Below are 144,179 nucleotides of genomic sequence, written 5' to 3' on the forward strand. Positions count from 1 at the left end.
TCATGGATCCTAGCCAGGTTCATTACTGCTGAGCCAAGACAGGAACGCCTATCATTATTTTTTTAATTTAATTTTTATTTTATATTGGAGTATAGTTGATTTACTATGTTGTGGCATGTTTTTTTTTGTTTGTTTGTTTGTTTTAGACATTTTGATAGTTGTGGAGGGATATCTCACTGTGGTTTTTGTTTGCATTTCTCTGATGGTTGATGATATCTAATATCATTATTTGCTGCCTGTATATCGTCTTTGGTAAAATGTGCCTTCACCTCTTCTTCCCATTTTCTAATTGGATTTTTTGGCTTTCACTATTGAGTTTTGAGAGTACTTTACATATTTCAGATGCAAGTCCTTTGTTGGATACATACTTTGCAAATATTTTCTCCCAGTCTGTAATTTGGGTCCTTAACCTACTGAGCCACCAGGGAACTCCCAAATTTTTGAGTTTTTTTTTTTTTAATGGGGCTGTACCCAAGGCATATGGAGGTTCCCAGCCTAGGGGTTGAATAAGAGCTGTAGCTGCCGGCCTACGCCAGAGCTGAGCCGTGACTGCAAACTATACCACAGCTCACCGCAACGCCGGATCCTTAACACACTGAGCGAGGCCAGGGATTGAACCTGCGTCCTCATGGTTCCTAGTCAGATTTGTTTGAGCTAAGCCATGACAGTAACTCTTGAGATTTGTTTTATGGCTCAGGTAATAGTCTGTCTTGGTGAATGTTCCATGGGCCCTTGAAAACAATGCATATTCTGTTATTGTTGGGTTGAATGTTCTATAAATATCAATTAGATACTGCTGATCGGGAGTGTTGTTCAGTTCTTTTTTTTTTTTTTTTTCCTTTTCTAGGGCTGCTCCCGCGGCATATGGAGGGTCCCAGGCTAGGGGTCGAATCGGAGCTGTAGCTGCCAGCCTACACCAGAGCCACAGCATCGTGGGATCCAAGCCGCGTCTGCAACCTACACCACAGCTCACGGCAACGCTGGATCCTTAACCCACTGAGCAAGGCCAGGGATCAAACCTGCAACCTCACGGTTCCTAGTCGGATTCGTTAACCACTGTGCCACGACGGGAACTCCATCTTCTTTATCATTGCTGAATTTCCCTCCAGTAGTTCTACTAATTACTGATGTGGGGTGTTGATGTCCTCAACTGTAATTGTAGGTTTATCTAATTTTCCTTTCAGACCCATCAGTTTTTGCTTCATGTATCTTGAAATGATTTTGTTTAGTGTATACATGTTTAGGATTGCTATGTCTTCTTGGTGGATTGATCCTTTTTCTTTTCTTCCTTCCTCCCTCCTTCCCTCTCTCTCTTTCTCTCTCTCTCTCTTTCTTTCTTTCCCACACTCATGGCACGTAGAAGTTCCCAGGCCAGGGATCAAACCTGTGCCACAGCAGTGTGACCCAAGCTGCTGCAGTGACAATGCTGGGTCATTTACCCCCTGAGCCACCAGGGAACTCCATGGTGGATTGATTCTTTTATCATCATGCTGTGTTTCTGTCCCTTTTATTTGCTCTGAAGGCTACGTTTAAACAATGTATGTTTGCATTATCTTTTTCCTCTCTTTGACTTTCAACCTACCTATGTCATTATAATTGAAATGAATTTCTTGTAGACATCATATAGTTGAATTGTGTTTTCTATTCACTCTGCCAATGTCTGGCTTTTAATTGGTATATTCGGATCATTTAAACGTAACATGATTAGTAAAATCTGTTTGGGCTTGTGTCTGCCATTTTCTTATTTGTTTTTTATGTGTTCCCTCTGATTTTTTTTTTCCCCATTTTCTTGGGCCACTCCCGTGGCATATAGAGGTTCCCAGGCTAGGGGTCTAATGGGAGCTGTAGCCACCGGCCTACGCCAGAACCACAGCAACGCGGGATCCGAGCTGCGTCTGCGACCTACACCCCAGCTCACGGCAACGCTGGATCCTTAACCCATTGAGTGAGGCCAGGGATCGAACCCACAACCTCATGGTTCCTAGTTGGATTCGTTAACCACTGAGCAACGACCGGAACTCCCCCTCTGATTTTTATTCTTCTGTTTCCTCTTGCCTTCCTTTGGGTACACGAACATTTTTAGAATATTCATTTACAATTTTGAGTATATTGCTTGTGTCATTTTCTTAGTGGTTGCTCTGGGTATGACAACACACAGATGTAACTTCACAGCCTACTGATAGTAATGTTTTACCACTTTGACTCAAAGTGGCCTAGTGGCAACTTCTTTTTCCTACAGACTCCATCCAATCTGCATAATTGTCCGTCACTGACACTTGTAGTTCAAAAGGCTCATTAGGCTTGACTAGATTAAGTGGGATGGCAATCTGTTGAATTTTTTTTTTTTGGTTGCCCCTCCGCATATGGAGTTCCTGGGGCAGGGATCAGATCCAAGCAGAAGCTGCAACCTACACTGCAATTGTGGCAATGCCGAATCCTTTTTTTTTTTTTGTGTGTGTGTCTTTTCAGGGCCACACCTGTTGCATATGGAAGTTCCCAGGCCACGGGTCCAATCGGAGCTGTAGCAGCTGGTCTATACCACAGCCACAGCTATGCCAGATCCAAGCCACATCTGCAACCTATGCCACAGCTCACGGCAACATCGGATCTTTAACCCACTGAGCAAGGCCAGGGATTGAACCTGTATCCTCATGGATACCAGTCAGATTCGTTTCTGCTGAGCCACGACGGGAGCTCCGAGACAGCAAGTGTTTAAACTTGGCTTCCAGAGGGACTGAGTGTTGTAAATCTGTCCGCATAGATCCAAGAAACTTTCCATGGCAAGCAGGGCTCTGGATGTTGCTGGGGTTGATTAGCTATCCCTATTGGAAAAGATGATGTGATACCATAGTCAGAGCTGCTGCATCTAAGACTTTGGACTTGCCAACCAATAGGATATCATGTATAAAGTGAAAGCTTTAGACAACACAGGGTAGAGGTACTTGCACTAAATCTTTTTTTTTTTTTTTGTCTTTCTGCCTTTCCTAGGGCTGCTTCCCGTGGCATATGGAGGTTCCCAGGCTAGGGGTCGAATCGGAGCTGTAGTCGCTGGTCTACACCAGAGCCACAGCCACACGGGATCCGAGCCACGTCTGCAACCTACACCACAGCTCACGACAACACTGGATCCTTCGCCCACTGAGCAAGGCCAGGGATCGAACCCACAACCTCATGGTTCCTAGTCGGATTCGTTAACCACTGCGCCACGACGGGAACTCCACTTCCACTAAATCTTCACGCACCTACTGGTGACAAATCGTGTATGGGGGTTGTAGTTTGCCCCATGAGTGCTTTTTACATGTGGCAGTGCCCCGAAAAGAAAAAAAGCATGCACTGCCAGATCCCGGGGGGTTTCCTCATAACCCTTACCTTGGCCGACCCTGCCCGAATGTCTTTTTTTTTTTCCCAAAAGGCATCATGATGTTACCTCCCCCACATTGGATGTCACGTGGTCAAGCTGTCCTCAAGCAGCAGTTCAGTTAAGGCGGCCTATTCTAGTTCCACAGATGCAGCTGGTAAGGAGACCACGAACCATAAGGATTGATCCTTTACACAGACGGTAAAATCAAGGTCGCTCTTGTGTCACTCCCTCTATGCTTCGTCCCACAGGAAGACCCTGAACCAGAGGGGCCAGAGGACAGAAAGCATGCATGGTGGGTCACTCTGGCACCGAGAACCCGCCTCTAAACTGCAGCCAACCAGCTGTAGAACTTCCACAGAAGCCTGCGACCGTACCCTAAGGGGGAAGTTTCCAAGCATAAAGTCAAGTCATCATCGAGTGGCAATGCGTCACCAGATCGGTGGGGGCAGGGGGATGAGAAATGGCTTTGTGGGAGCCTCTGGGAAGATGGCAAGACTTCTGGGAGATAAGGGGGCAGATGAGGAACGTTCTGTGACCGGTCCTCACACGACTACCCTTGTTCTGGGGGAGGATAACAAGGAATTCTGCCAGGACGAAGGCAACTGCGGTCCAGCCTTGACCACGTGACTTATGTGGAGAAAAACAAGCTGGCCAGGATGCCAGCGTGGAGCTATTGGCCTGCCATTTATACAGGAACATTCAGGCCCGAATGTTCCTGTATAAATGAACTTAGAAACTTGTAGCTTAGAAACTAACAGTTTATCAGAAATGATAGGCTAGGTGTGAATGACTAGGGCAGAGGGAATTTGAAGCGGTACCATCAGCTATAAGGTTGTCTCATTAAGTCTTGGTGAATATGATTCATTTAGAAAATATTTTGTTAAAAATATTAGAACATGAAAACGAATGTTTATTATTCACGTACCATTACTGCAACTTCGGAATAAAAATACAGAAGCAGGGAGTTCCCATTGTGGCTCAGTGGTTAATGAATCTGGCTAGGAACCATGAGATCATGGCTTTGATCCCTGGCCTCGCTCAGTGGGTTAAGGATCTGGCGTTGCCATGAGCTGCAGTGTAGGTTGCAGATGTGGCTGGGATCTGGCGTTGTTGTGGCTGTGGTGTAGGCCGGCAGCTGTAGCTCCAATTAGACCCCTGGCCTGGGAACATCCATATGCCCTGGGTGCGGCCCTAAAAAAGACAAAAAAAATTACTGAAGCAATAGGTAAAATCAGAAATCAAATCTAAATAAGGGCTTTAGTATCATAATAATACTAAATACCAAATACTAATACTAAGAATACTAAATACTAAATAAGCGGATAAGCGTAAGGCAAAGTCTTTATGCTTTTGGATAGAATAATCTTTTTGTTTTTTGGGTTTTGTTTTTGTTTTTGTTTGTTTTTTGCTTTTTTAGGGTGACACCTGTGGCATATAGAGGTTCCCAGGCTAGGGGTTGAATTGAAGCTGCAGCTGTGGGCCTAGGCCACAGCCACAGAAATGCCAGATCCAAGCTACATCTTTTTTTTTTTTTTGTCTTTCTTGCCATTTTCTTGGGCTGCTCCCACGGCATATGGAGATTCCCAGGCTAGGGGTCTAATAGGAGCTGTAGCTACTGGCCTATGCCACAGCCACAGCAATGCAGGATCCAAGCTGAGTCTTCGACCCACACCACAGCTCATGGCAATGCCAGATCTCCAACCCACTGAGCAAGGCCAGGGATTGAACCCGCAACCTCATGGTTCCCAGTCAGATTTGTTAACCACTGAGCCACGACGGGAACTCCCAAGCTACATCTTCAAACTATTCCATAGCTCACAGCAATGCCGGATCCTTAAACCACTGGGCAAGGCCAGGGATTGAACCCGCATCCTTGTGGATACTAGTTGGATTCATAACCCACTGGGCCATAATGGAAACTCTGAGGATAGAATAATTCTATACATTTAAATTTAAAGGTCCTTTGCATTCTGACATTTATCCTTTGTACAGTTGCTGTGTATTGAGAGTCACTTTTTGTAAACCCTCAAGTGATGTAAATAAAATAGCTTTCTGTTGCTGGAGACTTATATTTAAACACTATTACTGCCCAAATATCTAAATTTCTTTTAACACATGGTTAGCTGTTTATTTCTTCTATCTTCTTCTATGTGGGGTAGATTCAGGCTCATCTCCTCAGGTTTTATTTTTTTAATTTTTATTTATTTATTTATTGTCTTTTTAGGGCCACACCTGTGGCATATGGAGGTTCCCAGGCCAGGGGTCCTTGCAGGGCTGTAGCCGCCAGCCTACGCCAGAGTCATAGCCATGCCAGATCTGAGCCGCATCTGCGACCTACAGCACAGCTCACGGCAATGCCGGATCCTTAACCCACTGAGCGAGCCAGGGATCGAACCCACGTCCTCATGGATGCTGGTCAGGTTCGTTAACCTCTGAGCCACGACGGGAACTCCCTCAGGTTTTAAATTAAACTGAATTTTAAGAAAACCTTTGGATTGCTGGTAATATTTTCATGAACTAAAATTTTCTTATAAGAACACATTAAAAAGTGTGGAGTTCCCACTGTGGTGCGAACTCACTGCCTTTCCTTTGTGTGTTGGTTTTATTTTATATATTTAGATCTCTCATCCATATAGGATCTATCTTTTTTTTTTCTTTTGTCTATTTAGGGTCGTACCCATGGCATATGGAGGCTCCCAGGCTAGGGGTCGAATCGGAGCTGTAGCCGCTGGCCTGCACCACAGCCACAGCAACGCCAGATCCGAGCTGTGTCTGCGACCCACACCACAGCTCACGGCAACGCCGTGACCCTTAACCCACTGAGGAAGGCCAGGGATCGAACCCACATCCTCGCGGATACTAGTTGGGTTTGTTAACCACTGAGCCACGACGGGAACTCGCATGTAGGACCCATCTCAATATACAATGTGTTCATCTTTTCACCAGTGATTTGAGATGACAATTCTACCATATTAATATCCCTTGTGTACTTGAATCTATGTCTTGATTTTCTATTCAGTTAAACTAGTCTGTGTGCCAATATTACATGTTGTAATTATAGAGGCTTTATAGCATGATTTAATATCTTGGAGGGTTAATCCCTCCTCTCATGGTTTCTCTCCCCTCCCCCAGCTTTACTGATACATAGTTAACATGTAGGGAGTTCCCATTGTGGCTCAGTGGGTGATGAAGCTGACTACTCTCCATGAGGATGCAGGTTCAATCCCTGGCCCCGATCAATGGGTTAGGGATCCGGCATTACTGTGCCTGTGGTGTAGGCTGGCAGCTGCAGCTCCGATTGGACCCCTAGACGGGAACTTCCATATGCGGCAAGTGCAGCCCTAAAATAAATAAATAAATAAATAAATAAATAAATAAAGCAAAAAAAAATAATTGACATAATATTGTATACATTTAAAGTGTACAAGGTGATGATTTGATATATGTATATATTAGGACATAATTACCACAATAAGATTAGTTAACACATCTATCACCTCATACATTTACTTTTTTTGTGTGATGCAAACACTAAGATCTATCCTCTTATTAACTTTCAAGTGTACAGTACAGTATTGTTAGCCATGCTGCCCAGTAGCTCCCAGACCATTTTCATCTTATAACTGGATGTTTATACCCTTTGACCAACATCTCCCCATTTCCCCCGGGCCAGGTCCTGGTACCCATCATTATTCTCTCTGTTTCTCTGAGTCTGTCTTATTTATATATTTATTTATTTGGTCTTTTTAGGGCCAAACCCATGGTATATGGAGGTTCCCAGGCTAGGGGTCCAACTGGAGCTATAGCCGCCAGCCTACGCCACAGCCACAGCAACGTGGGATCCGAGTCTTGTCTGCAACCTACACCACAGCTCACAGCATTGCTGGATCCTGAACCCACTGAGCGGGGCCAGGGATCGAACCCGAAACCTCATGGATACTAGTCGGGTTCGTTACCACTGAACCATGATGGGAACTCCAAGTCTACCCTTTTTAGATTCTATATATACAGCGTTCATCTTTCTCTGACGTATTTCACTTAGCATAATACCATCAAGTTCCATCCAAGTTGTCATAAACAGCAGGATTCCCTTCTTTCTTGTACCTGAAATATACACGCATGAGCGTATGTGCACGCGCATACACACGGGTACATATACCACATTTTCTTTATTTGTTTGTCAATGAATAGGCTGTTTCTATATCATGGCTATTTGACTAATGCTATAGCCGTTTCTCAAGAAATTAAAAATGGAACTACCATATATATGATCCAGCAATCCTGCTTCTAGGTATATATCTGAAAGAAATGAAATCATTATCTGAAAGAGCTCCCGGCACCCCCATGGTCACAAAAGCATTATTCACAATAGCCAACTCATGGTTCCTTTCTTCCCCCCCCCCCTTTTTTTTGGCTTTTTAGGTCCACATTCAGAGCATATGGAGGTTCCCAGGCTAGGGATCGAATTGGAGCTACAGCTACCGGCTTATGCCAGAGCCACAGCAACGCCAGGTCCGAGCTGCATATATGACCTACACCACAGCTCACGGCAACGCCCGACCCTTAACCCACTGAGCAAGGCTAGGGATCGAACCTGCATCCTCATGGATCCTAGTCGGGTTCGTTAACCACTGAGCCATGACAGGAACTTCCATGGTTCCTTTCTTTCAGGGATGTCCTGGATACTCTCATTCTATATTCTTTCATGTTGCCTTTATAACCAACCTGTCTAGCTGCAGGAAAACATGAGACGGTATTTTAGTTGGGATCACCTTAAACTTAAAATGAACCTAAAGATGATGAAATCTTCATGATGTTAGTCTTTCTTTCCATTTGTTCGAGTCTAGTTGTGTGTTTTTCAGGAATGTTTTATGGTTTTCCTGTTAAATATATGCCTAGGATAGGATTTTATTTTATTTTGTTATTTGGTTTGTTTGTTTTTTGGCTGTCTGGCAGCATATAGAGTTCCTGGGCTAGGGACCAGAACCAAGCCACAGTGGCAACTTACACTGAGCTGCAGCAGTGCCGGATCCTTTAACCCACTGTGCCAGGCCAGGGATCAAACCTGCACTGCAGAGATGCTGTTGAACCCATTGGGCCACGTCGGGAACTCCTACTTTGTTTTGCTTTATTGCAGTTCATTTCACCAAAAAGGCTATAGAGTTGGAAAGTATCCACAAGAAAAGATGATCATTAGGCATTTGGGGAATGCACATTGAAACCAAAATGAGAACTACATCTATTAGAAAGGCTGAAAAAAATAGAACGATAACACTAAATACCGGTAGTACACAGAAACTGGATCACTCATACGTTGCTGGTGGGAATGTAAAATGGTACAATTTTCCTGGAAAATAGTTTGGCAGTTTCTTATAGTTTCTTATAAAACTAAGCATAACCCAGCATTCTTGGGCATTTATCCCAGAGAACTGAAAATTTATGTTCACACAAAAACCTGACACAAATGTTCACAGTTTTATTCACAACAGCTTCGAACAGAAAAAAAAAAAAAAAAACCACCAAAAAACAAACCAAGTATCTTTCAACATTAGGGATATGGATGCACATCTGTACTTTGGAATACTGCTCAGCAAGAGAAAGGAACAAACCATTGATACATACAACAGCTTGGATGGATTTTAATGGAATTACGTTGAATGCTAAAAGGGAATCTCACGAGTTCCCTGGTGGTCTAGGGGTTAGGATTTGGTGCTTTCATTGCTGCCGCCCGGGTTCTATCCCTGGCCTGGGAACTGAGATTTCCACATCAAGCCATTGCACATCATGGCCAAAAGAAAAGGCGAAAAATAAAATAAAATGAAAAAAAAGAGAAAAAAGACAATCTCAAAAAGTTACATGCTCTATGATTATATTTGTATAATAAGATGGAAATAACAAAATAGAGGTGTTCCCGTTGTGGTGCAGCAGAAATGAATCTGACTAGGAACCATGAGGTTGCAGGTTCAATCCCTGGCCTGGCTCAGTGCGTTAAGGATCCGGCGTTGCCATGAGCTGTGGTGTAGGTCACAGACGCGGCTCAGATCCCGAGTTGCTCTGGCTGTGGGGTAGGGTGGCAGCTGTAGCTCCGATTGGACCCCTAGCCTGGGAACCTCCATATGCTGTGGGTGCAGCCCCAAAAAGAAAAAAAAAATAGATTCAAGTGGTGGGGAAGGTAGATGTTTGTTCTGGGTCTTAAGGGGTAGCATAAGGAAGCTTTGTGGGGATGGAACAGTTCTATACTGATTGTGGTAGTGATTACATGTGATAAAGTGGAATGGAACCAAACAAACACAAATTAATGTACTTAAAACCAGTGAAATCTAAGTTCTGTGATGTGTACCAATGTCAATTTCCCAGTTTTGATACTGTACTATAGCTAAGCAAGATGTTAGCATGTGGGGAATCTGCCAAAGCATTCATAAGACCTCCCTGTACAATTCATTTTTTTTTTTTTTGGTCTTTTTAGGGCCTGACCGACGGCATACAGAGGTTCCCAGGCTAGGGGTCGAATCGGAGCTACAGCTGCCAGCTTACCCCACAGCCACAGCAATACCAGCTCTGAGCCACATGTGCGACCTACATCACAGCTCATGGCAACACAGGATCCTTAACCCGCTGAGTGAGGCCAGGGATCGAACCCGCAACCTCACGGTTCCTAGTTGGATTCGTTTCCACTGTGCCAAGACGGGAATTCCCTTGTACAATTCTTGTTATCATTTCTTATGAATCTATCATTATTTATTTTTTTTATTTTATTTCTGTCCATGCCTGCAGCATGCAGGAGTTCTGGAGCCAGGGATTGAACTCCACCGAAGCAGTGACAATGCTGGATTTTTAACCCGCCGAGCTACCATGGAACTCCTATCATTATTTTAAAATAAAAGGCTAAAAACGGAGTTCCCATCGTGGTGCAGTGGTTAACGAATCCGACTAGGAACCATGAGGTTGCAGGTTCGATCCCTGCCCTTGCTCAGTGGGTTAAGGATCTGGTGTTGCCGTGAGCTGTGGTGTAGGTTGCAGGCACGGCTCGGATCCCGTGTTGCTGTGGCTCTGGTGTAGGCCAGTGGCTACAGCTCCAGTTGGACCCCTAGCCTGGGAATCTCCATATGCCGGGGGAGCTGCCCAAGAAATAGAAAAAAAAAAAAAAAAAAAAAAAAAAAAAAAAAAAAAGCTAAAAACCTCAAGCTGTGGATTATAACCTATTGTAACCTATTGAATAAAATTGGAAATCATGAGTCCATACCAATATGAATAAATGAATGAACAAATGGGAAGTTTGATGAGGAATGAGACATTTACATAGTATCAAAACACCTCCTCACTGTATACTTATCTGTTACAAAAGGAAAAACAATAACTTTATAGTAGAGAAACCTGACAGATGCCATCTTTTTTTTTAATATAATTTTTTATTTTCCCACTGTACAGCAAGGGGGTCAGGTTATCCTTACATGTATACATTACAATTACATTTTTTCCCCCACCCTTTCTTCTGTTGCAACATGAGTATCTAGACAAAGTTCTCAATGCTATTCAGCAGGATCTCCTTGTAAATCTATTCTAAGTTGTGTCTGATAAGCCCAAGCTCCCGATCCCTCCCACTCCCTCCCCCTCCCATCAGGCAGCCACAAGTCTCTTCTCCAAGTCCATGATTTTCTTTTCTGAGGAGATGTTCATTTGTGCCTTATATTAGATTCCAGTTATAAGTGATATTTATGGTATTTGTCTTTGACTTTCTGGCTCATTTCACTCAGTATGAGATTCTCTAGTTCCATCCATGTTGCTGCAAATAGCATTATGTCATTCTTTTTTATGGCTGAGTAGTATTCCATTGTGTATATATACCACTTCTTCCGAATCCAATCCTCTGTCGATGGACATTTGGGTTGTTTCCATGTCCTGGCTATTGTGAATAGTGCTGCAATGAACATGCGGGTGCATGTGTCTCTTTTAAGTAGAGTTTTGTCCAGATAGATGCCCAAGAGTGGGATTGCGGGGTCACATGGAAGTTCTATGTATAGATTTCTAAGGTATCTCCAAACTGTTCTCCATAGTGGCTGGACAAGTTTACATTCCCACCAACAGTGCAGGAGGGTTCCCTTTTCTCCACAGCCCCTCCAGCACTTGTTATTTGTGGATTTATTAATGATGGCCATTCTGACTGGTGTGAGGTGGTATCTCATGGTAGTTTTGATTTGCATTTCTCTTATAACCAGCGATGTTGAGCATTTTTTCATGTGATTGTTGGCCATCTGTATATCTTCTTTGGAGAAATGTCTATTCAGGTCTTTTGCCCATTTTTCCATTGATTGATTGGCTTTTTTGCTGCTGGGTTGTATAAGTTGTTTATATATTCTAGAGATTAAACCCTTGTCGGTTGCATCATTTGAAACTATTTTCTCCCATTCTGAAAGTTGTCTTTTTGTTTTCTTTTGGGTTTTCTTTGCTGTGCAAAAGCTTTTCAGTTTGATGAGGTCCCATGGGTTTATTTTTGCTCTAATTTCTATTGCTTTGGGAGACTGACCTGAGAACATATTCATGATGTTTATGTCAGAGAGTGTTTTGCCTATGTTTTCTTCTAGGAGTTGGATGGTGTCCTGTCGTATATTGAAGTCTTTCAGCCATTTTGAGTTTATTTTTGTGCATGGTGTGAGGGTGTGTTCTAGTTTCATTGCTTTGCATGCAGCTGTCCAGGTTTCCCAGCAATGCTTGCTGAATAGACTTTCTTTTTCCCATTTTATGTTCTTGCCTCCCTTGTCAAAGATTAATTGACCGTAGGTGTCAGGGTTTATTTCCGGGTTCTCTATTCTGTTCCATTGGTCTGTGTGTCTGTTTTGATACCAGTACCACACTGTTTTGATGACTGTGGCTTTGTAGTATTTCTTGAAGTCTGGGAGAGTTATGCCTCCTACTTGGTTTTTGTTTCTCAGGATTGCTTTGGCGATTCTGGGTCTTTTGTGGTTCCATATAAATGTTTGGATTGTTTGTTCTAGTTCTGTGAAAAATGTCATGGGTCATTTGATAGGGATTGCATTGAATCTGTAGATTGCTTTGGGTAGTATGGCCATTTTTACAATATTGATTTTCCCAATCCAGGAACATGGTATATCTTTCCATTTCTTTACATCTTCTTTGATTTCTTTGATGAAAGCTTTATAGTTCTTGGCATATAGGTCCTTTACCTCCTTGGTCAGGTGTATTCCGAGGTATTTGATTTTGTGAGGTGCAATTTTAAAAGGTATCGTATTTTTGTATTCCTTTTCTAATATTTCATTGCTGGTATACAGAAATGCAACTGACTTCTGAATGTTAATCTTATAGCCTGCTACTTTGCTGAATTTATGAATCAGTTCAAGTAGTTTTGGGGTTGAGTCCTTAGGGTTTTCTATGTATAGTATCATGTCATCTGCATACAGTGACAGTTTTATCTCTTCTCTTCCTATATGGATGCCTTTTATTTCTTTTGTTTGTCTAATTGCTGTGGCGAGGACTTCCAAAACTATGTTGAAGAGCAGTGGTGAGAGTGGGAATCCCTGTCTTGTTCCAGATTTGAGTGAGAAGGCTTTCAGTTTTTCCCCATTGAGTATGATATTTGCTGTGGGTTTATCATAAATGGCTTTGATTATATTCAGGAATGTTCCCTCTATACCCACTTTGGCGAGGGTCTTGATCATGAATGGATGTTGGACTTTGTCAAATGCTTTTTCTGCGTCTATTGAGATGATCATATGATTTTTGACTTTTTTTTTTTGTTAATGTGGTGTATGATGCTGATTGATTTGCGTATGTTGAACCATCCTTGTGAACCTGGGATGAACCCAACCTGGTCATGGTGTCTAATTTTTTTGGTATGTTGTTGGATTCGGTTGGCTAAGATTTTGTGGAGAATTTTTGCATCTATATTCATCAATGATATTGGGCGATAGTTTTCTTTTTTGGTGGTATCTCTGTCTGGTTTTGGAATGAGGGTGATGGTGGCATCATAGAATGTCTTTGGGAGTATTCCTTCTTCTTCAACCTTTTGAAAGAGTTTAAGGAGGATGGGCACCAATTCCTCTTTATATGTTTGATAAAATTCAACTGTGAAGCCATTGATTTGCATTTCTGTTATAATCAGCGATGTTGAGCATTTTTTCATGTGTTTGCTGGACATCTGTATATCTTCTTTGGAGAAATGGACAGACGCCATCTTAATCGAGGAATCAAAGTGAACATTCTCAGGAGTTCCCATTGTGGCTCAGCGGGTTAAGGACCCAGTGTTGTCTCTGTGAGGATGGAGTTCAATCCATGGACTCGCTCAGTGGGTTAAGGATCTGGTGTTGGTGCAAGCTATGGCATAGGTTGCAGATGTGGCTCGGATCTTGTATTGCTGTGGCTGTGGTGTAGGCAGCTCCGATTCAACCCCTAGCCTGGGAACTTCCATATGCCGCAGGTGCAGCCGTCAAAAAGAAAAAAATACATTTCAAAGTGAATGTTCTCGGAGTTCCCATCCTGGTGCAGTGGTTAACGAATCCGACTAGGAACCATGAGGTTGCAGGTTCGGTCCCTGCCCTTGCTCAGTGGGTTAAGGATCTGGTGTTGCCGTGAGCTGTGGTGTAGGTTGCAGATGCGGCTCGGATCCCGCATTGCTGTGGCTCTGGTGTAGGCCAGTGGCTCCAGCTCCGATTGGACCCCTAGCCTGGGAACCTCCATATGCCACAGAATTGGCCCTAGAAAAGGCAAAAAAACAAAAACAAAAACAAAAAACCAAAGTGAATGTTCTCAGTATTGTTAGGGTGAAATGGTAAGGATATAGCATCGCCTCTGTGATATTCCTACCCAAGGTGCAAAATCTGAATCTAACCATGAGGACATATTAGACAAATCCAAACTGAGAGATATTCTACAAAATAACTGGCCTGTAATCTTTAAAAGTATCAAGGGGATGAAAGTCAAGGAAAGCCCATGGAAATTATTTCAGACTGAAGGAGACTGAAGAAGCAAGACAACTAAATGCAATATGCGATTCTGAATTGGATGGACCCTTTCGCTAGAAAGGACAGTATTGGGAAAAGTGGTAAAACTTGAGTGGGGTCTGAGGATTAGATGGTAGTAACATATTCATGTCCTTTCCTGATTTTTTTTTTAATTCAATGAACTTTATAATATTTCTAGTTGTACAACCATCATCATTTCCTGATTTTGAGGGCTGTGTTTTGGTTATACAGGAGAATGTTCTCCTTTGCAGGAAATACCCGTTAAAGTAGCCAAGGATCGCATTAGCCCCTTAATCTAGAAAACTTCTGTATACTGTACTTGTGACTTTTCTAAGTTTACTATTTTTCCCAAAAAATTTGTATATTTTTGGCCATGCCCATGGCATGTGAAAATTCTTGGGCCAGGGATCTAACTTGCACCACAGCTGTAATCAGAGCCCCAGCAGTGACAACACCAGGTCCTTAACCCACCGAGCCACCAGGGAACTCCCCGAAATAAAATATTTTTAAGACATCAAGCAAGGTTATCTGCAGGCATTTTTTTAAGTTAAAAAAAATTACCTAACGGAATCCGTACAATATACCTAAATCAAAATGGAGAGGAAAAACTATTGCCTTAAGAACTTAACAAGAAAAAAAAAAGACAATTCAAGAAGGCAGAGGGAAAAAAGAAAGCAGAGGAAAGAAATATAGATGAAAGTATAAAACTTGGAGTTCCCATCATGGCACAGCAGAAACGAATCCGACTAGGAACCAGGAGGTGGTAGGTTTGATCCCTGGCCTCTCTCAGTAGGTTAAGGATCTCTCGTGGCTGTGGCTGTGGTATAGACCAACAGCTGTAGCTCTGATTCGACCCCTAGCCTGGGAACCTCCACGTGCTGCTAGTGCGGCCCTAAAGAAGCAAAAAAAAAAAAAAAAGCATAAAACTGAAAAAATGATAGCCCAAACATATAATTCCAAATAAATTTTTCTTTGGATAATATAGGTAAGCCATTAGTGACCTAATTTTTAACAAAAGCAGTGAGTAAGAAGTACAAGAGAAGTAGCCAGAATTACAAAAGATGTCAGAAGAATCATAGGAGACTACTTTGATCAATATCATCCAACTGAACTTGGCAATCTAAATGAAATGGATGTTTTTTAGGACAATTTAAATGGACAACATTGACTCTGGGATAGAGAGAAAATGGAATACACCATTTGCCACAGAAGGAACAGAAGAAAAATTCATGTTACCCTCCCAAAGTGCCCCAGACCCAGAGGGAACCCTAGGGGAATCGTACCAGCACCCCTTCAAATTTGTCAAAGCTTAGAGATAAAAGGGAAAACTTTTCAATGCTTTTTGAATTGAATATAACACTGATCCAAACTTACCAGGAGGAGGAAACCAAGTGGGAGGGGAGGGTAACTACAGACGAATTTCATTTATCCATATCAAGACATAAATCATATATGAAATAATGTGAAACATGCCACTCACCAGAAGAGTAATTTGGCATAAACAAGTGGGTGTTTTTTTTCCCCAGGACTGCCAGTAGAGTCAGATGGAAGGAACTCTATTACTGTAAATCATTGTACTGATTGATATTCAGAGAAAATTGGATTATCTTCCAGAAGTCAAAAACATATGGAATGAGGCTTTCCCATTGTGGTGCAATGAAAATGAATCCAACTAGTATTCATGAGGATGCGGGTTTGATCCCTGGCCCTGCTCAGTGGGTTAAGGAGCCAGTGTTGCTGTGAGCTGTGGTGTAGGTGGCAGATGTGGCTCGGATCTGGTGTTGCTGTGGCTGTGGTGTAGGCTGGCAGCTGTAGGTAGCTCCGATCTGAGCCCTAGCCTGGGAACTTTCTTATGCTGCAGGGACAGCCCTAAAAAGCAAACAAACAAACAAACAAACAAAAACGATCGTTCTAAATAAAAACTCAATACACTAAGAATAGTTGGATATTTCTTTAATGTCATAAAACCAATAACCAGCATGTTAATCTTGGAACAACAAAAGCCATTCCATTAAAGTCAGAAAAAGATGCGATTGGTCCCGATTGACATGCCCTAGAGGAACGAGCCAATGCTGCTTATGAAACAAGAGACAGAAACTAGAGGAACAGATATTGGAGAGGAAAAAGCATTTATAACTTTTTGGAAAAGATAGGTACCTCGCACATACGAAACCTCTGTGAAGAGATGAAAAAAATGTGAAAACAAAATAAATGTCAAAAATTAAAAGAAAATTTAGAATTATAATTATATAATTATATAAATTTAATCTTGCCTTGCTATTCTTTTTTTTTTTTTTGTCTTTTCTAGGGCTGCACCCATGGCATATGGAGGTTCCCAGGCTAGGGGTCCAATCGGAGCTGCAGCTGCCAGCGTATATATACCACAGCCCCAGCAACGCCAGATCCTTCACCCACTAAGCAACCAGGGATCGAACCTGCAACCTCATGGTTCCTAGTCGGATTCGTTAACCACTGAGCCACGACGGGAAATCCCTACGCTATTCTCTATTAAAGACAAGACAGCCATAGCTCAACTAGGTATACTTTTTGCAAAAGAAGCCAAGGAAATAATAAAACTTTATCCATTGTATTATTATTGTTATTATTATTATTTTTAATGATTGTGATTTTTTTCCATCATAGCTGGTTTACATTTTTAAAATGACCTTTAATATTATTATTATTATTATTGCTATGTCTGAGACCTGACAGACATGCACTCATTCAGCCCACAGATCTCTAACTTCTCACCCTAGGGACCCCCATCACTAATCTCAAAAAGTCCCCATCACTCACCCCAGAGACTCTTCATGACTGACCCCACAGATCTGCATAACTTGGCTTACTGAACCCCAGCCCCCCTTCACTAACCAAAAGGGCCATTCCTGATAAAAGCCAATATCTATGTTGCTGAAAGTCAGTCTCTGTTGCTGGTGCCGAATACAAACTTGGAGACAGAGTTTTGGGTGAAGGAGAAAAAGACAGCTTCGTTGCTTTGCCAGGCAAAGGGGGTCACAGCAGGCTAATGCCTTAAAGACTGCACCCCTCTTGGAAGAGACTGGGATATGGTTTTATAGTTTGGGAGTGAAAAGAGGGCCCTTGGGAGGTCCTGTCATGGCTCAGTGGAAATGAATCTGACTAGTATTCATGAGGACAGAGGTTCGATCCCTGGCCTCGCTCAGTGGGTTAAGGATCTGGCGTTGCTGTGAGCAGTGGTGTGGATTGCAGACGCGGGTGGGATCCTGTGTTGCCGTGGCTGTGGTATAGGCCAGTGGCCACAATTCCAATTCAAGCTGTAGCCTGGGGACTTCCATAGGACATGGGTGCAGCCCTAAAAAGCCAAAAAAAAAAAAAGAAAAAGAAAGAAAATAGGGCCCTTGATAAGGATCAGGATAGATGAGAGCTTGCATTGTTTTTCAAAGCTGGTGTTTCGGTGGTCCCAGGATTGGCTCTTAGGAATGAAGAAGGCTTCCTCCACATCTTCCATTTGTTGGCGGTTTTGGTTCTGTGGGAGAACTCAAAGATATTGTTATGTATATTCCTTGAGGAGGAACCAGGACTCGCCCCAAGGCTGCACTATTGTCTCCTGAGGGTTCCTCCCTGGTCTCTGCATCCCCTCCCTTCCCTGACCAGCAACTGTTTGAACCTGCTTTTTGGAGCTCAGGGAAGGTCATGGAGTCTGAAGCCCATTTGCCAAAAACAAGAAATGCGGGACACAGAAAAGCTTGTGGGCCCAGAAACCTCCCAGGGCCCTGCTTGGTTTCATCCAGGTGAGTTGCTGTAACAAAGACCCCTTCTTTTTTTTTTTTTTTTTTCTTTTTGCCTTTTCTAGGGCCGCACCCATGGCATACGGAGGTTCCCAGGCTAGGGGTCTAATAGGAGCCGTAGCCACCAGCCTATGCCAGAGTCACAGCAACTCAGAATCCAAGCTGCGTTTGCAACCCACACCACAGCTCACGGCAACGCCAGATCCTTAACCTACTGAGCAAGGCCAAGGATCGAACCCGCACCCTCATGGTTCCCAGTTGGATTCGTCAACCACTGCGCCACAACGGGAACTCCCAGTTCTGTAATCCTAAATGAGTCCCCCTTCTTCTTCTTCTTCTTCTTTTTTTTTTTAACCACCTGTCATCGTTTTCCTTTGGTTTTCTCTGGTTTTATTTCCAGGCTTGATTGTTGTGTTTAGCGAGAAGGAACAGGGAGAAAACCAGTCTATGCCGTCTTGTCTGAGCTGGAAAACTCCATTTTTTTTAACCATTACTACCTCACGGGTCTGACCTCAAACTCAAGCCTCTGTTAACTCTTCCACCCTCAGCGCTCCTCGGGCCTGTCCTTGAATGTGGGCGTCTGTCAACAATTCACCATCAGTGCTCATCTTTGTGTCCCTTCAATCCTGATCTCCATGAATTCTTCTATCTTGCGTGCCCGCTGGTCTACAACTCAAAACCATGTCTTTTTTTTTTTTTTTCTAACACTATTTTTATTAAATTCACTGACATTGCTATATTCTAAGAGGTTTAAGGGTGTAAGGTGCAACAGCATAACATACTAACAAAATTTCAGGGGTCATATAACTGTGCCTCTGCATGGGGACAAGTATGGGGACAAGTCCTGTAGGGTAAAAGCTCAGGACTCGGGCCCTTGGTTGCTGACCTCACATAAGACACACCAAGCAGTCTTGTCCTTTTATAAAAAACAGACTTAAGGACCACAGCAACAGGATTGGAAAGAACCGATTCAAGATGATGGGGGCCAGTCTGAGTCCGGTTAGCTGGGGGCTGTTGCCGCTCAAGTCTGGGATAGGTAGAAGGGAAATTGCTGGTTTCCAAACAAGGTCTTAAGATGCTTTTCCGGAGTTCCCGTAGTGGCACAGTGGTTAATGAATCTGACTAGGAACCATGAGGTTGCAGGTTCGATCCCTGGCCTTGGTCAGCGGGTTAACGATCCGGCGTTGCCATGAGCTGTGGTGTAGGTTGCAAACGAGGCTCGGATCCCGAGTTGCTGTGGCTGTGGTGTAGGCCGGCGGCGACAGCTCCGATTGGACCCCTAGCCTGGGAACCTCCATATGCCGCAGGAGCGGCCCAAGAAAAGGAAAAAAGAAAAAAAAAATGCTTTTCCCAAACAGAGACCATGTCCCTTTTCAACTTGACCACCGTCCATGGCAGATTGTCTCGAATGGTGCCATTTGATATGGCAGACACCAGCCAGGTGTGGCTATTGAACACCTGAGGCTAGTGAGTCCGAGAACGGAATTTAAAATTGTGTTCATTTTAATTCATTAAAATTCGAAACAGATACTCAATTCAGTTATTGGAAAAGCTTTCGAGTATTTGGAAGCACTCGTGAATATTAATCTACCTTTTCATCTGTAAATTTTATGAAGTCTAAATATAAATTAAGTATTCCTGATGCAAATCTGCCATTCAAATTGAGATGTGTTAAGGGTATCTTAACATCTGATTTCACAATCTTACACAACAGGAAAAAAGCCAAGGATCTCATCAATAATTTAAAAAAATTGATTACATGTTGAAATTATGATGTTTTGGATAGGTGTTTTAAATAACATATTATTAAAGTTCATTTCATTTGCTTCTTTTTCTTTAATGTGTCATCTCTCTCTGGAGCCCCCTCATGCTAAGTTGCCTCCCCCTCTTCCACCTAGGTTGGAAATTGAGGCTGCTGCTCTGTGTCAAATTGATTTAGATTCTCCAGGCAAGAGTGAGAGGTTGCATTCTTCTTGATACAATTTGCAATAGCAAAATTATTTCTGCCTAGTAACAAGGATGTTCGCATTTCATTGGGCAGGGAGACTAAAGCCCGCCTCCCATACAGAGCTATGGGCCAGCTGCACCTTCTGCCCAAAGCAACCTCAGGTCTCCCTCCCACCCACTTCTACCTCCCTCACCCAGCAGTGGCATCTGTCTGCACCCCCTCAGGCTATGCATTGCCCCCTCCCACCATTGGACAAAGAGGACCTTGTTGATTTAGGAACCAAACAGCTTCATAAGACTAGTGAGGCCAGAGCCCCATTCTTACTCAGCCATTGGCTAACTGTGCCTTTTGTTTATAGCCTCTCAGGTGTCACTTTGGCTGATTCTTTTCAAGTGGCAATAGGGGTTACTACCTAGCAACAGTTTACCATAGGCTGAAGAGGCTAATTTCTGCAGTCGCAACTTGAACTAGACCCTGCCTCTCTCTGCACATAGCAACAAGAGCTTCTCCCTAGTAACAGGCTGCTGCTTCATCCCACTGGCCACCAGAAACCAGATCCCGCCTTTCATACACAGCCATTGGCCTGCTGTACCATCTATCTACAACCCCTCAGACTTGGGTCTAGACAAGAGAGCTCAAATTGCTGGCTTCCATTAACTCTTCCACCACCACTGCTCTTCCGGTAGGACCCTGAATTTGGTCATTTGTTATCAAATCCACCATCAGTGACTCTCTGGTCAAAATCTGAAATCCAGGCTCCTGTTCACATTTTTACTACATGGACCATTTTTCAACCCTATCAGTATTGCTCTAGTCTGACCTGTAATCTAGAGCTCTGATAATTCTTCCACCCATCAATGCCTTTCTGGTATCCCTTAGCATTCAGCCTTCAAGTAACCATTCCTCCATCAACATCTCTCTGATCTGGAGCTCAAACCCAGGCCTGTTAATTTTTCCACCATCAATACATACAAGGACTGATTTCAAACTCGACTTCTGTGAACCCTTCCAACATTAATGACCTTGATAAGGTCCATGCGATAAAGCCCACAAGGGTCACAGCCACAGTCCGAAAGAAATGGATTTTAACTTGCTGCAGCAAGGATGATCACACATTAATTGTGTGAATTGTAGAGGATCACGGGATCACGCTTAGGGTGGCCAACTTTTTTTTTTTTTTAAGTTTCAGTTTATTTATTCATCAGCGTAAACGCCAACACAATACAACATAATTTCATGCATTTAGAGGGGAAATATTTTCTGGCTAAGTGGAAAACTGTGCAGATGGCTTCAGGAAGACCTTCATTCTAAGCAGCTTTATAGTGAAACATTTCCTTTCGAAGTCAGGGCCTTCTTTCTTCAGTTTGCTGTAATCTACCTTCCTTGCAAAGAACTTGTATGGATCATGGGGACCCGGTTTCTTCCAGGGTTCTGGGTTAGTCTTCCTGTCCCAACTGACATCTGGATTGAACAATGCCAAGCAGGTGACATACAATGCTGCACGAGACATACAAAGAGGGGGGATTAAGCTAGGATGCTTCTCGGCCTGACCTATGATCTGGTGGAGCATGGTAGGGACAGACGCCTCGAGCCTAGACGGAAAAGAAGATTAACCTGCAAGGCCTGGGTCTAAGCAGTGTCTGCACTGATCAGACTCCCAAAGTCACCCAGGACCTCCTTGGGCAACTTGTTTCAGTTTTGCCTGGTTCTTTCCTGGTTTGAGCACCACAGTTCCCTTGTTCCAGTAAACCCTTCAGTCTTGGGCAAAGAGGGTTGGTGGATCACGCTAGTCTCACCAAACAAAGGAAGAAATACGAATACTACAGGATGTTGGGGAAGAGTAGAGTTTAGTTAAAATTAAATGAAGCAGTGTACTGATGAGCCCAAAGCAGCGTAGGTTGGTATGTAATAGGGTCTGGACTGTGAGGTGGATCCAGGGCCCTTTTTATTCAGAATCACTAAATTAAAAATAGATGTGACATGTTTGTTTCAGAGGCCCCTTATGTGAAGCTCTGGGTTGGTAACTTGAGTGTGCATCTCTGTGTCAAAGCGATTTGGATCCCCCAGGCAAGGGGAGGATGTTTTATTCTTACTAATAATTATATCAAACAACAAGGTTTCTGGTAGTCCGTGATTTTACTTATTTATTTACTCTTAGTCTATGATTTTTAGAGAACAAAGGTTCTCAGCAGGGCAGTGACTAGGGTAAGGCAAGAGAGACACTTCAAGGTGCAAAATTTAAGGGGGCACCAAAAAACACAGTAATTCCAAACAAGTAACATTTTAGTGCAATATTTTCAGAAGTCAAAACACAAGAACATTGATGACTGAGTCATCATTAGTCATTAGTAGAGAACATGAATCCAGATCAGAAGAGTGCAACACAGGTGCCGGTAGAGCTAAGAAAATCCGGGGTTTGAGATCAGCTCAGAGAGGCGTTGATGGTAGAAGTTAACAGAGTCTAGGATTTGAGAGGTTGACCAGAAGTCAAAGCAATAGTAAGTTCTGGAAATTTCTGTTGGGGTGTGTGTGTTCCAGTAATGTTCTCACATTGGCCATTCTGTCTTTTATTGAGTTCCCAACTACTGCAGGGAAGACAGAGAAAAATGGGATAATCTGAGCGCTAACCCGCTAACTCTCCAAACTGTTGAGCTGAGTCCCAGAGAGAGGAAATGCAGGTCATCAGGATACCCAGTAATCCATACCCAAACTTAGCCAGGGTCTACCTGCTGGGCTTGAAACACCTTCAGCAGGGAAAAGGGCTCTCTACCTCTTGTCAGAGTGGGCTCCGGGCTTCCTGCTAGGACCAGGTTTTTTTTTTTTTTTCTTTTGTCTTTTTGCTATTTCTTTGAGCTGCTCCCTCGGCATATGGCGGTTCCCAGGCTAGGGGTGGAATCGGAGCTGTAGCTGCCAGCCTACACCACAGCCACAGCAACGCAGGATCCGAGCTGCGTCTGCAACCTATACCACAGCTCACGGCAACGCCGGATCCTTAACCCACTGAGCAAGGGCAGGGACCGAACCCGCAACCTCATGGTTCCTAGTCGGATTCGTTAACCACTGCGCCACGACGGGAACTCCTAGGACCAGGTTTTAAGGAATGAGTTCAGAGGTGAAGAACACCCCAAATTCTCTTCTCTCCCCGAAGTCAGTGGTAGCTCCTGAATGTCCACGTAAGAGAGGCTAACCTGCTTGACAGCCGGTAGTGGGGGCATGTCTTGGCGATGCATTGTCTTAGAAAGTGTGCTTGTAAGGTTTTCTAAATATTTTTCTCTTGATAATTTGCTGAAACACACTAGTTGTTCATACCAAAGTCTAGTATTATTATGTCTTAGCTACCATCATTTCAGTGGGGTCATGGAGATTGAGGGGGATTAAAGGCCCTTCTTTACCAATTCAAGTCCCCAAAGGAGACTATACCACCTTGACTCCTCCGCTCTTTTCTCCGGTGGTATCGCCCAGGAGGGGCTCCTGACTTTTCCCCCCCTTCCCAGTGGTATCTCCAAGGAGAGGGTTGTACCACCCTGACCTCTCTCTCTTTTGCCCAGTGGTATCAGCCAGGAGGGGGACTGAACCATCCTAACTTCTCCTTCTAGTCTCCCAAGAAGGAAACTGTAATCCTGACCCCCCCCCCCCCCTCGTGATGTCTCCCTTGAAGATCAAGACCCATCTCCCCTTCTCCTGGACATGGGATTTGGCACCTCTGCTTCTGTAAACTTTGCACAGACCCGTAGAACCCAGTTCCGAAGACCAGCTTCTCCCAGAAGCTTGCCTTCAGAAAGTTTCTACTCTTGAAAGACGACCCCCCCCTCCCCCGCCTTCTATGGAACAGCCCACTGTACGGAATGGATGCAAAGATGGCGGCCTTCAGGGGGGAACGCCTCGGCGCAGCCATATTCCTCGCCCGGCACCGAAGCTCATGGACAAAGTCTCTGCAGATCCGTAACTGCACCTTGTTAAGAGTGAGTAGACCACACAGAGCTCTTGTGTGACCGTTTGTGACAGCAACAGCTCTAGAAAGGGCAGTGTCAGAGGTGAGGACAGGAAACGGAAGTAGCCCTCAGAGGCTGTTTAAGTCTTGTAGGCGCGGGGCACTCAAGCGAGTGCGTGAGGGTTTGTGCCCTGAGAGTCATCAGTGATTTTTGAGGTGACGGCTTTGCTGGCTTTTGGGAGTGACAAACTGTCAGTTTGTGGGGTCCGTTGGTGGGGAATTAAATAATCTGGTGAATGGGAATCTGTGCGGGTCAGAGATACAGCCATCTGGGGTTGTCAATTTTTAGATTCCTTGCTGCGTCTTGCTAAGTCTTAATAGTGTGTGTGTTTAGATTTTTTCCCTCAGTCTCCCTAGAGATTTGCTAATTTTATTAGCCTTTCCAAGAACCAACTTCTGGCTTTGTTTATCCTCTCTGATGTACCTTTATTTTCTGTTTTCTTAATTGCTGCCATCTTACTGTTTTCTCTTTTATCTAACTTCTGAAATTGGTGGTTAATTCATTACTGTTCAGCCTTTCTTTGTTAAAAGACATTTAAGATCATGAATTTCCCTTTAAAAATCTCTGTAGCTGCATTCCACATGTTATATACACCGTCTCATTATTACTGACCCTTGTGTTTAATGTTTCTTTTTTATTTATTCTTTACATTTCTATAATGCTTTTTGGGAGAGTTGGCATTTTTATTAATCAATCTTATCCAGGGATATGGTATGTCTGTGTGATTATATTTGTCGACTTTTTTAATTTTTAGTTATGTAGGTCCAACTCTTTAAAAAGTTTATTTTACATATTATATATATATATATATATATATATATATTTTGTCTTTTGTTGTTGTTGTTGTTGCTATTTCTTGGGCCGCTCCCGCTGCACATGGAGGTTCCCAGGCTAGGGGTTGAATCGGAGCTGTAGCCACCGGCCTACGCCAGAGCCACAGCAACGCGGGATCCGAGCCGCGTCTGCAACCTACACCACAGCTCACGGCAACGCCGGATCGTTAACCCACTGAGCAAGGGCAGGGACCGAACCCGCAACCTCATGGTTCCCAGTCGGATTTGTTAACCACTGCGCCACGACGGGAACTCCCATATTTTATATTTTTATGCTGTCATTACTAATGGATTTTTTCCATTTTCATTTGGTCATTGTTACTATAGAAGAAAAAACTGTCTTCTCTTATAATTTTATCTTGTATCCAGCCCCTTAACAAATTACCCTCTGAATTCTGGTAGTCTGATAGCTTTTCTATGTACAAAATCAGATCACTGGCAAAGAAAGCAACATTTTCATTTCTTTGTAATATTTATTCTGATTATTTCATCTTCTACTGCGTGAGCTAGAGCCAGGAAAACAAATTTTTTTGTGTGGAGGGGCACCTTGTGGCATATCGAGTTCCCAGGCCAGGGATCAGATGTGAGCTGCAATTGCAATGCGACATTGGATACTTTAATCCACTGAGCGGGGCTGGGAATCAAACCTGGGTCCTGGTGCTGTAGAGATGCCGCTAATCCCATTGTACCATCACGGCAACTCCCAGAAAAACAATTTTGAGCTGTATCGGACATCTCTATCTTTTTACTAATGTTGATGGCAATTGTCCCATCATTTTACTTTTTAGCATAGTATTTCAGGGGTATGTTTTGTAAATGATTTTTTGGATATTTAAGTGATTTACTTCTTCCCTGATTTTAGTTTGAGTTATGAGTAATGACTGTTGAATTGTGTCAGATGCTTTTTTTTGGTGGTGTAAGTTAAAAGCAGCAAGTTTCCTCTCCCCTCTGATTCATTGATTTGATAAATGTTATTAATGTTGAATCATCTTCTGGAAAGAAGGGGCTGAGACCTCCCCCACAGAAAATTTTATTTTTATTTTTCACTTTTTTTTGTTTGTTTGTTTGCTTTTTAGGGCTGTACCTGCAGCATATGGAAGTTCCCAGGCTGAGTTGAATCAGAGCTACAGCTGCCGGCCTACACCACAGCCACAGCAATGCTGGATCCTGAACCCACTGAGTGAGGCCAGGGATCGAACCTGCATCCTCATGGATACCAGTTGGGTTTGTTAACCACTGAGCCACGACAGGAACTCCTCCCCATAGGAGAATTTCAGAGGGATTTTTCACTCTAAAGTGGTGGGGGAAACTAGTCAAGTCATCCTGTTCAGGCTTCAGAGGCGATATTAGGACTCTGACTGATGCGACCTTGCCTGAGCTATGGTGCTTGCTTCTGAAATGCCACCAGCAAGTCTGGCAACACTTGAGATTTAAGAAAGGGAGTGTGCTCTGGAATTTCTTGAGCCCTGAGACCCTGGCCAGTTCCCCAGGGTCTGGAAATTCTTATGACACACAAAGTAAAACAGCATCCTTGAAAAAAAAAAAAAAAGCAAGAGAGTGGCACAATTGCACGCAAACTGATGGTATCAGTTTGTGGCCTGATATGATAAGCAGGACTCCCTCAAGCTGCCATCTGAAGTCTCACCCATGGGCTGCATGCACCGCCTGGGACCTATTCCCAACTGGGGCTCCAGATTGCTGTTTTGGGGACTTCCCAGCGCTGTTGGAGTCTCCGTGTAGCTGTTGGCCCAACTGGGTGATGTAAATGCTTTTGCGTCTTCTTTCCTCGCTCCATTTCTTGCTTTCTGATCATTTTTCCATTAAAATTGAACTGAAACTGTTCTATTCGTGTGAAGTGTGGTGTCTTTTTTGCCGAGGCATCCTTTGAACCTACAGCCAGAGCAAAACTTTTGGCAAAATGCAAGTGACGAAGTAGTTAAGTGGGCAGAAGAGATCCCTTTTCATTCACTAGGTTTCTAGGTTTTCTCTTCAAGCCCAGATCTGCCTTGAACCTGGCATTGGGGAGGGGGGGCTGGTTGGGTAAAGTGTAAAGCACCCCCTGTGGAGCTACCCAAGAATAAGGGACTCTGAGCTCATTCATTTGACTCCAGATATCATGATTGCGTCAATAATCCACCACTCTTAATACGCAGTGTGGGAGTTGCTCAACTTTTGTGGGGCCAATGTGGGGTGGCACTGCTGACATGGATGCTGTCCTTTTAGGATTTGTTGGTGTCTCTGTGGAGCTGTTGAGCTGTCTCCTTCTTGGAGGCTGTGGGTTCATCCATTCATTCTGACTACAGCCCACCTACGGAGACCTCTCCAGCTTTGGAAGGTGGGCTGGCACCCAGAGTGAACATGCCAGCTGATGGGAAATTGCCCCAGAGATTTCCTGCTCTGGTTCCAGGACAACCTAGCAGATCATTTGAGGTAAGGAGGAGGAGCCTACTTTTTCCCATTTTTTTCTTTCTTTAGTTTTTTGGACACATTTTTTTTTGTCTTTTGTCTTTTTAGGGCCACACCTGCGGCATATGGAGGTTCCCAGGCTAGGGTCTAATCGGAGCTGTAGCCACTGGCCTACACCACCGCCACAGCAACACCAGATCTGAGCCGTGTCTGTGACCTACACCACAGCTCACAGTTCCCGTCGTGGCTCAGCAGAAATGAATCTGACTAGCATTCATGAGGACACAGGTTTGATCGCTGGCCTTACTCAGTGGGTTAAGGAGCTGGCGTTGCTGTGAACTGTGGTGTAGGTCGCAGATACGGCTCAGATCTGGCTGTGGTGTAGGCCAGCAGCTACAGCTCCGATTCATCCCCTAGCCTGGGAACCTCCATGTGCCATAGGTGTGGCCCTAAAAAGACAAAAAAAAAAAACCTGTTATGATCAGGGATGTACAGGTTTTTGTGTGGACAGATCTTTTCTTTTTCTTCTTCTTTGTTTTTTTATTCATTTATTTTTTTATTTCCCCAATACATTATTTTTTTTTCTACTGTATAGCATGGTGACCCAGTTACACATACATGCATACATTCTTTTTTCTCACATTATCAGGCTCCATCATAAGTGACTAGACAGAGTTCCAAGGTTACACAGCAGGATCTCATTGCTAATCCATTCCAAAGGCAATAGTCTGCATCTATGAACCCCAAGCTCCCCATCCATCCCACTCCCCCCCCCCCCCTTGGCAACCACAAGTCTCTTCTCCAAGTCCATGATTTTCTTTTTTTTTTTTTGTCTTTTTTGCTATTTCTTGGGCTGCTCCCACGGCATATGGAGGTTCCCAGGCTAGGGGTAGAATCAGAGCTGTAGCTGCCAGCCTGTGCCACAGCCACGGCAATGCCAGATCCGAGCTGCATCTGCGACCTACACCACAGCTCACGGCAACACCGGATCCTTAACCCACTGAACAAGGTCAGGGATCGAACCTGCAAACTCATGGTTCCTAGTTGGATTTGTTTCCGCCGTGCCACGATGGGAACTCCGAGTTACTTTTTTATATGGTGTAAGACAGTGCTCTAGTTTCATTTTTTCATCTTTTTTTTTTTTTTTTGTCTTTTCAGGGCCGCACCCATGGCATATGGAGGTTCCACGCTAGGGGTTGAATTGGTTGACTCTGTGGATACAGAGAAACTGGGGATAAGGAGGAACTGGGTACGTGGAGAGCCAGCTCTAAGTCATATGTGGATTTTCACCTTCATGGAGGGTCGATGCCCCCAATCTCTCATTCTTTAAGGGTCAACTGTAGTTTGAAATCAGAGCGTGTGATACCTCCGGCTTTGTTCTTCTTTCTCAAGATTGCTAGTATGGAGTTCCCGTCGTGGCGCAGTGGTTAACGAATCCGACTAGGAACCATGAGGTTGCGAGTTCCATCCCTGGCCTCGCTCAGTGGGTTGAGGATTTGGCATTGCCATGAGCTGGGGTGTAGGTTGCAGACGCGGCTCGGATCCCACGTTGCTGTGGCTGTGGTGTAGGCCGGCAGCTACAGCTCTGATTCGACCCCTAGCCTGGGAACCTCCATATGCTACGGGTGCGGCCCTAGAAAAGACACACACACACACACACACACACACACACACACACACAAAGATTGCTAGTATGTTGCAGTATCTAACGAATGTCTGCTTGCTTTTTTAGTTTTGTTGGATTTATGCATACTTCCGTGTAATTATAAATGATTTTATTCTCTTTACTTGGGAGTCCATGTTGTCATTTCTGACATACAGGCATGCACGCGGTGGCTGTATGTTTATCTGCTTTCTGTGACCTTGTCATCTGGAAATAGGGACAGTTTTATTTCTTCCATTTTATTCTGTACGCCTTTCATTTCCATTGCTTGCCTTATTGTACAGGTCAGAACGGCCAGCACTGTTGAATGAGAGTTGTGAGAATGGATCTCCTTGCCTTGCTCTTGATGTTCAATCTTCTACCATGAACTGTGACATTAGCTGCAGTTTTGTTTTAGATCCTTTATCAAATTGAGGGTGTTCCTCTGTATTTTTATTTCTATTCTTTTTTTTTTGTCTTTTTGCCTTTTTCTAGGGACAAACCTGCAGCCTATGGAGGGTCCCAGGCTAGGGGTCTCATCAGAGCTGTAGCCGCCAGCCAATGCCAGAGCCACAGCCACGCGGGATCCGAGCCGCATCTGCAACCTACACCGAAGCTCACAGCAACGCTGGATCCTTAACCCACTGAGCAAGGCCAGCGATGGAACCTGTGTCCTCATGGATCTCAGTCCGATTCATTTCCGCTGAGCCGCGACAGGAACTCCCTTGTCCTTATTTAAACCTGGGTTGGTTGGCTTCCTCTGACTTCACTCCAGCTGGGGAAGAGAGGGCGCCAACCTCCTTAAGTGCCAGAGGGTGGAAGAAGTCCAGGCTTCCCATTTGGCTTACCTTCGCAGCCAGGGTGGGGAGCTCCTCATCACTTCTGGGCAGGACTGGAGCTCCAGCTTTCCACTGTGTCTCCCCTGATGCCTCCCTGGGTGGGAGATGGACTGGTGCCTAATTACGGCTTCCCATTGCCTCCACTGATGCCATGTGGAGTTGGGGGGCTTGCTGCTCCTTGACAGTGGTGACAGTCCTGACTCTCCACTAGGCCTTCTCTGACACCAGCAGGGCAGAGGAAGGATATGCCTTGTCATTGGTGATTTGGGATCGGAAGTCCAGTTTCTGCACTGACAGCACTAAGTAAGGAAGTCATTCCTGCCCACATGGGTTGAGCTTTAGCTCCCCGCCCCATTCGGTCTTTTTCTGATACCACCTCGTGTTGTAGGGGAGTTAGCGCTTGGGTAGAGCCAGACTATTGTGCAAGCGTATGCTCCCCACTTGGCTTTTGCTGATGGGATGGATTTGGAACCCACAGGTTTTTCCACGGTGCTTGTTTGGCGTAAGGTGATGATTGAACAATTTCCTGGGAGTTTCCGTTGTGGCTCAGTGGTAATGAATTTGGCTAGTATCCATGAGGACACGGGTTCAATCCCTGGCCTTGCTCAGTGGGTGAAGGATCTGGCATTGCTGTGAGCTGCGGTGTAGGTCGCAGATGTGGCTCGGATCCCGCATGGCTGTGGCTGTGGTGTAGGCTGGCGGCTGCAGCTCTAATTGGACCCCTAGCCTGGGAACTTCCATATGCTGCAGGTGCAGCCCTAAAAAATCAATCAATCAATCAATCAATCATCAATCAATCAAAATTCCTATCTTGCTGTGTTGCCCTTTTCCTGGTCCTTTGACTGGAGAGAGCAGGCTTTCTTGGAGCAGTTTTGGTCTGTGCCCCTTGGCATTTGGGGTTGCCAGCTTCTCCAGCACCTAGTCTGGGATATATGAGTGAAAAAGATAACTCAAGGGAATCAGTGCTATGATGTCTTCTGCAGATTCCGAGTTCCCTCATTGGCCTGCCTTCTCCCAAACTGACAGGAGTCTTTTCTTCTTTTTTGGGTGGGAGGCGTATAGTTCCTTGTGGCTATACGGTAAATCCTCATTGTTTATCTCTTTTATATATGGTACTGCGTATCAGTTAATCCCATATTCTCAATTTACCCTTCCTTCCCTCCTCTTTGGTAACCATAATTTTTTTCTATATCTGTGAACCTTTTTCAGTTTTATAAGTAAGTTCGTTTGTACTCTTTGAGATCCCACGTATAACTGATATCATATAATATTTGTCTTTTTCTTACTTCACTCAGTGTCATTATCTCTAGGTCCATCCATATTGTTGCAAACTGCATTATTTCATTCTTTTTTATGGCTGAGTAGTATTCTATTATATATATATATCTCTCTCACATCCTCTTTCTCCATTCCTCTGTTGATGGATACAGGTTGCTTCCTTTTTTTTTTTTTTTTTTTTTTTTTGCTTTTTAGGTCTGCACCCCTGATATATGGAAGTTCGCAAGCTAAGGGTCAAATTGGAGGTGTAGCTGCCGGCCCACACCACAGCCACAGCATCCGAGGCGCGTCTGCAACCTACACCACAGCTCATGGCAACACCGGATCCTTCACCTGCTGAGTGAGTCCAGGGATCAAACCTGAACCTTCATGGTTCCTAGTCGGATTCGTTTCTGCTGAGCGACTATGGGAACTCCCTTCCAGGTCTTGACTATTGTAAACAGTGCTGCTGTGACCAATGAGATGCATGTATCTTTTCAAATTAGAACTTTGTTTTCTGTATGGTGTTCAGAGTTTTCAGAGTTAGCAAGGAGAAATACGGAAAATATATTTACTCTATTTTCCCAGAAGCAGAAATCAGCCTACTTTCTTTCTATCTTTTTGGCCAGCCCACAGCATGGAGATGTTCCTGGGCCAGGGACCGAACCCACACCACAGAAGTGACCCAAGTCATTGAACTGATAGCACCAGATTTTTAACCTGCTGTGCCATAAGAGAACACCTACCTTTTCTTTTCCAGCCACACGCCTGGCATATGGAAGTTCCCAGGCTGGGGATGGATTCTGAGCCACAGCTGCGATCTGGTGTTGCTGTGAGCTGTGGTGTAGGTCGCAGACGTGGCTCGGATCCCTCGTTGCTGTGGCTGTGGTGTAGGTTGGCGGCTACAGCTCCGATCAGACCCCTAGCCTGGGCACCTCCATATGCCGTGGGTGCGGCCCTAGAAGAGACAAAAAAAAAAGAGAGAAATGGCCACATCTCCCACAGTTTTTATTTGTTCATTTATTTACTTGTTAATTTTGTTTTCCTGTGGTTTTTAGGAAGCTCTACATATAAATAGATAAATATTAGCTGCAATGAAAAAAATAAAAATCATTATATATAAAAAATATTAGGATAAATGGCAGTAAAAAGAAGAAACCATCAACACAAGTTTTAGAATGTAGGCATGTTGGTCATGACTCCACACCCCCTCCAGCATCTGTTGCATGTGGACTTATGAATGATGGCCATTCTGACTGGCGTGAGGTGATCTCGTGGTGGTTTTGATTTGCATTTCTCAGTGATGTTGAGCATTTTTTTTTCATGTGCTTGTTGGCCATAAATGTGGCCTTCTTTGGGGTCATTTTATAGAGAGGAGCCAGCAACATTTGCAGACGTGGAAGATGGATCCTTCAAAATCCAAGTGTCAGGTGCTGTGTTTCTTCTCAGTACCGAAGGTAGAACAGCAGTTTTTTTTTTTTTTTGCCTGTGGAATGTCATGGGTGGCTCCTGCCCAGGATATTCCTAGGAATTTCACCATTTGACTGAACCCTTAGATTTTTGTTGGATTTATTAGCTACCCTCCGTGGATCATATGTGTCACTATATATATATATATATATATATTTATGGCCGCACCTGCAGCATATGGAAGTTCCTGGGCTAGGGATTAAATCTGAGCTGTAGCTGTGACCTATGCCACAGCTGTGGCAATGCCAGATCCTTTAACCTACTGCGACGGGTCAGGGCTGGAACCTGCACCGTAGCAGCAACCCGAGCTGCTGCAGTCAGATTTTTTTTTTTTCCTGCTCGTAAGGGCCACACCTCCAGCATATGGAGGTTCCCAGGTCGAATTGGAGCTGTAGCCACCAGCCTACACCACAGCCGCAGCAATGCCAGATCCTAGCTGCATCTGGGACCTACATCACAGTTCACGGCAATGCTGGATCCTTAACCCACTGAGCGAGGCTGGGGATCGAACCTGCAACCTCACGGTTCCTAGTTGGATTCGTTTCCGCTGCATCACAATGGGAACTCCCTAAAAATTTTAATTTGAGGGAGTTTCTGTTATGGCTCAGCAGTAATGAACCTGACTAGTATCCATGAGGACAAGGGTTTGATCCCTGGCTTCGAACAGTGGGTTAAGGATCTGGCATTGCTGTTGTGGCATAAGGCGGCAGCTGTAGCTCCAGTTGGACCCCTAGCCTGGGAATGTCCATATGCCTCAGGTGCAGTCCTAAAAAGAAAAAAAAACTTTAATTTGAAAAGTCCTCATAATCTCAGCTTCTGGAGATAATGTCTTGACGTTTCAGTAAATATCCTTCAGGAAATTTGAAGTTTTCCTGGATATGACTGTGTAGAGAAGACTATCATCTCTCCACCGAATATTCTTTTTTTTTTTTGGCTTTTTAGGGCCACACTCATGGCATGTGGAAGTTCCCAGGCTAGGGGTCCAATCGGAGCTTCAGCTGCCAGCCTACACCACAGCCACAACAACGCCAGATCCTTAACTCACTGAGCAAGGCGAGGGATTGAACCTGCAATCTTATGGTTCCTAGTCAGATTCGTTTCTGCTGCGCCACGACGGGAACTCCTCTCCACCGAATATTCTTAACGCCTTTGTCAGACATCAGTTGACCATATACATGTGAATCTATTTCTAAACTCTAGTTTGGGTCTGAGCCACATCTCCACCCTACACCACAGCTTGTAGCAATACCAGATCCTTAACCCACTGAGCAAAGCTGGGGATCAAACCAACTTCCTCATGGACACTATGTCAGGTTCTTAACCCGCTAAGCCACAATGGGAACTCCTTCGTGCATTTGCTCCTGCTACTGCCCCCTATTTTTTTTTTAAGAGAGACTATATTCTTATTGAAAGATTTAAAGATCTACCTTCCCAAGTGAAGGTCAGTCTGATAACACAAGGTGGAATCTCATTCCGTCCCTTGTGTGAGCCCTTTGCATCCTGTACACCTGTCCAGCATAGCTCCTGTAACATCTCATCACAGGTACGTGTTCATGTACAGGCATACCTCCAAGATGTTGCAGGTTCGGTTCCAGACTACCACCGTGAAGCAGATACCGTAATAAAGCGAGTCACGTGAATTTTTTGGTTTCCCAGTGCACGTGAAAGTTACATTGAAGAGTTCCCATTGTGGCACAGTGGAAACAAACCTAGTATCAGTGAGGATGCGGATTTGAGCCCTGGCCTTGCTCAGTGGGTCAAGGATCTGGCATTGCTGTGGCTGTGGCTGTGGCCGGCACATGCAGCTCGATTCAACCCCTAGCCTGGGAACTTCCCTATGCCTCAGGGGCGGCCCTAAAAAGCAAAAAAAAAAAAAAAAAAGTTATTTTGACATTATACTGTAGTCTATCAAGTGTACAATAGGATTATGTAAAAAAAAAAAAAGACGTTAATTTAAAAAGACTTGGTTGCTAAAGAATGCTAACCATCATTTGACAATGGAAAGTGGCTACAAACCTTCAGTTTGTTAAAAAATAAAACACTGCAGTATCTGTGTGAAGCACAAAAAAACAAAGTAGGAGTTCCCGTTGTGGCTCCGTGGTAATAAGCCCGACTGGTATCTGTGAGGACGCTGGTTCGATCCCTGGCTTTGCTCAGTGGATTAAGGATCTGGCGTTGCCATGAGCTGTGGTGTAGCTTGCAGACACGGCTTGGATCCCGAGTTGCTGTGGCTGTGGTGTAGGCTGGCAGCTGCAGCTCCAATTCAACCCCTAGCCTGGGAACTTCCTAAGGCAGCACCTGTGGTCCTAAAAAGTCAAAAATAAAATAAAGTAAAATAAAACAAAACGCAGTAAAACAAGGCATGCCTGTACCAGTCTCCTTACTGGGGTACGAGCTGCTTGAAAGCAAGCACTTTATCTGTTTCCCCAGCAGCTGGGATAAGTTCAGGTGCATAGTGATAGCTCAAAAGTCAGGGGTCTTTTCTTCGTGAATTGAAAAATTAAATGTACTAGCAGGGCTGTTCTGGCTTTTCTTCCCACAAAGTATAATATCAGGCAAGACAGTCCCATGTCCAGTGCCAAGTAAACATTGTCTCTCACCATCTGCCCCTACGAGGGTTAGGTCACCAGCCACTTACAGTCGCTGACTTTCAACACCCCCTGGAAGGAGTTCAGGTCGGGCATCAGGAGCGAGGCCCTCTGTGCTCTGGGAAAAACTGGCAGAATAGGCCTTCAGAGAGTTAGATGTTTGGGGGAGATGTTATGAGCCCAAATTCTTGCATCTTCTCATATCGACAAAAGCACTAAAATCGTTGACAGTTGTGCCTCGCGACAAGCAGGGACCTTCCTGACGCTAGCGGCAACCTGCAAAAATGTGTTCTTGGAGTTCCCGTCGTGGTGCAGTGGTTAACGAATCCAACTAGGAACCATGAGGTGACAGGTTCGATCCCTGGCCTTACTCAGTGGGTGAAGGACCCGGCGTTGCCGTGAGCTGTGGTGTAGGTTGCAGATGCGGCTCGGATCCTGCATTGCTGTGGCTCTGGCGTAGGCCGGCGGCTACAGCTCCGATTCAACCCCTAGCCTGGGAACCTCCATATGCCACAGGAGTGGCCCTAGAAAAGGCAAAAAGACAAAAAAAAAGTGTTCTTGATTGCGTGTACCCCGCTTCGCTCAAGTCATGTATAATATTGACCTTCCCACTGCCTCTTTGGAACAGTTCCACAGAGCTATCTGAGAGACCCTCTCCTGGGCTATAGTTCTCATTTTGCCCCAAATAAAATTTAGCTCATGGGAGTTCCCGTTGTGGCACAGCAGAAACGAATCCGACTGGTATCCCTGAGGATACAGGTTTGATCTCTGGCCTCACTCAGTGGGTCGGGGATCTGGCATTGCTATGAGCTGTGGTGTAGGTCACAGATGCTACTTGGATCCCACAGTATGGCTGTGGCCGTGGCTGTGGCTGTGGCCGGGAGCTGTAGCTTTGGTTCAGTCCCGAGCATGGGAACTTCCATATGCCATGGGTATGGCCCTAAAAAGCAAAAAAAAAAATTAACTCATAACTCTCATGTTATGCTTTTTTTTTTTTTGTAGCTTTTTCTACTCAACTGTCAATCATGCTCTATTGAAAGAATTCATTCCCAGAGTTCCTGTCGTGGCTCAGCAGAAACGAAGCTGAGTAGTATCCATGAGGACGCAGGTTCGATCCCTGGCCTCGATCAGTGGGTTAAGGATCTGGCATTGCTGTGAGCTGTGGTGTAGGTCGAAGAGGCGGCTCAGATCTGGTGTTTCTATGACTGTGGCATAGGCTGGCAGCTGTAGTCCCGATTCTACCCCTAGCCTGGGAACTTCCATATGCTGCAGGTGTGACCCTAAAAAGACAGACAGAAAGAATTTGTTCCAACACATTTTTTGTCTTTTTTTTTTTTGATCTTTTTAGGGCCACACCCCCAACATATGGATGTTTCCGGGTTAGGGGTCCAATTGGAGCTGTAGCTGCCGGCCTACACCACAGCCACAGCACTCTGGAATCCGAGCCATGTCTGCAACCAACACCACAGCTCCTGGCAATGGCAGATCCTTAACCCATTGAGCGAGACCAGGGATTGAACCCGCATCCTCATGGATGCTAGTTGTTAACAGCTGCGCCACGATGGGAACACTCTACACATCTTTTCCGTGTGTCCCATTCTGATCATTGCAGATTGTTGTTACAGGGATCTGTGTCATTCGAGGATGTGGCTGTGGATTTTACCCGACAAGAGTGGCACAGGCTGGACCCTGCCCAAAGGACCATGCACAAGGATGTGATGCTGGAGAACTACAGCAACCTGGCATCTGTGGGTGAGGATCATTGTTCATGTAATTCCTGGTCACGTGTGTTTCCTTCCTTGGTTGCTATAAGCTGTGCCGCCTTTGTAGAGTTCAGTGATTCTTGGAGTTCCCATCGTGGCACAGTGGTTAACGAATCTGACTAGGAACCATGAGGTTGCAGGTTCGATCCCTGGCCTTACTCAGTGGGTTAAGGATCTGGCATTGCCATGAGCTGTGGTGTTGGTCGCATACGCGGCTTGGATCCTGCGTTGCTGTGGCTCTGGCGTAGGCCGTTGGCTGCAGCTCCGATTGGACCCCTAGCCTGGGAACCTGCATATCCCACGGGAGCGGCCCTAGAAAAGGCAAAAAGACCCAAAAAAAAAAGAGTTCAGTGATTCTTCAGTTCTAGATTCAAGGGTCACAGATGATTTCTCCATCTGGGGCACCAGGAAGGGTGTGTGCGTTCTCACTTCCCCCAGTGAAAGGTTTCAATGGGCCCCCTTCCTTGGGCAGCTCATGAAGATGCACCCTCTCAGGGGCCCCAAGGCTCAGACAACTTGGCCCACATCCTTCGTCACTTCCCATTCACAGGGCTCTGCGTGGCCAAACCAGAGATGATCTTCAAGTTGGAACGAGGGGAAGAAGTGTGGATATTAGAGGAGGAATCCTACGGCCACAGTTACCCAGGTAAGTGAGCAAGAACTCGGCATGTGGAAAATAGGGGAGAGAAGAGCTCGGGAATTCAGGCCAAAGGTTCCGTTGGGCCATTGTTTTTCAGGAATCTCTTTTCTGAAACTCTGGCTCTTTGAAAATGACTGGAAGCCAGAAGGTCTGTGGGCTTTAGATACATCAATCCCACATCCCGATATCATGCTCACGCTTAAGTGCTCTTTCCTATTTCTTGATTTTTGTAGTTATTTATTTACCACTTTTTTTTTTTGTCTTTTTAGGGCTGTACCTGTGGCATAGGGCGGTTTCCAGGCTAGATGTCAAATCGGAGCCACATCTGCGACCTACACCACAGCTCACGGCAACGCTGGATCCTTAACCCACCGAGTTAGGCCAGGGATTGAACCTGCATCCTCATGGATACTAGTCAGGTTCTTAACCTGCTGAGCCACAATGGGAACTCCTGTTTACCACTCTTATCTTTCCCTGCCTGCCTCACCTTCTTAGCTAGTTTGTCTCTCTTTAGTAGTTCTCTCAATTGCCTTCCTTCCCTCCATTGCTGTGGATGCCTTCTGTTATCAAGCACTCATTCATGCACTGATTTGGTCATCCACTGAATCTTTTTTTTTTTTTTTGGTCTTTTTAGGGCCACACCCATGGCATATGGAGGTTCCCAGGCTAGGGGTCGAATTAGAGCTGTAGCCGCTAGCCTACGCCAGAGCCACAGCCACGTGGGATCTGAGCCACATCTGAGACCTACACCACAGCTCACGGCAATGCTGGAGCCTTAATCCACTGAGTGAGGCCAGGGATCGAACCTGCATCCTCATGGTTGTGAGTTGCATTCATTAACTGCTGAGCCGCAACGGGAACTCCTATCCACCGAATCTTAAATGCAGGTCAGCTGTATGCTGGTCATATCCTAGGTGTGGGGATCAGGAGTGAATAAACTAATATCTCTGTTCTCCTGGTGCTTGAAGTCTAAGGAGGGAAAGCAGACAAATACATAATGTTTGGCAATGAAGAGAAAATCAAGGTAAAGTAAGAAGGATGGACAGTGATGGGGTTTGTGCCCTTAGGGAATGTGGTCGGGGAAGACCCTGGGGAAGTTAACATTAGTGCACCAATGTCAGCGAAGTGAGAGAGACAGAACCATGCAGAATTTTAGTATTCTGAGCAGAGAGAACAGCAAGCGCCAAGCCTAGTCTGAGTAATATATCGTAGAAATAGCAAAGATGCTGCTGTGGCTTAAGGGTGGGTAGTGAGCGTGTTAAGAGGTGACATCAGGAGTTCCTGTTGTGGCACAGCGGAAGTGAATCTGACTAGTATCCATGAGGATGTGGGTTTGATCCCTGGCCTCACTCAGTGGGTCAGGGATTTTGGCGTTGCCATGAGCTGTGGTGTCGGTCACAGACGCGGTTTGGATCCCATGTCGCTGTGGCTGGCAGCTGCAGCTCTGATTCGACCTCTAGCTTGAGAACTTCCATATACTTGGGTGCAACCCTAAAAAAGCAAAAAAAAGGTGATATCGGAGAGTTGGATGGGAGCCAAATTATGTAGAGGTTTTTTTTTTTTTGTCTTTTTGCTATTTCTTGGGCTGCTCCTGCGGCATATGGAGGTTCCCAGGCTAGGGGTCCAATCGGAGCTGTGGCCACCAGCCTACGCCAGAGCCACAGCAACGCAGGATCCAAGCTGCACCTGCAACCTACACCACAGCTCACGGCAACGCCGGATCGTTAACCCACTGAGCAAGGGCAGGGACCGAACCCGCAACCTCATGGTTCCTAGTTGGATTCGTTAACCACTGCACCACAACGGGAACTCCTAAAATTACTTTTTTTTTTTTTTGGTCTTTTGTCTTTTTTTGAGGGCCACACCCACAGCATGTGGAGATTCCCAGGCTAGGGGTCTAATCGGAGCTGTTGCTGCCAGCCTACGCCAGAGCCACAGCAATGACAGATTTGAGCTGCATCTGCGACCTACACTACATGGCAATGCCGGATCCTTAACCCACTGAGCGAGGCCAGGGATTGAACCCGCAACCTCATGGTTCCCAGTCAGATTCGTTTCCACTGCGCCATGACAGGAACTCCCAAATTATGTAGAGTTTTATAGGCTTTGTTAAGTACTTTAATTTTATACTGTGACAAGGGAAAGCCTGTGTTGGCTTTTGGGTGAGAGTGACACGACTTGATTTGTTTTTAAAGGCTCTCTCTCACTGCTGTGTGCCAACAATTCTGTTGGAGGTAATGGCCTCAGGCATGATAATGACCTTCAGCATCAGAAGATTCAATCTTTGGATCAAACTGTTGACTATGGGAAAGCCTTCTACAAGAGAACAGGCTTTGTTGGACAAAAAAGAACACACAAAGGAGAGAAAAACTTTGAATGTCATGAGTGTGGGAAGACTTACTGCAGGAAGTCAAACCTTATTGAACATCTGAGAATACACACAGGAGAGAGACCCTATAAATGCGGTGAATGTGCAAAAACCTTTAGTGCCAGATCATACCTCATTGCTCATCAGAAAACCCACACAGGGGAGAAACCCTTTGAGTGTAACGAATGTGGAAAATCTTTTGGCAGGAAGTCTCAACTCATTCTACATCAGAGAACACACACAGGAGAGAGACCCTATGAATGCACTGAGTGTGGGAAAACCTTTTCTGAGAAGGCAACCCTGATGATTCATCAGAGAACTCACACAGGGGAGAAACCCTATGAATGTGGCGAATGTGGGAAAACATTTCGAGTTAAGATATCCCTTACCCAACACCAGAGAACTCACACAGGGGAGAAACCCTATGAATGTGGTGATTGTGGGAAAAACTTTCGTGCCAAAAAATCCCTAAATCAGCATCAAAGAATTCACACAGGTGAGAAACCCTATAAATGTGGTGACTGTGGGAAATTCTTCAGAATGAAGATGACTCTCAATAATCACCAGAGAACTCACACAGGTGAAAAACCATATCAGTGTAATGAATGTGGGAAATCTTTCAGAGTGCACTCATCTCTGGGAATACATCAGCGAATTCACACAGGAGAGAAACCTTATGAATGTAATAAATGTGGTAATGCCTTCTATGTCAAAGCACGCCTCATTGAGCATCAGAGAATGCATTCAGGAGAGAAACCCTATGAATGTACTGAATGTGGAAAAATCTTCAGTATGAAGAAATCCCTTTCTCAACACCGGAGAACCCACATAGGAGAGAAACTTTATGAATGACATGAATGCAGAAATGCCTTCTATGTGAGACTATGCCTCATTGACACAGGAGAGACCCTTTGAATATCAAGAATGTGGGAAAGCCTTCTGCCAGAAAGCACACCTCACAGAATATCAGAGAACTCACATAGGCCAGCCCTTTCTTGCCTTGTACTATGGGGAAAACTTCTGTAAGGACTCCCCTCACCATTTGACCAAATGCTTTGGGGCATCTGTTTACCAGGGCACACAGGGTACACCTGTAACAATTTGGCTCCTTCATTGGTGTGAAAATTGTCCTGATTCCCTTAGGGGATGGCTTGTTGTTTTCATTTCATTTGGATTTCCCTAATTAGTGGTGGGGTTGAACATCGGCTTACTCATTGACTGGCCATTTGTGTAATTCTTCTGTGCAATGACTGGTCATATCCTTTGCTCATTGTTTTCTAATGGGCTGTTTATCTTTTACTTCTTGGTTTAAATGCTTTTTTTTTTTAATATATGAGGATAGAAAAATCCCTTTTCCGTACTGAGTGTTGTAAATTTCTCTCAAATTATGACTTTTTTATTTTTTAAAATTTTATTTATTTTATTTTTTGTCTAGGGCCGCACCTGCAGCATATAGAAGTTCCCAGGCTAGGGGTCAAATCAGAGCTGCAGCTGCCAGCCTACACCACAGCCATAGCAATGCCAGATCCTTAACCCACTGAGTGAGGACAGGAATCAAACCCTTGTCCTCATGGATACCAGTTGGGTTTGTTACCACCGAGCCACAATGGGAACTCCTGTTCTTTTGTTCTGTTAACTCTTTTCTTCTGCTGAGGTTTTATGTTTTCATATTATCAGTTGCAAAGTGCTAATATTCTCCTATACTTTCCTCTAAATTGAAGGTTTTACTTTCAACACATAGGATTTTAATAGCCCTTAAGTTTTTTTCTGTATAATATGAAGCCTGCAATATATAATGCTGCATTTCTTTTAAATACTTCACATCAATGGTATCACACTATTTTTTTTTTCTTTTTTCTTTTTTCTTTTTTTTTGCTTTTTAGGGCCGAATCCCTGGCATATGGAGGTTCCCGGGCTAGGGGTCAAATTGGAGCTACAGTTGCCAGCTTATGCCACAGCCACAGCAATTCAGGATCTGAATCTACACCACAACTCATGGCAATGCTGGATCCTTAACCCACAGAGCAAGACCAGGGATCAAACCTGCAACCTCATGGTTCCTGCTCAGATTAATTTCCACTGCACCACGACGGGAACTCCTGGTATCACACTATTTTGAAAGTTATGCATCTTGCCTCTTTTTTAAAATGAAATGTTACCTTTCCAAGATCTATCCAGGTTGATAAATATAGGTCTGATTTATTTATTTATATCCATTCCCCTAGTGAAAGACATTTGTATTGTTTCTGTGTTCAAATCTAGAAGTGGAAATGATGGGTCATGGGCTGTAGACAGTATGCCAGTTATTATGCCCCAGCTCCAAACATACCCTTTTATAATGTGCTTTGTGATGCTGGGGCCATAACCGTGTATGAAACACATTTTTGTCTTGCCAGCTGCTACTCTTTGTTGGGTCTGGCCAATAAGAGATACGAAATATAAATATTGAGCCTGGGTAAGGAAAAAGGGACTTGCTCCTTTTTTTCCCCCTTTCGGTTGGCTCCCTGCTCATCTGAATGTCAGCCCATCATTGCTTCTTCACTTGGGCAGCAGCAGTTTGCACTTTTCTAGCACCCCACCCCCTCAGAAACACAAGTGGCAGCTGGCTGGTGCCACCTCCTTAGAGGTATGAATCCCGGTCCTGTGAGACCCTGTTTCCAACCTTCTTTTTTAGTTGTCTGAACCTATGGCATGCAGAATTTCCCAGGCCAGGGATCGAACCCGCACCACAGCATTGACAATACTGGATCCTTAACCACTAGGCCACCAGGTAACTCCCTCTACCTTCTGTTTTTATTTTTATTTTTTATTTTTTAAAATTTTTTATTTATTTACTTTTTTTGTCTTTTTGCCATTTCTTGGGCCGCTCCTGCGGCATATGGGAGGTTCCCAGGCTAGGGGTCGAATCGGAGCTGTAGCTGCCAGCCTACGCCTGAGCCACAGCAACACGGGATCCGAGCCGCGTCTGTGACCTACGCCACAGCTCACGGCAACGCCGGATCGTTAACCCACTGAGCAAGGGCAGGGATCGAACCCGCAACCTCATGGTTCCTAGTCGGATTTGTTAACCACTGCGCCACGACGGGAACTCCCCCTTCTGTTTTTAATAATTCCAATTTCTTCCCTTGTTACCCTAGCCCTGCTACTTTCTGCAGTTGCGACCTCCATGGTAATTTTTTTCTTTTTCTTTTCCTTTTTAGGGCCCTACCCGAGGCATATGGAGGTTCCCAGACTAGGAGTCGAATCAGAGCTGCAGCTGCCTGACTGTGCCACAGCCACAGCCATGCAGGATCCAAGCCTCATCTGTGACCTACGCCACAGCTCATGGCAACGCAGGATCCTTAACTCACTGAGTGATGCCAGAAATAGAACCCAAATCCTCATGGGGGCTATGTCAGGTTCTTAACCTGCTGAGCCACAATAGGAACTCCCTCCATGATACTTTTAACGTTCTCTTTTTGTCTTTGAAGTGACATAGTTAATAACTTCCTATTTAAAAATTCATTATAATAAGTTCTCTCTGTTAAAATAACTGGTATCGTTTCTGTCTCCTAGCTGGAGTCTGGCTGATACAGATTTTCCATTTGACTAAATATTAAACTTTGAAAAAAAAAACTGTACTAATTTACACTTTCATGAGCATTTGGAGGAAAAGTTTACATTTTCCCACATAGTCACCAGGTCGTATTCTATGCTTTTCAAATTGCTGCCAATCTGAAAGGTGTAAAATGGCTATAAGCCCTTCCATCCATGAATGTGGTATGTCTTTTTATATTTTAACTCATCTTTTCTGATTTTAAATAGTATGCAGCAACGTGGATGGGTCTAGAGATTATCATACTAAGTGAAGTCAGAGAAAGACAATTATCGTATGATATCACTTATAGGTAGACTCTAATAAAAATGAGACAAAAGAACATATTTTAAAAAACAGAAACAAATGGACAGATTTCAGAACCCACCTTATGGTTACCATAGGTGAAACCATTGGGGGGAGGGAAGAATTGAGAGGGTGAGAATAACACATACACACTCCTGTATAAAAGAGAGGATTAATGAGAACCTGCTGTAGAGCACAGGAAAATCCACGCCATAGTTTGTAATAACCTCTATGGGAAAAAAGAATGGACGTGTTTATATGTATGACTGATTCACTGCTGTGCACCTGAAACTAATACAACATTGTACATCAACTATACTCCCATAAAATTAAATTTAAAAAATAGTATTTTATGGTTGTCTCCAAAAATTGTCTTCAAAGGGTAATCTTTTAATAGAAAATTTGCTCATATACATGTATGTACATATTATGTATTATATATTTTATAATGACGTATTATGTAGGATATATATATTTATGTGTAATGTATGTTTGTGTATCTACATAGGTGTGTGTGTGTTATACATGTGCATATATGTCTCCCCAGAAAACACTTTTGTTTTATGTATACATTTCATTTTACCTGCATATTTACCACGTTGGTTGTGCTTCAGTCCTTTCTGCATTTCCTCCAGGATTGCTTTCTTCTTTGCCTGAAAAAAAAACCTCTAGAATTTCCTTTAGTGGAAATCTGTGAGTGACAAACCTCTCAAACTTGTGAATGTTTTCTCTTGCCCTTTTTTTTTTTTTTTTTTTTTTTACGGTTGCACCCTTGGCATATGGAGGTTCTCAGACTAGGGGTCCAATCAGAGCTGCAGCTGCCAGCCTACACCACAGCCACAGCCATGCCAGATCCTTAACCCACTGAGTGGGGCCAGGGATCAAACCCATGTCCTCATGGATACTAGTTGGGTTTGTTAACCATTCAGCCATGGCGGGAACTCCTCTTTTTTTTTTTTTTTTTTTTGCTTTTCAGGGCCACCCCCTGCAGCATATGGAGGTTCCCAGGCTAGGGGTCGAATTGAAGCTGTAGACACTGGCCTACACCAGTGTAGGGCCACAGCAATGTGGGATCTGAGCCGCGTCTGCCACCTACCCCACAGCTCACAGCAACGCCAGATCCTTAACCCACTGAGCGAGGCCAGGGATCGAACTTGCGTCTTCATGGGTGCTAGTCAGATGCATTTCCACTGAGCCACGACGGGAATTCCCTCTTGTACTTTTTTTAATAAGCAAAAGGGCATCCTTTACCTTTAGTATTTGGTAGTACAATGCCACAGTAAATTGATGCTGAATTAAATACTTCTTGCTTTTTTCCCTGACTGTTCCAACCCAGGGTATTTGAATTAATCATCAGATGCTCCCTGGACAGCATACACATACATTTTTTGCACTTTGTATGTAGCCTGCCCTCACCCCCATTTCCTAAGGATTACGTACATTTATCAAGATGTCATCTCATCAGTTCTTCCAATCTTCAGCTCATCCATTAAATAAATTAAATTTGGTATTTTAAAATTATTATTACTATGGAAAATGCCAAACATAAATCAAATTAACCTATAATGATAGAAAGTACATCAGCAATTGCCTCTAATTCTTTTTCTTTTTTAGGGCCACACCTGCAGCATGTGGAGGTTCCCAGGCTAAGGGTCAAATTAGAGCTGCAGCTGCCCGCCCATGCCACAGCCACAGCAACGCTGGATCTGAGCCGCATCTGTGACCTACTCCTCAGCTCCCAGCAATACCAGATCTATAACCTGCTGAGCCACAATGGGCATTCCTGCTTCTAAGTTTTTTATTTGGCTTTTTAGGGCTGCACTTGCAGCATATGGCAGTTCCCAGGCTAGGGGTCAAATCAGAACTCCAGCTGCTGGCCTACACCACAGCCATGGCAACACCGGGTCCTTAACCCACTGAGCAAGGCCAGGGATTGAACCCACATCCTCATGGATACTAGTTGGATTCATTATCACTGAGCCACAACGGGAACTGCTGAATTTTTAAACAACAATAAAAGATTCCCCATTCATATATCAGGAGTCAGATATATGCCTTGGATGCCTTGGACAAAACCAAGACTCTTGATCACTGGATCAGATGAAAGAACTAATGGGAGACTTGGTCCTCCCAAGGCTTTAGAAATGATTGGAGTTCCCGTTGTGGTTCAGTGGTTAACGAATCCGACCAGGAACCATGAGGTTTCGGGTTCGATCCCTGGCCTTGCTCAGTGGGTTAAGGATCGGGCATTGCCGTGAGCTGTGGTGTAGGTCACAGACACGGCTCAGATCCTGCGTTGCTGTGGCTGTGGCGTAGGCCGGTGGCTACAGCTCCGATTAGACCCTAGCCTGGGAACCTCCATATGCCAAAGGAGTGGCCCAAGAAATGGCAAAAAGACAAAAAAAAAAAAAAGAGGAGATGGATTCTGCTTCACATTCTTTGCAGTTATTACCACTCTCTTCCTGTCTTTCTTTCTATGTCTGTCCACTGTTCCTATAACACCAACTCAGGCCTCCATTGCTAAAGCTTCAATCTCAGGAGCATAAACAAAACAAAAAAGAAATGGTTGTGCTCCATGAAAATGACCTTTACTAAGACCCTATGGGGTTGGGGGGGATGTGCTGGGGGTTTAGGATGGAACTGCTATAAAATCTGGTTGTGATGATCATTGTACAACTATACATGTAATAAATTGAGTAATATAATGAATAAATAAATAAAAATAAAATGAAAAAAAAAGACCCCACGATGCATTGCGCTGGCCTCCATTAGCCCCTGCCACTTAGGTGGTGATACTTCCTGGCCAACAGTATGTGTATCTGGCTTCCAAAAGCCTCTCCTGGAGTTCCCATTGTGGTGCAGTGGTTAACGAATCTGACTAGGAACCATGAGGTTGCGGTTCAATCCCTGGCCTCGCTCAGTGGGTGAAGGTGTTGCGGTGAGCTGTGGTGTAGGTGGCAGAGGCGGCTCAGATCCCGAGTTGCTGTGGCTGTGGCATAGGCCGGCAGCTACAGCTCTGATTCGACCCCTAGCCTGGGAACCTCCATATACCTCGGGAGCAGCCCTAGAAAAGGCAAAAAGACAAAAAACAAAACAAAACAAAAAACCCAAAAGCCTCTCTGGATCCTCCATGAGCTACCTTGATGTCGTTTTTACTCCCATGACATGTCTGCAGTGTGTCTCCTAACACCTCATTGGCTTACAGCAGTTCTTATCATCATCTTCAGTCAAGAGTGCAATTATCTGCTCACCTGCCATTAGCTCATCATATCCTGTCTTATCACAACTTTTGGTTCCAGCAAAGTCGGCTGACCCTCGTTAGCTCATGGCATCCTGTCTCACCACCCCTTTTAGCTGCCATTACAATTTTCGCTGACCTTCATTTGCTTACGGCATATGACTGATGATCTGTTAGCTCAGCATTACGTCTTTTTTGCCCTCCTTTCACTCAGCATGGTGACTGCTGACCTCCCATTGGCTCCCAGCAATGTATCTTATCACCTTCCTTAAGACCCAATGCAGTGGCTGCTGACCCCCTGTTGGCTCTCACCATTTTGTCTCTTCATTCCCCATTGCCCACCACGTGGTATATTCAACCCAATGCGTTCCAATTGCAGGGTCTGCTCATCCTGCATTAGGTCCCATCGCTATGTCTACTGATGTTTGTTAGCCACCAGGATAATGTCTTTGAGCCCCCACAAGCCCACAACACAGCACAGTTGCACCAATTAGCTGCCAGTGTGGTGGCTTTGATCTTCTTGAGCCCCAGCACAATGTCTGTAGAACACACATGACCTTGCTACACTATCTTCTGATCCATTTACCAAGTTACAAGGTTTTTTTAACCTGAGGACCCAGAAGTGTCTGCTTTCCTTTAAATAGCCTCCATCACCATGTCTTCTGACCCCATATTATAGCTTATCCGTGTATCTGCTGACGACCCATTAATGTCTTCTGCTTTGTTAGACACGCAGAGTATTGACCCCTTCGAGGACCCAGCACCCTGTTTTTTGTCTTTATGGTATCCAATCCCTGTGTCTGCTGCTGAATCTCCCTCCCCCATCTTTACCCACAAGTATTGTGGCTTTGACCCATGAAGGCCTGAATAGAGTCTGCTGACCCCACATTAGCTCCCCTGAGTGTCTGCTGATCCTCTATTTGGTGGTACTGTGGTTTCTTCAATATGCACATGGTTCTGCAATGTTATTACAGATCCTTCCTTAGCTACCATCACTGTTTGCTGATCCCTTAGCTACAAAGTCAGACTCATTTCCTTGAGCGTCCAGCTGATTCCACACTAGTCTCACCTTGCTGACCACCCATTAGCAATGAGTACAATGCCTTTGACCGTCATAAGTCCTGATCAGTGTTGCTGACGCTGCATTAGCCATCATTGCTGTGCCTGTCGATCCCCCATTAGCCACTAATACAGTGTCCAAAGGCAGTGATGCTCCAGTACAGTGCATGCTGACCATACATTAAACTATCACTGTGTTTGCTAATTCCATACTAACCTCAACACTTTTTTTTTGCCTTTTCTAGGGCCGCACCCATGGCACATGAGGTTCCCAGGCTAGGGGTCTAATCAGAGCTGTAGCCACCGGCCTACACCACAGCCACAGCAACTCCGGATCCGAGCCGCGTCTGCAACCTACACCACAGCTCACGGCAATGCTGGATCCTTCACCCACTGAGCAAGGCCAGGGATCAAACCCGCAACCTCATGGTTCCCAGTTGGATTTGTTAACCACTGCACCACGACGGGAACTCCTAACCTCAACAGTTTGACTACTGACTATCAGCCATTAGTTTAGAGTCTTTGCCTCATGTTTCTCAATCTGCTGGTGAGTCTGTATTAATTAGTTATCACTGTGTCTGCTAATCTTGCTCACAGGTAGAGTGTCTTTGATCTTCATTAAAAAAATCTAACCTGGAGTTCTGGTCGTGGCTCAGTGGTTAACGAACCCAAGGAGTATCCATGAGGATGTGGGTTTGATCACTGGCCTTTCTCAGTGGATTAAGGATCCGGCGTTGCTGTAAACTGTGGTGTAGGTCTCAGATGCGGCTTGTATCTTGTGTTGCTGTGGCTGTGGTGTGGGCTGGCGGCTACAGCTCCAATTGGACCCCTAGCCTGGGAACCTCCATATGCTTTAGGTGTGGCCCTAAAAAGAAAAAAAAATCTAACTAGTATCTGCTGACCCCAGATTTTTTTTATCACACTGCTGATTAACCTTTAACCACCACCAAAGTGATCTTATCTCCATCTCAGCATCAGAACATTCGCTACCCCCATCCCTGTGGATACTCGTCCCTCATCCCTTAATACAATATATTGACCTCATCAGCCCCTGGATAATGCCTGGGGCTCATTATAGCTACCCTGTCTTTCATGGTTTCTGATGCTCTTGTATTGGACACCAGTATAGTGTCTGACCCCCATAAGTCCCCATAACCATATTAGCTCCCATGACTGCTGAATTCTCAATAGTTTTTTTTTTTTGGCTTTTTTTTTAGGGCCACACCCACGGCATATGGAGGTTCCCAGGCTTGGGGTTGAATCAGAGCTACAGCTGCTGGCCTACGCCACAGCCACAGCAACCAGATCCAAGCCGCATCTGCGACCTACACCACAGCTCATGGCAACACCGGATCCTTAACCCACTGAGCGAGGCCAGGAATCGAACCCACAACCTCATGGTTACTAGTCGGGTTTGTTAACCACTGAGCCACCTCTACTGTCATTGTTAAATACCCAATTCTTACCACTTGCTCGTCATTGTTTGAAATGTTATAGTCCATAAACTGCAACATGTACTTTTTATAACAGAAGCAGAAGCTAAAAGACGCAGACATGACACAATTCAATAAGCATTCAGTTGCCAACCTAGCAGATTTTATACATTATAAAACGTCTATTTTATTTCCATGGTCTGAAACGTACTTCTTAATCAAGAAGAGGAATGCTTTTCTAAACATTTATTATCTTTTTCTTCGATGGGAACAGAAAATAAATTTCTTCTTTGACAAAACTGTTCCGGGGGAACAAAGCAGATGCTTTCCAAGTTAGAACATAAGTCTTCCTTAAATGTTAGTGTGTGATAAATATGACAGGGGCAGTCTTTAAATTTCATAAAAGCTACTGTTGAGATGGTGGTTTTGGCTGTTTTGCAGTTGGTCCATCTGCGTTAGTTCTGTTATCAGTGTTATTTTCATCTTCTGCCTCATCTTTATCATCACCATCCAAGACTTTGTCTGGAGCAGCTGCCACCTGGTCCTGCGCTTCCCCTTGTACCAGGGAGCTGAAGAGCTCAGCCACCTGCTCCCTCATCTGAGCCATACCGCCAGGCAACAAGCCCTAGAAATGGTTGGCATCGCCTGGCGCCCGTAGCCGCTGCCTGTCCTGCCCCACATACTCGCCCCAGGATCTATATTCATAAATACTTCTCCTTGCCCCAACCAGGTATAACTCCATAGATGATCACTAGTAAGAAATCTTTTTTCAAAAGCATATCATTCATTGGCAACCCAATTTACAAATCTGATCTGCAAATACCTGCCCACTGGAATTTTTTTTTTTTTTTTTTTTTTTTAGTGCTGCACTTGTAGCATATGGAGGTTCCTAGGTTAGGGGTTGAATCAGAGCTGCAGCTGCCGGCCTACACCACAGCCACAGCCACGTGGGATCCCAGCCTTGTCTTCGACCTACACCACAGCTCAAGGCAATTTTGGATCCTTAACCCACTGAGTGAGGCCAGGGATTGAACCCAAATCCTCATGGATACTAGTTGGGTTCCTAACCTGCTGAGCCACAACAGGAACTCCTGGAATTGTTTTACATTGAAAATCCCAGTTGAGGAGTTCCTGTCATGGTGCAGCGGAAACGAATCCGACTAGGAACCACGAAGTTGTGGGTTCGATCCCTGGCCTTGCTCAGTGGGTTAAGGATCTGGTGTTGCCGTGAACCGTGGTGTAGGTCGCAGATGCGGCTCCGATCCCTTGTTGCTGTGGCTGTGGCTATGGCCCGCAGCTGTAGCTCCTATTTGACCCCTAGCCTGGGAACTTCCATATGCCTCGGGTGTGGCCCTAAAAAAACAAAACAAAACAAAAAAATACTTAGGGAATAACTTGTCAGAAGATGTGAAAGACCTGTACAATGAAAATTACAAACTATGTCAAGAGAAATTAAATGCAGAGACATACCTTATCTGTGGCTCTGAAAACTCAGTATCGTTAATATTTCAGTTCTCCCTAAATTGATCTATAGATTCAAACCAACCCCAACACATATCACAGCAGCTTTTTTGGTTGTTGTTGAAATGGACAAACTTATCCTATAATTTATATGGAAATGCAAAGGACCTCGAATAGCCAAAACAACTCTGAAAAAGAAACTTTATTGGGATCCAATTTAGGTTCCATATTTAAATTGTATAGTTCAATGATCTTTTTTTTAAACAAAAGTTTATTCTCAGCTGTATAACAGGTTCCAAGACAACCCTTCATTCCAGATATAGGTGGCAACAGATGTTATGGCAAGGACTCCAGATGCTTCAGCAGGAATGGAATTAAGGATCACCTCAGTGAGCTTTATTAAATTTACCTAGTTGTACACCCATCACCACAATCGAGTTCTAGAACATTTTAATCACCCCAATCAGGTCTCTTGTACTAATTAACAGTTAATGACAATTCCCATTCTCACCCCCAGACAACCACTAATCTACAGATCGCTATAGATTTTACTTTTGTGGATATTTCATACAAACATAATATGCAAATATGATATGAGCTCTTTTGTGTCTCACTTCTTTCTCTTAGCATATTTTCGAAGTTCATCTATGTGGTAGTATTAATTAGTGTTTGTGCTTTTATTGCTTAATACACCGCATCTCGTTTATCTACTTGCCAGGTGATGGGCATTTAGACTGTCTCCACTTTTGGTTTTGTATGAATAATGCTGTTATGAATATTCAGATGCAAGTGTTTGTGTGAACACATGTTACATATCTTTTGGAGAGATAATAGGAGTGGCACTGCTGGGTCCTCTGGTAAATTTATAATCAACATTTTAAGAAACTGCCAAACTTTTCCAAAGCGGCTGTACCATTTGAATGTAGTCACACCAGAAATGCAGGAATGTTCCTGACTCTCCATATCCTTGCCAACATTCAATTGTCTTTTTATTACGGCCCCTTAGTACGTATACAGTGGTATTTCGTTGTGGTTTCACTTAGAATTTCCCTAATGACTAATGAATGATGTTGAGCATCTCTTCATGTGCTTATTTGTATATATTTTGGGGGTAAAATACCTCTTCAAATCTTCTACCTAATTTTTTTTCTTCTGCCTCATTTTAAACTGGGTTGTTTGTCTTCCTTTTATTGAGTTATAAGAGTTCTTTATATATTCTGGATACAAGCCCTTTATCAGATATATGATTTACAAATGTTTTCTCCCAGTCTGTGATTCACCTTTTCATTTTTCTTAAAAGCATTTTTTTTTTTTTGGCTGCACCCATGACAGACAGAAATTCCTGGATGGAACCCACACCGCAGCTAGAGCTTGCATCTCAACTGCAGCAACAACAGATCCTTAACCTGCTGTGCCACAGGAAGACTTATGTTAATGGTATCTTTTTGAAGCTTAACATTTTTTTTTGTCTTTTGTCTTTTTTGTTGTTGTTGTTGTTGTTGTTGTTGTTGCTATTTCTTGGGCCGCTCCCGTGGCATATGGAGGTTCCCAGGCCAGGGGTTGAATCGGAGCTGTAGCCACCGGCCTACACCACAGCCACAGCAACGCGGGATCCGAGCCGCGTCTGCAACCTACACCACAGCTCACGGCAACGCCGGATCCTTAACCCACTGAGCAAGGGCAGGGACCGAACCCGCAACCTCATGGTTCCTAGTCGGATTCGTTAACCACTGCGCCACGATGGGAACTCCCATTTTTTTTTGTTTTTATTTTTATTTATTTATTTATTTATATTTTTTTATTTTTGTCTTTTTGATATTTCTTGGGCTGCTCCTGCGGCATATGGAGGTTCCCAGGCTAGGGGTCGAATCGGAGCTGTAGCTTCCAGCCTATGCCAGAGCCACAACAACGCAGGATCCGAGCCGCATCTGCAACCTACACCACAGCTCACGGCAACGGCAGATCGTCAACCCACTGACCAAGGGCAGGGACCGAACCCGCAACCTCATGGTTCCTAGTAGGATTCGTCAACCACTGCGCCACGACGGGAACTCCCATTTTTTTAGTTTTTATGAAGTCTAATTTATCATTTTTTCTTTATGGGTCATGCTCCTGTTGTCCTATATACCTTGCCTAATAAAAGGTCATAGAGATTTTTCTCCTATGCTGTGTGCTAAGACTTTTATTTTAGCTTTTTTATTCTTTTTATGGCTGCACCTGCAGCATATGGAAGTTCTTGGGCTAGGGGTCTAATAGGAGCTGCAGCTGCCAGCCTATGCCACAGCCATGGCAATACCAGATTTGAGCTGTATCTACAAACTACAGCTTGTGGCAACACCAGATCCTTAACCGACTGGGTGAGGCCAGGGATTAAATCCGCATCCTCACAGAGACAGTGTTGGGTCCTTAACCCACTGAGCACAAAGGGAACTCCTATTTTACCTTTTATATTTATGTCTCTGATCCATTTTGAGTTAATTTTTAGTGCAGCATATTAAATTTAAATTCTTCTTTTTGTATGTGGATATGCAATTATTCCTGTGCCAAATGTTAAACTTTTCTTTCCTCGATGAATTGCCTTCACACTTATGTAAAAATTATATTTATCATAAGTACCAGTGTTTATTCCTGGACTCTCTATTTCATTGATCCATGGCTATATCTCCATGCCATACCATACTGTCTTGATTAGTGTAGGGTTTTTTTTTAGGGCCACACCCACGGCATATGGAAGTTCCCAGGCTAGAGGTTGAATTAGAGCTGTAGCTGCCAGCCTACACTACAGCCACAGCAACACCAGGTCTGAGCTGAATCTGGGACCTACACCACAGCTCATAGCAATGCCAAATCCTTAACCCACTGAGCAAGGCCAGGGATTGAACCTGAGTCCTCATGGATATTATTTGGTTTCATTACCACTGAGCCACAATGGGAACTCCTTGATTAGTGTAGTTTTATAATATTTTTTTGTCTTTTTGCCGTTTCTAGGGCCAATCCCGCGGCATATGGAGGTTCCCAGGCTAGGGGTCGAATCGGAGCTGTAGCCGCCGCCCTACGCCAGAGCCACAGCAACGCGGGACCAAGCCGCATCTGTAACCTACACCACCACTCACGGCAACACCAGATCCTTAACCCACTGAGAGAGGCCAGGGACCGAACCCGCAACCACATGGTTTCCAGTCGGATTCGTTAACCACTGTGCCACAATGGGAACTCCTATAATTTTGAAATTGGGAGGTGACTGTCCACCCACTTAGCTTTTTGGCAAATTTCTTTTTGCTATTCTTGGTCTTTTCTATTTCTATATAAATTTTAGGATTAGCTTATTAATTTCTGGGGAAAAATGATGGAAATTTGATAAAGTTGTATTGAATCTGTAGATCATGTGATTTAGATTTCATTTACTGATTTTCTTTTCTTTTTTTTTTTTTTTTTTTGCCACATCCATGGCATATGGGAAGTTTCTGGGCCAGAGATTGAATCCTAGCTGCAGCTGTGACCTATGCCACAGGTGCAGCAATGCTGGATCCTTAACCCACCCTGCCAGGCAGGGGATCTAACCTGTGCCTCAGCAGTGACTGGAGCCAAAGCAGAGACAATGCCAGATCCCTAACTGGCTGTGCCATAATGGGAACTCCTACACTGACTGATTTTTGAATGTCGAAGCAGTCTTGCATCAGGGAAATAAACCCCATTTGGTCATGATGAATAATCCTTTTACCTGTTGCTGGCTTCAATTTGCTTATATTTTGTTTATTTATTATTTAATTTATTTATTTCTTTTTTTTGTCTTTTTGCCTTTTCTAGGGCCACTCCCGCAGCATATGGAGGTTCCCAGGCTAGGGGTCGAATTGGAGCTGTAGCTGCCGGCCTACGCTAGAGCCACAGCCACGCAGGACCTGAGCCACGTCTTCGACCTACACCACAGCTCACGGCAACGCCAGATCCTTAACCCATTGAGCGAGGCCAGGGATTGAACCCACAACCACATGGTTCCTAGTCGGATTCGCTAACCACTGCGCCACGACGGGAACTCCATCAATTTGCTTATATTTTGTTAAGGATTTTCACATCTGTATTCACAAGGAATGTTATTCTGTCATTTTCTTCTCTTGTGATTTTTTTTTTTTTTAGCCTAAGTATCAGGGTAATAATTGGCTTCATAGAGTTGGCAAGTGTTCCTCTTCTATCTTCTGAAAGATTTTGTGGAGTGTGGATACTATTTCTCTTTAAATTGTTAATGAAATTAACCCATGAAACCATCAAACTTTAGGCTTTTTCGTTTTGCAGGATTGAAGCTTCCTAATTGCTTACTGTTGGTGATGGGATGTTAAATGGTGCAGTCATGCGAGGGCCATGCCTGGGTTTCAGATCTATCGGTCAACTGTCTTGGGGAGATACTATGGAGCGGCTGGAGGATGAGGAAATAAAAATTAAAACCACACCCACCCATAATGGCTACAGTGAAAAAGATGGAAACTACCAAGTGTTGACAAGGATGTGGGGCAACTAGAACTCCTATACTGTGCTGGGGGGAGTGTACAGTGGTGCAGCCACTTTAGAAAACTGGCTTGATAAACTAAAGCTGAGCAGATGGATGATACCATATGACCTAGCAGTTCAACTCCTAAATATATACCTAACGGAAGTTCATAAATATGCTCGCCCATCGATGTCCTTAAGTATTTATAGCAGCACTATTCCTAATAGCCCCAAGCTGCAAACAACACAGATGTCCATCAATGAGAGAATGGAAAAATATATTGTAGAACATTCACAGAATAGAATATAACATGACAATGAGTCATCTACAACTACATTCAACAATAAGGACAACTCTCACATTTAAAATGTGAATGAAAGAAGATAGACACTTAAGAGGTATTACTAAAATATGAAATATAATTGTTGATTCCATTCATATAAACTATCAAGCAGACAAAACTATTTAGGTCAGGGTAGTGTTTATCTGGGGGTGGGGAGGAGGGCAAGTAAAGCCTGGAAGGGAGCACAAGGAGTTTTCCTGGGGTGCTCATCATGTTCTTGATCTGAGTATGTTCAGTTTGTGAGAATTCATTGAGTTGTATGCTTATGATATATGCATTTTCTGTATGCATTTACTTTAATAAAAAGGTTTAAAAACAAAATAAAATTACGTGCTAGAAATAGAGCCTGTTATGAGTATTTAAAAAAAAAAACATTCAAGGTAAAATGAGAAAGTGTCTGTCTACCAGTGCTTTGAAAAAAGCAGTGCTCTTTCTGGAGACGTCTTCCAGTTATTCAACTATAATAAACTATAATCGTATCTTAGCCAAACCAACTACAATGCAACAAGACTTTATCTCATAGCAATCTACACAGAATTACTCTGAATGTGCATGTAGAAAATGAATGTATCGAATTAACTAAATGGGAAGAGAAACAATCAAAATTTTATGTATTGAAACTCAATTTCTTTCTTTCTTTTTCTTTTTCTTTTTTTTTTGTCTTTTTGCTATTTCTTGGGCCGCTCCCACGGCATATGGAGGTTCCCAGGCTAGGGGTCAAATTGGAGCTGTAGCCACTGGCCTACACCAGAGCCACAGCAACACGGGATCGTCAACCCACTGAGCAAGGGCAGGGACCAAACCCGCAACCTCATGGTTCCTAGTCGGATTCGTTAACCACTGCACCACGACGGGAGCTCCTGAAACTCAATTTCTTAACTATTCTTTTTCAAACAGGAATCCCAGAGAGAGCAGAAGCTTCAGTGGACGAGAATGGAAGTCCAAAATGCTGTGGACTTTGCTAGGATCAGCTATTAAGGGGATAAGAAGTTGATGGTCTGCAGCTTACATAAATGATAGCTTTTGGAGTACAGGCTAGAAGGTAGGCCTACTATTTTCAAGTGTGAATCACCTGCTGCCACAGCATGGAATCAGTGAGGGAAGAACTGCCACCTTTGGGTGTGTGTAACATTTCATAACTATATTCCTGTAACATCGGCTAGAGCTATGCTTACTTTGTCAATGCATCAAGTCAGACTTTTAAGTTTAAAAATTCTACTTCATTAAAAAAAAATATACCATGGCGGCTCCTCAAAGGGAAGAGAAAGAGTGGTTCCTCCTGGCAACCTTTTCTGTGTCTTAAATGTTAATGACCACAAAAACGTCTGGCTTCTACTCACAGATCTACGTTCCCAAATAGATTTTTGCCTTAACTTCAGTGCCCTGGAGGTGTTTGGACAGTGAATGCTCTTCTTCTCACCCTAGAAATTTTTAAAAAAAGGCCAGTATCGAGTACATTTACTACCTACAGTATGAATAAATAATCAGTGCTGAATTTATTAAGCCCTTTATCCAAAAAGTGAAACAGAAGAAATTACAAGTTATCTCCTGGTGTGTCTATTTCTACCACTTCCAGGAGATTGAGTCCCTGTGTGAGTCATGAAACCAAACAGGGCTATTGCTCAAATGCTTTATCAAAGCGTCTCCCTACGCATATAACTGCACATCAACTGTGGTGATGCAGGTACTTGTATTTCCAACTGACTAAAGGATACGTGGCTTTGTCTGCCTTCTGTTCACTTATGCTGTCTGTAGTCTGTCATCTCTACGTGCCCCTACACAATGACTGCAGCAGCATCAGCCACTCCTCGTCCTCACTATGAGATGGCTGGTGCAGATCTAGTTGTGATTTCCAGCTGAAGGCGTTTTCAGTCACTGGCTTTGTACAGTTTTTCTCCACTGTGAGTTTTCTGGTGTTTAATGAGATTTGATCTGTCAGTGAAAGCCTTCTGACATTCTGTACAAGCATAAGGTTTCTTTCCTGTATGAATTATCTGATGCATACTTAGTGTGGCTTTCTGAATGAAAGCTTTCCCGCATTTACTGCATTCATAGTGTCTTTCTCCAGTATGAGATTTCTGATGGATAGTGAGGCGTGACTTCCAGGTGAAGGTTTTTCCACAATCACTGCATTTATAGGGTTTCTCTCTAGTATGGATTTTCTGGTGTGTTATGAGATTTGACCTATCAGTGAAGGCCTTTCCACATTCAGCACATATATTGGGTTTCTCTCCTGTGTGAATTTTCTGATGCACACGGAGTTGTGACTTCTTCGTGAAGCACTTCCCACAGTCACTGCATTCATAAGGCTTCTCTCCAGTATGAATTCTATGATGCGCAATGAAATGTGATTTCTGGATGAAGGCCTTCCCACATTCAGGACACGCATAGGGTTTCTCTCCTGTATGGATTCTCTGATGCACACTGAGTGTTGATTTCTGGATAAAGGCTTTCCCACATTCATTGCATTCATAGTGTCTCTCTCCAATGTGAGATTTCTGATGTATCTTGAGGCGTGACTTCCATATGAAGGCCTTTCCACAGCCGTTGCACTTATAAGGTTTCTCTCCGGTATGAGTTTTTTGGTGTTTGATGAGATTTGATTGATCACTGAAAGCCTTCCCACATTCGGCACACATATATGGTTTCTCTCCAGTATGAGTTTTCTGATGGGTAGTGAGATTTGTCCTGTGAGTGAACACCTTTCCACATTCTGTACATATGTAAGGCTTTTCTCCTGTATGAATTCTTTGATGCACATGGAGTTGTGATTTCTTAATGAATGATTTCCCACAGTCGCTGCATTCATAAGGTTTTTCTCCAGTATGAATTCTCTGATGTGTATTGAAATGGGACTTCTGGATGAAGGCCTTCCCACATTCAGTGCATACATAGGGTTTCTCGCCTGTGTGAATTCTCTGATGCATCCTGAGTGCTGATTTTCTTGTAAAGGCTTTCCCGCATTCACTGCATGCATAGTGTTTCTCTCCAGTATGAGTTTTCTGATGTATATTGAGGTCGGAATTCTGGGAGAAGCCTCTTCCACATTCACTGCATTCATAAGGTTTTTCTCCTGTATGAATTCTCATATGTCTAAAAAGATATGATCTGTGGAAAAAGGCTTTTCCACACTCACTGCATTTATAGGGTTTCTGCCCAGTATGAATTTTCTGATGTGTAATGAGGTTTGACCTGAGAGTAAAGGCCTTCCCACACTGAGCACATATAAAGGGTTTCTCTCTTGTATAAACACTTTGAGGCACCTCAATTTGTGGCTTCTGAGCGAAGATGTTCTCACTTTTGTTGCATTCATGGGACTTTTCTCCAGCATGTATTATTCTCTGATGCTCAAAAAGATGTGACTTCTGGGTGAGGGTCTTTACATATTCAGCACATTCATAAAGCTTTTCTCCAGTATGAATTTTCTGATGGTGGGTGAGAATTTGTTTATGGCCAAGATGTTTTTCACATCGATTAAGTTCACAGGAATTTGCTCTTGTATTAGCAGCATTCTCGTTCTTAGTCGAGGAAGAGCTATGGGCAAAATTGTTGCCATTTTCAAAAATCTTATCAAAGTTCTTTGTTGCATTGCTTTTATTATGATTATGTAAGTTTAAAGTATGCTTCAAATTCTTTCCAAATGTGTCACAGTTACGGAGTCTTTTAATTGAAGGAACATGTCTGCTACTCACATGAATTATTTTTTCGATGTTTTTATACTCGTAGCCTCTCTCCTTAATCAATACTTTCATGTGACTTAAAGGATTATTTCCATTTTCTTGATATCCCTCTAGCTGGTCATTATCTTGCCACAGTTCTAAAATGGAACATAATGAATCTTTTCCTATAGATTGGCCAAATTTCTCACAGTGGAATGAAACTTCTCCAGAAATTCTCTGTTGTTGAGTTTGCCCAATATTCTCATCTAAAAAGAAAGAGAAAAGAATGAAAATGACTCAAGAACAATTAGCAGAGAATAGAGGGCATGTGCAATTTGGACAGGATGAATGGATAAATGAAAGAGTCCACATGACAATAATAAAAATAATAATAATGTAGTAACACACACAATCTTCTAGAACACTTACTACATGCAAACAATTATATATCATTTATGATACACAAGGCACCGTTCCAAGTGCTTTACACAAAATAGCTCTTTTTTTTTTTGGTCTTTTTAGGGCTGCACCCACCACATATGGAGGTTCCCAGGCTAGGGGTCTAATCAGAGCTGTTGCTGCTGGCCTATGCCAGAGCCACAGCAGTGCCAGATCCAAGCCACATCTGCGACCTACACCACAGCTCACAGCAATGCCGGATCCTTAACCCACTGAGCAAGGCCAGGGATCAAACCCACAACCCCATGGTTCCTAGTCGGATTTGTTAACCACTGAGCCACGACGGGAACTCCCGGATTCGTTTCTGCTGCACCAAGATGGGAACTCCCAAAATAGCTCACTTAATCCTCACTAAAGCCTAAGAGGTAACTATCATTATCAATCTTGTTTCACGGATGAGAAACCAGAAGTGCGGAGAAGTTGTATAACTTGCTGAAGCTCAAATAGCTCAATAAGTAAGAGATGGGATTTGAACCCTGGGAATCCATATCCCAGACTATGTAGGAAGTTGGGATAGTGCGTACAGTAATCAGAAGAAGAAACTGAAGTCTGTTGAGGGTAAGCCTGCATGGAAGAAATATTTCAGAATGCGTGTCCTTATTACATAATAGCTCTACAACCTCAGTAATCTCTCTGCTTCCTCTTGCTTTCCCCTCTGAACCATTATGAGCATCAACATTAAATTTATATTCCTCAAATACGAATTTCCTCTATATCTACAAGAAGAACACATGCTTTCAACACATGTCAAATAGGAGAGGGCAAACCATCTATGGCAGAAACTGCATGCCATCCACCAAAATCTATTCCTCTCTTCTTTAATAGTAAAGAACATAGCTGGGTATAACATTTCCCAGTTTCACTTTGTTCTCACCAGTGGAGCATGAGCAGAAGTGATACATACTGCACCTAGGCCAGGCCTCAGGCCAGTAAGCAAATCTCCCCCATTTCCTCCTTCCCCGGGCCAGAGGACTCAACAATGACCCAACATCAAACAGAGATGACCACAATACATAGGCGACAGCATAGTGATTATCTTGGAATGAGGTCCCTGAATGGCCCATCAGGATCAGAGTTGACTTGTTGAATGGATGCATTCACCCCAGAATGCTTATGTAAGAGAGGATATACAGTTATATCAAGCTTGTGGTTTTGCTTCTCCGTGCATATTCACCTCTAGGGAGGCTCCTCTATGAATGTATAAAGCTGACATGACACCACTCATACAGATACTCAATTTGGCAGTTTTGTGTTATAACAGAAAGGATGAACACACAAAGGCGGGAACTGTTAACATTTCATGAGATTGTCTTCCCTTTCTAAACATGATCTAGAGTCCTTTGAATTCCTCTGAGCAGCCACTTGAAGACTCCTTCTGGAATTCCCACTGTGGCACAGTGGGTTAAAAATGCAATTGCAGTAGCTTGGCTTGGGTTCGATCCCTGGCCAGATGCAGTGGGTTAAAGGATTTCTCATTGCCACAGCTGTGGCATATAGGTTGCAGCTGGGGCTCAGATTCAGCCCCTGGTTTCGGAACTTTCATGTGCTGCAGGTACAGCCAAAAAAATAAAAATAAAAATAAATAAAATAAATAATAAGAAGAACGAACCATCCTTCTGAAAGAGAACAAAATATTCTCCTCTGCCTAGCTCCCTAAATGCAATAAATTTAAGTTTACTACATATTTTCCATGCTCTGCTTCAGAAAACTGAAGAATAAGTGTGCCAGTTATCAATTTACTGCCTTTCAACCCCCCATTCACCCTTCCATGCAAATGGATGAGTCTCTTTTCCTTTGCCATCCTGCATGAAGTTGAACCTTGTTGATATATAGGGTGATGGAGAAACCCTGGAGGAAGGGGCTTTGCTTCCTGGTTCTAGGGGACTCACTCAGCAGGCTCCTTCAGCAAGGGCAGCTAGTCTAGCACGAGGCTCCAGCAGTGTGCTGGCTTCCCAACATCTGGCTCCTGATGCACGTGCATCTTCCCAGGCAGCCAGATGTTGGAGGGCGGGTGACTGCTTTATCACCTGGCTCCTGCAGCTCATTTGGCTTCCCAAGAGCCCAGCTTCTGCAGTGCATTGCAGCCAGCAGTTTACCCTGGCGCCCCTCTCAGAGGATTTGCAGTGGAGTCTTTCCAAGGAGACACTTCCCCATGATCAGATTTTTTTTTTTTCTGGACCAGAGAGGGGCAGATTTCCAGCAAGTTTCACTGGTGTGGCATAACAGCAAATTGTCTGCCATGCCCTGAGCCATGGATATGCCCTCCCAACAAGGTCTGGATGCATCCCTGCAAAGCAGTGGAGGCTCTTCCTTGGATGCTCCTTCACAGCCCTAGAGGTACCCTCCCACACTAATCTGCTATTCTTTCATTCTTTTATTTTTAATTTTTTTGTCTGTCTGTCTCTCTTTTTTTTCTAGGGCCACATCCACGGCATATGGGGGTTCCCAGGCTAGGGATCGAATTGGAGCTGCAGCTGTCAGCCTACGCCAGAGCCACAGCAATGCCAGATCCAAGCCGCGTCTGCGACCTGCACCACAGTTCACGGCAACGCCGGATCCTATTCTTTCATTCTTTATAGTTCTTTTTACTTCTACTGGCTAATCCCTTGTTACTTCAATCCCACTATAGCTAATAATTCTTTTTTTTTTTGTCTTTTCTTTCCTCAATGAATTGCCTTCACACTTTTGTAAAAATTATATTTATCATAAGTAGTAGTGTTTATTCCTGGACTCTCTGTTGTATTTCATTGATCTATGTCTCTATCCCCATGCCACACCATACTGTCTTGATTAGTGTAGGGTTTTTTTTTTTTTTTTAAGAGACACACCCACAGCATATGGAAGTTCCCAGGCTAGGGGTTGAATCAGAGCCACAACTGCTAGCCTACACCACAGCCACAGCAACGTGGGATCCGAGCTGCGTCTGTGACCTACACCACAGCTCATGGCAATGCTGGATCCTTAACCCACTGACTGAGGCCAGGGATCAAACCTGCGTCCTCATGGGTACCAGTCAGATTCGTTTCCACTGATCCATGATGGGAACTTTGTAACTAAGTTTTTTACCTCTGATTTTAGAAAGTTCCCAGAATTAAGAGTCTGTTTCTTATTGTATGACTTGGGGCCTACTCAGGAGAGAGAAATTTGAAGAGCTAATAATTCTTTATGTTATAAACTTTCCATTTCAAATTTCTCTCTCCTGAGTAGGCCCCAAGTCATACAATAAAAAATAGACTCTTAATTCTGGGAACTTTCTAAAAACAGAGATAAAAATCTTAGTTGTGGAGTTCCCATTGTGGCTCAGCAGTAACGAATCCAACTAGTATCCATGAGGACTCAGGTTTGATCCCTAGCCTTGCTTAGTGGGTTAATGATCCAGCATTGCCTTGAGCTGCAGTGTAGGTCACCGATGTGGCCCAGACCCCGCATTGCAATGCCTGTGGCATAGGCCGGCAGCTGCAGCTCCGATTCAATCCCTAGCCTGGGAACCTCCATATGCCACAAATGCAGCTCTAAAAAAAGCAAGCAAACAAACAAACAAAAAACCTTAGTTACCATACAGTCTAAAATCCTGTGCTTTTCTCTGAGTTCCTGTGAGATGGAGGATGAAAAAAAAAGGAAGAGCCATATATTCTGGAGTAATTAAGAGCCATTTCATGAAATAGTGAAATCTGATCACAAAGTGAAAATGCAGTGTCTGAAGACATCGAGCACAGAATATAGAGGCAGATACAGGGAATACTATCAAATGTGACAGGCATCAAGAAAACATTAAAAATGTACAGCAAAAAAAACAATCAAAAAAATGAAAAGGCGGAGTTCCTATTGTGGCTCAGCGGTAAGGAACCCGACTAGCATCCATGAGGGTTTGATACCTGGCCCTGCTCAGTGCGTTAAGGATCCAGCATTGCTGTGAGCTGCAGTGTAGGTTGTGTAGGTCAGACACAGCTCCGATCCTGTGTTACTGTGGCTGTGGCTGTGGCCAGCAGCTGTAGTTCCGATTCAACCTCCAGCCTGGGAACTTCCATGTGCTGTGGATGTGGCCCTAAAAAAAAAGAAGAAAAGAAAAAAAAGAAAAGAAAAGAAAAGGCAACCTATGGAATGGGAGAAGATATTTTCAAATCACGTATCTGATAAGGAGCTAATATGAAAAAAATATAAAGAACTCATACAACTCAATAGCAAAAAACAAACAAACAAACAAACAAAAAAACAAAAAACTGATTAAAAAACAGGCAAAGGGAGTTCCTGTCATGGCTCAGTGGTTAACGAATCCGACTAGGAACCATGAGGTTGCGGGTTTGATCCCTGGCCTTGCTCAGTGGGTTAAGGACCCAGTGTTGTCGTGAGCTGTGGTGTAGGTTGCAGACTCTGCTCGGATCCCGCATTGCTGTGGCTCTGGCATAGGCCGGGGGCTATAGCTCTGTTTTGATCCCTAGCCTGGGAACCTCCATATGCCGTGAGAGCGGCCCAAGAAATAGCAAAACAAACAAACAAACAAACAAACAAAAAAACCAACACAGATAAAGGAATTAAATAGCTTTCAAAGACATACAAATGGCCAACAGGTACATGAAAAGGTGTTCGATATCAGTAATCATCAGAGAAATGCAAGTCAAAATCACAATGAGATACCACCTCACACCTGTTAGAACAGCTATTATCAAAAAAACAAGAGATAGCAAATGCTGGTGAGAGTGGGGAGAAAAGGAAACCCTCGTGCACTGGTGGTGGGAGTGTACATTAGTGTAACTGCTATGGAAAACAATTTGGAGTTTCTTCAAGAAATTCAAAATAGACCTACCACATGATCCAGCAATCCCTCTTCTGGGTTTCTATCCAAAGGAATGGAGATCAGGATCTCGTCGAGATATCTGCACTCCTATGTTCACTGCAGCATTACTCACAATAGCAAGATAGGAAAACAACCCACGTGTCTGTCAACATTGAATCGATAAAGAAGATGTGTACATATATACAGTGGAATATTATTCAGCCATGAAAAAGAAGGACATTGTACCATTTGCTACAACTTGGCTAGCCTTGAGGGCATCATGCTAAGTGAATTAAGTCAGAGAAAGACAAATACTGCATGGTATTATCACTTGTATACGGAATCTAAAAAAGCCGAACTCAGAGAAACAGAGAGTAGGGTGGTGGTTACCTTGGGTTGGGAGGTGAGGAGTATGGACAGATATTGATCAAAGGGCACAAGCTTCCAGTTGTAAGAAGAACAAGTTCTGGGGATCTAACGTGCAGCATGGTGACTATAGGTAATGATATTGTATCATATACTTGAATACTGCCTAGAGAGTAGAGCTTAAATGTTCTCTACAAAATGAAATGGTAACCATGTGACAGGATGGAGGAGGTGTTGGCTAATGCTATGGTGGTTATCAGTCTGCTATATATAAATGTATCAAATCAACATGTTGTACGCCTTAAACCTACACAATGTTACATGCCAATTATACTGCAATAAATCTTGGTAAAAATAGCATAAAGTGCCATATTTTAGATTCCACTTATAAGTGATATCCTGTGGTATTTGTCTTTCTCTTTCTGACTTAATTCACTTTGTATGAGAATCTCCGGTTGCATCTGTGTTCTGCAAATGGCATTATTTCGTTCCTTTTTATGGCTGAGTAGTATTCCATTGCATACATGTACCACATCTTCTAAATCCATTCATCTGTGGATGTACATTTAGGTTGTTTCCATGTATTGGCTATTGGGAATAGTGCCACAGTGGACAAAGGGGTGTATCATCTTTTCGAATTATAGTTTTGTCTGGATATATGTCCAGGAGTGGGACTGATAAGGGGGAGGGGTGGGGGAGGGGATGGACGGGGAGTTTGGGGTTGTTAGTAGATGCAAACTATTAGTTGAGAATTGATAAGCAAGAGGTCCTACTGTACAGCACAGGGGACTATATCCAATCTCTTGGGATAGAACATAATGGAAGAAAGTATGAGAAAAAGAATGTATATATACATATATATGTATGTACATATACATATATGACTGGGTTGCTTTGCCGTATAGCAGAAATTGGCATAACACTGTAAATCAACTATACTTTAATTAAAAAATAGCACAAAGTATGGTATACTTAGGGGCAAATCTGACAAAAGATGCACAAGAACTGTACACTGAAAGGTAGAAAACATCGCTGAGAAAAATGAAAGAAGACCTAAATAAATGGACGTATATTCATGGATTGGAAGAGCCAATAATGTTAAGATGGGAGTTTCTGTCATGGCTCAGTGGTTAATGAACTCGACTAGTATCCATGAGGATGCAGGTTCAATCCCTGGCCTCGCTCAGTGGGTTAAGGATCCAGTGTTGCCATGAGCTGTGGTGTAGGTCACAGACGCAGCTCGGATCCCGTGTTGCTGTGGCTGTGGTGTAGGCCAGTGGCTACAGCTCCGATTCAACCCCTGGCCTGGGAACTGCCATATGCCATGGGTGTGGCCCTAAAAAGACAAATGACAAAAAAAAAAAAATAATGTTAAGATGATAATTCTCTTCAAACTGATCTACAGATTCAATGTAATCACAATTAAAATTCACTTTTATAGAAATTGTAAAACTAACTGTAAAATTAAAATGATACATGAAGTATTTAGAATAGCCAAAAAAAGCAAAAAACCCAAACAACAAACAAACAAACAAACAAACAAAACGAAAGAGAAGAATAAAGTTGGAGGACTAATACTATACGATTTCAAATTTACTACATAGCTACGGACAGTGTGGGAATGGCATAAAGATAGATGAATAGATCAATGGAACAGAATGAAGAGTCCAGAAAGAAACCCACACACATATGACAACTGATTTTCAATACAGTTGCAAAGGCAATTCAGGTGAGAGGAGGACGGTTTTTTAAATGATGCTGGAGTAATTAGATAGCCATGTGCAAACAAAATGAAACAAAGCAAAACTTTGATCCATACCTTAAGTCACATAGACAAATTAGCACAAAATGTATCACAGAGCTAAATGTAAAACCTAATTTCGTGTGACCTTGGATGAGGTCAAGATTTCTCAGGTACAACACCAAAAGCACGATCCATAAAATAAGAAAAAAGATAAATTAGACTTGGTTAAAATTTTCAATGCTTCATCAAAGACACTGTTAAGCAAATAAAAAAGAAACAATTCACAAAATACATAGCTGGTAATTTGTTTCCAGGAGTTCTTGCTGTGGCTCAGTGGTTAACGAACCCAACTAGGATCCATGAGGTTGCAGGTTTGATCTCTGGCCTTGCTCAGTGGGTTAAGGACCCGGCGTTGTCGTGAGCTGTGGTGTAGGTCGCAGAAGTGCCTCAGATCCTGGGTTGCTGTGGCTGTGGTGTAGGCTGGTGGCTACAGCCCTGATTCAACCCCTAGCCTGGGAACCGCCGTACGCAGCAGGTGTGGCCCTAAAAAGACAAAATAATAATAATAATAATAATAATAATAATAATAATAATAATGATAATTTGTTCCCAGAATATATAATGAACTTTCAAAACCCAATAAAAAGAAATGTTCCCAAAGAATGTATATATATATATATATATACAGCTGGGTCACTTTCCTGTGTAGCAGAAATTGACAGAACATTGTAAATCAACTATAATAAAAAAATAAAAAAAGAAACGATGTTCCCTACAGAAAACTGGGCAAAAGATTTGTACAAACCCTTCACCAAAGATAGATGCCAAATATTAGATATTACGGAAATGCTAATTAAAACCACAGTAAGAAACAACCATCCTGCTGCTAAAATTTCTTTCTTTTTTCTTTTTAGGACCACACCCATGGCATATGGAAGTTCCCGTGCTAGGTGTCAAATCGGAGCTGTAGCCGCCAGCCTACACCACAGCCATAGCAATGCAGGATCTGAGCCGCGTCTGTGACCTACACCACAGCTCAAGGCAATGCCGGATCCTTAACCCACTGAGCGAGGCCAGGGATTGAACCTGTGTCCTCCTGAATGCTACCCAGATTCGTTTCTGCTGAGCCACGACAGGAATTCCACTAAATTTTTTTAAATGGACAATTCAAAGTGCTGGTGAGGATGTAGACCAACTGGAACTCTTACGCCTGGCTGGTTAGAATCTAAAATTGCATATCCACCTTGGAAAACAGTTTGGCAGTTTCTAATAAAGTTAAATATATGCTTAACTTTATGCTTGTATAGCCACCCAGCAATCTGACTCCTAATATTTACCCAAGAGAAGTGAAATCTTTTTTTTTGTCTTTTTGCCTTTTTCTGGGGCCGCTCCCATGGCATATGGAGGTTCCCAGGCTAGGGATCTAATCGGGGCTGTAGCTGCCTGTCTATGCCAGAGCCATAGCAACGCGGGGTACGAGCAGCGTCTGCAACCTACACCACAGCTCACGGCCATGCCGGATCCTTAACCCATTGAGTGAGGCCAGGGATCGAACCCGCAACCTCATGGTTCCTAGTCGGATTAGTTAATCACTGAGCCACGATGGGAACTCTGAGAAGTAAAATCTTATCATCACACAAAATATGTAAACAGATGTTTAAAGTGCCTTTATTTATAATCAACAATAGTGAAATCATCCAACTATCCCTCAACTGGTGACTGGATACACAAACTGTGGTACATCCATCCTGTGGAATACTACTCAGCAATAAAAAAGGAACAAACTACGGAAAACACAGTAGTATGAAAGAGTTTTGAATGCATTATGCCAAGTGAAAGAAGCCAAGCTCCAAAAGCATCATCCTGTGTTCCCTCTGTGGCTCAGCAGGTTAAGAAGCCGACGAGTATCCGTGAGGCTGTGAGTTCGATCCCTGGCCTTGCTCAGTGGGTGAAGGACCCAGCATTGCTGTGAGCTGTGGTGTAGGTCACAGATGCAGCTCAGATCTGGTGTTGCTGTGGCTGTGGCATAGACTGGAAGCTGTGGCTTCAATTCAACCCCTAGCCTGGGAACCTCCATATGCTCTGGGTGCAGCCCTAAAAAGAAAAAAAAGAGCATCATATTGTATGATTCCATTTATATGACATTCTGGAAAAGGCACAACTATAGAGATAGAAGAGATTTTCCAGGGTGGAAGGTGGTGGGAAGGAATAACAATAAAGGGACCCGAGGTAATTTTTCTTTTATATCTTGATTGTGGTAGTGGTTACGCGGCTGTATGCATTTGTCAAAACTCATAGAATTATTAACATAAATAAACCTCACAGAGTCATAAAAAACGTTAAAAGGGGAGTTGAGCAGAGGTTATACAAAATATACTGATACACGTTTAAATTGGAAATAGGTTTCTCTTTGAAAGAAGAATTTAATTGTCACATACTAAGTCATGGGGAAAATTGTAGTCTTTATCATAAAGCTAAAGGAACGATAAATAGAATGTTTTAGGAAATGAAATCTGTCATTAGCATTTACCATGAACTAATAAATAACTAATAGTGAACTAATGAATAATAAATAACTAATGAACTAATAAATAACTAATAGTGGCATCAGCAAATATAGTCATTAATAGAAAAATTATAATCCAGGCATAAGAAAATATGGAGCTGGTTTTGGGTGATATTACTGGGAACTGAGAAGATGAACTGAGAACGGAAAATGATATTTGCCAAAATGGAAAAGCAGTAGGAACTGTAGAGTGATGAATTTTAAAATGACTGAAAGATTTAAGAAACACTGAGAGGGAGTTCCCTTTGTAACTCAGCGGTTAATGAATGCGACTAGGGTCCATGAAGATGCACGTTCAATCCCTGGCCTCGCTCAGTGGGTGAAGGATCTGGCGTTGCCGTGAGCTGTGGTGTAGGTCGAAGATGCGGCTCGGATCCTGCGTTGCTATGGCTGTGGTGTAGGCTGGCAGCCGCAGCTCTGATTCGACCCCTAGCCTGGGACCTCCATATGCCGTGGGTGCCGCCCGAAAAAAAAAAAAGAAAGAAAGAAAGAAATGCTGAGAATGTGACCAGAGTTGGAAGGTGAGAAGGGTTTCTGATATGTGAGTGATGATTCCAATTTCTGATGTACTGAGGAGTAAGAGAAACATCTCAAGGGAACTTTCCGGGTAGCTACATGTAGAACTAAAGTACCAGGGAAGAACAGAAACTGGAGATGTCAAAGGCAGAGTCATCGGAATTTCAGGATGGATGAATCCTTGCATGTACATGAAGAAAAGACTGAACATAGAAAGGGCCCGTAGGGCAACTTCATTTATGAGGATAACGAAGAGGAGAAGGTGGGAAAGGGGAGCAAATAATACATTGGATGCAAATCAGTATGAACCAGACAGGAAACCCAATTAAAACAAGGGGAACGTGAGCAAGGTCACGCACAGGAGGGAAACTCAAAGAGCCCACAACAGGTCAATAATGAAATGCTCAAACTAGATATTGGAGGAATGGGAAATAAAAATGAGATACCACTTCAGACCCACTGTTGGCCAAAAAAAAAAAAAAACTTTGGTACTGCTAATTGTTAGCAGAAACTCTAGGAAAGCCGTAACCCTTGTGCACTGTTGCTACAGATTAGTGCAGCCAATCAGAGAAGGATAAGGTGCTTAGTCAATTTCAGGACAAGAATATGCAGTGATCAGGCAAACTCTCTTCTACATGCATCCCTGAGAAATCCTCACACTCCATAAGGGAATGTTTGTGTGGGAGTTGCTTGTCTTAGCTGGGAGTTTACAACAACCTAGGTTTCACCACTGGGTGAATGGTTCACTAAGATGGGGTGTTGGCACACTGTGGAACACGACGCAGCAATTTGAAGGAGCGAAGCCAGACGAACATTGCAATATGGACCGGTCTTAGGGATGAGTGAAAAAATGGAACCGAATTAAGACCCATAACACGATATAACTCATATATACTAAGAATACATATTTATAAACCAGTACTTCAGGCTTTAAGAGAATACTGCATACATTCAAAGATCGAACACATCAGATCAGTGGTCTGTGGGAGGAGGCATAAGGGATGGAGATGGGGGATTGGAATAAAAGGGAAGAGATTTTAAAAGATCTGAAGGTATTGGAGTTCCCATCATGGTGCAGCGGAAATGAATCTGACTAGGAACCATGAGGTTTCGGGTTCGATCCCTGGCCTTGCTCAGTGGGTTAAGGATCCAGCGTTGCCGTGAGCTGTGGTGTAGGTCACAGATGTGGCTTGGATCCGGCGTTGCAGTGGCTGTGGCTGTGGTGTAGGCCGGTGGCTACAGCTCTGATTGGACCCCTAGCCTGGGAAACTCCATCTACCGGGGGTGATGACAAAAAAAAAAAAAAAAAGTTCTGAAGATACAAGGTAAGAACCTAAGATAAGGGGGTGAGAGTGGAGTAGGAAGAATAAAAAGTTTCTAGATAAGATAGGGTGGTATGTCTGTGTTCTGGGGGACAGAGATTAGAGACAAAAAGCCAAGCAAAGAAGGCAGTGGATGTTGGCCAGGCTCACATTCAGAGATGGCATTTCAGGTATTGAAGGCGCTTCTGTCAACTCTTTCCAAGCAACTCCAAACGTTTGGAGCCTTCAAGATAGGTTATCTTTGGAGCCTTTCAAAGGCATCAATCAGCCTCTCCCAAGGAAAATTGAGATCTACTTCCATGTCCCGCATCTGCCCAGGTCACACTCACTCACCTGAGCAGCTCTGATGTGGGGTTTCCTCCTCCAGCGTCCATGGCCCCTCTCCTTGCTCCAACTTGCAGATGACCTCCGGTTTGGGAACGTGGTACCCTGTTAACAGGATGTGATACAGGATTGGGTCCAGCTAGTTGGGTTTGGGGGCCTTTCAATAACACTTCCATGTGCTCTGAAATGGGACAGTGATCCCATTTCACTGGGAGTAAGTGATAGTCACAGAAGTGAAAAAGGACAGAAGACTCTCAGGCAAGGATGACACCATCACACATGTCAGGTGTCCGAGCACTCAGCAGCTGAGAATGGGAACAGCCTCACTGAGGCCCCGGGCAGATGCACCGGGCAGAGAGATAGATGTCTTACCCACGGAGCGCAGATGGCTGTAGTTCTCCAGGGTCACATCCCGGTACAGGCGCCTCTGAGCAGGGTCCAAGTGCTGCCACTCCTCCCTGCTGAAGTCCACAGTCACGTCCTCAAATGACACTGATGCCTGTAACAACACGATCCCGTTCAGGGTGACAAGGTCAGCACCAGGGGATGGAAGGGAGACAAATAAGAAGTTGGGTTTTTGTTTTTGTTTTTTGTTTTTTGTTTTTTTGTTTTTTTTGCTTTTTAAGGCCACATCTGCTTGCCTATGGAAGTTCCCAGGCCAAATTGGAGCTGAAGCCGCCGGCCTGCACCACAGCTACAGCAACGCCAGATCTGAGCCACTTCTGTGACCTACACCACAGCTCACGGCAACACCGGATCCTTAACCCACTGAGCAAGGCCAGAATGGAACCCATGGCCTCATGGATCTCATGGATACCAGATGGGTTTGTTACCACTGTGCCACCACGGGAACTCCCAGGAAGGTGTTTTTCTTTTTTTAATGATTTTTACCATAATGTATCCTGTAGGGGTTTTACTCAGGACCTAGTTTTGGGAGAGGAAAAACAAAAAAACTTATTGACGTATCTTGACATTCTTTGTGTACTATATTCATTCATTTATTCATTCAGTTCTTCTTTTTTCAAAATGAGCATTAAAATAAGCTCTAACTCCCCAAGTTAATGTAGGAACTACATACAATGCACTTACTGGTTGATTATGTGCCAGGTAATGGCAATACAGAACTGCATAAAATGCGAAACATTTGGAAGAAATGTACTGGGGGGAAAGGCAAAACAATGAAGCCTTTAAAATATAACAGAGGAGTTCCCATCATAGCTCAGTGGTTAACGAATCTGACTAGGAACCATGAGGTTGCGGGTTTGATCCCTGGCTTTGCTCAGTGGGTGAAGGATCGGGCGTTGCCGTGAGCTGTGGTGTAGGTCACAGACACGGCTCGGATCCTGCGCTGCTGTGGCTCTGGCATAGGCTGGGCAGCTACAGCTCCGATTGGACCCCTAGCCTGGGAACCTCCATATGCCTCGGGAGCGGCCCAAGAAATGGCAAAAAGACAAAAAATAAATAAATAATAAATAAATAAATAAATAAAATACAACAGAAAAAGCCATAATATAGATGAATAGCTTCATGATCTTGGATTATGAAAAGAATTCTCAAAAAAATTAACCATAAAGAAAAAGACTGATATCTGTCTCCACTAAAGTTTAAAACTTCTATTCATCCAAAAGACAGCAATGAGGGAGTTCCCAGTTGTGGCTCAGCAGAAGCAAACCTGAGTAGGTAGGATCCAAGAGGATGCGGGTTCAATCCTTGGCCCTGTTCAGTGGGTTAAGCATCCGGTGTTGCCTCGAGCTGTGGTGTAGGTCGCAGATGAGGCTCAGATCTGGTGTGGCTGTGGTGTAGGCTGGCGGCTGTAACTCTGATTCGACCCCTAAGCTGGGAACTTCCATATGCAGCACCCGTGGCCCAAATAAACAAACAAACAAATAAATAAATAAATAAATAAATAAATAAATAAATAAAACAGACTGCAATGAGGTCCTACTGCACAGCACAAGGAACTATATCCAATCTCTTGGGATAAGACATGATGGAAGACAGTATGAGAAAAAAAATGCATGTGTGTGTGTGGGTCACTATGCTGTACAGAAGAAATTGGCACAACATTGTAAATCAACTATGCTTTGATTTAAAAGAAAAAAGACAGCATTATAGGGAGTTCCCTGGTGACTCGGTGGATTAAGGATCTGGTGTTGTCACTGCCGTGGCTTGGGTTCAATTTCTGGCTTGGGAACTTCCGCACGCCACGAGTGCAGCCAAAAAAAAAAAAAAAAAGCACAAAACTTAAAAACAACAAGAGAGAAAGAGACATCATTATAAAGAAAAAAAAAGGAGTTCCCGTCGTGGCGCAGTGGTTAACGAATCCGACTAGGAACCAGGAGGTTGCGGGTTCGGTCCCTGCCCTTGCTCAGTGGGTTAACGATCCTGCGTTGCCGTGAGCTGTGGTGTAGGTTGCAGACGCGGCTCGGATCCCGCGTTGCTGTGGCTCTGGCGTAGGCCGGTGGCTACAGCTCCGATTCAACCCCTAGCCTGGGAACCTCCATATGCCGCGGGAGCGGCCCAAGAAATAGCAACAACAACAACAATAACAACAACAACAAAAAAAAAAAGAAAAGAAAATCCATCAAATAGAAGATACCTGCAACACATGTTACTTACAAAGGGCTCATATCTAGAGGATGAAAAGAACATTGACAAACCAATAAGAGGAAAAGGGACCACCTAGTAGAAAAGTGGACGAAAGATCTAAACAGGCGGAGGTCCCGTCGTGGCTCAGAGGTTAAAGCACCTGACTGCTATCCATAAGGATGTGGGTTTGATCCCTGGCCTCCCTTAGTGGGTTAAGGATCTAGCATTGCCATGAGCTGTGGTATAGGTCGAAGACGCGGCTCGGATTCTATGTTGCTCTGGCTGTGGTGTAGGCTGGCAGCTACAGCTCCGATTTGAACCCTAGCCTGGGAACAACCATATGCCGCAGGTGTGGCCCTAAATAGACAAAAGACAGAAAAAAAAAAAACTAAACAGGCATTTTACAAAAGAGGAAATCCAAAGCATTAATAAATCCAAAACATTAATAAATCCCAAAAGGGCTAAGCTCCTTAGAAACTAGGGGATGCATTTTCAAGACATAATGAGTTCCTACTACACAATCCCTAGAATGTCTTCAATGAAAGAGAGCAGCAATAGCAAGGATGTGCAGAAAAGGGAATCCTTGTACACTCTTGGTAGGAATGTAAATTGCTGCAGCCACTGTAGAAAACAGTATGGAAGCTCCTCAAAAAACTAAAAATAGAACTACCATACGATCCAGCAATTCCAATTCCACTCCTGGGTATATATCCAAAGAAAACAAAAAAACCAATTCAAAAAGATACATGCTGGGAGTTCCCTACATGGCTCAGAGGGTTCAGGATATGGCATTGTCACTGCTGTGGCTCAGGTCACTGCTGTGGCACAGGTTCGATCCCTGGCCCATGAACTCCCACACACCACAGGCGCAGCAAAAAAAAAAAAAAAAAAAGACTGGCAATATGAAGTGTTGAAGAGAACATGGAGCAATGAAAACTCTCATATGTGGAGTTCCCGTTGTGGCTCAGCTGTTAACAAATCTGACTAGCATCCATGAGGATGCAGGTTCGATCCCTGGCCTTGCTCATTGGGTTAAGGATCTGATGTTGCCGTGAGCTGTGGTGTAGGTCGCAGACACAGCTCGGATCCTGCATTGCTGCGGCTGTGGTGTAGACCCGTGGCTATAGCTCCAATTTGACTCCTAGCCTGGGAACCTCCACGTGCCGTGGGTGTGGCCCTAAAAAGAGGACACAGTGATTCCATCCATGGAAATTGGCTCAATTGGAATATGTGCTCATGTGCAACAAGAGGCAGGTTCAAGGGTGTTTACAGCAGCATTATTCAAAATGTGTGTAATATTTTATGATAAAAAAAGTTGAGGGAGTTCCTGTTGTGGTGCAATGGAAACGAATCTGACTAGTATCTATGAGGATGCGGGTTCGTTCCCTGGCCTCGATCAGCAGGTCGGGGATCCAGCGTTGCTGTGAGCTGTGGTGTAGGTGGCAGAGGTGGCTCAGATCCCACATTGCTATGGCTGTGGTATAGGCTGTAGCTCCGATTTGACCCCTAGCCTGGGAACCTCCATATGCCATGGGTGTGGCCCTCGAAATGAAGCAAATAAATACATAAATAAATAAAAGTTGAAAATTAACAGTAATTTTAAAAAACCAGTGTTCAACATAACAGTAACAGTATTTGCTATCTTTGCTGGAAAATACGAAGGATATTTTCTTAGTTGCTTTTATTTGCCTAATCTCTAAGCATATACTGCTCATCCACCCGCTCATTCACCAACTAAGCAAGACTGGTTTTTTGGTTAGGGAGATCTGTGGGGTTGAGGGAGAGAACTGTGTGAAAGTATCACCTATTTAAAAAGTTAAGTTAAAAGTTACCAGTGGGGGGAGTTCCCGTCGTGGCTCAGTGGTTAACGAATCCGACTAGGAACCATGAGGTTGCGGGTTCGATCCCTGGCCTTGCTCAGTGGGTGAAGGATCTGGCGTTGCCATGGGCTGTGGTGTAGGTTGCAGACGAGGCTCGGATCCCGTGTTGCTGTGTCTCTGGTGTAGGCCGGTGGCTACAGCTCTGATTCGACCCCTAGCCTGGGAACCTCCATATGATGTGGGAAGCAGCCCTAGAAAAGGCAAAAGACAAAAAAAAAAATTACCAATGGGTCCGAAATAGAATTGACACAATTCTCCCTATTTCTCCAGCTAAGTACAGCTACAATGCCTGGACATTATATATAAAACAAAGATAAGACTGATAGTTGGAGAGAAGGTGGCTACCTGGTTAGGGACCTTGGAGCCTGAGGAGTGACACAATGGTGATTTTCCTGAGTTTCTCTTAGCCTCATATTTCCTAGACTTGGTGCTGGAGAAGCTGGCAACCCAGAATGCCAACTGGTGTGGACAAAAACTGCCCCAAGTATGGGAGTTCCTTGGTGGTTCAGTGGGTTAAGGATCCAGCATTGTCAGTGCTGTTACGCGGGTTTGATCCCTAGCCCAGGAACTTCCATGTGCTGCAGGCTCAGCCAAAAAAGAAAAAAAAAATAACTGTTCCGAGAAAGCCTACTCTTTCTAGCCAAAGTACGGGAAAGGGGCAATGGAACAAGAAAAAAAAAAAAAAAATTTAGGAGTTCCCATTGTGGCTCAGCGGAAATGAACCTGACTGGTATCCACGAGGATTCGGGTTCCATCCCTGGCCCTGTTCAGTGGGCTAAAGATCTGGCGTTGCCGTGAGCTGTGGCATAGGTCACAAATGAGGCTTGGATCTGGTGTTGCTGTGGCTGTGACATGGCCAGCAGCTGCAGCTCCGATTCGACCCCTAGCCTGGGAACCTCCATATGCCGCAGATGGGGCCCCCCCAAAAAAAGCAAAAGGAAGGAAGGAACGGAGAAAAATTTAGATAATCACTGCCCTACTCCAGCCAAGCATCACGGAAAAAACTGTGGTCCCCATGCCCATTCTCATCAGCGAAGGCTGAGTGGGGAGCCTAGGTTTTCCTCTATGTCTGGGGATAATGAGGCCCCTCCTCAATTTAGGCTACGCAGGCAATCTTGAACTTCTTCCCTCAACCCAGTAATTAGGTGTCTTTTTGTCTCCCCACCAGGGTGGTGTCGGAGGCGGTCTCATGGAGAGCATGAAATTCCACCTCTACCTGGCAGTAAGAAGGATTTCTCCTTTTTTGGCAGAACAGTGTTGGAGGGAGCTTGATAAATACAAGACTTAAATAACATCCAGAATCCAGAGTTCCCAAAATATCCAGGACATAAGTGAAAATTAGGCATCATGCGAAGAAGCAGGGAAATCTCAACTGGCATGAGAAAAGACAATTAACAGATACCAATGCTGAGATGACACCAATGTTAGAATTATATGACAAGAATTTTAGAGTAGCCATCATAGAAATGCTTCAATATACCCAAATGCAAAAAGAGAAAGTCTCAGGGGAAAAAAAGGATATACAGAACTATTCTAAAAAACTGAAAAATACCATAAGTAAAATTTTAGGAGTTCCCTGGTGGCCTAGTGGTTAAGAACTTGGTATTTCACCATTGTGGCTCTGGTTCAATCCCTGGCTGAGGAACTTCTGTATGCCACATGCACAGCCAAAAAATTTTTTTTACAACTCAGTGGATGAGCTCAACAGCAGAATAGAGAGGATAAAGGAAAGAATTAGAGAATTAGATGATAGAACAATAGAAATGATCCAGTCTGAACAACAGAAAGAAAATTGGAAAAAAAAAATGATCAGGCATTCATGTCATCAGAGTCCCAGAAGAAAAGGGAAAATGTGGGGCTGGAAAAGCATTTGAAGAAATTATGGCTGAAAGTTTCTCAGAGTTGGTAAAAGATATCAACTTAAAGTTTCAAGAAACTGAGCAAACCCCAAAAGGATAAACCAAAGAAATTACACCAAGACACATTGTAGTCAAACTTCAGAAAACTAAAGACGGAAAAAAATTCTTGAAATCAACAAGAGCGTAACACCACCTTATCTATGAGGGAAAAACAAAGTGACAGCGGATTTTGTATCAGAAACCATGGTGGAGAGAAGTGGCACATTTTTCAAGAGCTGAAAGAAAATAACTCAATCCTGAATTCCATATATGGCAAAATTATCCTTAAGAAATGAAGCGGTCATGGCCAATAAATATATGAAAAGGTGCTTAACATCATTATCAGGGAAATGCAAATCAAAACTACCATGAAATAGTGCCTCACACTTACTAGGATGGCTAGCATCAAAAAGTCAAATAAGAACAAGTGCTGATGGAGTTCCCGTCGTGGCACAGTGGAAACAAATCCGACTAGGAACCATGAGGTTGCGGGTTTGATCCCTGGCCTCCCTCAGTGGGTTAAGGATCTGGCATTGCTGTGAGGTGTGGTGTAGGTTGAAGGCGAGGCTCGGATCCCGCGTTGCTGTGGCTGGGAACCTCCACATGCCGTGGGCGTGGCCCTAAAAAGACAAAAGCCCAAACCAAACCAAACCAAACAAAAAAACGAGTGCTGATGAGGATTCGGAGAAATTGGAAATTTCATACACTGCAGGTGGGAATGTAAATTGGTGCTGCTGCTTTGGAAGATAGTCTGGAAGTTTCTCAAAATGATTAAACATGGAGTTATTTAACCCAGCAAAAATGAAAATATATACCCACGTTAAAAACATGTACACAGGAGTTCCCATCGTGGAGCAGTGGAAACGAGTCTGACTAGGAACCATGAGGTTGTGGGTTTGATCCCTGGCCTCCCTCAGTGGGTTAAGGATCTGGCGTTGCCATGAGCTGTGGTGTAGGTTGCAGATGCGGCTCGGATCCCGAGTGGCTGTGGCTGTGGTGTAGGTCGGCGGCTACAGCTCTGATTAGACCCCTAGCCTGAGAACCTCCATATACCTTGGGAGCGGCCCAAGAAATGGCAAAAAGACCAAAAAAAAAAAAAAAAAGATAATTGTCAACGGGTGAGGTAAGGGGACTGAATGGAAGCTGAGTTTTCTACATCTCATTCTTTTTTTTTTAAATTTCTTTATATATATATTTTTTCCCTACTGTACAGCATGGTGACCCAGCTACCATACATACATCTCATTCTACTTGGTAAAATGTCAACACCAGCAGAGACCTATGCGGTGATGGGATAGTTCGGTAGCTGGATCATTGTACAGGAATCTACACAAGGGTAACGTGGCCGAGAAGGACACACACCACGGCAATGTCAGTTTCCTGTTGGTGATTTTCTAGTCTAGTGATGCAGGATGTAACCACGGGGGAAAACCAGGTAAAGGGTTATGTGAGACCTCTGTACCATCTTTGCAATTTCCTGTACATTTATAACTGTTTCCAAATAAAGAGTTCTAACAAACTACCAAATTATCCTCAGAAAGATCAGAGCAGGGAACACAGCCCAAAAGATCAAGATGCTATTAAAACGGAACATTCACCTCTTTCCTCTTTATCTGCTGACCTATGTGCCTACCTACCTATTACAGGGACTGGTCACTTCCTGCTTTATTCAGTAGATCATAATCTATTGCGATTATAACTTCTTTTGCTACTCAAATTGTCCCAGATTTGGCCAGAGGGAGATCTTTCAAAGGGGCTCCTGTGTCATTTTGACATGTTCCCATCTTTGGAGTGCTTCATTGCCTCCCGGCACAATGAGTTCATCCAGAATCATTCTGTACTTTCTCTGTTCTAACCCTGGAGTCAGTCATTTCCCTAAGAAGCTCTCGTTCCTATCAGTGACAAATGGTAAATCAAGGTGTAGTCGCTGCGCCTGGCATGTACATGTCCTTTCAGTGGTCAGAGCGAGGAATGTTTTTCCTTATAGCAGAATGTCAACGAATCAATGTGGAAATGATGGAATTAGAAAAATGCCATTGGGGAAATGGCACAGTAATTAATTGTTACAGGCAAGGAGCATTGCTGGATGCTAAAATCGGTGGACAGAAGCAAGAGAAACAGGATATTCTCATTCAAAGTATCTCCCCACAAAATAGCTATTCATTGCAAAGAGAAAGATAGGAACTTTACAATACCCAGGGGACACCATCTTAGCCAGGTGATCGAAGTTAATATTATCAACAAAGGACAAATTGATATTGAATGCGTGCCACCACGAGGCACTGAGGAGAACACAGCATCGTTTCTGTGATATTCCTGACAAAAATGAATAACCTGAATCTAATTATGAGGAAGCAAGAAACAGACCCAAAGCGAGGGACATTCTTCCAAATGGTCAGTGTCGTGAAAGTCAAGGAAGGGCGAAGGGACTGTTTCAGATTAAAGACTAAAGGGACATGAGACTAAAGGTTCATGCAATACATGAACCTGGATTGGATCCTGGATCGGGGGGCAGGGGGAAATGCTATAAGGGACATTATCGTGACAATAGGGGAAACCGTATTTACAAATTATATGTTAGGGAGTTCCTGTCGGGGAAGGAATCCGGCTAGGAACCATGAGGTTGTGGGTTCGATCCCTGGCCTCGCTCAGTGGGTTAAGGAGCTGGCATTGCCGTCAGCTGTGGTGAAGGTCGCAGGCGCGGCTTGGATCTGATGCTGTGGCTGTGGTGTAGGCCGGCAGCTGTAGCTCCAGTTCAACCCCTAGCCTGGGAACCTCCATATGCCGCGGGTGTGGCCCTAAAAAGCAAATATGTGTGTGTGTGTGTGTGTGTGTGTGTGTGTGTGTGTTAGGTAATTAGCTAATATACATCAAATATTAGATAGTATTAGATCAATGTGAAATGTCTGGATTTTGATAACTGTACTGTGATTATGTAAGAGAATGTCTTTGTTCTTAAGAGATACACATTAAGTATTTAGTGGTAAAAGGGAATGATGACTGCAAATTACTCTCAAATAGTTCAGAAAATGAGTTTCAAATATATCTATGTGGTATTCCATTGTGTATGTTGGTAGATGCAAACAGTTACATTTAGAATGGATAAGCCATGAGGTCCTACTGTACAGCACAGGGAACTATGCCCAATCTCTTGGGAGAGACCAGGATGGAAGATAAGGTGAGAAAGAGAATGTATATTCATGTATGACTGACTGGGTTACTACTCTGGACAGCAGAAATTGACTCAACACTGTAAATCAACTATACCCTAATACAAATAAATTAAAAAATATATATCTGTGTGCATACACATACATACATAAATTGAGAAGAGAATGAAAGCATATGTGCCAAACTATTAGTTAGTGATTTTGGATGAAGGGCAAAAGAATCCAAAGTTTCCAAAGAATTAATGCTTTAAAACTCTTAGAAAATATCTTCCTTTAGGTCTTGAGGTAGATAAGGACTTCCCAAACAAGACAGAAAATGCATATGTATCAAAGACAAGATCTAGAGACTCAGGAGTTTCCTCGTGGTGCAGCGGGTTAAGGATCTGGCGTTGTCACTGCAGTGGCTCAGGTTGCTGCTGGGGCGCAGGTTCGATCCCTGGCCCGGGAACTTGCACACACCACAGGCATGGCCAAAATAAAAATCTAGTGATTCAACTATAAGGAAATGAGGAAACTTTATTCATTGAAAGACCCTTTGTCCTTTGGGGGCCCTTATTAGTCAAAGTGTTCAGGGAGCACAGAGCAGGCAAGGAACTCAGTTCCTGTGCTACCACCAGCAGCTCCCGCAGGCAGATCCATGAGCACTGGGCTGTGCCCAGCACGTCACCCACCAGCTCTCCTGAGCACAGCCCTGAGGGTTGCTGAGAGCGGGACCTCCGTGTGAGCCTCCAGCAATGCATCTGACCTGGCCTTCTTGACGGCCCAAGGGCACTCACCCGGCGAGAACCCCGGAGTCAGGCTTGAGGGAAGCTCTCACTCTGCCTGCCCATCCTCCTGATCTTTGCTCTCTTGCTGGTGACCCCAGGACAGACCGGCAGCTGTGCTGGTGACACAGGGGAGGAGCCTCGGGGGTGGGGAGGAGAGGCTATCTGCCAACCAGTATGGAAAAATTAAAATATTCTGTCGTTTGACATTGTTAAACATTAAAACATTTTTGGGGGGTCTTTTTTGCCATTTCTTGGGCTGCTCCCGCGGCATACGGAGGTTCCCAGGCTAGGGGTCGAATTGAAGCTGTAGCCACCAGCCTACGCCAGAGACACAGCAATGTGGGAATCCGAGCCTTGTCTGCAACCTACACCACGGCTCATGGCAATGCTGGATCCTTAACCCACTGAGCAAGGCCAGGGATCGAACCTGCAACCTCATGGTTCCCAGGCGGATTCACTAACCACTGGGCCATGACAGGAACTCCCATCTAATGTATATTTATATACATATACTTGAGTGCATATATTCTTTTTCAGACATTGTTAAACATTTTAACAACTCCAATAGCCCAAGCTGGTGGACAAAAGACCACCCTCACCTGTCTCTCCCTCCCTGAGAGTCACACAAGGAAAGTGTACCATGACTATGCCAGCCACAGATGCCCCGCTCGGATGCCCTTCCCCGCCAAAATAGACACTTTGGACTCCACCCTGGCTGGGTAGGCTTCTGCGAGGTGATGGAAGGGGATTTGGGAGCTAGCAATTGGAGCACAATGTTGCTAACACAGACCCACTCAGATTCTAGCCTCCGCAGCCACACAGGAAAAGGCTGGGTTTTCTGGTCTGTTTCTGCCTCGGAGGATGGAGTGTGTCAGTGCCACCACCAGGACCCCTACGAGGACTTTCTAGGACAGGATCCCTGCTCCATCTCCTGATGGCTCTCCAGCGAAGCACACAGCCATGCCTCCCTTCAGGGGCATCTCAGTCCCAGAACATTCTGCACCCCTGGGGCAAGCTGTGCTGCCAGGATTGGCCCGTCCACTGCCCATTCTGTCTGTCCCTGGCCATCGGCTCTGTCCCACCCTGCAGATGGCTTGGGGCTTGGTCCTCCAGCTTCAAGGCTGCTCTCAGTCCTGCCTTCCTGTAATAGGATCGGCCCCTTTACAGCCTCTCCCAGCCAAGCAGAAGGGCTCCCAGGGCACTTACGAGGCTGCCTGAGAGCCCGTGGTGTGGTTCATGGTGCCCTCAGCCGGGGTGAGACTGGACATCTCTGCATGCCCCCCCGGCCTCTCCTGCTCCCTCCCCACTGGATTGTTCTCTGTACCTCTGTGCTCCTACCTCTGGCTTCCTCTACTCACTGTGCCCACTCCTGTCCCCCAGCTTCTCCCTGCTCCCTCTCCTGGTCCTTGTTCCCTCTGCATGGTTCCCATCTGACTCTTCCTTCGTCCCTCTGTTTACTGTTCCCCCTAAATGTCTCTTGTTTTTCCTGAGTGTTCCCTAGCCTCTTTAGTGATGCCTCTGATTATCCCTGGGTCCCTCTAACTGTTCGATTGTTTCTTCTTCCCGCTGACGGATCCCTGGGGCCTCTGACTGTCCTGTGTTGCCTTTGACAGTTGTCCCTCTAGCCGGTCCTTAGTCTGTGGCACCATTCTGATTTTGCCCTAGTCCATCCGACTGCTCCCTGGTTCTCATGAGGCTTTCTTGTTCCTTCTAGTTGATACAGACTGACTGCTCTCTGAGTCCTATGACTTCTCCCTAGAACGAATTCTTCCCTGTTCCTTGGGCAGTTCTGGAACACATTTCTAATATGCTCTCATCTGATGCTCCTGTGTCTGGTCCATGGACCACACTTTGCAGAGGGCTGGCCTACCTGGCTCTTGATCATCAACCTATATTATTTCTATGTGCTCTGTGCCACAGCTGGATTCTCTACTTTCACCTTCTCCCTCACTTGCATTCATTACATCTGACTTTGGCTGGTTCCTTTGGTTGTTTTCTTTCTTTCTTTTTTTTTTTTTTGGTCTTTTTTCCCCCTTTTATGCTATTTTAGGGACACACACGTGGCATATGGAGGTTCCCGGGCTAGGGGGCAAATTGGAGCTGTAGCTGCCAGCCTATGCCACAGTCACGCAGGATCTGAGCTGCGTCTGTGCCCTACACCATAGCTCACGGCAACACCGGATCCTTAACCCACTGGGCAAGGCCAGGGATCACACCTGCGTCCTCATGGATACTAGTCGGATGTGTTAACCACTGAGCCCCGATATGGGAACTCCCCTTTGGTGTTTCTTTCTTTCTTTCTTTCTTTTTTTTTTTGTCTTTTTGCCTTTTCTAGGGCCGCTCCCGCGGCATATGGAAATTCCCAGGCTAGGAGTTGAATTGGAGCTGTAGCTGCCAGCCTACTCCAGAGACACAGCAACTCAGGATATGAGCCGTGTCTGCGATCTACAGCACAGCCCTTTGGTTGTTTCTTGAGCAGAGTGACCGGCTGTCCCAGTTTGCCTAGGACTTCCCCTGCTTTAGCACTGAGGTCCTACATCCCAGGGAACTCAGGATGCTCCCCAGCCTCTCCCTGGCTCCTGCAACTTTCCCTCAAGCCCAGCGCCCATTACACGGGGCCTCTGGCTTTGGAAATGGATACCATGCCTTCCAGCTGTTCTCTAGTCCCTCCAGTTGTTCTCTGGTCAGTCAGTCTGCTGTCCCACACCAGTTATACTTTTGATGCCCACTTCGCTGTGCCCTAGTCCTCTGGTTAGGCTGTGGGACCTCTAGTGGACACCCAGCACAGCTTCGCTGTTCCCTCTGGCTGTTCTCCAAGCTCAGCAATTGTTCCTTGTGACCCCTGGTGCCCTTGGCTAAGCCTCAGTCTCAGAGGCTTTTTTCTGCCTCTCCAACTGTCCCCATGGGCCTGTCCCTCCCTTGCCCTTCCAACCCGTTCTCCAGCCTCAACAGCTCTGCTTCCTGTGGCTGCCGCCGGCTCCCAGGCTCATCTTCCCCATTTCCTGCTCCCTTTCTGCATTCCCTCGGATTCTCTTCTGACCCCCTGGCACCTCTCGAAGTGGCTTGTCTGGCAGGCTCTTACCTAGCACACCAACCCCTTTGGTTTTTCCCATTTGAGCTGAGTCTTCTGTTTCCTGGTCCCTCTGGGTGGCCCCTGTTCCCTCTAGCTGCTCGCTGGTTCCTCTGTCTCCTGATCCTTCCAATTGTTCTTAGACTCTCTGGCTCTTGCAGGCTCCCCACTATTTCCGCTTCTGTAGCCCTGACTACTGTTTCTTGGTCTCTCTGCTGCTCCCTGGATTCTGGCTCGTGCTTTCTCACTTCTTCTGTTTGTTCTATTGCATTCCCATTGGCCCTGGTCCCTTGGTTATCGTCTGTCTCCAATAAATGCACCATGGTCCCTTTGGCTGTTCCTTGTGGCTATTCCTCATCCCTCTTTCTCTTACCGACCCCTCTCCTTGTTTTCCAGCTTCAGCCACTATTTCTTAGTTCACTGCCTGGTTCCCACTCCTGGAGACATTTTTTTTTTTTTTTTGCCTTTTCTAGGGCCTCTCCCATGGCATATGGAGGTTCCCAGTCTAGGGGTCTGATCAGAGCTGTAGCCGCCGGCCTACACCACAGCCACAGCAACGCAGGATCCGAGCCGCGTCTGCAACCTACACCACAGCTCACGGCAGTGCCGGATCCTTAACCCACAGAGTGAGGCCAGGGATCAAACACAACCTCATGATTCCTAGTTGGATTCGTTAACCACTGCGCCACGATGGGAACTCCTCCTGGGGACACTTTTTATTGGGTCCTTGATATCTCTGCCCATTCCTCACTCCCTGACCTCTAATGAAAAAACTAAAAACCTAACAAGTAAATAAGTGAATAAATACTATTCTCCAGCGTCTTCATCATTTCCATCTCTTTTGGGGAAGGAAGATCTACAGTTGGAGAAATGCACCTTGCAGAGACCAGAATAATTCATCAAGAAATTCCCACACACTGGCTGGGCAAGAGGCCATGTGTGCAGAAGGAATGGGGAGGACCACACTGTGGTGGCCCCAACCTGTGGGTTTACAGCCTAGACAAGGACAATTTTCCACAGCGGAAGTGCCCTACTTTTAGGCAGCAATTCCTTTACCATTCGATGCCCCTGTATCTTTTTTTTTTTTTTTGGTCTTATCTTTTTAGGGCCACACCCACAGCATATGGAGGTTCCCAGGCTAGGGATCCAATCGGAGCTGTAGCCACCGGCCTCTGTCACAGCCATAGCAACGTGAGATCCAAGCTGCATCTGCCACCTACACCACAGCTCACAGCAATGCCAGATCCTTTAACCCACTGAGTGAGGCCAGGGATCGAACCTGCGTCCTCATAGACGCTAGTTGGGTTTGCTAACTGCTGAGCAATGGCGGGAATTCCTCGATGCCCCTATACCTTTGACTCAAAATATAATTTCAGTGACTTGGGTAAAAAGATCTAAGTGTAGGAATTTCACCATGGCAGGCTTTTTTTGCTTTTTAGTTTTTTTTTTTTTTTTTTGGCGGCACCCATGGCGTGTGGGAATTCTGGGGTCAGGGATCAAACCCGTGCCACAGCAGCAACTGGAGCCCCATCAGTGAAAATGCCAGATCCTTAACCCTTTGAGCCACCAGGGAACTCCAACCACAGTAGTTTTAATTGAAACAGAAAACCTAAAAATCCTAATTCACATAGAGTCAATTGGTTAAATCAATCTTAGTTTATCTAAAGGCTATAATGCTATATGTGCCTTTTTTATATCCACACCCACAGCACATGGAAGTTCCCAGGCCAGGGACCCCAGCCACTGCAGTTAGATTCTTAATCCCTGTGCCACAGCGGGAACTCCTTATAACGCTATATGCATTATGTGAGTATGAGGAAAAATATTTACTGCCTAGAAAATTACATGAAACTACTAAGTTAAAAAGGAGACAATCAAATACTATGATTTAATTTTTAAATGAGCTATATAATGTACATATGTGTGGTATGTATGCACATTCCCAACCCCGCACATATACCCACATATATGCACCTACAAGGAAAAACCAACTGTAAGGAAACAGAGCTAAATGTTAACAATGGCTAATTTTGGCTAATGCTGGAATTACAAGTAATGTTTTATTCTCTTCTATTTGCTTACTTGGATTTTCTAGCATTATATCATGAAATAATGAAATAATAAAAATCAATTATTATTTTATTTCATTTTATTATTATTATTATTTTGTCTTTTTGCCTTTTCTAAGGCCGCTCCCGCGGCATGTGGAGGTTCCCCGGCTAGGGGTCTTATCGGAGTTGTAGCCACTGGCCTACGCCACAGCCACAGCAACGCGGGATCCGAGTTGCATCTGCGACCTACACCACAGCTCACGGCAATGCCGGATCCTTTAAGCCACTGAGCAAGGCCAGGGATCGAACTCATATCCTCACAGATGCTAGTCAGGTTTGTTACCACTGAGCCACAACGGGAACTCCCACATCATTATAATTTTAAAAAGTTTACTATTATCCTAATGCCCACATAACCCTGAGCTCCTGTGACAAGGAGCCTGTCCCCAGAGGTGACAGCATCGACAGTATGGTCAGAAGGAGGGAGCTGTGGGGCAGGGGTCTGGCTCCCTTATGGTCCTCCTCTCTTTGGAGAATCTCGAGGGGAACTTTTAGTGGGAAACTTGGCCTTGGCTGCCGTGTGGTGAGGGTGGAGGACAGTCAGGAGGCCTGGCTCGAGTCCGCTGCTGTCACTCACCATCGGAGAGGCCTGGGCAAGTCACATACCTTCTGAGGCCACTTTATTTGTCTTTGAAAGGAGGAGGAGGAACAGCTAGAGAGGCCCTAGAGACAGTCCTCACCCTCTTACCCTACCATCCTCCAAGTTCCAAAGAAAAGGGATTTCTCTGCCCGAAATCAGGACAGAGGAGAAATCATCAAATCCCCAAGGCCCAGGGGGAAAGGAGGCTCTGGTGGGACTCAGCTGAGCGCAAGCACAGAGCCAGAGGAGCGTGAAGGGCCTGTGCTGGGCATCAGGGGGTAGCATCTCCCTGGCTGGGGCTGGTGGTCACCCCCACCTGGACCTCCCACCCTGCAGGGAGCTGCCTTCCCCCCAACCCGAGGCTGAAGGTAAGACGATCCCCACTTTTCCTCCACCAGCCACATCATCCTTTCCACTGAAACACACAAGGCTCTGAAGGCGGGACACCAGCCACGTGGTGCTCACACAGCAGGAGGATGGGGATCCGTCTCAGGGACAGCGAGTCCAGAACCAGCCCCCTCCTGGGACTCACTGGCCTCTGCCCCAAGGCCTCGGTGACCGGAGCCATCTATCAACTCTCAGCCCTGGAGCCCTCGCCCTCCTCACCTCACACACGCTGCTGTGTCCCACTGCCGTCCGGGTTGGGGACCACTGGGGAGAGCTCCGGTTGGCGGGCATCCTCCCGCTGGGCCTCAGCCCTCGGGCTCTCCTGGGGGCAACTCTGCTCTTCCCGGGAGCCCGAGGCCAGGCAGGTCCGAGGACTCAACCAGAGCTGCTCTGGGGGGAAGGAAGATCCTGCAGCCTTCACAGCGGGGTCTGGCCCAGGGGCTCCGCAGAGACTCCAAGAAACCTGGAAAAGCAATTGTCCACGTGATCAGTCACTCAGCATTCACCCCACAAGTGCTTTCTGAGGGCACCAAAGTACAGTTTACAACACCGAACACCAAGTATTAGTGTAGAATATGGAAAAAACCCTTGCAACTTGGTGTAGAACGAATGTGAGTTTGAATTCCAGCTCTTCTGCCTTCTAGCTAGAACCTGGGGAAGTCATGCTAGCCTGCGTTTCTTCACCTTAAAATTGAGAACTCGGAGTTCCCATCGTGGTTCAGCAGTAACAAACCCGACTAGGATCCATGAGGACGCAGGTTCGATCCCTGGCCTCCCTCAGTGGGTTAAGGATCTGGTATTGCCGTGAGCTGTGGTGTGGGTCGCAGACACGGCTTGGATCCCGAGTGGCTGTGGCTGTGGTATAGGCCGGTGGCTACAGCTCCGATTGGACCCCTAGCCTGGGAACCTCCATATGCCGCGGGAGCGGCCCTAGAAAAAGCAAAAAGACAGAAAAAAAGAAATAATAACTCTCATGGACTGACTAATGACTTGAGATACTTCAGATGACTTTGGAGATCTCCAACTCTAATAAAACCTCAAAAATTTCTACAGAGGTCCCAATCACTTATCCATATATGTCTCTATTTTTCTTCAAGGATTTCCCGAGATTATCACTCACTGCCCCAACATGAATGACACCTACAGGCCTTGGATTATCTAATCCTGTTAGACTCTAACTCCCTGATCCTCTCCCACAGATAATCCTCCCAATCCTTTACTCCCAGAGGAACCAAACCAACCCCAAATCTGGTTTGGTATTAAATTTAAAGGATAAAAAGAAAACTTAAAACACTACCATACGGAAACCACATGTTATTTACAATGGAAGGGGATCACAACGGCACCAGACTTTTTTTTTTTTTTTCCTGTCTCTTTAGGGCCACACCTGCGGCATATGGAAGTTCTCAGGCTAGGGATCGAATTGGAGCTGTAGCCTCCGGCCTACGCCAGAGCCACAGCAACTCCAGATTGGAGCTGCATCTGCGACCTACACCACAGCTCACGGCAATGCCAGATCCTTAACTCATTGAGTGGGGCCAGGGATCGAACCTGTGTCCTCATGGATACTAGTCAGGATTGAACCGACATCCTCAAGGATACGAGTCAGGTTCTTATCACTGAGCCACAACAGGAACTCCTAGACTTCTCATTTTGCAATAACAGGAGCTATATTAGAAGGGGGAAAAAATCTATGAATTATTGAGAGAAAGTGACTGAGATCTAAGAATTTTAAGCCCACTCTAGCTCAATACAATTTTTCTGTTAGAGCAATGACAATTTTAGACATATAAGCATTATAGCATTATATGCCAATATGAGTATCTCAGGAGAATACTCAAAGGAATAATCTAAACAATTATAAATTAAATAGTAATAGAAACTTCAAAATTGGAGGAAAGCAATTTAGGGGAGTTCCCGTAGTGGCTTAGTGATTAACGAATCCGACTAGGAACCATGAGGTTGCCAGTTTGATCCCTGGCCTCGCTCAGTGGGTTAAGGATCCAGCATTGCCGTGAGCAATGCCGTGGACAAAATGTAATACCCTGGGGAAATGCACTGAGTGAAATGAGGATGGGAAGGCAAATTATGCATCTCTAATACTAGAATTAGAGATGCATATTTCCAAAGAATATTACAACCTTAGAAATAGAGAAAATATTGACAATCATATTTGTAAGGAAGGTGAAGGCAACTATTAGCAGAAACTGATTAAAATAATCAAAATTCCAAACTGTAATTACCACATAATAAGAAACTATAGGGTAATTAGGAGAAACCTGACTAAACCATCACAATAGGAAAAGAGAAAGTAAGGAAATATCAACAAAGTAAGATAAACTATAAACATAAAATAACAGGAGGCATGAAATCAAATATATTATACTTCAAGTACATTGAATGAGCTGAATTCTGCTGTAAAAGATAATGGGGTTGGGTTTAAAAATATGTCTAAACAAAAAGACAAAGATGTGAAATGAAGCATTGGACAGAAACACACCATGTTATTGGAGTTCCCATCGTGGCACATTGGAAACGAATCCGACTAGGAACCATGAGGTTGTGGGTTCGATCCCTGGCCTTGTTCAGTGGGTTAAGGATCCGGCATTGCCATGAGCTGTGGTGTAGATCACAGACGTGGCTTAGATCTGGCGTTGCTGTGGCTGTGATGTAGGCTGGAAGCTGTACCTCCGATTCGACCCTAGCCTGGGAACCTCCAAATGCCTAAAAGGACAAAAAAGAAGAAAAAAAAAAAGAAAAAGAAAAAAGAAAGAAAGAAACACACCATGTTATTTCCTCTTCTTTCCATTATGGTGAGCACTACTCAGGTCTTAGCTAAGAAAGTGCAGCCTACCTCAGGGCCATAAAGATATTTAATGTTTTCTTCTAAAAGTTTTACTGTTTTATATCTCACATTTAGATCTACAGTCTTCTCAGGAAGGATTTGCTGTGTAGTATGTGTTAGGGCCAAGATTCAGTTCTTCCATATCAATATCAAGATAATCCAGTACCGCTTATGGAAACAATTCCCGCTTTTCCAGGTCGATTTGTGACCATGTACGTGGGGATTCACTCCTGAACCCCGTATTGCCGTTGGTCTATTTGTCTAGTCTCGGACCAGTACTACAGTGTCTTTTCTTTTGTTTTTCGTCCTTTTAGGGCCACACCTGCGGCATATGGAGGTTCCCAGGCTAGGGGTCGAATTGGAGCTGTAGCTGCTGGCCTACGCCACAGCCAGATTCAAGCCCTGTCTTCGACCTACACCACAGCTCATGGCAACACCAGATCCTTAACTCACTGATCGAGGCCAGGGATCAAACCTGCGTCCTCATGGATGCCAGGCAGACCCCTTTCCGCTGAGCCACGATGGGAACTCCCCAGGACTATGCTGTCTTAATTCATGTGCTTCATATTAAGCTTTGCTATCTGGCAGAATGAAAGATTATGACATTGGACTGCATTAAAAGTAAGGAGGACTTCTGGGAGTTTCCGTCGTGGCACAGTGGAAACAAATCCGACTAGGAACCATGAGGTTGCGGGTGCGATCCCTGGCCTTGCTCCGTGGGTTAAGGATCCGGTGTTGTCGTGAGCTGTGGTGTAGGTCGGAGGCTGCAGCTCTGATTAGACCCCTAGCCTGGGAACCTCCATATGCCGCGGGTGTGGCCCTAAAAAAAAAAATAAATAAATAAATAAAGTAAGGACTTCCGTTCATGGGAAAACAAAATTAAGAGTGTAGAGGCAAATCCCACAATAGGAGAAGATAACTGCAATATCTGTATCTGACAAACAATTTGTATTTCAAAAATATCAAGGAATCCCTAGAAATCAATAAGAGGGAGAGAAGAGCAAAAGGATCAGATACGTCACAAAGAAGATATCCAAGTGGTAAATAAGCATAAGAAAAGATGCTCCAATTCATTAGCTAGCAAGAAAATATAAACTACAGGGAGTTCCCGTCATGACTCAGCGGTAACAAACCTGAGTAGCATCCGTGAGGACATGGGCTCGATCCCTGGCCTCGCTCAGTGGGTTGAGGATCCGGTGTTGAGCTGTGGTGTAGGTTGAAGATGCGGCTCAGATCCTGCATTGCTGTGGCTCTGGCATAGGCTGGCAGCTACAGCTCCGATTCGACCCCTAGCCTGGGAACTTTCATATGTCTCGGGTGTGGCCCTAAAAAGACAAAAAGAAAAGAAAATATAAACTACAGATACTTCTCCATATCCACCAGAAATGGCTTAAATGAAAAGGATGGAAAATAACCAAGAGCTGGCAAGGAGGTGGAGCAACTGAAACTCATCAATTGTTTTTTAGGAGCATAAAATAAGGCAAACACTTTGGAAAACTGTTTGGTAGTATCTAGGGAAGGCGAAGATATGCAATATCCTATGACCTAGCTATTCCACTGAGGTATATACTCAAGAGAAATGTGAACATATATTTGCCGAATGACAGGTATGATGAAGGTCACAGGGGCTTTATTCAAAACTGAAAATTATGTAAGTGCCCATAAACAATAGAATGGATAAACAAATTGTCCACTTACTTATTTATTTATTTATTTTTAGGGCCACAACCTGCAGCATATGGAAGTCTCCAGGCTAGGGGCTGAATCGGAGCTGAAGCTGCTGGTCTACACCACAGCCGCAGCAACAGCAGATCCGAGCCGTGTCTTCGACCTACATCACAGCTCATGGCAACGCCAGATCCTTAACCCACTGAGCGAGGCCAGAGATCGAACCGGCGTCCTCATGGATGGTAGTCAGGTCCACTACTGCTGAGCCAAGATGGGAACTCTCGAAGTCGTCCTTTTATTAATTCAAGGAAATACTACACAGCAATGAGAATCAACAACTACCAGAACATGCACAAATCTCATCTCATGAACATTATATTGGCCAAATAAGCCAGACTCAAAATAGCAAGAATCAATACTGTATGTTTGGTTTCTATAAATTTCAATACCATGTAAAACTAATCTATGCTGTCGAAGTCAGGATATTGATACTCCTTGGGAGGAAGTTAGTGATTAGAAAAGAACACAGGGAAGCTTCTTCTTCTTCTTCTTTTTGGCCACACCCATGGCATGTGGAAGTACCAGGCCAGGTATTGAACCTGTACCATAGCAGTGACAATGCTGGATCCTTAAACCGCTGAGTGATGAGGGCACTCCCTGGGGAGCTTCTTGAATGCTAGTAATGTTTTATTTCTTGATCTAGGTGGCTGGTTGTACAAGTTTGCTCAGTCTGTTAAAACATCATCCAGCTAAACATACAGGATGTGGGCACTTTTCTGTATTATATTATAATTCAATAGTTATTTTAAAAATAAACAATACAGGAGTTCCTGTCGTGGCTCAGTGGTTAACAAACCTGACTAGTATCCATAAGGATGCAATATGATCCCTGGCCTCGCTCAGTGGGTTAAGGATCCAGCGTAGCCGTGAGATGTAGTGTAGGTCACAGAAGCAGCTCAGATCTGGCATTGCTGTGGCTGTGGTGTAGACTGGCAGCTACAGCTCCGATTCGACCCCTAGCCTGGGAACCTCCATATGCCGCAGGTGCAGCCCTAAAAAGACAGACAAAAAAAAAATTTTTTTTAAATGTATGCACAATACACCAGGCAAATGCCAGAACATGAAAGCAGGTCTAGAACTATAATTATTGAAGTGGAAATTCAGGTCCAAAGTGCTCAATAGTTTAAAAAAAGAGGGGTTCTCTCTTCATATAAAATGTATGCTAAAGAAGTGTTAACTTACATAAAACTTTAGGGTCATTCAATACATACAAATAAAATCAGCACATATGCATGGAACCAAACTAGGTCTTAAAAATCATATTCTCTGGGCTTCTTTTAGCTGTGCATGTCCTAGACTTGGTGCTAGAGATGCTGGCAAACCAGAAAGGCCAACTGTTGCGGACAAAACCGTCCCAAGAAAAACCTGCTCTCTCTAGTCAAAGGACCAAGGAAGGGGCAGTCTAACAAATAAGGAAGTTCCCAGGCCAGGGTTTGAATCAGAGCTACAGCTGCCAGCCTACGCCACAGCCACAGCAATGCCAGATCCGAGCCGCGCTTGTAACCTACACCCCAGCTCACAGCAATGCCGGATCTTTCACCCACGGAGCGAGGCCAGGGATCGACCTGCATCCTCATGGATGCTAGTCAGGTTTGTGAACCACTGAGCCACGACAGAAACTCTGAAAATAGTTAACTTTCAGGCTATGATGGCTCTACTCAAGCCAAACACAGAAACACTAAGGCCCTGCCCTGGTGACTACCAGGAAGGCAAGGGGATCCAAGCTTAACCATCCACCCTTGGCAGATGGTAAGAAGGCACCTCCAGGCCCCAGCTCCAGCCAGAGGAGTGTCAGGAAAGCCTCGTAGAGTGCTGGATCTTTCTTCCTTACTGGGAAATAACAGCTGCCTCTTCCTCTCCTACCCCTTGGGAACCAGTGGTGACCATTGGGGGGAGACGGGGTTTTCATCCTCACTGAGAGATAACGGTGTCCTTCCCTTTCTGCCTCCTTGGCAGAGGTGATGGCCGAGGAGGACCCCTGGAGCTCTCACCAAGGCTTGGTAGTAACAAGGGCATTTCTGCTGATCGTGTCGTTGGATATCACGTGGGAAGAAGCAGGGACGAGGTGCCTGCGCCCTCCCAGCCCATCTGAGCTTTACTGGTAAGAGCTCAAAACTGGCATCAGTCCGGATGTCCTTCAGCAGGTGACTGGTTAAACACACTGTGGTACATTCACCCCAAGGAAGGCTATTCGGCAAGAAAAAAAGAATGAACAAGTGATGCTCGCACAACTTGGATGGTTTTTAAGAATGTGATACTATGTGAAAAAAAGCCAACCTCAAAAGTGTATATTCGGAGTTCCCTTTGTGGCTCAGTGGTAACGAACCTGATGACTATCCACGAGGATGCGGGTTCGATCCCTGGCCTCGCTCCGTGGGTTGAGGATCCGGCGTTGCCGTGAGCAGTGGTGTAGGTCGCAGACGCCGGCTCGGATCTGGCGTTGCAGTGGCTGTGGTGTAATCCGACGGCTACAGCTCTGCTTCAACCCCTAGCCTGGGAACCTCCATATGCCGTGAGTGCGGCCTGAAAAAGTAAAAAAAAAAAAAAAAAAGTTTATATGCTGTGTGAATTGATTAATATAACAATTTTGAAATGACAAAATTTTAGACATGGAGCACAGATTAGTGGTGTCCACGGGTTGGTGGGGACAGGAGGGGAAATAGGTGTGGTTAAAAAAGGGCAATGATAGGGATCCTTGTGAGGCTGGAGTCGTTCAGTATTTTGACTATGGTGGTGGAAACGCAAAACTACATAGGTAACAAAAATGTATAAAACTTAGTATACACACATACACATACACATCTGAGTAAAACTGACAAAATCTGGATAAGATGATGGAATTGTAATAAGGTCAAAATTCCAGCTGGTATATTATACTTTAATTTTGTAAAATGTCATCATTGGAGGAAACTGGGCAAAGCGCACAAGGGATCACCTTGTATTATTTTTCACAACTGCGTGTGATCTACAATGATCACAAAATATATTTCAATGTAAAAAATTTCTTTTTTTTCCCCTTTCCTTTATAAGGCTGCACGTGCAGCATATGGAAGTTCCTGGGCTAGGGGTTGAACTGGAGCGGCAGCTTCGGTCTATGCCACAGCCACAGCAACACCAGATCTGAGCCTCATCATTGGTCTACACCTCAGCTCGTGGCAACACTGGATGAAACCTTAACCCACTGAGTGAGACCGGGGATCGAACCTGCATCCTCGTGGAGATTATGTCGGGTTCTTAACTGGCTGAACCATAATGGGAATGCCATTGATTAAAAAAAATTAAAAAGGATGTTGGAGTTCCCGTCATGGTGCAGTGGAAACGCATATAACTAGGAACCATGAGGTTGTGGGTTCGATCCCTGGCCTCGCTCAGTGGGTTAAGGATCCAGCCTTGCTGTGGCTGTGGTGTAGGCCAGCAGCTGTAGCTCTGATTAGACCCCTAGCCTGGGAACCTCCATATGCCTCGGGTGTGGCCCTAAAAAGACAAAGAGACAAAAGAAAAAGAAAAAAGAAAAAGGATGTTCAATATCAATTTTTGGCCATGCCCAAGGCATGTGGAAGTTCCCAGGCAGAGATCAAACCCATGCCACAGCAGCAACCCAAGCCACTGCAGTGACAACACAACGCCAGATCCCTAACCCGCTGTACCACAAGAGAACTCTAATGTTCAAAGCTTTTTGCACAGCAAAGAAACCACGGCCAAAACGAAACGATATCCAACTTAATGGGAGAAAATATTTGCAAATGATGTGACCCATAAGGAATTAATATCCAACATATATAAACAGCTCATACAACTCAACAGCAAAAAAAAAAAAAAAAAGATCCACTTACAGATGGGCAGAAGTATAGAATAGATATTTTTCTTTTTTTTTTTTTGTCTTTTTGCCTCTTCTAGGGCCGCTCCTGCAGCACATGGAGGTTCCCAGGCTAGGGGTCGAATCGGGGCTGTAGCCACCGGCCTACACCACAGCCACAGCAACTCGGGATCCGAGCCGCCTCTGCGACCTACATCACAGCTCACGGCAATACCAGATCCATAACCCACTGAGCAAGGCCAGGGATCGAACCCACAACCTCATGGTTCCTGGTCGGATTTGTTAACCACTGCGCCACGACGGGAACTCCCAGAACAGATATTTTTCCAAAGAAGAAATGCACATGCCCAACAGGCACATGAAAAGGTGCTTAACATCACTAATCATTACGGGAATGAAAATCAAAACCATCAGATAGGGAGGGAAGAACTGGGAGGGTGGGAATAACACATACACGCTCCTGTATAAAATAGATGATTAATGAGAACCTGCTGTAGAGCACAGGAAAGTCTACGCAATAGTCTGTAATAACTTATAAAGGCAAAAAGAATGGATATATTTATATGTATGACTGATTCACTTTGCTGTACGCATGAAACTAATACAACACTGTATATCAACTATAACCCAATAAAATAAAATTTTAAAAACCACACAAGATTCTCTCACCTCCAGAATGGCTATTACCAAAAAGCCTACAAATCATGAATGTTGGCGAGGACGGGGAGAAAAGGGAACACTTACACATCGTTAGTGGGAATGTAAATGGTGGAAAGTGCTATGAAGTTTTCTCAAAAAACCTAAAAATATGACCTAGAAATTCCACTCCTGGGTATTGTATTATATATCTTTTCAGATATAAATCTGAAAAGAACAAAAACACTAATTCAAAAAGACACACGGATCACAATTTTCCCAGCAGCATCATTTACACTTGCCAAGACATGGAAACACCCTAAGTGTCCGTTAACAGATGACTGGATAAAGAAGACGTGGTATATTAGGGGAATACTACTAAGCCATAAAAAAGAATGAAATTTTGCCATTTGCAACAATATGGATGGACTTGGAGGGCATTATGCTAAGTGAAATAAGCCAGACAAAGACAAATATATGATATCACTTATATGTGGAATCTAAAAAATACAACATGGAGTTCCCATTGTGGTGCAGCAGAAACGCATCTGAGTAGGAACCACGAGGTTTCAGGTTCAATCCCTGGCCTCGCTCAGTGGGTTAAGGATCTGGCGTTGCTGTGAGCTGTGGTGTAGGCCACTAGTTGTAGCTCCGATTGGACCCCTAGCCTGGGAACCTCCATATGTCGTGGGTGCGGCCCCAAAAAGCAAAACAAAAACAAAGACAAAACCTAGTGAATATAATAAAACAGAAACAGATTCAGATATAGACAAAAAACTAGTAGTTGCCAGTGGGGAGGGGCAATATAGGAGCTGGGGAGTGGAAGGCACAATCTATTGGGTGTTAGACAGGCTCAGGAAGGTACTGCACAACATAGGGAATATAACCAATATTTTGCAGTAACTGTAAATGGAAAGCAACCTTTAAAATTGAATACAAATTAAAAATTAAAAAACATTCAGGAGTTCCCGTTGTGGCGCAGTGTTAACGAATCCAACTAGGAACCATGAGGTTGCGGGTTCAGTCCCTGGCCTTGCTCAGTGGGTTAATGATCCGGTGTTGCTGTGAGCTGTGGTGTACGTTGCAGACACGGCTCGGATCCCACGTTGCTGTGGCTCTGGCATAGGCTGGCAGCTACAGCTCGGATTAGACCCCTAGCCTGGGAACCTCCATATGCCACAGGAAGGGGCCCTCGAAAAGGCAAAAAGACAAAACAAAAAATTAAAAAATATTCAATGTCATTAGCCATTAAGGAAATGTGAATTAATACAATGATAATAAAATCACTACACACCTATTAAAATAGCTAAAGCTTTTTAAAATGGTGACAATATGAAATCTGGAGAAAATGCAGATTGGAGTTCCCGTTATGGCTCAGCGGAAATGAATCTGACTAGCATCCATGAGGATGCAGTTTCAATCTGTGGCCTTGTTCAGTGGGTTAAGGATCCGGCGTTGCTGTGAGCTATGGTGTAGGTCGCAGACGTGGCTCAGATCCGGTGTGGCTGTGGCTGTGGCTGTACCCGGTGGCTACAGCTCCACTTTGATCCCTAGCCTGGGAACCTCCATATACCGAGGGTATGGTCAAAAAAAGGGACCCCCCCCCCCCAAGGAAAAAAAAGGAAAAGAAAAAAGAAAATGTGATACACTGGATCTCTTATACCTTGCCATTGGGAATGTAAACTCTGGAAAATGGTTTGGCAGTTTCTTTAAAAAAAAAATACCCAGCAAATGCACTCTGGGCATTCATTCTACAGAAATGAAGTCTCACATGTACACAAAAGATCTGTACAGGATTGCTCATAGCAGCTTTATTTGTAACAGCCTCAAACTGGAGACAACCAAAATGGTCCTCAGTAGGTGAATAGCTAAACTATAGTACATCTATAATGTGGAATACTATGCAGCCATAAAAAGAAATGAACTATCATTGCAACTACTTGGATGGTTTTCAAGGACATTATGCTGAGTGGGGAAAAAAAAAAACCTTAAAACGTCACATACTGTATGGTTCCATTTATATAACATTCTCAAAAATGACAAAAGTACAGAGATGGAAAACAGATTACTGAAGGTTAGGGATGATGGTGGGGCTGAAAACTATAAAAGGGGTAATAGTGCTGTCTCTTGATTGTGGTGGCGGTTACATGAATCTACACAAAGAAGTGTGCACACATTGTAACAATGTTTAATTTTTATATTATATGATTTTATAAGATGTAACTATTGGAGGAAACCGGGTGAAGGGTACCTGGGACTTTCCTGTACTATGTTTGCAACTTCCTATGAATCTATAATTGTCTCAAAATAAAAAGTTTTCAAAAATCCTAATTATGCTGGGAGATTTTATTCTATCTCTTCTATAATATAATGAGTCAAGGAGACCAAAAAAGAAGTAAAGAGGATTTGAAAAATATAATCAATGCTAGATTTAAGCTACATAACTTTGTCTGGTTGATATACTCTTCTCTTAGACACATGGAATAGTTAAAAAAAAAAACTTCCTGCTGAGCCACCAGGGAACTAAACAACAACAAAAACCAAATCCTTTTAAATTGTGTAACTTGGACTCAAAGAACAAATACTGATATTTTTAAAAAATTATGGTGCAGCAGAATAATAAATAAAAAGTTTTTCCATTGTGGCACAGCGAAAACAAATCTGACTAGTGTCCATGAGGATTCAGGTTTGATCCCTGGCCTTGCTCAGTGGGTCGGAGATCCAGCATTGCTGCGAAGTGTGGAATAGGTCGCAGGCATGGCTCAGATTCTGTGTTGCTGTGGCTGTGATGCAGGCCAGCAGCTGTGGCTCCAATTCCACCCCTAGCCTGGGAACTTCCATATGCCGCAAGCACAGCTCTATAAAAGCAAAAAAAAAACCCAAAATCAAAAAAACAGACAGTAACAAGTGTTGATGAGAATATGACAGATATTGCTGGTGGGATGTAAAACAGTGCAGCTATTTTGAAAACCTATCTGGCATTTTTTCAAAGGTACCATGTGATCCAGCAATTCTACTCCCAGGAGAAACGAAAACACATGTCCACAGGAAAACTTGTACACAAATGTTCATAACGTCATTATTCATTGTAGCTAAAAGGCGACAATAACCCAAATGTCCATCACCTGATGAATGGATAAACAAATGTGGTATATCCATACAAAGGAATACTATTCAGTAATAAAGAACAAAGTACTGATACATGCCCTATATAGCACGGATAAATCTTTTTTTTTCTTTTGTCTTTTTGCCATTTCTTGGGCCGCTACTGTGGCATATGGAGGTTCCCAGGCTAGGGGTCAAATCGGAGCCGTAGCCGCCGGCCTACACCAGAGCCACAGCAACGCGGGATCCGAGCCGCATCTGTGACCTACACCACAGCTCACAGCAACACCAGATCCTTAACCCACTGAGCAAGGCCAGGGACCGAACCCGCAACCTCAGGGGTCCTAGTCGGATGCGTTAACCACTGCGCCACAACGGGAACGCCCAAGCACAGATCAATCTTGAAAACATGCTAAGTGAAAGAGATAGTTTAAAAGATCACATATTGTTTGATTCCACATATAAGAAAGGTTGAAACGAGCAAATTTATAGAGAAAGTAAATGAGTGGCTGCCTGCAGCTGGAGGTATGGGGTAGGAATGAAGAATTACTACAATGGTTCCTTTTAGGGCCATGAACTATTCTAAAATTAGGTTGTGATGGTGGTTTGCACAGCTCCTTGAACTTCCTAAAAAACCACTGAATTGTCAACTTTACATGGTGAAGTTTATGGTAGGTGAATTGTATCGATAAAGTTGTTAGGAAAAAAAAAAAAAAAGGTTAGGTAGCGAGTAAGGGGCCATTCAGGATTTCAAGAACAGTGTCTGAAAGGGGGAAAGTATGCAATAAGTATTTGTGGAATGAATACCCTTTACTTTCAAATGAGCAACAAGACGGGGACACCCTCTATCAAGTATCCCTCGATATTATTCTGAAAGCTCTAGCTAATGCCATAGGAGAAGATGAGGCAACTATTTGAAAGGAAGAGAGAGTATCATTGTTGATGACATTATGTCTAGGAAAAAGAGACCAGAAAAGTCAATTCGAATTCATATGAGAATGTGATAACTGCCTTGGATAAGCACCAAAATACAAAAAGGAAATTAAAAATTTTAAATTGATATATTTTTTTCCTACAGAAATAGAGAAATATGCAAACTATTGCCTTTGGAATGGATACGCAATGAGATCCTGCTGTGTAGCACTGGGAACTCTGTCTAGTCACTTATGGTGGAGCCTGATAATGTGAGAAAAAGGAATGTATATGTGTATGTGTGACTGGGTCACCTTGCTGTGCAGTAGAAAATTGATAGAACACTGTAAACCAATTATAATGGAAAAAAAAAATCCCCCCCAAAGAAAGCTCTTCTAGATGTAAAAAAAAAAGAGAGAGAGAGAGAAATGTGCTGTTCATCATGATGAAATCAGATGTAAAGTACCTAAGAATGAACCTTTTAAAAGAAATGTTTTGAATCTATAAGAAGAAGAAAACTATAAAATACAATTTTAATGGTTGTTTTTGAACTAAAATGTTTTTTACCATCCGTCTGGAAGAATAAATGCTAAAAAAAAATTATTAAAGAAAACAAAACTAAACAGAACAGTGAGGGGATTAGCACCACTCAATATTTAAAGTATTTCTAAAGTCAAAACAATTTTTTGAAAGGGAGTGTATATATATATATATATATATATGGATTAAAAATAGAGTTCAGAAATAGAACAATATACATTTGGGAATTTATGTGACAAAACTAGCATTTAACTGAATGAGAAAAGGGTATTTATTTAATGACTGGTGCTGGCAAATTTGCCATCCAAATGGAAAATATGAACTTCAATCTCATCTCACACTACACCCCAGAATTTTCTAGTTGGATTAAAATTTAACTTTAAAAATTAAAACAACTAAAATTTTAAAATTTAAGGTTTAAGTACAAAGTGGGGAGAACTCACTTGGGTAAGACAAGAACCTATAAAGGAAAAATTATCTAATCAGCTGATGATTATTTTCTCTAGTTATCAAGACACCTTTCAAAAATCAAGATAGAGAGATAAAGGGAAAAATTACAACAAATGACAGAGGTTAAAATTCAAAAATTAGTAAAAAAAAAACTACATAAAGGGGAAAAAGAGCAAAGGATATGAAAATTAAAAAAAAAATACACTCCAATGGCCAATAAATATGAGAAAAATGTTCAGCCACTAGTTGTCAGGAAAATGCACACCAAAGTAAATTAGATACTGTTGTGTTTGGCCCTCATAATGGCAGAAATTTTAAAAAGCAGCAACATTCAGTGTGGGAGATGATTCTGGAGTGAGCCCTTTTATATGTTGCCAGTGGGAGTTGCAATTTTACAAAAGTTTTAGAAAATAATTTACCTTAAAGTTCCATACATACCATCCACTTCAAGGAACATCCATTCCCGCATCTAATAATCACTCAGATGACCGTCTCTGGCTATAATTTAGAAATCAATAACAAAATTTCAACTTTTGGGGAAATCAAAATCTCAAATCTAGATAACTAAGGGGATGGGAGTTCCCTGGTGGTCTAGTGGTTAGGATTTAGTGCTTTCACCACTGCAGCCCAGGTTCAATCCCTGGTCTGGGAACTGAGATCCCACATCAAGCCGCTGCATGCTGTAGCCAAAAACAAACGAATAATAAAGGGTCAGCAAAAAAACCCCAGAAATTAGAAAATATTATCAATAAACTATAGTGAAAATGTTACATATCAAAACTTGTTACATGGAGCTAAAGTGCTCTTAGAGAAAAATTCATGAATTTGATGCTTGTATTAAAAAAAGATGAATATCAACGATAAGCATTCAATTTAGGAATTTTAAAATAAGAATAAAAGAAAAATTCAAAGAAAAGAAATCATGAAATCAAGGGCAGAAATTAAAGCAGGCTTTTGTTTTGTTTTGTTTTTTGTCTTTTTGCCATTTCTTGGGCTGCTCCCTTGGCATATGGAGGTTCCCAGGCTAGGGGTCCAATCGGAGCTGTAGCCACCAGCCTACACCACAGCCACAGAAACGCAGGATCCGAGCCGCGTCTGCGACCGACACCACAGCTCACGGCAACGCCGGATCCTTAATCCACTGAGCAAGGCCAGGGATCGAACCTGCAACCTCATGGTTCCTGCTTGGATTCGTTAACCACTGCACCACGACGGGAACTCCTAAAGCAGGTTTTTGAAACAATCCCATCTAGGACCTATCGCTGACCCCAGGAAGCGGCATGTCTGATTCCACAGACCCCTCTATCACTAGTTCCAAATAAACGTATCGCTCATCCCACAGAATTCCATCATCTACACCACAGAAAGCTTGACCATCCACCCAATAAACCTCATCATACACCTCATAGTCCCTGCAACACCCACCACACAGCCCTCATCACTCACCTCAAAAACTCCCCATCCTTTACCTGCCCACGGTTCAATACTCACCCCATAGGCTCTGCACCATTCGCTCCACAGACCGCCCATTACTCTCCCCAAAGACTCTCATCACTCACCCAATGAACCCCCATCACTCATCTCTCAGACCTTCCCTCCATCACTTAGCCCACTAACCCCCATGACACTCCACAGACTCTCCATAATTTGCCTCGCGGGACCTCCATCACTAATCCCGCAGAGCATCTCTGAGACCCTATCACTCATGCCACAGTCCCCATTCCTTACTCCACTTTCCCTGGGTCCCTGATCCCACAGACCCAGTCACTTACCCCGCATACCCCATCAGTGGCCTCCCGAGACCCTCATCACTCATTCTATAGACTTCTCATCACTCACCTCACCGATGCCCCCTGCTCACCCTATAGACTCCACTCATCACTGACTCCAGAGACTCTCCCCCAATAATCACCCCTACACACTACCCGCTACTTTCCCCACTGCCCCCATCACTCACCCACAAACCTCAGTCACTCCACGCACCTCCTCATGAGTGACTCCAGAGAAGCCCTGTCACTCACCCCACAGAGAACCATCACTGAGCACGAAAGCCCTGTCCTAACACCCCCATAAATAGGTCACGGTTTCACTGGCCCTGAAACCGCTGCCTCTGTTAAACTCAGTCCCAGAGCCCTAAGTGTTGAAACTGCGTCTGCGGGACTCTCGCGTTTCTTCGACTCCACACTGCACATGCTCAGTGTCGGCGTGGAAGCGGCCGTCCGCCCCCAATTACACGGGCTGCACGGCGGAGGTGTTAGTGCGTGTGCCTGTTCGTGTGTGTCGGAGAAGAGGCGGGCTTTCCAATTTTCTTTGGGGACTTTGTCAGGCCACTAACATGGCTGTCCCCTTGGGAGTGTCTCTCCGGGAGTCGCCATCTTGGCAAGGTGGGCATCTCTGCGGCGGCGGAGCCGGCGGTCCCCGGCCTGACCTTCCCGGGGGTAGAGGTGGTTCCCTGGAGCCCATTGGGCAGGACAGATCGGGCTGGGGCTCCCGGACACCTCTCGCCTGAGCCGCAGCCTCCAGCGTTACCCCGAGGCGCCTTCCCTTCTCTGCGCTTGAGGCCCCGCCCTCAGGCTGTATCCCCCGGGAACCACGGCAACTTCACGCGTCGCCAGCGCCCACCCCTACCCCCAATCCTAGCTAGAAAGACACCTCCAAGCCGCGGGCCCAGGCACTGGCTGGCCCTCGCCCTGGCCGCCGGCGCCGCTCCACTTCGCAGGGGGTGTCAAGAGGTGGGGGGGTGGGGGCGGAACAGCGGCTGATCAGCGCGAACCGCTGGCGGCTGCAGAGCCCGGGGCGCCGCTACGTGCCCACCTGAAGGCGCCTCTGTCCCCCCGTCGGCTGGGGGCATCGCCCGGTTCCTCGGCTGTCACCGACCCTGGGTAGTTGCCACGGGGGGAATAGTACGTGTCAGATTTAGGCCAGGAAGCGGAAGTCGCCCGCAGCGAGAGTTTAACCACTCTGCGCGCGGGGAGCTGAGGTGATTGAGCGCCAGAAAGCAAGTATCTGTACAGGGAGCCATTGGGGGGCTTGTGACATCAATGGTGGATCATTTCATCCTATTTTTTAAAAACTCGAAGAATCAGCCTTCCCGGTTTCCTTATATAAGCATGAAAATTAAAGTCCTAAAGATCCAAGTATTGATTTCATTTTCCCTAGTGTTCAGTTTCAAGTGCTAATTGGTAACATTCCCCCCTTTTGACGCAAGAATTATTTAGTTGTCCAGGTTCAAACTTGCAAAAATTCTCCGAGGTTCAAAGGTCAAGGGAATGGGGACTTTATTCAGGCTGCTGCTGCGAGGAGAATAGCCCAGGACAGTGTGTCTCCTGGAGCATGGAGAGTTTTATTTGGGAGAGGAGTTTCACAGAAGGAAACAAAGGCAGTAGTTCCCGTGTTCGTGGCTCAGTGGTTAACGAATCCGACTGGGAACCATGAGGTTGGGGGTTCGATCCCTGGCCTTGCTCAGTGGGTTAAGTATCCAGTGTTGCCATGATCTGTGGTGCAGGTCGCAGTCGCAGCTCAGATCTGGTATTGCTGTGGTTGTTGGTGTAGGCCGACAGCTGTAGCTCCAATTAGACCCCTAGCCTGGGAACCTCCATATGCCATGGGAGCAGCCCTAGAAAAGGCAAAAAGACAAAAAAGAAAAAGGAAACAAAAGCAGCCAAGTGCCAGCTGCAAGTTTGGGGGGCTTTGTTCCACAGGTGTTAGAATGCTGCGGAAAGAAGAGGTTTTCGTTTTGGCTCATCTCGTTCTTTTGTATCCTGTTCTCAGAATTAATGATTAAATAAAGAATTCAGAGGGAGTATAGAAAAGTTTACAGTTCACACCATTTTTCATTTCCTCAAACACAGTCAATCCTGATGTTAGTAATTTCTAACGTAACTGCACTGTGGTCTGAGAATGTTCTCTGCATGATGTTGAGCCTTTGAAATGTGTTGAAATTTGCCTCAAGGCTCCAGTGCTGGCCCAGTTTTCAAAAATGTTTCATCGGAGTTTCCGTCGTGGCTCAGTGGAGACAAACCCGACTAGCATCCATGAAGATGCAGGTTTGATCCCTGGCCCCTCTCAGTGGATTAAGGATCTGGAGCTGTGGTGTAGGTCCCAGACACGACTCTGATCACGACTCTGATCTGGTGTTGCTGTGGCTGTGGCGTAGGCCAACAGCTACAGCTCAGATCCAACGCCTAGCCTGAGAACCTCCATATGCTGTGCATGCAGGCATAAAAAGACAAAAAAAAAAAAGTTTCATCTCTTGATTGAAAAGACTGTATTTTCCAGTTGTTGGGTTTAGCATATTGGTTCAAGCTTGTCAGTTGAACTATTTAAAATGTGTATATCAGAGTTCCCATCCTGGTGCAGTGGAAACGAACCCAACTAGGAACCATGAGGTTGCAGGTTCGATCCCTGGCCTCACTCAGTGGGTTAAGGATCTGGCGTTGCCTTGAGCTGTGGTGTAGGTTGCAGACATGGCTGGGATCCTGCGTTGCTGTGGCTGTAGCGTAGGCTGGCAACTATAGCTCCTATTAGACCCCTAGCCTGGGAAACCTCCATATGCCTCGGGTGCAGCCCTAAAAAGCAAAATAAAATAAAATAAAATGTGTATATCCTTCCTGATGATTTTATTCTGCTTACTCCCTGAGTTAGAGAGATCTCTCACTGTACATTTAAGTCAGATTGTTACCGCACCAATCCATTTTTGCTTCCTATATGTTGAAGTTTTATTATTAAATACAAATAAGGGTATTGTGTTGTTGAATAGATACAACCAAATCACTTCCCCAAAAGATTTTAACATTTCCTACTCCCACCAGCAAAATATGAGTCCATCAAGGCAAATCTCCTCTAGTACTGAATACCGAGCTCTCATCTTTGCCAATCTGAGGGCTAATTTAACCACTTTAATTTGCATTGCCCTGACTACTTGTGCAACTGAGAATCTTTTTCTGTCTGTTGACCATTTAGATTTTCTCTTCTGCAAATCTTCTTATTCTCTGTCCAGTGTTCTTTGGAGTGATTTGCCTTTTTCTTATCAGTATATAGGAGCTCCTTGCACACTAGAGATATTAACCCTTTATTAGTTGCATTGCAGTATTTTCCCCCTCTTTTTGTCCTTTGCATTTTGTAGATTTCCTTTGATCTGTAATTAGAAAAATGTATTCTTTCAACAAAAATAAGCTTTCTTTTCTGGCTTCTGTACTTCATGCCTTGCCTGATCCCCCTTCCTCATTCCAGGTAGTCCTAAAAAGATAGTCTTAACATTTCTTTCTTTCTTTCTTTCTTTCTTTTTTTTTTTGTCTTTTTAGGGCCGCACAGCAGCATATGGAAGTTCCTGGGCTAATGGTCACCTCAGAACTGCAGCTGCCAGCCTATACCACAGCCACAGCAATGCCAGATCTAAGTCCTAAGATGCAGCTTGCGGCAATGCCAGATCCTTAACCCACTGATCGAGGCCAGGGATCAAACTCACATCCTCATGGATCCTAGTCAGGTTCTTAACCCATTGAGCCACAATGGGAACTCCTTATTTCATTGTTATGGTTTTACATTTTTCTACTTAAACCTTTAATCTAGTTGAAATTTACTCTGGTGTGTGGCACGAGATCAAGGTCAAGCTTCCTTTGTCAAATAAAGACAAACCCAGACTTAGGGTGAGACTAATTGGAAAGAAAGACTATTGCAATAGGGAGAAAATTCCCATCTCAGAAATCTTCAAGCATCTCAAAACCAAATGGAAAAAGGCTCTTTTTTTTTCTTTTTATAGATAAGATAAAGAGGAGGCAAGCCAGGATAAGCAGAATCTTTGGAGGAGAAACTACGCAAGCCGGGGAATGACCAGTGGGGTCTGACAGGAAAGTGCCCGCTGTGGTCAGCCGGTTCCCAGGAGGAGCTGAGGAAAGAGACACATACCACATTTTCTTGTGCTTCCTCAGGCTTGGGGGGCAAGCAGAGTTCAGGAACCCATGGGAAAGAGAGAAGCCTAACTAAAGTTTGGTCAACCCGCATTTTGTTGGGATCAGTCAATGTTATGAGGCAAAGAATGAGAATTTGGAGGGTCTGTGTCCGGCCTTGTCATTAGTAAAATGACAAGCATCCATGAGTCCCAAGTCATATGGTGGGGCGGGGGGGTGGGGGGTGTCTTGGCAGTAAGCCGTTTTCTAGAACACAAAAGAATAAGGGAATTTTGGAGTTCCCGTCGTGGCTTGGGGGTTAACGAATCCGACTAGGAACCATGAGGTTGTGGGTTCGATCCCTGGCCTCGCTCCGTGGGTTAAGGATCCGGTGTTGCCTTGAACTGTGGTGTAGGTCAAGGACACGGCTCGGATCCCGAGTTGCTGTGGCTCTAGCATAGGCCGGTGGCTACAGCTCCGATTCAACCCCCTAGCCTGGGAACCTCTATATGCCGAGGGAGCGGCCCTAGAAAAGGCAAAAAGACAAAAAAAAAAAAAGAATAAGGGAATCTCTTAACTTTCACTCTTTACCAGGATCTCAGGATCACAGGGCTCAGGTAAAATTCAACATTATCAGCTGGCACTGTTTATGGAATATATTGCCCTGTAGCCACTGAATTAAATGTCATTTCTGTCATACAAGGTCACAAATATATTTAGCTTGATTGGAACTCTACTGTGTCTCTAATCTATTTGATTTCAAAGGATTTTTGTTCTTACAGATTGATTTTTCCAGGAACGCTCTGAAGCTTCAAATCATTTTATCAAATTTCAAAATGAATACTCCCCACCCCCAAAAAAAAAAAAAACCTCAACAAAAATATTGCAATTCTGATTGGAATTGTATTATGTTAATATTATAATTTAGGGAGAGTTAATGTTTATACTTTTTAATTTAATTTTTTGCCACGCCTGCAGCATGTGCAAGTCCCCAGGCCAGGGGTCAAACCTGAGCCATAGCAGTGACAATGTTGGATCCTTAACCTGCCGAGCCACCAGGGAACTCCTCTCTGCTTTTTATTTTGTTTTATTTTTTTCTTTTTTGGCTATCCCATAGCATAAGGTGTTCCCAGGCCAGGGATCAGATCTGAGTCTCAGTGGCAGCCTATGCTGAAGCTGTAGCAACACCAGCTCCATTAACTCACTGTGCTGGGGTGGGGATCAAACCTGCGTCCTGGAACTGCAGAGACACCTCTGATCCCATTGTGTTGCAGCAGGAACTCCCTCTGCTTTTAATTTTAATAAGTCTTTGTATCTAGGGATTTGATGTGTCTCTATTTGATTACGTCTTTTATTAAAAGTTCCAATGATATAGTTTTCTTCTCTCCATCATCTTTTTTGGTTAAATTTATCTCAGATATTTTATATATATATATATACATTTTTTTCTTTTCTTTTCTTTTTAGGTCTGAACCCGTGGCATATAGAAGTTCCCAAACTAGGAGTCAAATTAGAGCTGCAGCGTCTGGCCTACACCACAGGTCACGGCAACACCAGATCCTTGACCCACTGAGTGAGGCCAGGGATCCAACCTGCGCCCTCATGGGTATTAGTCGGGTTAGGTTCTACTGTGCCACAAAGGGAACTCCAGATATTTATATATTTTTATTGTCATTGTTAAGACTTATTTTTGCTAATCCTATGTGCTGACTGCTAGTATAGTAAGAAAAGGACCTATTTTTATAATGTTATATTCAGCTCCTCATCAAAACTCTCTACCAATTCTGGTAGCTTCTTGGCATAGTCTCTTAGGTTTTCTTTTTTTTCCCTTAGTTTTTCTAATTGTACAATCCTATCAGATTTAGATAATATTCTCTCTTTTATCTGATATTTGATATGATTACTTCTTCTTTATTTACTGAATTAGCTGTCCAATATGGTAGCCACTAAGCTTATGTGGCTATTTATTTAATTTTTTAAATTTTTATTTTTTTGGCCACACCCACAGCATGTGGAAATTCCTGGGCCAAGGATTGAACCCAAGCCACAGCAGTAACTGGAGCCACAGCAGTGACAACACCAAGTCCTTAACCGATAGGCCACCAGGGAACTCCTGGTATGGCCATTTGACTTTAAATGCATTGAAGTTAAAACTTACAATTCAGTTTCTGGAGTTCCTGTTGTGGCTCAGCAGGTTAAGAGCCCAACAAGTATCCATGAAGATGTGAGTTTGATCCCCGGCCTCGCTTAGTGGGTTAAGGATCTGGCCTTGCCACAAGCTGCGCTGTAGGTTGCAGTCGCCATTTGGATCTGGCATCATTTTGGCTGTGGCCTAGGCTGGCAGCACCTCCAATTAAACCCCTAGCCTGTGAACTTTTGTATGCTGCAGGCGCAGCCCTAAAAAAAAAAAAAAATCTGTTTCTTAGTCACCTAGCCACATTTCAACTGCTCAATGGCAACATATGGCTAGCTGCTACTGTATTAGACAGCTCGACATATAGAACATTTCATCATTGTGCAAAGTGGTATCAGACAATGCTGAGATAGATCCTTCAAGCTCATGTCGAGTAACAGATGTGATTGAGAGCATCCCTAGGAGTTCCTGTTGTGGCTCAGGGGAAACGAATCCGACTAGGATCCATGAGGATGCGGGTTCGATCCCTGGCCCCACTCAAGGAGTTAGGGATCCAACATTGCCATAAAGTGTGGTGTAGGTCAAAGACAAGGCTCAGATCTGGCGTTGCTGTGGCTGTGGTGTAGGCTGGCTGCTGTAGCTCTGATTTGACCCCTAGCCTGGGAACCTCTGTATGCCGAGGGTGAGGTCCTGAAAAGCAAAAAAAAAAAAGAGAGAGAGAGAGAGAGAGCATCCCTAGCATCCCTATCGTGTTGTCAATTTTAATGGAAATTATTATTATTTTTTGTTTTTGGGGGGAGGGGCCGCATCCGTGGCATATGGAGGTTCCCAGGCCAGGGGTCGAATTGGAGCTGCCACTGCAGCCACAGCCACAGCAATGCCAGATCCGAGCCAAATCTTCAACCTACACCACAGCTCATAGCAACGCTAGATCCTTTAACCCACTGAACGAGACCAGGGAATGAACCTGTGTCCTCAGGGATACTAGTCAGGTTTATAACCCATTGAGCCACAATGAGGAGTCTCCTGGAATCATCTTAATGGTTATGGTGAATTTTTTTCTCAAGACACATCAGAATTTATTTCATATGCTGATTTTTTTATGCTGATATTTTATTTAGAAAATTTCAGCCAGGGGTTCCCGTCGTGGCTCAGTGGAAACGAACCTGACTAGTATCCATGAGGATGCAGGTTTGATCCCTGGCCTCAATCAGTGGATTAAGGATCCAGTGTTGCCATGAACTGTGGTGTAGGTCTCAGATGCGGCCTGGATCCTGAGTTTCTGTGGCTGTGGCGTAGGCCAGCAGCTACAGTTCTGATTCGACCCCTAGCCTGGGAACCTACATATGCCACATGTGCGGCCCTAAAAAGAAAAAAAAATTCAGCCATATTCATGAAAGATTGTCTCTAGTAATCTTCGTTTTTGAGCAATATATTTCAGTCTTGGTATTAAAGTTATTCTTCTTGAATAAAATAAATTGGAAAACTTCCATCTTTCTCTATGGACTGGATTCTATAGGCCTGTTTAGGCCCAATTTATTTTGGAAAGTGTTTCTTAATTTCCAACTGGTTAAGCTGTGTTAGTAATATTTTATTTATTTCTGTTTTTCTTGGCTCTTATCAGCAAATTTGATGTACCAAAGCCCTACTTTTAAAAATGTATCAATCATTTCTCTGAAGCAAAGTTAGACACTTGAATGTTTTTTAATGTTGCAAGGACAGACATAGGAGTAGGTACAGTCTGCTTGTAAGATTCACAATTCTGGAGTTCCCGTCATGGGGCAGTGGTTAACGAATCCAACTAGGAACCATGAGGTTGCGGGTTCGATCCCTGCCCTTGCTCAGTGGGTTAACGATCCGGTGTTGCCGTGAGCTGTGGTGTAGGTCGCAGATGCGGCTCGGGTCCCACGTTGCTGTGGCTCTGGCGTAGGCCAGTGGCTACAGCTCCAATTGGACCCCTAGCCTGGGAATCTCCATACGCCGAGGGAGCGGCCCAAGAAATAGCAAAAAGACCAAAAAAAAAAAAAAAGATTCACAATTCTTTTTATGTCTTTTAAATTAGATCATTTATTATAATTTTCATATCTTTTTTTGCCTTTAGTCGTTTTTGTTAGCTTCAACTATCATATTCTGAAAGAGGTATCATCTCCTACTATAAATTATGATTTTAAAGTTTTATTCCTTATCTATGAATTTTTGCTGGTGTTACTTGTGTTTGTGAAAATGTTTTTATATATAATACCTTCATCTAACATGTACTTTATTATTACATAATGTCTCTCTCTCTCTTTTTTTTTTTTTTGGCCACACTCTCGGCATATGGAACTTCCCCCAGCCAGGGATTGAATCCAAGCCACAGCTGTGACCTACACCACAGCTGCGGCAACACCGGATCCTTAAACCAAGGCTGAGGATGGAACCCACCCTGCCTCAGAGACATTCAGATTTTCCCTATTGATTGATGAGACACACACACACAGGTATCATTTGCATTTATTCCTAATTTCTTAGAATGTACCATTTAGAAATTTACTTCTTCATTCTACCCTCACTCAAAATTTTTGTTCTTTCCTGAAATAATTTTTAAAAAATTAGGAGTTCCCATGTGGCTCAGTGGGTTAAGAATTCCACAACATAGTGTCCGTGAGGATGCAGATTCAATCCCTAGCCTCACTCAGTGGGTTAAGGATCTGGCATTGCTGCAAGCTGCGGCATAAGTCACAGATTTAGCTCGGATCTGGCATTGCTGTGGCTGTGGTGTAGGCTTGCATCTGTGGCTCCCATTCAACCCCTAGCCCGGGAACTTCCATATGCTGCATGTGTGGCCCTAAACAAAGAAAAAAAAGAAAAAGAAAAATTAAAATAGATGCTGATAACATGATGGCAGCAGAACAGTTTTTAAATCTCTCTTCTTGCCAACATACAGAGCTCTGCCAACAGATAGAGCAACCAGATAGCAAAATCAAAACCCATGGACAGGAGTTCCTGTCGTGGCTCAGCGGTTAATGAGCCTGACTAGTATCCATGAGGATGAGGGTTCGATCCTTGGCCTCGATCAGTGGGTTAAGGATCCAGAGTTGCAGTGAGCTATGGTGTAGGTCACAGACCCAGGCTCAGATCTCCTGTTGCTGTGGCTGTGGTGTAGGTCGGCAGCTACAGCCTGGGAACCTTCATTTGCTGCGGGTGCAGCCCTAAAAAAAAAAAAAAAAAAAAAGACAAAAAACATGCAGTAGAAATGGCATTCTAGGGCTTCTGAGCACAGGCATTAAGAGGCCTTGAACTTCTGCTTTAATGAGAGGGAGACCTAGACACCCTAAAAAATAAGCTCTTCTATCCTTCTGAAGACAGAGACCCTGGAGAATGAGACACCATTTCAGAAAGAGGCCAGGGAGTTCCTGTCGGGACTCAGCGGAAACGAATCCAACTGATATCCCTAAGGATGTGGGTTTGATCCCTGGCCTCACTCAGTGGGTTAAGGATCTGGCATGGCTGTGGCTGTGGCTGCAGCTGTGGCTGGGGCTGGCAGCTGCAGCTCCGATTTGACCCTCAGCCTAGGACCTTCTACATGCTGAAGGTGTGGCCCTTAAAAAAAAAAAAAAGAAAGAGGGGAGTTCCCGTCGTGGCGCAGTGGTTAACGAATCCGACTAGGAACCATGAGGTTGCGGGTTCGATCCCTGCCCTTGCTCAGTGGGTTAACGATCTGGCGGTGCCGTGAGCTGTGGTGTAGGTTGCAGACGCGGCTCGGATCCCGCGTTGCTGTGGCTCTGGTGTAGGCTGGTGGCTGCAGCTCCGATTTGACCCCTAGCCTGGGAACCTCCATATGCCGTGGGAGCGGCCCAAGAAATAGCAACAAAACAACAACAACAACAAAAAAAAAAAAGAAAGAAAGAAAAAGAAAACAAAAGAGCCCATGTCGAATCGGAAGGGAGGCCCCAGCTAACTACTAGCACCAAGGTCCCAATCACGTGCTAAAAGAAACTTGACTGCTTCAACCCCATTCCAGCTGCCTCGGACATCATATGAAGAAGACATGGAGCCATCCTCACTGAGCCCTGCCCAAGTTTGTGACCCATAGAATGGTGAGCCATAAAATGGTTATTATTTTGAGCCACTAAATTTTCGTGTGGGTTACTGACTCAGCAATAGATAGCCGAACTATCCATAAATCTCAACATATATGTGGGTAAGGACAAGTCACCAAGAGCCACAAGACCTGCATGATATAGTTATATCCGTGTCATAAAAAGCAAGGAACATTTGACAGACCTGAGAACCGGAGAATGCTGCAAACAGCCAGCAGCGACGGCCGGCCAACCTGACTTCAGCAGCTGAAACTAAGTGGCATTTTACTTCCCCTCCCCAGTAACAATTAAGGGGTCTGCGGTAAGGTCTGAAGGGACAGCCTATTTCCCATAAATTCTTTTTTTTTTGTCTTTTTGTTGTTGTTGTTCCTATTTCTTTGGGCCGCTCCCGCGGCATATGGAGGTTCCCAGGCCAGGGGTTGAATCGGAGCTGTAGCCACCGGCCTACGCCAGAGCCACAGCAACGCGGGATCCGAGCCGCGTCTGCAACCCACACCACAGCTCACGACAACGCCGGATCGTTAACCCACTGAGCAAGGGCAGGGATCGAACCCGCAACCTCATGGTTCCCAGTCGGATTCGTTAACCACTGCGCCACGACGGGAACTCCTACTTCCCATAAATTCTTAAATCCGACTTGCTTGGGGGTTCCCAAGACCGCCCTCAGGTTCAACGATTCACCTGAAGAACTCAGAGACCTTAGCAGAGCTGTTATACTTATTGCTATAGTTTATTACAACAAAAGGATAGAAATAGGAATTGAAAAACAAAATAACTGAAAAATCCATTGGAGGGGCTGAACAGCAGATTTGAGCTGGCAGAAGAAAAAGATCAGTAAACTTTTGATAAGCCAGCTAGTATTGTCCAGTCCAAATCACAGATATTAAAAATAATATGAAAAAAAGAGTCACTATAAGATTATCTAAAATTCGAACTCCCATAGCATATTTCAAATGTGCTCGATTTACACAATAGCAACTATCCAGGACTATCAGAATTTTGCATAAAGTGAGGAGGATCTCTCTACCACATGTGAACTTGGTAGGAACTTGCTTCTATGTAATAACTACCTGAAGGGTATCTGCAGATGCTCTTTCAGTCCTATTTGAAGAAAGAAAAAAAAAGATAGAGATTTAAATCAGCAATGGAAAAGAACACAAAGGACAGAGTCCAGGAGAGACCAGAAGCAAGCGTCCAATGCTCCTCTCCCAGTGGAGTCACCTAACCAGTGCTCGATTCTTCCAAAAAGATATGCAGTAACACAGAGAAATATTGCCAACCAGAAAGCTCACCTGAATTTGGTGCCAGAGTTGTTTTTTGTTTTGTTTTGTTTTGTTTTGTTTTAGTTTTTGTTTGTTTGTGTTTTTGGCCTTGCCCATGGCAAGTGGAAGTTCCCGGGCCCAGGATCCAACCTGCGCCATAGCAGCAACCCGAGCCACTGCAGTGACAATGCCAGATCCTTAACCCACTGTACCACAAGGGAACTCTGATGTCAGAGTTTCATGTGGAGTCAGTCACATAGGCAGAGCTGACGTTAGTTTCTTAGCCCCTCCAATGTTCCAGCTGATTCTGTGTGGCCCAAGACCTCCACCAGAAATTACAGTTCTAGAATAAATTACATGGCATGGATCATGGACTCAGGTAAACAAAGATAGTCTTAGCAGGCACGATATTCCCAGGGCTTAGGGACTGTCCACCAGGAGCTGGGTAAAGGCCAAACCTTTCTTTGGAATATGCAAGGTTTGGACAACCCAGATCTGCCAAGTTAACCCTTTATTGTACACTGATGCACTGGGGCTGTCTTCCAGGGCTGAGATCTGCACTTAGAAACTTCTGGGGGCTGGAGTTCCCGTTGTGGCTCAGTGGTTAACGAATCCGACTAGGAACCATGAGGTTGGGGGTTCGATCCCTGGCCTTGCTCAGTGGGCTGAGGATCCAGCATTGCCATGAGCTGTGATATAGGTCGCAGATGTGGCTCAGAGCCTGCGTTGCTGTGGCTGTGGCGTAGGCCAGTGGCTACAGCTCCGATTAGACCCCTAGCCTGGGAACCTCCATATGCCTTGGGTGCGGCCCTAGAAAAGGCCAAAAAAAAAAAAAAAAGAAAAAGAAAAAGAAAAAAAGAAAGAAACTTCTGGGGGTAAAATAAAAATTGTGAAGGCTAGGATAGTGGAGAGTTAGTATATTCGTTTCCTAGGGCAGCTGTAACAATCTACCTCCAACTTGGTGGTTTGGTTTTGTTTTTTAAGGGCCGCACCCGAAGCACATGGAAGTTTCCAGGCTAGGGGTCCAATCGGAGCTGCAGCTGCACAGCCACAGCAATGCCAGATCCAAGCCTTGTCTTTGACCTACACCACAGCTCACGGCAATGCAGGATCGTTAACTCACTGAGCAAGGCCAGGGATCAAACCTTCATCCTCATGGATACTAGTCAGATTCGTTACTGCTGAGCCATGAGGGGAACACGTCAAACTTGGTGGTTTAAAATAACAGTAGTTTATTTTCTCACAGTTTTGGAGGCAGGTAGTTTGAAATCAGCCCCACTTGGCCAAAATCAAGGTTTCAGCCAGGTCTTGCTCCATCCAGAAGTTGCCAGCCTTCCTTGCTTCTTCTGAGCTTTGCCTTCAGCATCTATATTTCTAACCAACAGTCTGTTTCAGACAATCTAGACCTTTTTTCTGTCATGTCCCATACCATTCTTCCAGCCTCAATATTATCCAGCTATGCGATTCCAAAGCTAGTTTCACATTTTTCATATTTGTTATAGCAACATCCCACCTCTGGTACCAAACTCTGTATTAGTTTCTTATTGCTCCTGGAACCAATGATCACAACCTTAGGGGCTTAAAACAACCAAAATGTATTCCTTCACAGTGTTAGAGGCCCAACGTCCCAAATCAGTATCACTGGGTCAAGATCAAGGTGTTGGCAGGTTCACGCTCCCTCTGGGAGCTTTAAGAAAAAATCCATTCCTTGCCTCTTCCAGCTTCTGGTGGCTGCTGGCAGTCCTTGGCTTGTGGCCACATCCCTCTGGTCTTTGGCTCTATAGTCATCTTTCCTTCTCGTCTTCAATTCGTGCTATTGCCCTTGGCCTCCCTCTTATGAAGACACTTGTCATAGCGCCCCCTCACCCCCACCCAGGATAATCCAGGACAATCTCATCTCAAAATTCTTAATCACATCTGCAAAGTCCCTTTTTTGCCATGTGGTCACTTTCACAGGTCTCAGGGATTAGGGCATGGATTTCTTTTAAGGAGACATTATTTAGTCTACCCCAGTAAGGAAAGAGAATGTCCAGATAAAAGTAGGGGAATAGAGAGAGTCCAGAAATCTCAGAAAGACGTTGCCGTAATCTTTAGCACTATGCAAACACAACAGAAGAGGGCGCCCTGACATTTGAGAAGCTACCCTGAACCTCCCCTTCTTCCAAAAGTTAAGCAAAACTAATTTCATCTAAAGAAGAGGAACAAAAATGTACAGTAGGCAAATCTCAGACTCTGTTGCTATAAGAATACAGGAATAAGGAGTGGATATCAACCCTGGGGACAATGAAAGCATGCTGGAAGCTCAGGCTCACGGTACAGATCAGAGTGGTAGCTAGCTCTTTTGAACAAGCTAAAAGACATTTTCAAAAGTGGTGCAAGGCAACAAAAGAATAACACAAACAAGTACCAGAAAAATCCAGAAATCACTTGATAGATATCAGGAAATATTCGGAAAAAAAGAAGGTTGTAGTTTAACCTTCAGAAGAGAAGATTAAACTACAAGGAACACGAAGCAAATAAACACAACACACGATGGCTTAAGGAAAAGAGAAGGCAAACAGAAGGAACATGTTTCTTTTAAAAAAAGAAGGAAGGAGTTCCCATTGTGGTGAAGTGGAAATGAACCCGACTAGTGTCCATGAGCACGTGGGTTTGATCCCCGGCCTTGCTCAAGGGGTTAAGGATCCGGCATTGCCGTGAGCTGTGGTGTAGGTTGCAGACATGGCTAGGACCTGGCATTGCTGTGGCTGTGGCACAGACCAGCAGCTGCAGCTCCAGTTTAACCCCTAGCCTGGGAACTTCCATATGCCGCAGGTGCAGGCCTAAAAAACAAATGAGCGAACAAAAAACCAAAAAAACAAAGAAGAAGAAGAAAAAGAAAAAGGAAAGGAAGAAAGAAAAGATTGGAGAACAGAGAGTTCCTATCATGACTTGGTGGTAACGAACCCAACTAGGATCCATGAGGACGCGGGTTTGATCCCCGGCCCTGCTCAGTAGGTTAAGGATCTGGTGTTGCCATGACCTGTGGTGTAGGTTGCAGACGTGACTCCAATCTGGCGTTGCTGCGGCTGTGGTGTAGGCTGGCAGCTACAGCTCCGATTGGACTCCTAACCTGGGAACTTCCATATGCTACAGGTGCAGCCCTTAAAAAAAAGACAAAAAAAAAATATAAAGAGACCAAGGAAGCTAGAGTTCACAAGGCAGGGTGCTGAAGAGGAGAGAGATACCTGGAGGTGGAAAGAGCTCCAGAGATCTGTAGAGGGTCCTGCTTGCATACTCGGCTGAGGACTCCTCAGCTCATGCATTGAGGAAACAACACAAGGCTGGGTAAAGACCCACTGGCAAGGATCAGAGAGAATAATCCTTGGAGGTCACAGAGGGCTGATCTCACCACATAGCGTGGAAAACCTCATAATTCACAGGGAATCTAGTAGAGTATTTAAAAGGCCAGTAGTGGCGGCAAAATTCTCCCTAGCCTAAATGCTGCTCTGGCTCTGCCTGATAAAGCCTAAAAGCAAGACCTGAACTAATCCAACTATTCCCAGATAAGTTAACCCTGTTACAGAATAAATCTTAAGGTTTATAGAAATATAAAAATATCCAGCCCCAAGCAAAATACAATCCACCATGTCTTTTGTCCAGTAAAAAATAACCAGGAATGCAATGAACCACGAAAACACAGGGCACGTAATTTTTGGAGAAAATGAAATTGATCAATTTGACCCAGAAATGGCACAGATTATGAATCACTACTAAAAACTTTAAAACTGGGAGTTCCCATCGTGGCGCAGTGGTTAATGAATCCAACTAGGAACTGTGAGGTTTCGGGTTTGATCCCTGGCCTTGCTCGGTGGGTTAAGGATCTGGCGTTGCTGTGAGCTGTGGTGTAGGTCACAGATGTGGCTCAGATCCTGAGTTGCTGTGGCTCTGGTGTAGGCCGGTGGCTACAGCTCCAATTAGACCCCTAGCCTGGGAATCTCCATATGCCGCGGGAGCGGCTCAAGAAAAGGCTAAAGGACAAAAATAAATAAATAAATAAATACATTAAAACAGTCATTATAGCTCATTCCGAATGTTCAAGAGCCTTAAGAAGAAATATAGAAGTTTTTTTTTTTTTTTTTGGCTGCACCCACAGCATATGGAAATTCCCGGGCCTGGGATCGAATCTGAGCCACAGCTGTGACCTACACCACAACTGCAGCAACACCAGATTCCTTAACCCCCTGCCCCAGGCCGGGGATGAAGCCCATGCCTCAGCAGCCACCCCAGCTACTACAGAGACAACGCCAGACCCTTAGGCCACTGTGCCACAGAGGGAAATCTGGAGAAGATTTTTAAGGCCCAAATAAAACTTCTGGCGATAAAAAAATTACAATATTTGAAATGAAAAGTGAATGGATGAGAGTTCCTCTGGTGACACAGCAGGTTGTTGCTGCTGTGGTGAGGGTCCCATCCCTGGCCTCAAAATTTCTGCATGCTGCAGGGATGGCCAAAATGGAAAAAAAAAATGAATGGATAGAAGTAAAAGCAGATTAGACATTGCAAAAGAAAAGACTAGTGAATTTGAAGATACAGTGGTAGAAATATCCAAAGTGAAATGCAGAAGGAAAAAAAGACTGAAATTTGAATAGAGTATCAGCTGTGGAATAAACTCAAGTTACCTAATACATATGTAGTTGGTGTCTCTAAAGGGTATGTGGGGGGTACAGAAAAATATTTGAACGCGTATACCATGTACCCGAGAATATCTACCCGGAATGACCACCACCAAGTCATTTCCTCGTAAATTATCTGACTTTAAAGAGCTTGGAAGCGGAGTTCCCATCGTGGCTCAGTTGTTAACAAATCCGACTAGGAACCGTGAGGTTGTGGGTTCGATCTCTGGCCTCGCTCAGTGGGATGAGGACCCGGCGTTGCTGTGAGCTGTGGTGTAGGTTGCAGATGCGGCTCGGATCCCATGTTGCTGTGGCTCTGGTGTAGACTGGCAGCTACAGCTCTGATTCAACCCCTAGCCTGGGAACCTCCATATGCCGTGGGTACGGCCCTAGAAAAGACAAAAAAAAAAAAAAAAAAGAGAGAAAAAAGATCTTGGAAGCATCTAGAAAAAAGCAAGTGACTTATGAGGGTAGGAAAATTAAGTAGTCATAAGACTTTGACAGCAACCTTTTATGCCAGAATGAAGTGAATTAACATAGATACACAGAACAAGGAAGGAAAATGTAGGAGTTCCCATCATGGCTCTGTGGTAACAAATTCGACTAGTACCCATGAGGATTCAGGTTCGAGCCCTGGCCTCGCTCAGTGGGTTAAGGACCCGGCATTGCCCTGAGCTGTGGTGTAGGTCACAGACTCGGCTTGGATCCAGCGTTGCTGTGGCTGTGGTGAGGGTCGGCAGCTGCAGCTCTGATTCGACCCCTAGCCTGGGAACCTCCATATGCCGCAAGTGCGGTCGTAAAAAGACAAAAGAAAAAAAAGAAAGAAAGAAAATGTGAGCCCAGAATCCCCATCCCAAGAAAAATTCTCTTTCAACGATAAAGGCCATGCATGGGAGTGCTCACTGTGGTGCGTGGGTTAAGAATCCAGCTGCAGTGGCGGGGGTTGCCATCGAGGCAAGGGTTAGACCCCCTGGCCTGGGAATTTCCATATACCATGGGTGTGATCGAAAAAGAAAAAAAAAAAAGAAAGAGAGAAAGAAAGGAAGAAAGAAAGGAAAAAACCCCAAAACAATCAGTCTTTGACCTAAAGACTGGAGATAAGCACTGAACTAAGAATTAAGATAAAAAAACAGTTCGAAGGGAGAGTTTAGGAGTTCCCGTCATGGCTCAGCAGAAACGAACCCGACTAGTATCCATGAAGATGAGGGTTCCATCCCTGGCCTCGCTCAGTGGGTTAAGGATCCTGTGTTGCCGTGAGCTGCGGTGTAGGTTGCAGATACAGGTCGGATCCCGAGTTGCTGTGGCTGTGGTGTAGGCTGGCAGCTGTAGCTCCAATTGGACCCCTAGCCTGGGAACTTCCATATGCCTTGAGACAAAAGACAAAAAACAAACAAACAAACAAAAAAACCCTACAATGCAAAGGGAAAATTTAGAATATAATGGCTTGGATGATGTAGACATAGTACAGCCATGAAAAAAATTGGGAGAGAATGAGGAGAATATATTCAGGTTTTTAAACGATTCTTGGTAATTGTATCAGTGGTGGCGGTCTTAACAGTGTCATTCTGGAGCTCCTGCTGTGGCACAACGGGATCGGCAGCAGCTTGGGAGCGCAGGGATGCAGGTTCAATCCCCAGCCCGGCACAGTGAGTTAAGGATCCAGCATTGCTGCAGTTGCAGCTCAGGTCGCAGCTACAGCTCGGATCTGATCCCTGGCCCAGGAGTTCCATAAGGGCCAAAAATGGAGAAAAAGAAAAAAAAAATATATATATATATATGAGTCATTCTGAGCCGGAAAATCGCGTGTGCCCAGAGAGGGGTTAACATGGCAGGCCTGAGTTTTGCCCTTGGCTGGAGTCTGGGAAGTTGGCTTTTAGGAAAATTCCCACTGTTCCCTAACTGAAGAGGCTGGCTCATCCTGCCCAGATTGTTTGTGCAAACATTGTGGTGTATGCCAAACATCTGCTTTCCTGCTGGGGAGCTAGAACACTGGTACATGCTCAGCAGAGGGTGCTTGGTGACTAAGTCCCAGGAAAAAGCTTGGGCGGTGAATCTCTAATTGGCTTATCTGGGCAGAAGCATCACGCACTCTTGCTGTGTTTTCGTCGCTCAGGGAACAGCCAGCTCTTTGTGACCCCCTCGTGGGAGGGGGACAGGACAAGGAAACCTGGGCATGGCCTTCTCCTGTGTCTCCTGCCTCCTCTCTGTGTAATGCTGTAAACCTTAGCTACAAATAGAACTATAGCCCCGGTACTATGAGTACGGGGCAAATGAGTACCTTGTGGCCCATCACCGGATGTGGTGGCAGGAGTGAGACTCAAGAGAACCACACTGACTCCCTGAAATATGGTAACCGCATTACTTAGGAAGAAGAAGGAGAAGGGGATGGAGAGTGACAAAATCCTGGTGACCGAGTTATGGTGTGAGGCTATAGGGTGACCTAGAGCCACTGAGCTGCCATGTCTTGTGAGAGGCACATTCCCTCTGGAATCTGAAATCGATACCTCCGAACACAGGAGTCGGCTCGCTCCATTCCTTGGCTGCTCTTGGCAGCGCTGGCTAAAGACGGGAAAATAAGCAGCTCAGCTCGTGGCTTTGCTTTTGTTCTTGCCTCCAAGTGGGAGGAAAAAGGGTCCAGACATTCCCCCGATGAGATTCATATAAGCTAAAGACAATAAAAATTAGTGTGATGGACCATGGTGGAGGATAACGTGAGAAAAAGCATGGGTATCTATGTATGACTGGGTCTCTTGGCTGAACAGCAGAAAGTGGCAGAACATTGTACACCAACTATAATAAAAAAAATTAAAAAAAAACCCCACATTCGTTTGTAGTTGCTTTCTCCTCTAGGTAGGAGGGCAAGGGTCCCCAAATTCCTGAAGGCAGGTTCTGGGTGGATCAAAAAAATGTTAAAAGTTGGCATTGCTCTCTCCTCCAAGTGGAAGAAAAATAGCTAAATCAGGTCCCAGGGCTGGAGCAAGTCTTCAGATAAACCAAAAGGAAAACAGGGAGTGAAAAAACAAGAAGCTATTCTAGCTTTTCTTCACTTTAGCAACTGCCGCCTTCCACCACAGCCCCTCCTTACTTTGCTGCAGATCTGCAGGCAGCTGTAGTTTAACCCTGTATATGCTGATTTTACTGCTCCGGGTTTGAGGGGGAAAGAAGGGATTTTTTTTTTTTTTTTTGTCATTTCTTGGGCTGCTCCTGTGGCATATGGAGGTTCCCAGGCTAGGGGTTGAATCGGAGCTGTAGCCACCAGCCTACGCCACAGCCACAGCAACTCCAGATCCAAGCCATGTCTGGAACCTACACCACAGCTCACGGCAACGCCGGATCCTTAACCCACTGAGCAAGGCCAGGGATTGAACCCTCAACCTCATGGTTCCTAGTCAGATTCATTAACCACTGAGCCACGATGGGAACTCCGGAATCTTTTTTTTAATGTGTGGTCAGATCATTTCCTTTGCCCACTTAAAAACCTGAGATATACTTGATATATAATACATTAGTTTCAAGTATACAACATAGGGATTCAAATTTGTACAGATTGTACTACATGTAGAGTTATTAGATATATATATATATATATACATTTTTTCTTGGGAGGGCCACCCGAGGCATGAGGAAGTTCCCAGGCTAGGGGTTGAATCGGAGCTGCGGCTGCAGGCCTATGCCACGGCCACACCGGATCTGAGCTGCACCTGTGACCTACGCAACAGCTTGTGGTAACGCCAGATCCTTAACCCATGGAGCGAGGCCAGGGACCAAACCCACATTCTCACAGAGACCATGTCTGGTTCTTAACCAACTGAGCCACAGTGGGAACTCCTACAGTTATTATAAAATATTGGCTGTATTCCCTGGGCTATACAATATAGTCTTGTAGCTTATTTATTTTATACATTGTAGTTTGTGCCTCTTAATCCCCTTCCTCTATGCTGCCCCTCCATGCGTCTGTTTCTTTTTTGTTATATTCACTAATTTGTTTTATTCTTTAGATTCCATGTATTCGTGATAACATACAGGATTTGTCTTTCTCTGTCTGATTTATTTCCCTAAGCATTCCAGGTCCAAGAGGGGAATTTTTGTTTTGTTTTTTGTTTGGTTTGGTCTTTTTAGGGCCACACCTGCGGCATATGGAGGTTCCCAGGCTAGGGGTCGAATCGGAGCTACAGTTTCGGGCCTACACCACAGCCACAGCAATGCCAGATCTGAGCCACGAGTGCAACTTGCATCACAGCTCACGGCAACCCCAGATCCTTAACCCACTGAGTGAGGCCGGGGATCGAACCCACGTCCTCATGGATACTAGTCGGGTTTGTTAACCACTGAGCCACGATGGGAGCTCCCAAGAGGGGAATTTTTAAAAGACTGCCTTTATGGCTGTCACATCTGAGCATATGAGAAAAGTTGATATAAAATGTTATATGCTTCATTTCATTGGTGCTAGACAGATCATCCTGAGAGGAAAAGCTGCAAAGGAAAAAAAAAGTGTTCTTGGATCATAGTTCCCTTGCTTTTTGCTGCCTGTAGGCCGATTGCAATTCAAGCTCTTTGAGTACTGGAAACAGAACAAGACTCCATAATGAACCCCTGGAAAAAGAGAGACAACATGAACGCAGAGGCAATCCTCAGACGGAAATGTACTTTCAGAGATTTGAAATTCAGCTTTTAATTTGCTAATGTTCCCTTATTAAAATAAACTGCCCCACCTATAGAGGCTGCTGGTTTTCCAGCCCAATATACATATATTTTTTGTGTGTGTGTGTCTTTTTAGGGCTGTATCCGAGGCATTTGGGGTTTCCCAGGCTAAGGGTCGAATCAGAGCTGTAGCTGCCAGCCTACACCACAGCCACAGCAACAGAGCACCCAAGCCTCATCTGCAACCTACACCACAGCTCACAGCAAGCCGGATCCCTGACCCGATTATTGAGGCCAGGGATCAAACCTGCGTCCTCATGGATGCTAGTCAGATTCGTTTCTATGGTGCCACAAACTCCTACTTCAACTTTCTAAAAGGGCTTTTAAGGAGTTCTTGTTGTGGCTCAGTGGGTTAAGAGCCCAACTAGCATCACACGAGATGTGAGTTTGATCCCTAGCCTCGCTCAGGGGGTTAAGGATCTGGTGTTGCCGTGAGCTGTGGTGTAGGTCGCAGGTGCAGCTCAGATCTGGCATGGCTGTGGCTGTGGTGTAGGCTGGCAGCTGTAGCTCCAATTCGATCCTAGCCTGAGAACTTCCATATGCCATGGGGGTGGCCCTAAAAATAAATAAATAAAAAGGGCTTTTAAGACTCACGGATATAAAGAACAAGGTAGTGGTTACCAGTGGGGAGAGGGAAGGGGAAGGAGCAAGATAAGGATAAGGGAATAAGAGGTACAAACTCTTATGTATAGAATAAGCTGCAAGGATATATTGTACATGAGGAATATAGCCAGTATTTTATAATAACTATCAGTGGAGTATAACCTTTAAGAACTGTGAATTTCTGTGTTGTACATTTGTAACTTTTTTTTTTTTGTCTTGTTGTCCTTTTAGGGCCACACCTGCGGCATATGGAGGTTCCCAGGCTAGGGGTCTAATCGGACCTACAGCTGCCGGCCTACACCACAGCCACAGCCATGCCAGATCTGAGCCTCATCTGATCTACATCACAGCTCACGGCAACACTGGATCCTTAACCCCCCTGAGCGAGGCCAGGGATCGAACCCGCAACCTCATGGTTCCTAGTCAGATTCGCTAACCCCTGAGCCACGACGGGAACTCCCCTACATTTGTAACATATAATATTGCTCATCAACAGTACTTCAATAAAAAAGAAAAATTTTAAGGTGGGCTTTTAGGAAAGCCTGGCTTGTCATTTGGACTGGGAACAGAGCTTTCAGGCCCTTCCTTCTCTCAGCTTTGCTGCCACTGAAGAAAAGCCACTGGCCTTTAAAAAAATCCTGGAATCACAGATCCTAATTACCGGGGCCTGACTCTAAGCTGAAACCTGGAACTGTCTTCTGCAGCTGTTTCAGCCTCGCTGTGAGTTGTGCTGAACTGAAAGCCCATCTCAAAGAACAGAACTCAGGAGTTTCCACTGCGGCACAGCGGTAACGAATCTGACTCGTAACCATGAGGATGCGGTTTGATCCCTGGCAAGCCGCTCAGTGGGTTAAGGATCCAGCATTGCCATGAGCTCTGGTGTAGGTGGCAGCTGCGGCTCGGATCTGGCATTGCTGTGGCTGTGGTGTATGCCAACAGCTTCAGGTCTGATTTGGCTTCCATATGCTGTAAGCGTGTCCCTAAAAACAGACAAACAAACAAAAAACAGAACTCAGATTCTGGACCAGTTGCCTATTTCAGACAGCTTCCGTTGGGGCCATAAACTATGAGAATATTCTGGATGCTTACTGAATATGACACTCGATGATCACACAAATGCTGATGAGGAAAGGGCTTGTCTGCTGAAATTGAGCTGCGGATCAGCTCTATTGCTGGCACGGAGATCAATTGTGGGGCTCACTTGTGGTTACTGTGGAAAGTTTCGGGGACATCACAGGGAGTGTGATCCCTTTGCCCCAGCTCCTACAGGTGGGACTTGCGACACCCCCCCCCTCCCCGGCGATGTCTCACTGCTGAGTTGCTGTGTTCCACTTTCCAAAAGACTTGCAGTTCGTACCAAGGAGCTCATACCCGGACTCTGCTTCCCTCATTCCTCTCTTGCTACGCCCACTTTATTTTTTTCCCCACCTTTCCTTTATTGCTTATTTATTTATTTTTGGCCATGCTCATGGCATGTGGAAATTTCCTGGGCCAGGGATCGAACCCACATCACAGCAGTGACCTGAGCCACAGCAGTAATAATGCCGATCCTTAACCACCAGGGAACTCCACCACACGCACTGTAGCAAGGCATCTGATTCTTCAAAGCGGCTGTCCCCAGCAAGGGATTCCTTTCTTTTCTTTTTTTTTTTTTTTTGATCTTTTTGTCTTTTTAGGACTGTATCTGCAGCATATGGAGGTTCCCAGGCTAGGGATCCACCAATCAGAGCTGTAGCCATAGCCACAGCAACGCCACGGCCACAGCAATGCAAGCTGCATCTGCACCCTACACCACAGCTCACGGCAACACCAGATCCTTCACCCACTGATCGAGGCCAAGGATTGAACCCAAGTCCTCATGGATGCTAGTCAGGTTCGCTAACCGCTGAGCCACGACGGGAACTCCCAGTTTCCTTTTTTGCCTCTGCTACTCACTGGGGAAATGATCTGGTTTAAAGGAATAGGAGGAGGTTCTGTGAACCCTTTTGGGTGGGGGAAAAAAAAAAAGGAAAGTTCAGAATTCTTCCTAACCAATTCCTGAATGTGATGTGTCTTTCTGGTTAAATTGTATAAAAATGTCATCTTGGGAAAATGCATTTCCTCCTGGCCCACAACCCTTCCAGACAAAAGGACTGGAGGCGGGGTGGTGAAGTCATTGGGAAATGTCAGGTTGTGATCTCGGAATGAGACATGCTGATGGCGTAACCATGGAGAAATAAAGAAAAAGTGGGGAGGTTTTTGTTTTTGTTTTGTTTTGTTTTGTTTTCTGAGCTGCTCCTGGAAGCTTTTCCCTCTTCCTTGAAGAAAGATGCCCTGCGGTGTTTCCTTTCTAGGCAGCTGTGAGCACTTGGAATGCAAACTGTCCGCTGAGCCTCCAGTCACACCTGACCGAGCTCTGACTTTGAGACCCCGAGCTCTGACTTTGAGACCCCAGGGGTGGTCCCAGTCCATTGACGGGATGAAGGGGACAAGCTAAATTGTGGAAGCCAGCTGTCTGCCGTCAGTCCCTCCGAAGCAAAGGACTGAATGGAGTTATTCGGCTTGGTCTGGGCAGGAGGCTCCCAGATGGGAGCCTGGGGGCCCTGTTAGCTCATTCTGTCCTGACACCAAGACCTCATATGAATGATTCAAACTGGACGGGGCGTCCTAGATGGCATGTGGCTGGGTGGGAGGCCACACCGTGGCCCCAGCTGTACTGCCTGCCTCATGTGTGTCTGGCTCTGGGTTCCCGCCTCATTGTGAACTCTTTGTTTCTCCGGTGGCCTGGTGCACCCTCTGGGGTTGTGTGTGAGCCCTGAACATCGTGACAGGGCCTCAGCCTGGAGGACCTTCTGCTTGGCTTCCACTAACTGAGCACCTGCTGTGCCAAAACAGATGCCATAAGCCAGGCAAAAAAAAAAAAAAAAAAGAGTTTCTGTAGAAATTTAGGGAGGCAGCCACCTGGCTTTCTAAGATAGATCTTTGTGGTTACGGAATTTATTTTATGTTAGGTTTGCCAAGGGAGGAACGTGCAAGGCCTGGTTGGTAAAGCGAATGAGATGTATGAAGGCATCTGAGGGGCACGAGCTGGGATCAAGGTGGCCCCAGCTCTGACTGTGAGGAGGTGCTAGGCTTATAGAGGATCTGTGGGTGGGGACCTGTGGCTGTGTGGAGTTCATGGCAGGTCCTTGTGGCAGGAACGATGGAGAAGGAGGAGGGGAAGGCCAAGGGAGGGGGAGGTGGGGAGGGGGAGGGGGTCGATCCCGTGACAGAGGGCGGTTCATCCTTGCAGGTGATTCATCTACGCTCCACACTCTAGGAAAGGGTGCAGATCTTGTGCTGGGCTGTACCCATGTCCCATGTCTGCAGGAGGTCTCCAAGGTGAACTGTCACATTCAAGGGGTGGGGGTCTGTCTCCATCCTCCTGAGAACCTATCACTTTAACTGGTGAAATCTAGGACCCCTAGCATATAACTGAGGTCAGTACCATGGGCTAGCAATTCCCGTTGTAGCTCAGCAGTATCGAACCCAACTAGGAACCATGAGGTTGTGGGTTCGATCCCTGGCCTTGCTCAGTGGGTGAAGGATCTGGCGTTGCCGTGAGCTGTGGCGTAGGTCACAGACGCGGCTTGGATCCCGCGTTGCTGTGGCTGTGGCATAGGTTGGTGGCTACAGCTCCGATTAGCCCCCTAGCCTGGGAACCTCCATATGCCACAGGAGCGGCCCTAGAAAAGGCAAAAAGACAAAAAAAAAAAAGATATGAGTCATAAAGGTGAACGGGTAGGTACCTGCAGCTATGTACCCATTTTACAGAACTTTGCTGCTGGTCTTGTGAAGGTTACTTCTAGTCCCAGACATCAGTCATCATTGAAGGATTTTTTTACTGTTTTTCTCGATAGAAGGAGATGCAAGAACTGGGCTCATAAAATCTCCTAAAAATATCTGACTCTCTGAAGACCTGTTCTTCCAGTTTTCCCAGAGCACAGAGGGCCTCGTTCCTGGTCTCCACCCTGAGCTCCACCCTGAGCTCCACCCGGGTGGGGGGGGGCCTGCCTTGCGGCAGCTGCAGTGGCTCATGTTTTACTCCATGCAGAGGTTGCTGGCAAGGGCCGAACTCCAGTTCACAGTACTAGTTGGAACCATAACCCACTGAGCCACAACAGGAGCGCCAGGAACTTGCATTGGGGGAATGTTCCCATGATTCCTTTAAAAAAATTTTTTTAAGTTTTATCTTTTATTTTCATTATTATTATTATTTGCTTTTTAGGCCCGTACCCACAGCACATGGAGATTCCCAGGCGAGGGGTTGAATCAGAGCTGTAGCTGCCGGCCTACGCCACAGCCAGAGCAATGTGAGATCCGACCCAGGATCTGAGCCGCATCTGCGACCTACCCCACAGCTCACGGCAACGCCGGATCCTTAACCCACTGAGCAAGGCCAGGGGTTGAACCCGCAACCTCATGGATGCTAGTCATTTAGTTAACTGCTGAGCCATGGCGGGAATGCCTTAAGTTTTACTGAAGTCTAGTCGATTTACAAGGCGGTGATCATTTCTGCTGTATAACGAAGGGATTCAGTCATACATAGACACATATCCATTCTCTCTCAGACCCACTGTTCCTCAGCCTATAAGGACGGCTCCCTTGCCCAGACTGTTAGGCAAGCTCTCAAGAGCCCTCGGCTTCAGTACGGTTTTGATCGGCCCTGACATGTTCGTAATTGCTGTCAAGCAAGACCTCTGTGCAAATTGAGCTGGGACCCTGGGAGCTGGGCTGGCTGATAAGTTCCCAGGAGGATGGAGACAGACCCCCACCCCTTGAATGTGACAGTTCACCTTGGAGACCTCCTGCAGACATGGGACATGGGTACAGCCCAGCACAAGATCTGCACCCTTTCCTAGAGTGTGGAGCGTAGATGAATCACCTGCAAGGATGAACCGCCCTCTGTCACGGGATCGACCCCCTCCCCCTCCCCACCTCCCCCTCCCTTGGCCTTCCCCTCCTCCTTCTCCATCGTTCCTGCCACAAGGACCTGCCATGAACTCCACGCAGCCACAGGTCCCCACCCACAGATCCTCTATAAGCCTAGCACCTCCTCACAGTCAGAGCTGGGGCCACCTTGATCCCAGCTCGTGCCCCTCGGATGCCTTCATACATCTCATTCGCTTTACCAACCAGGCCTTGCACGTTCCTCCCTCGGCAAACCTAACACTGGCCAGAGACTCTCGGACTCACTGGATGGCAGCCTGGGGTCCCCTCCTGCCATCAGATGTGGAGCCATCACTCTCTAAACCAAGCTTCTGGATTAGCGTCAACACAACACGTAGAATATGGGGGGCCAACCAGAGCTACAAAGATGATTCTTTTTTGTCTTTTGAGGGCCGCCATGTGGCTTCTATCACCTGTTAAGAGTCTGGCATTTTGGTGTGAGTTAGGCAGAGCATGCCTAGTGACAGCTCCTAGTAAAAGCCTTGGGCCCTGAGTCCCTAATGGCTTCCTGGGCAGAAACGCCACACACGTGTTGCTGTGTTTTCGTTGCTAGGGAACAGCAAGCTCTGCATGACCCATGGTGGGAGGGAGACAGCAAGAGGAAGCCGGCACGTGGCATCCTTCGGACTCTGCCTGTGTCTTTTTCCCTCGCCCATCCATTCTGTCACATATCCTTCCGCTGTAATCAAACTTAGCTCTATTGTGTTTATTTATTTATTTATTTATTTAGTCTCTTGTCTTTTCAGAGCTGCACCCATGGCATATGGAGGTTTCCCCAGGCTAGGAGTCCAATCGGAGCTACAGCTGCTGGCCTACACCACAGCCATGGCAATGCCAGATCTGAGCCACATCTGTGACCTACACCACAGCTCCCGGCAATGCCGGATCCTTAACCCACTGAGTGAGGCCAGGGATCGAACCTGCATCCTCACAGATACTAGTCGTATTCATTTCTGCTGAGCTACGATGCGAACTCCCGACCCTGGGATCTTGTCATCATCATAGATGGTGAAGAAGTGTTCAAGGCCTCCTACGATCAAGGTCAAAGGACCTGAGATCCAGCTTCAGGAGTCTCCCACTGGCCACAGATGAGGCAATTTGAGCTTCAAGAAGATCATTGCAGTTTGACTGAAATCCATCTGTCTAAATCAATGGATCCTTAATAAAGAAGTACATTTTGGAGCATGATAGGGAACCAAACCATTTTCTTGAGAACTGGTAAATAAAAGGAAAGGAATAAAACTTTTATCCTGCCTTTCCTATATGAACTGTGGCATCGGTAACCAAAAAACAGATGCATGAAAGTGTAACTGAGCTGCTTTCCTATGGGGCTTCTAGGCACACAAGCCTTTCTGTGTCCCCCATTTCTTTTTTTCCTTTTTTTTTTTTTTTTTTTTTTTTTTTTTTGCTTTTTAGAGAGGTACCCACAGCATATGGATGTTCCCAGGCTAGGGGTTGAAACAGAGCTACAGTTGCCGGCCCACCGAGCAAGGCCAGGGATTGAACCTGCATCCTCATGGATGCGAGTCAGATTCATTAACCACTGAGCCACGAGGGGAATTCCGAACCCACAGTGTTTCAATTAGAATCCCTCGCCCGTTGTCTTGACTTACTGAGGTTCAGGTTCTTAATGTCTCTGTGCAGAAGGAATTCAGACAGACAAAGCAATAGGCCAGGAATAGATTTATTAAGATAAGATGCTTGTGAGACATGCAAGCGGGCAGGCAAGGAGGCTCTGCCCCAAGGACCAGGTGGGCTACAGTTTTATCACCCAAGGGGAGTGGGGCTGAGAAAAATTGCCTCTTCCTCTTTCTTGGAGAAGTAGCCCCTCCTTGGCATCTGGGAGGAGAGTATTGGACCCTATAAGGTCAAACTAGGACTGTCATGGTGCTTATTCCAATCAGAGGAAGGGTGGTCCTTAAAACCCTGCCCTTGGTCTGAACCTGAATGCAGGCTTCCCCCCACCCCCCCACCCAATGACCTGAGGCATAGCTCGCCCTCCGCTAGTCAAGCAAGCGTGCCCCGTTCTGATGGTGCTGCCTAGCGAGTGATCCCCAACTTACAGCGATCTCCCAAAGTTCCCTCGGTTTCCTTATCTATGGTCCCTTATTGGGACTTCCACAGCTACCTGTATCCCTATCCTATCCCCCCCCATCACAATCACCCAAATCTAGGCTGTGGGAAATCCGGATGTGATTGGGAAACTGGAGAGTAAAAGAGACAAAAAACTAACAATTTTATTTTAAAGGAGCGAGACTAAAATGCAATGATAAAGAAATGCAAGGAAGTAATTGTTGTAAAGTCAGGGTAACGGGGGGGGGGGGTTTGAAACTGGGTGGGGTTTCTGAGGTGAGTGACAAATTCTTGAATTCAGTAGTGTATACAAGAGTGTTTGGAGTTCCCGTTGTGGTGCAGTGGTTAGCGAATCCGACTAGGAACCATGAGGTTGTGGGTTCGGTCCCTGGCCTCGCTCAGTGGGTTAAGGATCCGGTGTTGCCATGACCTGTGGTGTCGGTCACAGACGCGGCTCGGATCCCGCGTTGCTGTGGCTGTGGTGTCGGCCAGCGGCTACAGCTCCAATTCGACCCCTAGCCTGGGAACCTCCATATGCTGCGGGAAGCGGCCCTAGAAAAGGCAAAAAGACCAAAAAAAAAAAAAAAACGTGTTTATCACGTAGTAGTGCATTAAACTATAATTTTGTGTTGTATGGCCTTTGGGATCTGTAAATTTTTTTTTGTCTTCTTTTGTCTTTTTAGGCCTGCACCTATGGCATATGGAGGTTCCCAGGCTCAGGGTCCAATCAGAGCTACAGCTGCCGCCCTACCCCACAGCCACAGCAACTCGGGATCTGAGCCAAGTCTGGGACCTACACCACAGCTCACGGCAATGCTGGATCCTTAACCCACTGAGCGAGGCTAGGGATCAAACCTGCGTCCTCATGGTTCCTAGTCGGATTCATTTCCACTGCACCAAGCCGGGAACTCTATAATTTATTTTACTTTAATAAAAATATTCAAGTCCTGGGCTATTATTGGTTTTTCCCTCATAGTGGAGAATATTTATTCTAAATGCCCAGTCACCTTACATTTTATGCATATGTTACAGCAGTCATGGCTTGCTATTGTTTTTCTCCTATTTTGAGATCTCTATTAAAAAGATTAGAAAATTTTGTTAACTATTTCCAAGACATGGATGGTAAATTCTCTGTACTCTTTGTCTAAAAATATCTTCACATGGACTGAGAAGAATTTTCATACTTTTAGATAAAGTAAATGAACATGAAATAATGGCTTTCTATTCTCACACATACAAAGAGGAAGAGCTGGAACTGAAACTTATGAACTTGACTCAGAATTTCATGATATTTCCAGTATTTTGCAGTGACTAAAATCGAGAGTCGAGAGTCACTGAACTTTGTGTATCGTATCTGGCACTGAGGCCCTATATCAAGTGCCCCCACAATACAGTTGCTCAATAAATCCAAAAAAGGTCTTTAATGTAATTGCAGTAAAATACAGATAACATTTCCCATCCTAACCATTTTTAAGGGTAGCGTTCAGTGGTGGTCAAGATTTTCACATGATTGGGCAACCCATCTCCAGAATTTTTCATCTTGCAAAACTAAAACTCTGCACCCACTAAACACCAACACCCAATTTCCCCCTCCCCCCAGCCTCTGGCAACCACCCTTCTACTGTCTCTATGAACTTGACTATTCTAGGTCCACATATAAGTATTTGTCTTTTTTTTTTTTTTTGTCTTTTTAGGGCCTGACCTGAGGCATATGGAGGTTCCCAGGCTAGGGGTCTAATCAGAGCTACAGCCGGCAGCCTACACCACAGCCACAGCCACAGCTATGAAAGATCCAAGCTGTGTCTGTGACCTACACCACAGTTCATGGCAACACCGGATCCTTAACCCACTGAGCGAGGCCAGGGATGGAACCCACAACCTCATGGTTCCTAGTCAGATTCATTTCCACTGCGCCATGATGGGAACTCCCAAAAATGAAATAAAAATTTTTAAAAATCCTTATAATTTGGAAATTTTCAAACATACACAAAATAAGAGAGAATGGCATAAGGAGCTCCTAGGAACTGTTACCTAATTCTAATAATTATCATCAATTTACTGTTTTTTTTTGGCAGTGTCCACCAGGGATCAGGTGACCCAACCCATGTCACAGCAGTCACAATGCTAGCTCCTTAACACTAGGCCACCAGGGAACCCGCAATTTGCCATTTTTGTTTCATATATTCTGGGAATTCTTTTTTTGTTAGTTCCTCCTCCAATATTTTATTATGAGAAATTTCAAACACCCAAAAATTCAAAGAATTGTATCGTGAATACCATGTACCTATTGTCCTGATTCTGCAATTGAAATTTTGGGGAATTCCCATTGTGGCTCAGTGGGTTAAGAACCCGCCTAGTGCTGTAAGCGTGGCCTTAAAAACAATTTTTGCTATATGTACTTTATCAATAGTTTCCTTCGCCTGGATGCCATTTTGCAGAGTTCTGTTGTGGCTCAGCAGGAACGAACTTGACTGATATCCATGAGGACAGGGGTTCAATTCCTGGCCTCACTCAGTGGGTTAAGGATCCAGCATTGTCATGAGCTGTGGTGTAGGTTGCAGACCCGGCTGGGATCTGGCATGGCTCTGGCTGTGGTGTAGGTCGGCAGTTGCAGCTCCAGTTCGACCCCTAGCCTGGGAACGTCATGTGCTGTGGATGTGGCCCTAAAAAGAGAAAAATAAAAAAAATGGGTATCATCTTGCCCCATTCAGTTACATCTCTCCATCCCTCTATCCACCAATATATCTTTTTTGTTGGTTTTTTTTGTTTGTTTGTTTGTTTGTTTGTTTGGTTTTTGAGAGTGGATGGGAATTTATTTATTTATTTTGTCTTTTGCCTTTTCTGGGGCCGCTCCCGCGGCACATGGAGGTTTGCAGGCTAGGGGTCGAATCGGAGCTGTAGCCACCTGCCTACGCCAGAGCCACAGCAACGCAGGATCGGAGCCGCCGGATCTCTAACCCACTGGGCGAGGCCAGGGATTGAACCCGCAACCTCATGGTTCCTAGTCGGATTCGTTAACCACTGTGCCACGACGGGAACTCCAAGAGTGGATGGGAATTTAATAGCTGTAAACATCACAGATTGTAGCTGCAGGTTATAAATGACCCCAAGTCACAGGAATGGGAGAAGAGACCCAGGTCATATGTCTCAGGCAGCCAGGATGGTGTGTTACGTTATCTTACACGTGGGGAAATAGATCCAGGCATGTCAACAGAGAGGAGCTCGCACAGTGGCCAAGTGACAGAGCCAGGATTCAAACCCACGCCCTCCCGTGTGTACGGATCACTTGGGCCCTGCTCTGTTCTGCTCACAGGGTCCTGTGAGGGTGAGGTTCACACTCATTGCCCTGGCTTGAGGACCAGAACCACCTGAATAGCCCGGTAATGGGCCCCACCCTCTGCCCACGATGGTGGCAACCAAAGGGAGTGAGTCATTCCACCCAAGCACAGGGAGGACCACACGGAGGCGGCAGAAAGAGCAGGCAGAAGGAGCCAAGAAGCCAGGTCATGGGCTTCCCAGCCACAAACCCTGAGCTTCGTGTTCCCACGCCCAGGTGCAGCTATCACACCTGCACCTGTCGGCATCAGGCATCACCACATGGTGGTTTGTTGAAATTTATTTTGGCTTTTCTTTTATTATAGCCTCACCTGCAGCATATGGAAGTTCCTCTGCCAGGGATGGAATCGGAGCTGTGACCGTGACCTACACTGCAGCTGTGGCCATGCCGGATCCTTTAATTCACTATGCTGGGCTGAGGATTGAGCCACTGCATTTGGCTTCTTAACCCACTGTGCCATAGCAGGAACTCCCAGAGGGTGGGTTTTGATGGTGACATGGGAGAGGGTCTGTCTACCCCCAGGCACAGACGCACTGAACCACCCTTCCTGAGTCTACCCAGTGGTAGGGCTGGCTGTTCTGGGCAGAGCAGAGGGGAAGGTCTGCCCTGCAGACCCCAGCTCCCTGCTCCCTCTCCTCTGGCACCATCCCACACCCAAGGGCTGGGTGGAGCCCGCAGCGGTCACCTTTTTTTTTTTATTTTTTTTTTTTAGGGCCACACTCACGGCCTATGGAAGTTCTCAGGCTAGGGGTTGAATCAGAGCTGTAGCCACCGGCTTACACCACAGCCACAGCAATGTGGGATCCGAGCTGCGTCTTCGATCTACACCACAGCTCATGGCAACGCTAGATCCTTAACCCGCTGAGCAAGGGCAGGGATCGAACCCGCAACCTCATGGTTCCTAGTTGGATTCGTTAACCACTGAGCCATGACAGGAACTCCGAGAAACTGTTTTCTTACTGTTTACCAATTGATTATAAAAGGGTGTGATAAAGGATACAGATGAACAGGTGGATGGAAGAGATACATGGGACGAGGTACGTGGAGTTTCCATGCCCTCTCAAGGCACATCACTCTCCCCAAATGTCTATGTGTTTATCAACCCAGAAGCTCTCTGAACCCCAAACTATTGGTATTTTATGGAGGTTTCATCACATAGATGTGATCAACTCCATATTCAGGAGTTCCCTTCGTGGCTCAGTGGTTAATGAACCTGACTAGGAACCATGAGGATTTGGGTTCGATCCCTAGCCTTGCTCAGTGGATTAAGGATCCGGTGTTGCTGTGAGCTGTGGTGTAGGTTGCAGATGCGGCTTGGATCCTGCATTGCTGTGGCTCTGGTGTAGACTGGCAGCTGCAGCTCTGATTCGATCCCTAGCCTGGGAACTTCTATATGCCGCAGGTACAGCCCTAAAGAAAAAAAGAAAAAAGAAAGAAATTAACTCCATATTCAGTCTTTCTCTTTTCTCATTAAATTAGGGGGTGGAGGATGGAAAATTCCAAGCTTCAAATCGTGATCTAGTCTTTCTGGTGACCAGCCCCATCGACAAACCCATCCAGGATCACGTCATTAGAGGTGACCAAAGACACTGCCTTTACCCAGGAAATTACAAGGGTTTCAGGAGTCCTGTGCCAGGAACTGTGGGCAGAGGCCAACACATATTTTCCATGATCTCACATCACCCGAAGGCACAGCTTAGTAAGCGGTAGTATTGGGGTTCAAATCCAGATAGCCTGGATAGCGTCTTCAAATAATAAATATAGGTTATCCAGGGACTTCGCATTGTGGCTCAGCAAAAACAATCCCAATTAAGATCCATGAGGATACAGGTTTGATCCCCGGCCTTGCTCAGTGGGTTAAGGGTCCAGCATTGCTGCAAGCTCCAGCCTAAGTTGCAGATGTGGCTTAGATCTGGCATTGCTGTGGCTGTGGCTGTGGTGTAGGCTGGCAGCTGTAGCTCCAATTGGACCCCTAGCCTGGGAACGTTCATATGCCGCAGGGGCAGCCCTAAAAAAAAAAAAAGAAAAAGAAGAAGAAGAAAAATGTATAGTTCAGTTTTGGTTTTTCCTTTTATAGGAATACTCATTTTTCTGCACATTGCTTGTCCAATTAAAAACATAGCTTGAAGAATCCTGTTGTGATGAAGCGGAAACAAATCTGACAAGTATCCATGAGGATGGGGGTTTCAATCCCTGGCCTTGCTCAGTGGGTTAAGGATCCGGCATTGCCCTGAGCTGTGGTGTAGGCTGCAGATGAGGCTCCAGTCCCGAGTTGCTGTGGCTGTGGTGTAGAATGGCAGCTGTAGCTCCGATTCGACCCCTATCCTGGGAACATCCATATGCTGTGGGTTCAGCCTTAAAAAGACAAAAACAAACAAAAATACAGCTTGAAATAAAGATGGCTGAGGAAGTCTTCCAATGGATATAATACAGAAATCTCTCTAAGTTCACTTCTCATTTTTCATTGGAATACTCGGCAAATTCCCTGACACATAATTCTATGGGTACACATGTGGATATTTTATTAGGAGAATGAATATCTAGAAATAGATCTCCTAGGACAAAAGAGACACTATTAATTTTAATAAAAATTTCAGACTATCCTCCAAAAAGCAGAACCAGTTTAAGAGTGTATGACCCTGCCAATTACACACTCTTCATTGTTGGATTCTGTTAACCTTTAGATCAAGAAAAACCAAACCTCGTATTTATGTAAATGTGCATTTCTCTGAATGCTATTGCATCTCTCTGATGTTGAGCATAATTTCCTAAGGTTATTGGACATTTGTATTTCTTTTTCTAATAACTGTCTATTCTCCTAATTTACTCATTTTTCTTTTTTTTTCTTTTAAGGCTGCACTTGTGACATACGGAAATTCCTAGGCTAGGGGTCAAATCAGAGCTGCAGCTGCTGGCCCATGCCACAGCCACAGCAATGCCAAGATCCTTAACCCACTGAGTAAGGTCAGGGATCAAACCCACATCCTCATAGACACTATGTCAGGTTCTTAACCAGCTGAGCCACAATGGGAACTCTCAATTTACTCATTTTTCTATTGGGTTTCAAAATCAATTGGTTGGAATTCTGGATATTAATAGTCTTTATTCTTTAGTTGTCTGTCTTTTAGTGTTACCTATTATCTTTTGCCGTGCAGGAATTTTAAACTTAAGTGTAGTAATACTTGTCAATATTTCCCCTTAATGGGATTTGTATTTTATATCTATGATCTGAGATTATTGAGTAATGTTCTAAATGTCTAACATTTCTTTTTTTTTTGTCTTTTGTCTTTTTGCCTTTTCTAGGGCCGCTCCCGCAGCATATGGAGGTTCCCAGGCTAGGAGTCCAATCGGAACTGTAGCTGCCAGCCTACGCCAGAGCCACAGCAACGCGGGATCCGAGCCGCGTCTGCGACCGACACCACAGCTCACGGCAACGCCGGATCCTTAACCCACTGAGCGAGGCCAGGGACCGAACCCATAACCTCATGGTTCCTAGTTGGATTCATTAACCACTGCACCACGACGGGAACTCCTATGTGTCTAACATTTCTATAGTCAGCCCTTTTGTCCTTCTGGAATTTATTCTTATTTTCACATGCAGGAATATTAATTTAAAATTTGCATACAGAAGGAGTTCCCTGGTGGCTTAGAAGTTAAGGCTTTGGCATTGTCACTGCTATCGCTTGTTTTCACTGCCATGGCTCGGGGTTCACTTCCTGGCCTGCGAACTTCCACATGATGCAGGCATGGCCAGATAAATAAAATCTGCCAACAGTAAATGACTTATTTCAGTGTATAGTTCAATGGGTTGTAACATATATATTGATTCCATGTAACTACCCCTCAAGTCAATACATAGAACAGTTCGAAAATCCAAAAAGACTCCTTCATGCTGCTCCTTTATCTTCAAACCTCCCCTCATCCCAGCCCCTGGCAACCACTGATCTGTTGTCTGAATCTATAGCTTTTTTTTTTTTTTTTTTACCAAAATGCCATATAAATGGAAGCACCAGGAAAATTAGCTCAGGCTATGGTATATAATCTTTCAAATCTGGTTTCTTTCACTCAGCTTAATTCTTGAGATTCATTCATGTTGATGTGTGTATCAATGGTCCATTCCTTTTTATTGCTGAGTAGCAATACTCAACATAGTTTGTATATTCCATTGTTTGAATGTATTTCTGTTTATACATTCACTCCACTGAAGGACATTTGTGTTGCTTCCAATTTGGGGCAATTATGAATAGAGCTGCTATAAACATTCATGGACAGATTTTGGTGTGCACACGAGTTTTCATTCCTCTAATGGCAGGGTCCGGCAAATAACAGCCCCAGCGCCAAACCCTCCCCCTTGTCCGTTTGTGTAAATAAAGTTTTATTGGAACCAGCCTGAGTTGTTCGTTCATGCAGTGGTTGCTTTCCTGCTATCATGGCAGAGTTGGGTAATTGTGGCAGAGACTGTGCAGTGTACAAAATCTAAAACCTTTACTGCCTGGCCCTTTCCAGGAAAAGTTTACTGACCCCTGGAGTGCATAAAGGATTGGGAAGTTCCCACTGTGGCTCAGTGGTAAGGAACCCTGACTAGTAACCATGAGGATGTGGGTGTGATCCCTGGCCTTGATCCATGGATTAAGGATCTGGCATTGCTGTGGCTGTGGCATAGGCCTGCAGCTGTAGCTCCGATTCCACCTCTAGCCTGGGAACTTCCATATGCCTCAGCCGCCAAAAAGCAAAAACAAAAAAAAGGAATCATATGGGGTCGTTTTACCCAGGTCTTCCCTGGAGGGAGGTGGGGGAGGCCCTACCCTCCTGGGACCACAGCTCCACCTGCTGGAGAGGAGGGTTCCTTCCCTCCATTTTGGCTCCCCTTGAGGTTTTTGGCTGCTATTGATGCCACCAGGAGATTGCTTAGGGGCCTGCACACAGGAGACCAAAGAAAATAAAAATAAAACAGTGGAGGGTTTCCACCCTCTGAGCATTCCTCGAGCCAGAGCTAATGGGGTTTCTCCTGAACCTCTCTCTCTGCCCTGAACCTCTCTCTCTGCCCTGCAGCGCTCACTTCGGTTTCAACCTGTGTTTTGGTTCAGGCTGGAGAAGACCGGAAGAAGAAAAATGGTAAACTCACCATCGTTTCTGTGGTACTTTAAATTCTGATCTTCTTCCCCAAGCCTCCGGCTGATCTTTACGTTTCAGAGCCCTCAAATAGCTGGCCCATGCATTTTGTCCAGTTTTTAGAGGCGAGCTAAATCTGTGAGGTCTCTCTCTCCTGCAGTGCAGAGCCGCTATGTCTCTGCTCAGATTTTTTTCTTTTCTTTTCTTTTACCTTAAGATGGGCTCTCTAGGAGTTCCTGTTGTGGCTCAGCAGGTTGAGAACCCAACTTGTATCCATGAGGATGAAGGTTCGATCCCTGGCCTCGCTTCGTGGGTTAAGGATCTGGTGTTGCTGTGAGCTGTGGTGTAGGGCACAGATGCAGCTCAGATCTGAGAACTCCCTTTCTTTTATTTTTTATGGCCGCACCCGTGGCACATGGAAGTTCCCAGGCCAGTGACTGAATCCTAGCGGCAGCTTCGACCTGCGCTGCACCTGTGGCAACACCGGATCCTTTAACCCACTGAGCCCATTGTGTGTGGGGGCAGTGGGGTGGGGTGGGGCTTGGGGGAATTGAACTGGAGCTTCCACAGCGACCCAAGCCACTGCAGTCAGATTTTTAACCCACTGTGCCACAGCAGTAACTCCTTTATCTCAGCTTTTTAGAGCTGCTTTCAGAGGAGAGAATTCAGCAACCTCCTTATTCCACCCTGCCAGAAGCAGAAGTCTGCCTTAGGTTTTTGGTTTTTGTTTGTTTGTTTGTTTTTTGTCTTTTTGTCTTTTCTAGGGCTGCACCCGTGGCATATGGAGGTTCCCAGGCTAGGGGTTGAATCAGAGCTGTAGCTGCCGGCCTACACCACAGCCGCAGCCACTCAGGATCCAAGCTGCGTCTGCAACCTACACCACAGCCCATGGCAATGCCGGATCCTTAACCCACTGAGGGAGGCCGGGGTTCGAACCAGCGTCCTCACAGATACTAGTTAGGTTCATTACCACTGAGCCACAACGGGAACTCCTCCATTTCATAGTAAGTGTTTCCACTCTAAATTGGATCGAGTTGTATTTTGTTCATCTATCCAGTCTGAGATTCTCTATCATTAGCAGGTGGGTTTAATCATTTATATGCAGTGCCATTCTTTGGCCTTATTTCTAGACCAATAATCCTCAACAGAGGACAATTTTGCCTCTCCCAACACCACCAAGGACCATTCGGCAATGTCTGGCGATACTTTTTGGTTTTTCACAATGAGAGAGTGATGGTTTTGTTGGCATCTCATGGGTAGAGGAGGCCAGGGGTTCTGCAAAACAGCCTACAATGCACAGTACGGTCCCCCAGAACAAAGAAGTTGTTCTAGATGTTTGGGGGTGTCAGGGAGGGGGAGAGAGCCCCTCACCCCTCTTGAGTTCTTGTGGCTGGACTAATAATAAAATGAACACATAATAGATTAACAGGAGAAAAAGAAACAAAGAAACAACTTTCTTTTTTCATTTTATGACCGCACCCATGGTTTATGGAAGTCCCCGGGCTAGAGATTGAATCTGAGCCATAGCTGCAAACTGTGCCGCAGCTGCAGTAATGCCAGATCCTTTAACCCACTCTGCAGGGCCAGGGATCGAACCCTCACCTCCGCAGTGACCCAAGCCACTGCAATTGGATTCTTTTTTTTTTTTTTTTTTGTCTTTTTGCCTTTTGCTTGAGCTGCTCCCGCGGCATATGGAGGAGGTTCCCAGGCTAGGGGTCGAATCAGAGCTGTAGCCACCAGCCTACACCACAGCCACAGCAGCGCCAGATCCTTAACCCACTGAGCAAGGCCAGGGATCGAACCTGCAACCTCATGGTTCCTAGTCAAATTCGTTTCCGCTGCGCCACGACGGGAACTCCTGCACTTGGATTCTTAACCCACTGTGCCATAGTGGGAACTCCAAGAAAGAACTTTTAATTCATGTACCTAGAGATTTTAACAGAAATAGAACCTCAGGAGGGGCTAAAATAGGCATCGTTTATACTTTTTAGACGAAGAAACAACAAAATTCTCTGAGGAATTTCTGAGAGGGATTGACAGGGACAAAGAAACTTAGGTTGGGGGTGCTTCATTGGTAAGGAATCTAAATAGCATTTAGGCTGGAGGTAGTAAATTAAAGAAAGAACAAGATATGTTTGTAAGGATTTCTTGGCCCCAATTCCCTGTCTCTGGCGATAAGGGTGTCCTTCTACCTTCAGAGCCAGGGAGTGTACTTTTCACAGGGGAAATTTATTTCCCGCCTTCAAGGAGGCAGACCGGAGGGTCAGAACGTCCTTTTTGCCTTGGCTATTTCTCAAGTAACTTTAATTCAAGGTAATCAGTTTGCCATTGAAGCATGTTTCAGGGCGGCCTGCCCCACGCCCCAACAGGGGTGATCTGTTCTGTTTCTCAATAACTAAATCCTGGGGATGCAATCATTGACATTGTTGGGCTGTGAATCACTGACTCACTCTACACCCAGTAACTAATCACCAGGAATGCTCCATCTGCTGATTTCCAAAGACTCCTAATCACTGCATCATAGGCTCAGCAACACCAGAAATTGCTTCTGATGAGCAAATACTGATCCGGAACTGCCTCCATCTCTGTCCCCCAGGAAAGTCACTTGCTTGGCCCTCGAACCCCTTCATTATCAAGAATTAATCACGAAGAGGCATGGGTTTCATAAGACAAAGGTCCTGCACAGACCACGCAGAACCCAAGTCACCTTGTGGTCACCAGGCAAATAGGCCCTCATCAGGGATGCCCACAGCATCCACATCCCAGATGCCACCCTCCCGATCACTACCTGTTTTTTTTTTTCCCTGTCTTTTTGCCTTTTCTAGGGCCACACCCATGGCATATGGAGGTCCCAGGCCAGGGGTCGAATCGGAGCTGTAGCTGCCGGCCTACACCACAGTCACAGCCACGCGGGATCCCAGCCGCGTCTGCGACCCACACCCCAGCTCACGGCAACGCTGGATCCTTCACCTACTGAGCAAGGCCAGGAGTCGAACCTGCAACCTCATGGTTCCTAGTGGGATTCGTTAACCACTGAGCCATGACGGAAACTCCCCAATCACTACCTTGCAGGCAACCACAGTCACTGACTTCCACAGGCCTCCCCGTCATTCACCTACATGTTTCCTTCAATCAACAACTCTCACAGGCCCCCAGTGGCTTTAAGCCAGAGAACTCCAGGCGTTCCTGTTGTGACACAATAGGATCAGTGGCAACTTGGGGGTGCTGGGACGCAGGCTCAATCCCTAGTCCCGGCACAGTGGGTTAAGGACCTGGTGTTACTGTGGCTGTCATGTAGGCCGGCAGCTACAGCTCCAGTTCAACCCCTAGCCTGGGAACCTCCATATGCCGCAGGTGCAGCTCTAAAAAATAAAAAAAAAAAAAAGTGTCTGTATATGTCTA

At 44.9% G+C, this 144,179-nt stretch overlaps 3 protein-coding genes and 1 pseudogene across 8 annotated transcripts; 1 reads left to right on the forward strand and 3 right to left on the reverse strand.

The window, feature by feature from the left end:
* Positions 1–21,316: 21,316 nt before the first annotated feature.
* Positions 21,317–21,622, reverse strand: LOC125118017 (cytochrome c oxidase subunit NDUFA4-like). Its single transcript, XM_047764193.1, has one exon. It carries the CDS (start codon positions 21,620–21,622, stop codon positions 21,317–21,319), a length of 306 nt encoding a protein of 101 aa, XP_047620149.1.
* A 5,581-nt stretch (positions 21,623–27,203) lies between these two features.
* ZNF157 (zinc finger protein 157) lies at positions 27,204–44,387 on the forward strand. Its single transcript, XM_047764194.1, is given in 6 exon segments — positions 27,204–27,307; positions 36,705–36,831; positions 37,393–37,488; positions 39,678–40,743; positions 40,745–40,966; positions 44,366–44,387. Coding segments are annotated over 6 exon segments (1,605 nt in total). The 5' UTR covers positions 27,204–27,235.
* A 5,384-nt stretch (positions 44,388–49,771) lies between these two features.
* LOC125118857 (EKC/KEOPS complex subunit GON7-like) lies at positions 49,772–50,250 on the reverse strand (annotated as a pseudogene).
* Positions 50,251–57,195: 6,945 nt separating this feature from the next.
* On the reverse strand, positions 57,196–104,896 carry ZNF41 (zinc finger protein 41). 6 transcript variants are annotated; one of them, XM_047765693.1, is made up of 6 exons: positions 104,777–104,896; positions 102,401–102,460; positions 88,149–88,392; positions 71,850–71,976; positions 71,487–71,582; positions 57,196–59,672 (listed from the first exon to the last, which is right to left on the reverse strand). In XM_047765693.1, exons 3-6 carry the CDS (start codon positions 88,218–88,220, stop codon positions 57,616–57,618), a joined length of 2,352 nt encoding a protein of 783 aa, XP_047621649.1. In that variant the 5' UTR covers positions 88,221–88,392; positions 102,401–102,460; positions 104,777–104,896; the 3' UTR covers positions 57,196–57,615. The 6 variants fall into 6 exon arrangements, with proteins under 6 accessions (XP_047621649.1, XP_047621650.1, XP_047621651.1 ...); XM_047765694.1 differs by having other exon boundaries at positions 102,382–102,460; XM_047765695.1 differs by lacking the exon at positions 104,777–104,896 and adding an exon at positions 103,946–104,632.
* Positions 104,897–144,179: the final 39,283 nt, after the last annotated feature.

This window comes from Phacochoerus africanus, chromosome X (genome assembly GCF_016906955.1).
Source record: "Phacochoerus africanus isolate WHEZ1 chromosome X, ROS_Pafr_v1, whole genome shotgun sequence".
NCBI lineage: Eukaryota > Metazoa > Chordata > Mammalia > Artiodactyla > Suidae > Phacochoerus > Phacochoerus africanus.

Coding starts and splice junctions, on each gene's coding strand:
- ZNF41 (XM_047765698.1), bottom strand. CDS start 88,220: ATGCCCGCCAACCGGAGCTCTCCCCAGTGGTCCCCAACCCGGACGGCA. Junction 71,583..71,849: donor CAGCCATCTGCGCTCCGTGG/GTAAGACATCTA, acceptor TCCTGTTAACAG/GGTACCACGTTCCCAAACCG. Junction 59,673..71,486: donor CCCACATCAGAGCTGCTCAG/GTGAGTGAGTGT, acceptor CTTTCTTTTTAG/ATGAGAATATTGGGCAAACT.
- LOC125118017 (XM_047764193.1), bottom strand. CDS start 21,622: ATGCTCCACCAGATCATAGGTCAGGCCGAGAAGCATCCTAGCTTAATC.